This window comes from Tetrao urogallus, assembly GCF_951394365.1.
Source record: "Tetrao urogallus genome assembly, chromosome: 6".
In the NCBI taxonomy this organism is placed as follows: Eukaryota; Metazoa; Chordata; class Aves; order Galliformes; family Phasianidae; genus Tetrao; species Tetrao urogallus.
The window spans coordinates 32,339,120-32,483,298 of NC_136819.1; the positions used below are offsets into that span (position 1 = coordinate 32,339,120).

The 144,179-nt window shown below is 37.4% G+C and overlaps 4 protein-coding genes across 7 annotated transcripts; all 4 read left to right on the forward strand.

Moving 5' to 3' along the window:
- Positions 1-11,074: 11,074 nt before the first annotated feature.
- ZNF770 (zinc finger protein 770) lies at positions 11,075-13,234 on the forward strand (the record flags this gene model as incomplete). The annotated part of the gene is made up of 1 exon (XM_079537639.1): positions 11,075-13,234. The coding sequence occupies one exon, from the start codon at positions 11,075-11,077 to the stop codon at positions 13,232-13,234; it is 2,160 nt and encodes a 719-aa protein (XP_079393765.1).
- Positions 13,235-24,150: 10,916 nt separating this feature from the next.
- AQR (aquarius intron-binding spliceosomal factor) lies at positions 24,151-82,645 on the forward strand (the record flags this gene model as incomplete). Its single annotated transcript, XM_079537889.1, is given in 37 exon segments — positions 24,151-24,191; positions 24,193-24,259; positions 24,261-24,371; positions 24,810-24,866; positions 25,920-25,960; positions 26,820-26,855; positions 28,505-28,625; positions 29,413-29,553; positions 30,380-30,448; positions 30,939-31,039; positions 31,748-31,824; positions 33,675-33,739; positions 35,539-35,655; positions 36,571-36,684; positions 37,455-37,558; positions 38,069-38,171; positions 39,120-39,240; positions 40,129-40,270; positions 40,983-41,161; positions 45,272-45,439; positions 45,863-46,032; positions 46,822-47,063; positions 48,468-48,611; positions 49,244-49,313; positions 51,579-51,689; positions 52,703-52,812; positions 68,087-68,222; positions 69,478-69,687; positions 69,984-70,121; positions 71,064-71,135; positions 74,852-75,039; positions 75,458-75,629; positions 76,684-76,854; positions 77,564-77,649; positions 78,543-78,717; positions 79,743-79,856; positions 82,406-82,645. Coding segments are annotated over 37 exon segments (4,524 nt in total).
- Positions 82,646-102,974: 20,329 nt separating this feature from the next.
- Positions 102,975-107,033, forward strand: ACTC1 (actin alpha cardiac muscle 1; the record flags this gene model as incomplete). Of its 4 annotated transcripts, none has more annotated exons than XM_079536646.1 (6): positions 102,975-103,103; positions 103,943-104,267; positions 104,893-105,054; positions 105,167-105,358; positions 106,357-106,538; positions 106,890-107,033. In XM_079536646.1, 6 exons carry the CDS (start codon positions 102,975-102,977, stop codon positions 107,031-107,033), a joined length of 1,134 nt encoding a protein of 377 aa, XP_079392772.1. The 4 variants fall into 4 exon arrangements, with proteins under 4 accessions (XP_079392772.1, XP_079392773.1, XP_079392775.1 ...); XM_079536647.1 differs by having other exon boundaries at positions 104,072-104,267; XM_079536648.1 differs by having other exon boundaries at positions 103,005-103,103; positions 103,949-104,267.
- An 18,403-nt stretch (positions 107,034-125,436) lies between these two features.
- Positions 125,437-126,825, forward strand: GJD2 (gap junction protein delta 2; the record flags this gene model as incomplete). Its single annotated transcript, XM_079537392.1, has 2 exons — positions 125,437-125,507; positions 125,982-126,825. The coding sequence occupies 2 exons, from the start codon at positions 125,437-125,439 to the stop codon at positions 126,823-126,825; spliced, it is 915 nt and encodes a 304-aa protein (XP_079393518.1).
- Between the last annotated feature and the right edge of the window lie 17,354 nt (positions 126,826-144,179).

Below are 144,179 nucleotides of genomic sequence, written 5' to 3' on the forward strand. Positions count from 1 at the left end.
CAGGATAGCAATCCTACTTTTTGGTTTACTTCTTCCACTCAGGATCTTGAACTCCACCATCTCGTGGTCACTGCAACCCAAGCTACCCCCGACCTTTACTTCCCTCACAGGCCCTTCTCTATTAGTGAGAATAAGGTCCAGCAGTACCCCTCTCCTCGTCGGTTCCTCAACCACCTGCATCAGGAAGTTGTCTTCAACACATTGCAGGAACTGTCTGGACCGCGCATGCCTGGCCACATTGCTTTTCCAGCAAATATCTGGATAATTGAAGTCCCCCATAAGCACCAGTGCCTGGGATCGTGACGCTGCTTCCAGCTGTTTGTGGAAGGCCTCATCAACCTCCTCCTCCTGATCAGGGGGCCTGTAGCACACACCCACAACGGTGTCAGCCTGCCCCTTGATTCTTACCCACAAGCTATCCACTGCTACACCACTCTCCCCCAGGTGGAGTTCAATACATTCAAGCTGCTCTCTTACATAAAGAGCAACTCCACCACCCCGCCTCGCCGGCTGATCTTTCCTAAAGAGCACATAGCCCTCCATGACAACATTCCAGTCATGCGAGCTGTCCCACCACGTCTCTGTGATCGCAATGAGATCATAGCCATGTGACCGCACGCAGATCTCCAACTCTTCCTGTTTTTTTCCCATACTGCGCGCATTGGTGTATAGACACTTCAGGGAGGCAGCATTCCCCTGCCACACTCCATCCCTTCGAACTCCACCCTCGTCACCCATCAAGTTCAATATTGAACCTTGAACTACCTGAACCTCAGCAGTCCTCATTTTGTCCCCTTCCCCCTTCTTACCTAGTTTAAAGACCTTTCAATAAGGCCCGCCAGCTCCTGGGCTAGGATCCTTTTACCCCTTGCAGACAGTTGAGCTCCATCTGCAGCCGTCATGCCAGGAGCTGAGTAAATTGCCCCATGGTCAAAAAAACCAAAGTTCTTCTGCCTGCACCAGCCTCTAAGCCATTTATTGATGAGGAGGGCTTTTTTGATCCTCTCAGAGTCCTTCCCCGCCACTGAAGGGATAGAAGAGAAGACTACCTGCACTCCCGCACCATCCAGTACCCTCCCCAGACCCTTGAAGTCATCTCTGATAGCCCTTAGGCTTCTCTTGGCAGCATCATCACTGCCAACCTGAACTACCAATAAGGGGTAGTAGTCAGACGGGCGAACAAGCCCAGGCAACTTTCTAGAGATGTCCCTGACCCGTGCCCCAGGGAGGCAGCACACTTCCCTCCGGGTGGGGTCAGGACAACATATCGGGCCCTCAGTTCCTTTTAGAAAGGGAGTCTCCTACAACTATCACCCTCCTTTCTTTACCAGAAGAGGCGGTCTTCAAGCGTGGAGCCGACCGCCTCTCCTTAGCAAAGCTCAGAGGCTGTTCCACCACCTTGTTCTCAGCCTCCTCACCCTCCAGTTCCAGGGTTTCAAACCTATTACTCAGGGGCACCTGAGGAACCGAGGTAGGTCGGGGAGGGCGCCGCCTGCGTCGCTGAGGTGGGAACATGTCACATGCTGGTAGTAGTACAGGAAAGTAGTTAACAACGCATGCAAGTAAAGTAAACCAGGATTAACTGATGCTGTTTGCTGTATGTATTTCATAAACATTAAGATTAAAATATGAAGATCCCAGTGTTTATAAAAGTTGCCAACTATGATGCTGAATTAGTCAGGCAAGTTATGTGGCAGTACACATTTTCTCTCACGTCTCTCAGTTCTTGCAATGAGCCTGTTGAAAAACCACAACAACCATAATCATCTCATCTTTTTTTTTTTTAACTTTCTTAAACAGTGTCATTTTCAAAATGCTTGTAGATGACATAAAGAAAATTTTAAAGACCTGTTGTTCTTTACTGTGATTAATATAAATGCTGAAAAAGTTTCTGAAGTTGTATTGTGATTGTAAAGCAAAGATGCTAAAAACATAAATGAAGACACGGCTCAGCACACATTGAGCAGAACTGAAAGAAACCCTATAGTCTTCTCAGAAAGCAACATAGGGACTGCAGGACTGCAGTGAACAGCACTAAATCTGTTGTGAATTGGCCAACATCTCTATCACTGATTAGTAGGTAGCTATGGTGGTATGTTCTAAGTTAATCATTCATTCCTCTCAAAAATTAGATATTTTCTGCTACTGTGTGTGTGCTTTGTCTCTAACCTCTTAAACCAGAAACATTTCTTTGTGGTTATTAGGTTCTCAAAAAGTACTAAGAAAAGTAAAGGGATAAAATGAACTATTTTCCTGTCAGTCTTCTTTTGGATTGATGCTTTGGTTTCTAATCTTTCTATACATTGCATTGGTCTCTTGCCAGATGACTTGCAGTTGTTTGGATTGTCTGCTCTGTCTGTTCATTATCTGTACCTGTACAGTTAATAAACTCTGATTAGTTTTCTGAAATTATTGATTTGTTACTAAAGAAAAGAGAATGGTTTTATAACAAATGCCACATGTAGATTTGGACTTCATCAGTGGACCAGAAAATTATTTTGTGATTTTGCAGGACCAAAGCCTGACCCTTTCTGATAACATGGTTTCAGCTTTTGACTTACAGAGACAAGACTTTGAATGAAGTTACCAAACAGACCCCAGGAAGGTGCTTATTATATTTTTAGCTTTCTTAGTAAGTGATTAAGCTAAGTCAGAATCAAAAATTTAGATATTATACACAGCACATGCAACTTTATGTCTTAATTTTTCACTTCTAGATCATCAAGAGATTCCTTTTAAATGGAAACAAACATACCTACAGGAAGGAAGTGAAGAGAAAGGAAACATTCTATGGAGTATGTCAATCTGTAGATTAATTAATACATTGATTCCATTTGAGAGTCTGTATGTACCTGTCTTCCCACTGAGATATCTACTATGCAATCAGTGGTAATTTGAAAATCAATTGCTCTTTTGTAGTACTTAAATTTGTCCATCTAAACAGATGTAATTGATAGAGCCTACAATTCATTTCAAGGCAGTGATGCTTAAGGAATCCTAGAGATAAGGGATGTAAGCTAGCAAACTGGGAGGTTTTACCCAGCAAATGACAGTCAAAATTAACAGTTTTGTATTGGTTTTAAATATAACATAGTAGATATGAAATCTGAATTGAAATATACTGCTAAAGTAAAATATATTTTTAGACAAGGCAAAAAAAGCTGATAGAAGTGACTGTATTTAGACAAAATTATATCTTATAGAATTATGTTTACATGTTACAGAACTAAATTATTGTTTTTTAAAAATTTCATCATATTCTTTTAAAACTGATATTTTGAATATGTTGATCTAGCTGCTTACAAGTCTGGATGAATAAAGTTTACTTTTCTTGAAAATGTTATTAAAATTTGCCTTTTTTAGTGTACAAAGAATTTTTAGAGCTTTTGCCATACACACTGCTTAATCAAATACAATACGATACTTGCACGTGTTGAATACATATTTCCAGATTCATTAAACAACTATTTCCCCTCAAGGCAATTCATTGTTATGCACTAGAGGACTCTAAGATGGACTATTTGGTTGGGGGGATAGTATACTTTGGTTGGGGGAGGGCGGGGGAAGGAAAAAAAAAAGCAGAAAATAGGAAAAGAGAGGCAGGAAGAAAGCTAAGACTAGCACAAAATGTGTAGTCACAGTTTTAAAAGTCTTTGCAATTTATTTCAGCCCTGAGGTGGCATTAATTGACACATTAGCAAGTTATTTACCATGTTATGTGCCTATTTAATCTAAAATTCAATGAAAATAACACCAGGGAAATAACTGTAACACATTGCATATACAGCACATGTTTAAAGTACGGAAGACAAAATATTAATGGTAATGTGTCACAGTTAACTCACAGACTGTCCCTGCAACTCACATAATTGAATTACCAACTGTCAGTTTGCAGAGGCATCTTTACAATACTTTAAGGTAAAATCTTATAATTCCTAAAACTTAAAAAGAATTGAAAATTATTTTCATATCAATATACTGTAGTGTACATCAACAGAGGAAGCAATCAATCATTTTTTACTAACAGTAATTAAATCTGAGATGCTGATTCCTTTCCTAAACATTGTACATTCTATAAGAAATGAAGAAATACGGATTTATGGTAAGATAAAAGGATTACATAGCTTATTTTGCTGTTGCAACTAAGGGGTAGCTTTCTTTCAGAAAGGAAGAGACAATTCAGCATCCAAGATCTCAAATTCAGTTCTTGATAGCAAAACTATAGTATTGTCCAGTTTTTCCAGTTTAGAAAGTTTTATTTTTTTTATTTTATATTTTCCTTGGAAAAATAAAAGAGTAATAGAAAAATCTTTCATGTGACACTATAGCTATCACCAGAGTCAGATTTACTTAAATTCTTGAATGCCAAATTAGATAGCAATCACACAGACTACTTCAGTATGTCCCTGCTTTATTTATTTATCAAACACTGGAGCCTGCAAAAGTACCTTGTGCTTAAGCATGTAAATGCTGTCATCTTCTTTTTCATTACTGTATATAGAATCCATGAGTAGCCAACTAGTATTATTATTATTATATATTTTTTAGCAACAAGACATCTGTTTTCAGCAACAATGAGGTAGAGGTGATTAGGCATGTCTTCTACCCAAAGAGGGAATAATAATCAAATTCTATGTTTTAATATCATTTACTCATATGGCAGTATACTGCAGTGGTTTGTACTATTTAAATTGTATGCTCCAAGGTCAGAATGGTGTTATTTTTATTGACAAATATTTATGTATATACATAGGTTTTGTATACAGCCCAATTCTGAGTCTGGGAAAAGAAATACGTGGCTGCTGTTCACAAAAAAGTCAGTGCTAGGGGCCATGACCCTCTATGGATGCAAGCTTGTCTGGTATGTGCTTTTGTTGACCATGCCTTTACCACACTGGAGAAGGGGGAAGTCCTCTGGTTGTTAAACGTGAGAAGAGTAAATATTACTAGGACTGAAGTGTCACAGCACGTAAGATAAATGGTCTGTCTCTACTAGATCACATTTCCAACACCTTGTATTCTTTTACCTACAGTTTGGCTAAAGAAACTGAAAATCACATGTGAAGTCACTGGTCCAGATGGAAAGACTCTTCACAATGCCATTAGTCTGAGTGGATTTTTATTTTTTATTTTTATTTTTATTTTTATTTTTTGTTCTGAAACATGAATCTTTATGTTATTTCCAATCTGCCTCATTTACTTAATTTTTTACTTGTTTATCTGCTGGATATTGCTGCTTTCTAGATAAATATCCAGTTATTTCTTGAATTCTGCAAAGACAAATGCTCACCATGTGGAACCTTTTGTCACACCATATCAGAACCATTCTGGATGCCCTTTTATCATTATTCCATTATTTTAAAACTCTGCCATAGCCCAGGACCCACTTATGCTATGCACTGTACAAAAACATCCACTCTCTCTTTTGCAAAGAGATGTTGTGCAGTCACCCTTGGCGCTACATATGTGGGAACAACATAAGTGGAAATGTGGCCCCCGCCCATATTTGCTATGAAGGTAAATATGTGTCTGTAATTTGGAATGTCTGTCCCAAAGAGGTTACATACAGTTTAGGCAGAAGGATGGAGAAAGCAGGCAGATAGAGAGAAGTAGAGCAGAACAGTGCCCATCAGCATAATAATCAGCAGTCTGAGCACACCACCAGCCTCATCCATATCCTTGCATTCTATTAATTATTAACAGACTTTTGTGGCAAATCTCTTATTCTCTGCTACACCATCTGCATGTTCCTTTCTGAAATAAAGAGTTTTTGCCTTTCTCTGGCAATTTTTGGCCTTTGCCTGGAAGACCTGAGGACAGCGACAGCCAGGCAGCAGCTGATGGCCCTGCCATTGTCCCTGGCATTTCCAGCCACCTTCTTCTGCCCATGAGCTACTCTATTTCCATGGCCCCTCTCTTGCAGAAGAGAGGCTCTGAAAAAAAATTATTACTGGTGTGTGCACAAGCTATTGGAGATCTTTTTAGACAGTGTTACTTCCCAACCTCCTGGGCTACAAGCTTTGGCACGTTTGTCCACTTGGTTGTGTGACAGTGTAATTCTAGAGAATCATAGAATGGTTTCAGTCAGAAAGGGACCTTGGAGATTTAGTTCCAACCCATCAGAGGTGTCACATCAGCGAAGGTTTCAGACGCAGGATGAGGGTACCCTCGCGAACTGAGGTACCCACGTTTCGATCAGGCCAGCCGCTCCCCGGTGTCCGCAGCAGGCGGCGAGACCGCATCGAGCATGGGAACTTAAAGCTCCTGCCCACGTTTCCGGGCTTCCCGGCGTCCGAGCGCCATCCGGGCGGAAGCGTTTACGCGACGGCAGCCACGAGCGGGCTGGAGGTGATGTGCTTGTGGTGGATGTTTCTGTAAGGTTTTTCCGGCTTTTCCCCATCTGCCCTCGCCCGCTACCGGCAGCACGGCGCGATGCGGCGCGGCGCAGCCCCCGGGCACTGCCGGTGCTGGGCTCGGGCGATGCCCGCTCGGGCGGCTGCGGGTAGCGCTGAGCCGGGCCGCCGCGGCCCTGCAGGGACCCCGCTTGCCGATGTGGAAAAGCTGCCGGCGGTTGTGTGCCGATCTGCCGTCTGTTGGAGCCGCTTCGTTAGCTGCTTTAACTGTTTTTAAGAGGGTTTTGTTTAAAGGAAGGGGCGAAATTGTAGCAACGTTTGGGGTAGGTCAGTTTCAGGTCACAAGTCTCTTCAGTCTTCTCAACTCTTCACAACTTTGTTGTGTGGTTAAACTAGTGCTGCTACTCCTCATCTACGTGCTTTTGTTTCAGATAATGCTTTAAAAAATTGATGGAAAACAGAGGCAGATGAGATGCACTACCCTCGAGGAGCTTGATGTGATTTCTCTGTTAAAGATCACGTTTCCGGTAAGCTTTTCCCTTAGTGCAGCATACCAACCTTGTCCCCGAGGAAGGACAAGTGAGGAAAATAGGTGGAATGTGTTAATGTAGGCAGAGTTGTGCTTCTTTTTGATCCTGTGTTTCATAGATAAGCAGCTAGATTTTCAATTGTCTGTTTTGCAGGTAATGATACAAGAAACACTTTATCTTGCTTAATGTGTTTGTTGGCATTACTCTTTTTGCACCTATCTGGAGAAGTATATATATTCGTGTTTCTTGAGGCCTGAGGATAAACTAACAAGGCATAATAATCTGTTAGCGGCAAATTTGGAAACACTGAATTTTCAGCTCTTAAGTTTTGAGAGCTGAATTAATGAGTCATAGGAAAACAGGCTAGAACATTCGTTTTGTGTTTATTCCCATGCATCAAACCAGAGTGAGGGAATCTGAGATGCCTTTGTGCAGCTTCTTCTTGAAGACATTACTGGTGTGCTGGGAGACTGTTCTACCTCCAACAACTTAGTTATTGAGAAAGACTGTATAACTGTAAGGAAAATGTACTTGAATCCTCTCCTGTAATTTGAATCCATTTGTAGTCACAGCTTTATATGGCTTGAGGAACAATTTTTCTTTTCAGCAGACTTTTTTTTTAGCATGTTTGTCTTTCTTTTCTTTTTAATCAGGTCTGCTCTCCTTTAAAACATACATTCCCAATTATTTTAATATTTTTCAATATATTATGCATATAAGCTCTGATCTTTATTGATCCTCTCATCTAGTCTCATTCCATTAAGTTCATATACTTGATTAAATTTGAAGGGCATTGTTCAAAATGGGATAGAGTATTCCAGTTGTTGAATTCTAAGCAGTAGCATGGGAGATTCATGTGCCGTTCAAGTTCTGTTTCTGCTTATATATCCTGGCATAACAGTATGGTGTTGGCATATTCAGCGTCTGTTCTAACTGCCCCCAGGTCTCATCTGTGTAACTGTTGCTGAAAATGAACTGTGTTCATTTTCCAGAAAATCTTGTCTTTCTTCTTATTGAAGTGTGAGTCCGGTTTTTTGGGTTTTTTTTCCCTTTAGAATTCTGATTATCAGCCTGCTGTCATCTGAAAAATAAATAATAATATGTATTTAAATAATATTTAGACACAGGAGAGTACTCTGTGGACCTTCAATGGCTTGCATCTTTATTTTATTTTTCTGCATGACCTTGCAGCCAAGATGAAAAGTAGTGTCAATTTAATATTAACTGGGCCTAGTCTACAAATGAAATCTGTAAACTAAATTTGTATTGCATAGGGAAGTACTTCTTCTAATCAGGACAAGCCTGTGTATTTCCAGGGCTTGCAGAAAAAAATATTCCAAACTAGTCTTTTGTTCTTTGATCTTTAGCAGCAGTGTGTTTATTCTTTAGATTTGGAAGGCACAGTTCATGATGAAATAGATATGGAGAAATCTATCCTTAGTAAATACAACTTGAAAATGTATTTTGGCCACACAGAGCTGCTCTTATCATTTTTCTCCTTCTGCACTGCCTCATTTGAGCCTAAAGTTTTTCAGTGGCAAATGACCAGCTCTACTCTGCTTTTGACACCTTTTACTACAGAACACTTTCCTCATTCATCAGATAGAATCTTTAATACATTTATAAGCTAAATACAAAATCCCTTGTGTAATATGCCACAGCTGTCTTTTGCTTTGACTTTTTTCTTTGCATGTCACTGTACTGTTTGAGTCCTTTCCTCATGTGTAAATTAGATCTGTATGACAGCATGTTAGCTAAAATTTGTCAGTCTTTACAGTTCTTTCTCAGGAGGCTTTCCTTCAATTCTAATGGAGGCTGCCTTGAACCATAGCTGTACAGGAAGTTCTAGCACAGCTGAGAAGCATGCTACTTTTCTCAGCCTACCTGTCTCTGCATTCACTGAAGCACAAACTAGAAAGCATTTGGTGTCAGACATTTACTCTAAACTCTTTGCATTCATCTGATGTGACAAGTAGGAGGAAAAGGGAGTCTCCTAAGAGCATTGTTTTGCATCTTCAAAAGGCTGAAACTGAGTAGCTGTTAAAGTTATATAGGAAGCAAATAGGAAAGGAAAAGTTGACTTTTTCATTTGCTCCATAGTGTTAAATCTTATCTTGAACAACCAAGATTAGATAACACCTTGGTACAATAACACCTGCATCTAAGGCACACATGCAAACATTATTTCCATTAAGTATGATGCCTATGAGAGATGGAAAGATCTTACAAGATGAACAGGTTTCTTTCTGTTGAACATAAGAAAAACCTTGGTTTATCAAGTATTTTATTGTGCATATGTTTAAAATCTCATCTTAATTTGCTTTACATTGCAGAAGGCTTTTATTCTTTGGAACTACTTTAAATGAACTTTTCAGGTATTTCTGAATTCTTAAAAATGAAGGACATTGTCTCCTTGGGAGGAGGCAGAGCTTTAGAAACGCTGAAACTTGTAAAAGCTTTAGAAACATTGAATAAATTAGTTCTGGTGGCATGTAAGAAAGAATAAACAACTTGTGAGTAGTATCATTTATAGTGTCAAAATACCACGAATTATAGTTGGTGAAAATGTATACCATAAAGTCTTTACATGCCTTCTTAAGCTGTTGTTTTGAAGTTTGTTCCTTACATCCTTTTCCCATTTATATAAGGGGATATAGATAATTCTGCAGAAGTATTTTCATGCTGTTATTCTTACTTTTGTGGTCTGGAGTACTTCTACTGTCTCAGATGCTGCAATTTAACAGTTAATTGAAGAGGTAGTCCAGTGATGACTAAAAAAACACCTGTCAGTTCTTTTTTTTTTTGGTTTTTTTTTTAAAGTGAACCTAAAAGAAATGCTTTTTTTTTTTTTGAAAGGGGGGGGAAGGACTTTTCTCTTACCAAAAAAAAAAAACCACACAGAGTAGTATCAGGAAACAACTTTTGTTTTCCATGTTCACTGAATGAAGGACAAAGGAACAAACTTCGTAGTAAAGAGAGGTTCAGCTGAGCACAAGGAGAGCTTGGTGAGAAGTGGAAGTGCTTTAAATCTCTTTGGAAGTTGTCTCTGATATGAATGGAGGGCTTGGGCTAAATAGTTGCTTGAGATGTTCCTATGAATATTTTATTAAAAATACCAATAATTGAGAGCATGAGAAGTTTCTTATTTTCAAGTCACTGTGCTTCAACAGAGACGCAGCATATTGCTGAAGTGTGCTCTGACTTGAAAATTCCAGGAGAATAAAACAGACTGGTTCATGACTTCAATTTATTCTAAATCATTCACTACAATGATTTAAGATAATGTTTATGTTTACAATGACATAAGAGCATATGCATGGTTAAGTATCACAACTCAGATGTGCTAGCTTGGTTGTGGTATAGCAAACAGTCTGTGTTCCATCCTTGTTCTGATGGTAGTTAACAGTTACATTCTGCTGTGCTTTGTGGCTGGCTCTTGTGTGTGCCATTCTGAGCAAAAATGATTACTGTTTGTTCTGTATGCAGTTGAGAAAACATACAAATGTAAATTGTAACTCTGTGCTTTGTTTCAATGTATTGTTTATTTTCACTTCCTACAAACATTGCATTCCCTTAATTTTGATGTTCTAAGGCCGAGAATCCCTAGCTCTTACCTCCTTTTATCATTATGAATTCCATATGTGGGATTTAGAATTCCTGTTCTAGGGAAGAAATTTATTGTAATAAGTTTTGTTGTTTTTTTTTGTTTTTTTTTTTTTGAAAGTATATTCTTTATTTGGAAATAATCTAAATAGTATAATGTAGCTGAACTACACATAATTTAAAAGTAACAGGCAAGATTAAATAATATCTGTTTTAAAGCATTGGTTACTTAAACTTGCTTCTTCTGAAAAGTAGAAAAGATTTCAATATTATGTAAAATAACAAGTGAATACTCTGTAATCAGGAAAGCATTTTAAACTAAACTAAATCACAAATATTGTTATCTGGATGTTTTTGATATCCTATTGGGGGGGGAGGAGGAGGAAGAAAAGGGAAGAGGGCAAACAATCTTGTATTAGTATAGGCTAAAATACTGTTCTTTTTCTCTTACTTTAGGGACCTGTGGTATCTCTGTTAAGAAAACTGACAGCTTGTACAGCCTGCTGCCTTAGTGCACAATTGATGATTTCGCTTGAAATACTCACCTGAAGAAATTAACAGTAGGCAAGGTATAACTGCTTTTTAACAATGTTAAGAATTCAGCATTGTGTAACAGCTAACAGGATACCCAAGAAAAAGCCATATATATGTGACATTTGCTATAAGCAGTTTGAAACTCCATCAAAATTGGCAAGACATTATCTGATACATACTGGTCAAAAGCCATTTGAATGTCATGTGTGCTATAAAACGTTTAGGCAGTTGGTCCATCTGGAGAGGCATCAGTTGACCCATAATTTGCCTTTTGAGTGTAATTTTTGTCATAGAAACTTCAAAAATGTAATTACTTTGTTGAAGCATCAGCAGCTTCATAATGAAAACTATCAGAATTGTATCAAGCAAGAAGAAAAATCTGTGAGTTCTGAGCAGGATGGGGTCACTTGTGGCATATTTCGATGTTCTGTGTGCTGGAAGTCTTTTACAACTGAAGAGAAGTGGATGCTGCATCAGTGTCAGAAGGCAGATTGCCTACGTGGTACAAGAAGGAGAAAGAAAACTCACCCTTGTGAATTGTGTAACAAGACATTTCCATCGAGATCTAAGCTAGAACGACACTTCCTTATTCACACTGGCCAGAAACCTTTTAAGTGTTCTTCGTGTGGCAAATCTTTCAGACAGTCAACACATTTGAAAATCCATCAGCTCATGCATACTGAAGAAAGGCCTTTTCAGTGCTGCTTTTGTCAGAAGGGATTTAAAATACGGAGCAAACTCATGAAGCACAAACAACTCCATGCCAGAAATAAGGCTGTCTCCAATATCATATACAAAGGAAAAACTAAACATCTCAGACTACAGAAACTGTCAGAAGGAAAGATGGATAGTTTTGATAATGCTGACACATTCAAATTGCAGGAGAATGACCCACATGATGTTTATTTGATTTATGTCGTACCATTTCAGTGTCCAGTGTGTGAGCAGTGTTTTGACACAGAGGAAGTCCTAAATTTGCATAAATGTTATCTAAGAGATGAGAAAGGCTCAAGTTGCACAACAGCATGCAGTCGCACAGTCAGCATGAAAAGCAAGATCCAGATGAAGCTGAAGCACACTGGAGGAAAGCTATCAGATTTTTCTTTGACTGACAGAGAAAAAATGAAATCAGGTCACTTTAGGAGTCCTGACCTGGTTGCAGTTAGAGAGCAGCAATCTGATAAAAATGTTTCCACTAAATCTTTCAAGGACTGCTGTAGCAAGCTTGACCTGTGCAAGGCTGTCAATTGGATGAAAAGAAGGTTTGCTGTGCCATTACACTGGCAAGAGCATCTAGAACCTCTCAAGGTAGGAATTAATTTAGAAGGTGTGCTTACTGGTGAAAGCATGTTAAGCATCAGTAATGGAGTGCGTAATAGGGATGATGCTTTTTATGGTTCATCAGGTGATAGCTTCCTTGATAATTCAGAAATATTTCACTATGCTTTTTCAGCTCCTAAAAATATACATAACAGACACAAAGTGTGTAAATGTGACAGATGTGAAAAAATATTTCCATCTTCATCCAAGCTTCAAAGACATTACCTTATACACACAGGACAGAAGCCCTTTGGCTGTAGTGTTTGTGGGAAGACATTTAGACAGTCAGCTCACTTAAAAAGACATCAGCTCACCCATACTGAAAATAACTATAAAAGCCCTGTTTGCCATGTAGAATTTGAAAATCTGCACAAATTCTTCAATCATCAGGAAGATCACATTGAATTTGAGTCTTCTCAGCCTGAGAGTTATTCAGATTATTCTCAAGCACCTTCAGAGGCACCTGGCTTTCAAGAATTTGAGCTGACTCAGTCAAATCAAGCAGCTGAAATCAAAGTTGAAATTGAGTCAGAGGCCTTTGTTCTTGACACTGGCAGTAGAAACACAGATCCTTATTTGTGTAGTAAATTGATGGAAACGGAGCAAAGCTGCTGTAGTTACTGGCCTGATTTTTCTGAAAGTGTTGAAAGAAGAAAACTATACCAGTGCAGTCTCTGTTTTAAGACATTTAAATCATTTTCTAAGCTTGAAAGACATTACTTCATGCATGCTGGACAGAAGCCATTTGAATGTTCAATTTGTGGTAAAAGTTTCCGACAGTCTCCACATTTGAAAAGACATCACCTTACTCACTTTAAGGAGAGGTTAAAGTTGAGCTCCAGTCAGCAACAGTCAGAAACATTGTTTTCTCTCAACCTGGATACTGTCCCCTGAAGTTATACATTAATATTTTTGATTACATGATTATTAAAAGGATTATGTTAAACTGAACAACCAACTGAACAGGATTATCTTTTTACGTTGTGAAGATGACCTAATGACTTTATTTGCTCTTTTCAGAACTGCCCGCTTGATTGTAATATCTGGTAACCGTGAGAAGATGGTAAAAACAAAACAAAGCAATAAGAAAGCTACTTCACATTTGTTTTCTTCACAAATGTATTTTTAAATACACATTTTTACTGTATTGATGGTATCATGGCAATCTGCAGTGTTCTGTAGCTGTTCAATGAGAATGATCAAAAAGTAAAGGCAACTTGTGGAATACAGGAAAAATGGTCCTGCTGCTTTCTTCTGGCTCTCTGTACATTGCAAGCATTAAAATGTGCACATTTGCTGTATTTAGTCCATGTTTTATTCAAGAAAGAGTAATAGTTAATTTTGGATGAACAAGATGCAGGAAAAAAAGAACAAGCTGAAAAAGTGGAAAATAATATTTAACGAGGAAAACTGTTGACTAGAATTATAAAACAGTTAATAGAGGAAAAATAACCTAACTCCGTATTTGTAATGTGCTTGGAGATCTATGGGTGAGAAATTACATCCTTTCCTTATTAGTGGTAAAATGAATAGGTAGTGCTAAAGTAGCAGGGTTTTTAATCAATCCCTTTTAACACTTCATTATTTGCACTTCTTGCAGAATCCCTTTTTTGTATTTTTTTTTTTTTTTCATGCAATAGTGAATTATTTTTCTGCAAGCAAAGAAAGCAAAAAAATTATCAAGGATAATACATGTGCAGTTATTTATTCCTTCTGTTGTGCATATTGCACCATTATAAAAAAATGTTGTCCTAGGTGTTATAAACCAGGCAAGTAGTTTTGTTGGGAAATCATGTTCTTGTTACATTAAATATAAGAGACTAAAAATAATTTTTCGCTCAAATTAAGTAATTTTGGTTTTGTGAATAAAATCTCTGGTTATACTTCTGGTAAGTAGAGAGCTTTATCTGTTGTTCATGTGGGTCTGACAAAAAATGTAAGTGCAGTGGAGCTGTAATCGTCAAGGAAAAAAAAATGAAGTTTCTCTTTTTTTTTTTTTTTTTTTTTTTTTTTTTTTCCTCCTCTGAAGAATCATTGTAGAATCACAGACTTAGGTTGGAAGGGACTTAAAGATGATCCAGTTCCATCACCCTGCCATGGGCAGAGATGCCATCTACCAGCTCAGGCTGCCCAGGTCCCCATCCAACCTGACCTTGAACACCTGAGATGGGGCATCCACAGCTTCTCTGGGCAACCTGCTCCAGTGCCTCACCACCTTCCATGTAAAGAATTTCTTCCTAACATCTAACCTAAACTTTTGGTACATTTTGCTTTGTTATGCAACTTCTGAACATTTTAATCCTGAAGTTTTTAATCCTACATCTAAATTAACAGAATTGTAAGTTCTGTAGGTAAACTTTTTTTTTGTCTTGAAGTTATTTCTCTAGGTCTTGCTGTGGAATAGCCTTTGTAGTACTTGATATAAATGAAGTGAAGGATGAAGAGAGTTCTTACCATATTTTTGAGTGTGTGTATCTCCACTTTCAGAGCAAATGAAATACTACGATTTTTATATGACAGGCTAGTTGAGAATCTTAAGAACAACTGTGGTTACATACTGAGATTGTTTTTCTTCCCATATGAGTTGTTTTGTATTGAAAGAGAATACTTCATAAAATATTTTGAAAGTGTATTGTAGAGCTCTTAAAAATATTTGTAATAAACTATTTTATTTATATTGCACTTTTATTGTATACTTTTTGTGCAAACAAAATGATGTTGAAACTATGTAACATTCAGTATGCGGAGAAGTTAGACTAGATATTAGAATATAACACTTTGCGTGTTAGAACAGAGGTTTTCTTTCAGAATTTTTTGCTATATAAATAAAGTTAAGTATTTTAAAAGAGAGAAAGTGGTCTGTTTGTTTTTTTTTTTTTAAGAAGTCAGTCATTTGAAAAACATATTTTTAAGCATAATATTTGGAGAAAAATAAACCGAGTTTTTTCAAAAATACTGATTTTAGTGAAATGGGGGAAAGATGAATACAGAAAGCTAAATTTGAGGGATAAGTAGAAGAAAGAGTATTAATGTCTGATTAATTGGGAATCTAAGGTAATATGTGGGCTCCATGGGATTTTTAGAAGGGCAATAATGGTCATTTTGCTTATCTGGCTCTATTATTTTTATCAAAAGTTTAGTGCTGGATAAATTCACAGTTGTAGGGGAATTACAGCTTTAACCTGCTAGACATAAGTAAAAAGGTTTCTGCAAGTCCAGGGAAAAAAATCTAAGGTTGAAATTGTCACTAAAATTCTCCAAGTTCTTTTGAGAATTTGAGCTAGAGTAATTTTTCCAAGTGTTAGGAATAATAGTTCATGTCATTTATTATTAGATTAGTCATTTTCCATCATGCTTCCAGGCAAGTTCAAGCCATTGATCTCAAGTATATTTGGTGACATAAACATTGCCAGTAATTAATTTAGTTGGAATGAGCTGATAGATAGCAGTAATAACCCCATAGAAACATAGTGGGTTTTTTTTGTCTTGTTTGTTTTAAGATTATGCACAAAACTAAAGCATATTGTAAAGAGGAAAATGGAAGGTCCCCCTATGATACTAGCAGACTTCTTTCAGGAGAGCTTATAAAATGCATGGATTTAGCTGTGAGGAAGTTCTATGTGATTTAGAAGAAGGGACAAAAAAACAGAAGGTTAAAGGGATTTTTTTCTAAGGCAAATAAAGTATGCAATACTAAATTCATTGGAACTGCAGTACTACCTGATCACGGTCCATTTTCTGTCCAGGAAAACAGCTATGGTTAATTTTAAAACATTAATGATTTTACGTGGTTGTCATGCTATCCTTGCAATGCTCTTGGAAAGTCACAACTTTATGTACAGGGGAAAAAAATTACCTAGAAAAAAAAAAAAACAACCTTTTTTTTTCTTTTCATTTTTCTAGCTACCTCTCACTAAGCAATTAAGTTTTCACTTGTCTTTGATCTCTCGCTATTATTCCTATAGCCAACAAGAAAAGTTCATGAGGCAAATGGGAAACAGATACAAAAGAAACTTAATTGAAGGTAAAAGACTTTTAGGCTTGTGATTGTGAAATTGTGATGCTGGGTTTAATGCTTAGTTTTTTTGGTTGGTTTCTGACAACAGAACCTCACTTGAATAACGTACAGTTGGATGGCTTTTATATCAAATAGGCTATAGATTTGATTTTTCTAAAGGCCCCTGGTAATAATGTTCCAAATGTCTAGGTGTCCTAAATAACTAAAGAGGTCATGGTTCATGTTCCTAGCACAAGGTTTTGTGGATTTTTTGAATGCAAGTCTTCACTTAATAGCCCAGCTTTTATGGTCTGATGGCTGAGAGGCAGTTACAAGGAAAATGGAAATTACAGAAGTGACTTCACTCTTCTACACCTATGTACATATACATATGTTCTCCAGGTTGAGCATTCTAATTGTGCCTTTACATATAAGTCTGTCGAGCAGCTTTACACAGCATCTTTTTTAGCATCCATTTAAAAAGTGAATCTTCAAAGTCCATTAATGTGTTAATCACCCTTGTATCAACAAAATCACAAGTAGAATCGATCATTTCCTTGTTCAAAAACTGTTGTTCTAACGTGAACATTTTCTGCCACAAACCATCACAAGTTTTTAAATTCTGTTCTACATTTGTACACTTCACTATCTGAATTCCTGTCTTCTTCCGGGATCTGCTGATGTATGACTTTATTCTTGAATGTACCTGATAAAATTTGTATATGCAGCTAAAATTCTTCCTCTTCACTGGAATTCTTTCAGTATAACTGATCCTAATTTTTATGGATCTGTGAAACCTCATAGTGACCTCAGAGTCACAGAGTTGTTTGTCACATATGTGCCACCATGGAATGGTGCCTTGTGTACATGTCCCAAAAAACTCCATAATTCTCTGAGTGTCTAGCTATGGCGGACTATGAAGAAAATAAATTTTGGGGCTGTACATGAGATGCATGAGTAATGAAGAAGAATATGGTATGCAGAAGGTGATTTAAGCTTTTGCATTGGAAGAGTTTGTAGAGGGAAAGTGTGTCTTGACAAGAATGTTATGTGAAAGCAGTCTGAGGGCCCATGTATGGGTCTGAGGAACTGGTGAGTTTGGGGCCACACACTTGAAGGAGTGGTATGAGAAGCAGTGCATGAGCACACGAGAAGATGACCAGCCATGATGTAAACAGTGGAGCGTGTCCTTCACTGCAAGTGGTTTGCGTAATTAGGGTAGTTGAGAGCATATAGAAATGGTGGCTACTGAGCTTTGCCTCTGGCTGCTTCACTTGATGTGGCACTAGAATGTGAGGAATGCAGAACGTTATTTGGTCACCAATGTGGAAAAAAAAAAAAAAAAGTCTATACCCATGTTGTCGCCCATGTATACTGCTAATGCATTGGACTAATTAAATTTCTACTGAATTCAAGGGAAACACTACTTTCTTGGTGTGCAAATTTGTGTTATCTGTGCTTTTTTTTTTTTCTTTCTTTAAACAATATACATTTTAATGCTTTGTATTTGTTTGAAAACATTGTTTGCTGAGCTCCAGAAACTCAGCTGATATCCTCAGTTTTTATTTCATTTTTGAATAGGATCCAGTTTGTGACAATGAAATCCTATTAAACTGAGTAAAAATCTGCTAAGCCTTCTATACACCTCAGGTGTCTGTCAATTTGAGGATAGTTTTTAAGACTGATGTTAGGATTTTTTTTCATGACGTTGAGAACAACTTTGAAGTAGTATCCTGTCAGCTTTGTTTGCCATAGCTAATTCTATATTGTATTTTATCCTGTACGTCTCAATATTAGCAGTCCTTAGGTACTGAAAATAGCATCATAAGAATTTCCTCAGGCATTTTACAGTGTGTCTGATGCCAGTGCAATTTGCAGAGGAATAATCTGTTTGACAATAAGCTCAATTTTTTTTTGTTATGTAAATTGCTGTTTATATTACAGTATTTTCCAGTTATTATTATTTGATTTTTCAGTATTACACCAAAATGGCTTCTGTTTTCAGTATTATGTTTTACTCTCATTTTATCCTTTCTTAAAATCCTGTTGCGTTACTGAAAATGTCTACCAAAAACCTAAAAAATATAAAGGCAAAGATGAAAAGTTCTAGGAATATATCCTACAGAAAACTCAACGACAACTGGAGATAGCTCTCAGCATCTTACAGTGGTTCTCTTCTGATTAACTGTTATGTTACATATGAGACAGGCTTCAGTTTTCTCTGCAGTATGTTTTTTCTATATTGTGAGAAAGGATATATGATTGAAGGTCTATGTTCCCAATGATTCTCCAAGTAGGATCAACTTTTCATAACATTTTTCATGCTAGTACTAGCAGAAAGGAAACAATTTGCTTTTAGAATCTCATTTCAGTGATAAAGTTCTTGTGTTCTTCCATCAAGCAGATTTATTTCTCATTAATTTTTTTCGTAAGAAAGAGTTGGTGCCGTAGGATTTGTAGGTTGCACAGAATATCACTTGCAATGCTGAACTGATAGCATTGCTTCTGAAAACACATCAAGGCATATGTATATATTTCTTTTTCATTGTTATTATTTTTAAATCTAAGGTGTCTTAGAACTTCTTTGATTAGACTACTAGGAAAAAAAGGATCTGAGTTGTTTACTGAGGATGTATATAGTACATGCACTCAGTAATATTAACTTCACTGGTTAGAATTATTGAGTCTGTATTGTAAAGACTGTTTACTCTTTGCTCTAGTCAAAATGCCATCCTATGCTACAGTGAACTTTTTTATGATTAATAGCATAGAGTTGAGTAATCAGGAAAAAGCAAAATAAAAGGCTTGATAGTATACACAGCTGTGGAGAAAAGCATATCCTGAACATCTTTAGTAGTAACTAGTAATAGAATTCTAGATATTGGTGTAGAAACTTTGTTACAATCAGTCTGTCATATTTTGAAAGGACCATCTGCAATTTTGTTGACTTTTTATGCTTTTTATGATACTGTAATAACTAAGAGTTTTTTCATCTCATATTTCACAGTTCTTCAAATCTTCCTAAGGGGGTTGTCTACCTTTTTTTTTTTTTTTTTTTTTTTTCTTCCTGTTTTTCACTAGTAGGGAATTTCTACTAGATGCAGCATTTCTGTTACTCGTATCTGGTTTCTGAGACACATAGAGAACCATAAGAAAATGATAAAAATGAGAAGACATTTTTGAAATGCTAGAAACTACATTTAAAGAGATTAAGCTGCACTACAGATTTAAGAGGGACACTTCCTCATAGAGATGTTATCATATACCAGTCTCACAGGATTTCTAGCAACTATTTCTAAAACATTAAGTACTGGCCACTGGTTTCTTATGTCTATATCACTATTCTGTTCCAATTGATAGGAATCCAGGTAAAAGTATCTGAAGAGAATTGTGCTAGCTCATAATCTGCTCTAATATGAGCTGTTTGCCCAGCAACAGAAAGCTAAAAGTGACATAAATTCCCATACTTATCCATCTCCTTCATTAGAGGCACTGCTTACCGTTCTGGAATATAAAAGCAGCTGGGCTGCGGAATTTGCCATATTTTTTTTCTAGTCGTGAGCTCAGATTTTCCATTGAAGTTACTGTAAGTTTTGCACAAAAATCAAGGGCAGTACATTGGCCAGAACGTGTGATAAATAAATATTTATACACAAATCAGAATGCTACTGACGGCTGCTTTGCACTTTAGAATTTAAATATTTTAAGAAGCATCTGTTACTAAACTGAGGCATCATTTCTGAAAGTACCCATATTTACTTAGTGAAAGTACACATACTTGGAAGTACACATATTTACTGTGATGAACACAGTGACAAACTCTTGGATTACAAGAATACACTTAAAATTATAAGGGCAATATAATATGAGTGAATTAAAATTATAATGAACAGACTGAATATTCAGTCTATGTGAATATTCTCTACTGTGAAAGATTAATGAAATGAATAACCCCTGATATTGTGCCTCAACTTCTTAGAAGCTGAAAGATTCCTGTGATCTATTTTGAGAGGCTTTTCTGATTTACTTACTTTTTAATATCTGAAAGCAAATATAATGAATACATTTTTTTCCTATTATTTCAACAACTAAGGGACACAGGAGGTTTCTGGTCTTCAGAGAATCACAGAATATTCTGAGTTGGAAGGGACCCATAATGATCATCGAATCCAACTCCTTTCTGAAGGGTAGAGTAATGACTGCAACCTGAGGGAAGTGCTGATGTTTATTATATTCTTTGGAACAAAGCGTTCCCACTGGTAGATACGTGTTACCCATACATAATCTGTATTCCTCCATGCAGAACTTTTTATTTCAAAGAACTGAAAGAAAAGATTAAAAGGTTTAATTCCTGTATTTGTTTGAAAGAGTAACAACTCTTTGTTTCACAAAGAGTGAAACAACTTTTAGACTAGAATATGTAGCTGCTGCATCTAGTTTAACTGGTGAAGAAATTCTAGTCCGTATATATACTGCATCTTCACAAGTAGGATGGTCATGGTCGTGGATTCTTACCCCTATATGTTTCCAGTTAGGAAAATTCCACAGGCATGGATTCTCTCTAGACTAGTATATTAGTATGACTTAGAGTAAAAACAGGCTGTAATTCAAACATGACATAATGTGTGTATATTACTGAGATTCTTTCCCACTGAAAGTGAATTAAGAATGATATTTACTCCTTACATAATACATATGAAATTCAAAGCACTTTGCAATTTTATAATGTTCTTGCATTGCTAATTAGAGGTTAAATAATATACGTATACCAAATTAGCCTCATAGCTAAGATACAAGCCCACAAATTTATTACAGAATTGTCATCGAACTACTGAATTGTTTTAAAGAATCAAAACATCAGCAGTTTCCTGTGAATTAAGTCACATCTCACTATAGACCCTAGCATAACAATTTTAAAAGACGCAATACTATAAACATTTAGGGATGAATGTCGTGATGTGCTCCCCCATACCCCCCTTCTTTCTCCCAGCTCCCTGCTCTGTTCTTGCCTTGCACAGCAAACAATGAGTAACAACGCTGACAGCACTCATAAAAACAGAGTAACAACCACAAATCTGTCTCAAACTGAGTGGGCTGAATGAACTGATAACAGACACCTGGCTCAACAGCTGAGGGCTATTTGAGCATGTGCCTTTGACTGTATGACTATGAGTCAATCATCCCATAAATAGAGAGCAGCTCAAGAGTCCTATGAGTTTGCGTATGTGGTAGCTGAATGTATAATGGGACCCTCCTTGAGTGGGGATGTCTCTCAAGGCTACACCTGCACAGAGATCCCTTACACGCTGATGACAAGACACCTTGCCAGTACAGATCCTTGGTAAGTGACTAATAGTTTGGTTTAGGCTTTGATAGATTCACTAAGATCATATGTGATCATATGCTTTGTCAATTTTGCTAAGATTAAATCTTTGATTGATTGTGTACATAAAATCCCTTAGACACAAGCTATTGGCTAAGTCTAGGGACTAGGAGTGGATCCAGATGCACCTAGGCTTCTTACCTCCCTGGTTCAAGGTTAGAAAGTAAGGGGGTCCACTCTGAACCTGGTGACTCAATGGGAGGGTCTCCTGTGTGTCTGTTTAACCCTACCATTTATGCAGTAAGTAATCACGTGTACCCAGCTATCTTGAATCTTGTTAAGTCACTCTTAAATCACTATATAATATTATGTCAGTAACTATATTCCTTCTTCTCTTTTATAGGCAAAGTGTATAGTGCCATTATTTCCTTCTGTGATAATGAGTTTTTCGAAGTTTCAGCACTACAAATTAATTATTTATGTGTCTCTAGGTAGAACCCAAAAAATCTAAAATACAAGATAGAACACAGACTGAATCCATGCTGATTATCACTAGATACTTCCTGAACCACACTATATCTGGGAGAATATCATTGATATAATAAATAAACAAATGGACAGCTTATTTATGACATTGGCTTGCATACTTTACAAATAAAGAAGAAAAGCTTTAGAAAAGCTTTTATTTTATTTTATTTTTTTTTTTTTTCTGCAATAATATGGAAGGGTAAGGGTCTAAAGCAAGAAGGGCTATGTAAGCAACAAAGCAGCACTGATTATCAACTGACCAGGACTATATGTAGCCTAAAAATACATAACATTTTGAAATCATTTTAAGCATCTACTCAAACACATGGCTTCTTCATAAATGAACTCCCAGATTTATTTATTTTTTTTAAGAAAGAATATTTGATTTTCTAGATGCATTAAGTCAGCAAGTACAGAAAGGTGGGTAACTTCACAGAAGGCTTTGTGGAAGATGAGGTACAGGGTATTATTTTTCCCTTAACAACAAAGCAGTTTGGGGTGGAAAGTGATAGAAGTGCCTCCACTCTGGAGAAAAGTGAGCATAGCATTCAAAAGATGAGTGTTAACACAGCTGTGAGCAGGAGTGAGAGTTACAGATGGGTACATACATAATACTGTGGGTATCATGCCTGGTCTTACAATTCCTCTTTAAAGGTTCAGCAGCTCTTGAGGCTTGAAAGCAAAACTTATGTACAATCTTGATGAACAAAGCCCTGCATGCCATGCTTATAAAAATCTGCACGGCCCCCTGAAATGTGGTTTGTCTTTCACATTGTTGTCACCACTGCCGAAACACACCGCTCACTGTGCTCATATCCATTGTTTGGTCTCCATAAACATTCAGCAAGTGTCAATGAATACCAAGAGGTGCCATTTCTTCTCACATGGAAGAATTCAGTGACATACCTTTGCTTCATACTCATTTCCAGGTCAGATGCCAATTTGTCAGACTGCTCCTCTGCTGCCAACTGTCATACAGCAACAAAATGTAATGGAGTATTGGAGGGAAAGTTCAACCTCTGCTGCCACACCATCAACATCTGCCTCTGGCATTGTGGACCAACTTGGTAAAATAAGAGGCATTATTTTTGGAGCAACCCTTGTACCTTATTTTGTTTACTTTTATCACCATTTAAGTGTCAGGGTACAATGGTGTAAGTGTATTTTAATTGCTTTGCATTTACGTGTTGTCATTAATTGCAGGTCTCTCTAAAGGCTTCAGTCATCAGACAAGGTGGTGCTCAGCCCTCATTGTTCAGAGAACTTGTTACCAGTACTTTTGTAACTTCTTTGTTTTACTAGTTTCTACACAGAAAACTTAGCTTCTCTGGAACTTTCAAAGTGAAGGCACGAAGGAAGCACATTTATCTGAATACAGCCATCCTCTGATCCTATTCAAGGTACTGTCATTACTTTTTTCTCATTCCCATTGAACATTCTAATTCAACTTCAAAAAGAATGTTTAGTTTAACCTCTGCTTGAAGAAATGAAATGGTGATCACCTTGTTAGCAAAACAAAGGAGGTCACATTCAAACAGACTTCAGTGGTGTCTGCCTGGAAGTTTAAAGTGTTTAAACTGGCAGGTGCTGGATAATGAGCACAGACACAAAGCGCTGGAACTTCTCCAGGGATTCTGATAATTTCCTCCTTAATTAATCTGTTTACCGAATTCAGTAAGCTAACTGGTCTAAATAACTGCCAAGTTGCCGACTTCTGTAAGCACTGAATTTTGCCTTTTACCTTTGCTTCTCCTCTGCTCCATGGGTTGGCGGTATCTAGCAGGCAGGCTACAGCTGTGCTTGGCTCTGGGTGCTGCCAGTGCGGTATCAGCAAGAGCGGGGGTCCGCAACACCTGGACCGCAGCATGCGCTCTGGACAACAAAACGCTAACGTTTAGGCTCCTCTTGCTCCAGCCTTGCCTGCAGGGCGGGGAGGGTACGGCAGGTGGCGCCACCGCCGCCATGGAGGCTACGTCAGTGCCCGCCCCGCAACCCGGAACCGCTTCGCGGCGCTTTTCCGTTCCCTTCAGCGCCGGCACGCAGCGGGCCCCGCGCTGCAGCACGGGCCGCTCAGGCTGCCGGGAGCTCCAGGCGTGATGGCGGCGCCGGCGACCTCCGCGACGCCGCCGAAGAAGATCGTGGCACCCACCGTGTCGCAGATTAACGCGGAGTTCGTCACCCAGGTGAGCTGGTCGTGCCGTGGCGGGGCCTTCCCGTCCTCGGGAATCTGAGGCGTGGGCCTTAAGGCTGCAGCGCACAGCCACAAAATAGCAGGTCTTGGTGAGCTGTCTTTGCGTCTTGTCAGGTGTCTCAAGGGGACTTTGCATCCCCTGAAAGGATGTGTTGTAGCTTTGAGGGATTTGCTAGAGGGAACTTAAGAACAGCAGCAATTAAAAGTGTTATATAGCAGCCTCTGCATCTAAAACTAATACAGAAAATTGCACTTCAGTTCGAAAACGTGTAGGTGTAGAAACTTTAGCAGTGAGAAGCACTATTGTACAAACGTTGTAGTTACTTAGAAACTAGTGTAATAAAACGTGGGCTTTGGGTCTGTTGTAGAGCTATCATGTCATTACTAAAAAGTGTATATGCTTACCATGTTTGTTTGTCTCTCCATACAGTTAGCAAATAAATATTGGGCTCCCCATGCGAAGAAAAAACTGTCTTTTGATTCAAAGGTAAATACTTCCATTTGAATCGTAGTGGGATGCTGACCAACCCTTTTATGACACACTACACTAACCTCTGATGGTGTCTGTATCATAAAAGGGTGTGGAAAGCTGCTTGAAAGGTCATCATTTACCACACTATAGTTAGAGGTGTGTTTTTTTGTTTTTTTTTTTTTTTTTTTTTTTTTTTTAAGTATTAAAATAGAGGCACTGTCATGAAAATGTGCTGCAATAGTGCAGTTCTTTTGCAGCCTGTTTGGTTTATTTTAGCCAAGAATTTGTGAGTAAAAGGATCTTGGGGATGGGGATACTCTTAGAAATTCATGAAGGGTGAAGGATAAGTATAAATGAATGATAATGCTTATTAAAAGTTTCTTTTGAGGGTTTAGATTGGAAAGCTTTATTACTGTTGTGATTGATATCTTTGTTTTTAACGCTTGAAGTTTAACTGCATATGTTTGGTTCTATGTTGGCATCCTGTAGTGTAGGATCCTCTAATGTTTTTTTCCCTTGTTATTTGGCTTAATCTCCATTTTCAGCCTCTGCTTGATCTTTGTAGTGTGTTGGTGATAGGATTTGTATGTGATTGATAGAACTAGGATGAAGATAAGCAGTTGAATTAGAAGTCTTTATGATGCAATATCAAAGTGTGCATATTGCATCAGGTAGAACAGATTCTTTTATTCCCGGTGGAAAAGCTGGGTAAGAATGGCTGGTTTTGGTTTGATGCTGTTTAAAAAATACAGCAACAACTGATGACCAGGTTGATGCAGGCTCTTCAGGACTATTTTAAATTCAACAGTAAGACAAAGATTAGTGGTGAAAAAGACTTACATATCATTTTGACTTTTATATAAAACTCTGAGTGAGACTTAGGTAATTTCTTCTTTATCTCTGAAGCCTTTGATCTGACCAGAGCTGAGATGTGTTTGGTATGATATATTTAACCAAATATAGTTAATCAGAGAGTAACTATGCACAGTAACTTGGAATGCATAAAATATATGAATGCATTTTCAATAATTTTATGACGTATAATTTTTAAATTGTTCTTACCCATAGGTTATTGAAGATGTATATGCAAAAGAAATTGTCAAATCAAAGTAAGTACACTGGTCACTTTCTGTTAAAGACAACCATTTCAACATTATGTGTATTGCAATTATTTCTGATGCTTCATAGGGTGCTTTAAAATACATTTGTATATTGAAAGCAGATGGGAGTGATATAAATGCATTGCAGTATAGTTGTAATAATAATAATGTTATTTCAAAGTTCAAATGTGACAAAAAGGAAGTTCATGAACTCATACTCCTTGTATATGAGTGTTGGACAGCTCTTGTTTGGTCTGGCACTGTATTGTGATTTGTTTGTTTTGTGTTGTGATAATTATAGAAGGCTGATCTCTTTATTGCTAGTTGTAGTGCCTCTGGCTTTTTGCTTTTTATTTATTTGTTTGTTTATTTTCTTTTTTCCCTAGTTTTTGTAACCAGATTTAAAGCAAGAATCTTATTTCATTGAATTTCAATGAATGAGGTAGACAATGAAAAAGAAGAGTTCTTATTTTTACATCTGTGTGTATAGAAATAGGTGGTAACAATAGAAGTTGGAAGCTCTTCAGGACAAATTCGAATTTTGAAGGCAATATTGTTTATAATTGCTTTATGGAAGTAATCTAAAATTGCTGTGCAGAATCAGAGCAAACTTGCATTTTCATTAACTCAGAAGTAATGCTGTTACAAACTGAATTAGCATACAGTCATAATTTTCCAGAACATGCTGTTAGCTTCTACCAATTTATGTCTTCAAGACTGTAAGAAAATGGTATCCCCGTACTGGAAGATCTGGATGGACTCACTGCATGCAACAAAACAAGGGGGGGAAATAACCATTTTTTTGTGCAGCTGTGCACAGAAAGCTTTTTTTTTGCTATGCTAATTGATTACTTTTCTTCATTTTTAGGTTTGCAATTAGAAAGATAATGCTTCTTGAATTCAGGTAAGCTAGATGGAGTAAAATTTTAAGTCTATTTTCTGTAGAAATTCATAAAGGTGGAGAAACAGATGCAAAGCAGTTAATCTGCTTGAAGTTTATATACTTGCTCTGTTTCTGTCTCGAGTCTTATGAGCAGGCAGAATTAGATTTTGCTTGAAGAGGCTGAAATATGTAAGTAGTAGCACTAGCTAGAAAAATAGGATAAATTTTTATTTATTTATTATTTATTGTTTCCTGCTTCCTTGTTAGAAAAGGTGCAAGAGAAAAAGTAAGCTGTCATTTTGGGTTTGACAGAGCAATACCATGGAGTTACTGTTTCAGTCATTTTTGTGAACATTCATAATATTACAAGTTTGTAATGTGATTTAAGTACTTTTTGTTATATATTCACATCTGCTACCATTTATCCTGTAAGTCATGTTCTCTTTTTTTTCCTTTCTTCTGTCAGTCCCTCAGGCTCTCTTGCCTTTACACACGAGATTTTTCCATTCGTATTTACATAGGTTTATCCTATATAATCCTATAGATTTGGGAACATAAAAATATTTTTATTAAAATGTATTGGAAGTTTATTGGAGTTCTTGGATGGAATGAAGTATGGAACTCCCTCTTGATTTGCGGGAGGATGGAGGAATTTCCTTCTCCTTGGAAGCAGTATACATCCCATATTGTATGTCTGAAGTTCTCATTTTCTTTATCTGATGCTACACATCATCTGGGGAATAAGCCACCAGGAAGTATAAATCCTTATCTGACTCTTATTGAGACTTCTGCTCCTGGTTATATATACATGCAAACCCTTGCTGTTTTGTTTCCTTTTTTTTTTTCTTCACTGTTCCTGGTACTTGTCTTACCCAAATTATTGGAAAAGTAAATAAGTAAAACGGGCTCATAAAAGGGCAAAAAGAATGTTAGAGCCAGCATTAAGATGAGAACGAGTAAGCAATTGAATTAGAAACAAACAAGAATTTCTGGAGGCATAAGGTGAAAATACGCTGTTGAAAATAATGGATTTAGAGATTTTTCTCCTAAGGAATAGCTATCCTGCATAGCTTCAAGGGGTAGCTAGAAGAGGGAGGCAGCTCTGTGTTCAAATTGCTTCTTATCTCTAAGCTAGTTTTAAGAGATTCTTCTGTGAGAAAGGTACCATCTTAATGAAGAAGCAGTGCTTGTTGTTGGGTAGCTGCTATTTCCCAGAATCCAGTAATTTTTTTCAGATTTCTTGAATTCACTTAATAAGGTAACAGTTTTGTAATTACTCAGATAGTGTTACATGGTAGTTGTCCTTTGCATCTTATGCTAGGAAGTGCTGCATGTGACATTCTGTAGTTAAGTGAATTTCTTTTCCTTCTGGGTAATCAGTATGAATTCTTTTTCTGATTATGTGTTGAGCTGTGGCTACTTAGGGCATTTTTAAACCCCTCTTATCAGTTTGTCCTCCTGATGAGAAAGTCATCTGTCTCTTGTAGCAGTTACGTGAATCTGCCATTACCAAGTTTGCTGAAGTGACCTGATTGAGAGTTAGCTTCAGGAACTGCTCAGTAACTTTAAAGATGACAAACCAACCTCGCCTGTGAATAATTGCTTTTTTGTGTGAGTGACAGATTATGTGGGTGGCAGCAACTAATGACATATTCTTTGTCTTTTCAAAGCCAGTACCTTGAAAATTACCTATGGATGAATTATTCTCCAGAGGTGTCCAGTAAGGCATACTTAATGTCAATCTGCTGTATGGTGAACGAGAAGTTCAGAGAGAATGTCCCTGCGTGGGAGGTAACCAATTACAATTACAGCTAGAATTGACTCTTATATAGAAATTGCTGTTTTTGCAGCATGTTCTCTTATACTGATGGAAAGTAGCAAAGCCTGCAGTGTTTAAAGTAAATGGTACTTCAGCTGGAATATTTCATATTATATAGTGCGAGTTAGAGAAAGCAGTACATGGATGAAAGATCACCTGATTATTTTTTTTCTGTGCATGAATCTTTTGTTCTGCTGCCTCGTTATCAGTGGCACTTTACTTTTTTTGCACTTGAAAAGGTCTGGCACATGCAGAGAAGTTATTTCTCTGATAGTAATAGGAAAAAGAGAACTTTTATATCTGTGCATATGAGAAGGCACTACTGAAAATCTGACATTTTATCTCATTTTCCTTGAAACCTGTGAGTAATGGTTTTGTGGCTATATTGCATGAAATTTTAAACTGAATCTCTTATTGCTACTTCTGTGTATTGTTTTGTTTAGTAGTAGCTTTAGAAATGTTTTTGCGTTTCTACAAATGGTCCACTTTTCATAGTCTGTGTCCTATGTATCACTTATGTTAGAGGGCAGATATAATGCAGTAGTCCCTTTAAGAGTTCTCCCACATACTGGGGAATCCCTGATCAGGAGGTTATCATCAAGACTGTGTTTGTGTTGCCTAGTAAGAATAAATGTCATAATGAAAAATTCTTCCATTTATGCATTTGAATGAATCTGGAGATCTCAAGTTGTGCTGTGTGATTGAAGTTTGAAATTTGTATCACCTTGACTCAAGATTAACTTCCTTTTCTGTTCCTAGACATTCAAAAAGAAGTCAGAGCACTTTCCCTTCTTTTTCAAATGCATTCTGGAAGCATCACTGGTTGAGGATGATGATGAATTCTCTCTACATGAACAGACAGTTCTCCTACTTTTCCTTGATCATTGCTTCAATAGTTTGGTATGTTAAGTGTAACTTTTACAATACTTACTGTGTGGTTCTGCCCTCTTAGCAGCAGTTCAGTTTTAGCAATTCTTTAGGAGACAGAATTTTCATTTATAGATGATGGTGATGTTGGATGGTGTTTACCCTTCTTTTTGAGGTTTGGTTTCTCTCTACACACAAAGTTGCAAGAGACTCAAGATTTGAAGTAATGAATTTAGAGACATATATTCAGTTACATTTCAAATGGTGCTTAATATTTTTACTGAAAAGTATGTTTTACCCTTAAATGAATTTGTTACTACAGGTCTCTTGGTTGCAAAATTGCGTAGAACTATTTTTATTAACATATTGCTGCATGTTATGATTTTTATTATTAAGAGAGATGATAGAGTTTTTTCACCTTTGAAAAGAGAATTTGGGTTATACTTGTCTTCACTTTTCATATGTTAGTCCCAAGGAACCATATGACCAGATTACTCTTAATCTGTAGTAGAAGCTGGACACAGTTGTAGATTCTAATTTGCAAGTGTAGAGAGGGAAAGAAAAACAACATGGATGTTATATGAAATACGTCTCTGTTAACGCTCTTGTCAGTGTATATATTGGACACAAGATGTATTAGTCAAAACCAAGGTTTACACAAGCAGTGAACAGTTCTAAGAGTTACTGGGGAGTGATGTTGTGTAGTTTCCTGTTAGGAAGTTGTGAAATCTAATACAGCAGCATACATTCAGATCGCAACGTCCATTGATTATTTTGCAAGATTATACTTGCAAGACAGGCACATCAGAAAGTATAAATGTCCTTAAAAATGCTTTCTATATCTCTAACTTTCTGACAGGAAGTGGATTTGATAAGAGGTCAGGTGCAGCAGCTCATTTCCTTACCGATGTGGATGGCTCTACAACCTGTAAGCATAATAATGTAACCTTCTAGGCAAAATGCAAGTTCTACAATGTGAGTTGTATAGTGACTGTCCAGTATTTGAAACGGTCTGCATTACAGTGGATCTGTATTTTTGTGTGCTTGGTAAACTCTTTCCTGTTTGTTGCAAATTTCTATGTTCATTTGCAATTGTATTTTTTTTCTCTCCACAAATCTAAGCTTTACTGATCATTGCTTTTTTGAAGTATTGTTTGTAGGCTAGGACATGAAAATGCTATAGGACTGGGAAATTGACTTGCTATGGAAATGGGAAGCAGTGAAATAGGAAAGCAAAGAATACCAAAAAGCCAACTGAGAAGGGTGTATGTGGTACTACTGAGGGAATAATTTTTAAATAGATGGATGATGCAGATGTGTGTCAGTGACTTCTGTAGACATTTTTCTGAATTACTATTTGGTATTATTGAGTTTCATTATTTGCTTTTCTTGTAAGAAAGACTTTCTTACCTTTTCAGAAACGACTGGAGCAAGAGCTGAAAAAGACACCAAAACTAAGAAAATTCTGGAATCTAATTAAGAAAAATGATGAGAAAATGCATGAGGAGGCAAGAGTGCAGTATGTTACAACAGATTTTTTTTTTTTCCATTTAAATCCAATGGCCGATGTATTGGCCATTGTAATTCAACTAAGTGGAGTTGTTATAATAATAATATTCATAATTAAAAAGCAACAGCAAAAGCCAGACAACCACTCAACAACATGTAAAGCTCACACATAAGGATCGATCGTGTTTTCTCTCTTGGAAACTATTTTGTTTTCCAGTAATCTTCATGTAAATTAATGTTACAGAAGCTAACATTTTATTTGATCAGTGAGTTTATGATTACAAATTTTAGAGCCAGTGGATAAGGGCTATATAACAGTATTGTATTGTATAGTTGCTCATGTATTTTTTTTCATGGCAAGGTCTTCACTCTCACATGAATTAAAGTGCTTAAATAAACTTGTGTGTATCTTACAGAAGTTAAATGTTCAAATAATTTTTGTATTATAATGTGATAAAGTGTAGGTGGTATCATACTTCTCTTTTACTTAGTAGAAGTATGGGATGTTAATCCATTTTTTTTCCTATAAGTTAAGAACAGATTCTGTAATCTGTTTTCCTGAGTGGAAGAAAGTTTATCATCTAAAGAACTTAGGAATGGCTCAAAACAAGTCGTTACCATTATGTATGTCTGAAAGCAGCTGACTTCGTACTTGTGAAAGATATTTCTAGTCTTCATTTCAGGAATATTAATTCTTTTGTCCTCTATTTGATTTTAGAGCATATCGAGAGAGAAGATTTCTTTCACAGCTCATTCAGAAATTCATTTCTGTGCTAAAATCAATACCTGTCTCAGGTAACTCCTGGTTCTTGTGTTATTTTGTTGTCTGTTAACGTGTCTTAAATTCTTTTCTTGTATTGAAGCATAACTACTTAGTTATGCTTCAGCCTGAGGTCAGAGACCTTATCTATACGGGGTTTTGGTAATAAGTCTGTCTGCATGGATTTCATGTCAAAGTTAATATTTGTATTTATGCTTTAAAAATGAAATAGCGGAAAGTTACTTTAAACATGTTTTATTTAGGTTCAATGTGGACTTAAATTACCACTATCCACAAAATATTTTTAATCGTGTACTTATATCTTCCATACAATATTAAAACATCTCAAAGCATGCCTATATGGGTTGTTATAAATGCATATCATGAAGCTGTCAGTAATATCATATTCTGTCAGTAATGTTGATTCATGGTGAGAGCAGAAACGTGAGTGAAGTTAAATGCTGTGAAATTTGACTACTCGTGATTTATGAGAAGTCACACTGACAAGAAATAATTATATGCTTGCCTGATTGAGAACAGAAAAAGTGTTTTTACAGAAGGACAGTAGCATTTTGACAAATAAATAAACTGCTTATAATCCAAGCACAATTTAGGTAACATCACTTGCTAGAATTCTGCTTTTGTTCTTAAGAGCTAAAACTTGCAAAGAGTTTGTGAGCTTTACGGAGAATTTCTGCGTATCAAGGGTTTTTCAAAAAAGGTACCTAACTCATCCAGCTTCTCAGCTGTGCAAAGACTGGTTTCCAAAGACTTGCTTTAACAGTATGCTGAAGGCTTTTGGAAATAGACATTCATTAAAGCGGATTTCATATTGTGTTCTGACTTGATCCTCTTAGCTTCTTAGCAGTCCACTTAAACTATATGCTGCTTTCAGCATTGTAGCGAAGCCCTTGATGATACATTTTGTAATGTTTCAGTGGGTCCAGTACTGTTGAAAGTACTGGTTCTTAGGTATTTTTTTTTTTTTTTTTTCATGCTTTTTAGATCTTCATTTGAAGAAAATCTTCACACCAATCTCATTTCTCTTTTTTTATGTATTTTTTTTTTTCTTAAGAGCGCTTCATTTAAATGTTTTCATAGGGTTGCAGAGTAGTTGAGATTGGAAGGGACCCTTCAGTGTTATGTAGTCCAACCCCTTGATCAAAGCACAGTTAGTTAGAGGAGGTTGCTCCAGACCTTGTCCAGTTAGGCTTGAGTGTTTCCAAGGGAATATAACAGGCAGTTGGACAGTCACTAAGGACTTTCAGCCAGTTGACCAACGTGCCACATACATACTAAAAATATTTTAGCTGAAAAGACATTCGTGGGAATGGGGTGAGATGTGGAAAGAGATCTTTGAGGGCCTAACATGTTTGAAAGATACTACACTTTACCTGAGTATATACACTGTTAGACCATTTGACCATTTAGGACGCAAAACAAATAGGTTGATTTAATGCAGCATTCAGTACCTTTGAATTTTGTGACAGCCTTTTGCTGATTTGACTGCAGTTTTAAAAGTTTATCTATCTATCTATATTTTTCTTTTATTTATTTTTAGGACTTGACATGAGAAGTTTTTAAGAAATGTAGCAGGCCTGGTGTTATGTGAAAGTGAGCGTTTTTGTATGGCATATTGTTTGTGTTTTTCAGTGGAAAAATTGACTTCTAGAATTCTAGTTTCTTTTATTTCTTATATCCAACTATGTTCTGGTTCACAGTGAAGGAAAGGATTGTTTGAGGAAAAAGAGAAGAAGAAGAAGAATGTCCTGGTTAGTTTTCTAACCTTGTTAGAAGCTGATACTGGTGTACTAGCAACATTTTAGTATGTTTAAAAATATATTGTGGTGTGGATCAACTATATAAATATTTTATTCCTATCTAGGTCCTGTTTCTATGGACAAAGTTCATTATTGTGAGAGATTCATTGAACTCATGATCGATCTTGAGGTAAACTGTTTTGTTTCAGCCTGTTTCTGGATGTGCTTTCTACCTCTTTTTATCATAAAGTTGTCATTTTAGACTTATTCCAGTCAACAAGTAGTTAAGTCACAGCTGTGCATAAGGTTGCTTAATAGTGGTTTTCCAGCTGTAAATAAGAGGTTGGAGCACTGCAGCTACACTGGGACTTGGTGGAGCATTTATCTGATTTATAAATGATTAGAGAAGTCTAAGATTCTAGGTTGCTCTATGAAGACTCCTAATGAGAGCAGTAATAATTTCAGCAATTGAAGAAAATGTGTGAAGCTTTAATCCATTAGGATTAATCTAGGAAGCTTCCTTTTTAAGTACAATGGGCTACATAAAGTATCTTTTCTGTTGCAGATTATAATCCCAGAAGGCATGTGTAGTTCTGAAATGCAATGTTTTTTTATTTGACTAGAATTCATTATTTACAAGGAACAGTTCTGGTGATCTGAGTTTGGTTCAGAATAATAGTAGGAGGCGAAGTGAGGTTCTCTGAAATCTATCTGCAGATACTGAGAAAATGGGACAGTTTAAAGCTTTGCAGTACCAGGATAAAACATAACATATTAATTGATACCTTCTCACATGAGTAACAACTTAAAGTAATTTCAGCTTGAAAAGACAGTCTGGAATAGGACAATTTACTGAATTTGCACATTTAAATTAGGGGTGGTTGTCCTATGGATGTAATACATTTTCGTAAGGGATTGATATATTTGGTGTTAAGCTTAAACCTTGTTTCTGGCCAAACCACTTAGAGGCAGTACATTTAATGTTGTAATTGTTAAAGGAAGGTTGGAATTCAGAAAGTTTATGAAGCTAAATGACAAAAACAAGCATATGAGAAATTAGCTGTAAATTCAAGTCTGTTTGCCACTGTGGCATGTATTGTTTTAATGGTTTGTTTTTTTTTTAAGCTATACTGAGGTATCTATTTCTATTAACGTTTGTACTCTAAAATAGAAACTTAATGTTTTGATAAGTCAGAAGGAACAGTTTCTTAGAAAGTTCTTTTGTTGATTGAGTTTGCTTATTTTGGTGGTGATTGTACATGACAATTAACATTCTACTGTAAAAATTTTTTATTATCTTTATCTTAGTTCTAAATGTCACGTTGATGTCTTTTGACTTTCTAAATTCATCTGTACGTTCCACTGGGAACAACTCATTTTTAAACAGCTTAAATTCATTTGTAAAGCAGCTTGAACAATTTTCATTGAAAATGTGGTCTCAGCTTTTGTAAGCTTGAAATTAGTAATAAAACTGAAAAAATATTAGAACTACTGTACATACCTTATGAATAATGGAGGATAGAGCACTGTAGATAGGAAAAAAAAGGGAGTTCTCAGTTCTGAGAAGCTCAAGCTTAATATAAAAACAAAAGAAGGCGACTGAAATGAGTGTTGAACATGCACATTTAAAACAGTATCGCAGCAGTTTGATGTTATCATGTGTGGCACACAAGGATTATGTAGACACTACTGGTGGAACACTTGCTTTATTTAATTTACTTTTATTGCTAACAGGGTGTAATATCACTCATGATGAGTTTATGCCTCACTGCCAGACTAGTAGAAGTTCATAGCACCCTTCCTGCGTAAAACCAGGTCTTAGCACACAAGTGCTGCCTTAGTATGAGGACCTCTATTAGGGTTTTAGATAAGTTAATAACTGCAGCAATCTATCATCGTCTGCCTTCATGTAATGGAGAGAAATTGAGAAACCAAGATTTCTTTAATTTTGAATAATTGTTTGTACTAATATGACATTATTTACCACAGGCTTTGCTTCCCACACGACGCTGGTTTAATACGGTGTTGGATGACTCCCATCTTGTTGTTCACTGTTATTTGTCAAGTCTTGCCAAAAGAGAGAAGGAGGGTCATCTCTTTTGCCAGGTGAAATAAGAAGTTTTTTTTTTTTTCATTCTGCAATTCTAAATATTGCAGTTGTTTTATTTCACATTTGGTAGTTAAGACAGATTTTTATGAATATTTCTGATGAGTGCAAACTACATGTTTATCAAAGTCTTTCAGGCAGTAGTCTTTTCTTGTCTATACCTATATGTGCCTGCTTTCATGTTTCTGACTTTTGTGCATTTTTGAAAAGTAGAACCTAGAAAGTGGTGCAGTTTGTAGGTTGCTTTATCCCAGGTGTAACAGAAGATGTTACCAATGCATTCTCTCCTTTATTTTAACCTCAGACAATTCTACAATGGTGCTGTTCATCACTAATCTCCTTCAGTTTACTTAGCCACAGACAGTTAGTTGTTTACAGCAGGATCTGAAGATTTCTTCTTTTCATCTGTGTTTTTTTTGCTGCTTACTTTCTCCTATCTCTAGTGTTTTTTCAGTCTCTCCTAGGGTCTTTGTTGTTGGAACAGAAAGCCTGAAGCTCACTGGTTTAATTTTCTTCTTTTAAGCTGTGTCCCGTCATTGAAAAGTGCGAAGAATTCTAGGGTGGGCATAAGAGAGGGATGGAGTGAGCAAGACTTTTGCCTCTTGATAGCAGAAAGCCATAAATTGGATTTGGCATCTCACTGAACCTCTTCCTAGGTCAATGCAATATACTTAATTTCTAGAATTGATGTATTAAAAAAAAAAAAGGTGATGATTGTTGGCTGTGCTGTAATTTCTGTGGCTGTATTTCAACAATATTTCGTGCATCAGCCAAATTTGGATGTTACTCCCTGATTCATTTCTTTAAGTACTTTGACAAACTACTGTTTGTGCATGGATTTGTTGTGTTAATTAGTGTTTACATTTGCAGTAGAGGTATTGTTAATTGACTTAATTATATGTGTGTTGTCTCAGCTTTTAGATATGCTTAAATTCTACACTGGCTTTGAAATCAATGATCAAACTGGAAATGCTTTGACAGAGAATGAGATGACAACAATTCACTATGACAGAATTACTTCTTTACAGGTAAAGTGCTTGCAGGAGGGAAGGGATGTGGTTTTGCTGTTAAAACTATTGTGTATACAAATTAGAGTATTTCCCAAAGCATACCATTTATTATTCATTTTCATTATCAGGAGTAGTTGTAACTTGACTCTTTATGTCATTTGGAAGGTTTTGATTTATGGATGTGACTGCAACAAAATAATGCACTCTAGTAAAACAACACCACTTTTGAGATTAAGGTGAACTGCTCGTGTAAGATTTAGAAGGGAATTTAATTCTGTTATGCAGTAGGTGGCACCATTTCATCAAGACCAGTACATGCATGGTGATAGTAGTCCTTTGTACATAAGAGATAAAAAAATGAAGGTTCTGATCATCTGTTGTATATAAAGGTAGTTATATAGTAAGTTAATAGTATAGTTAATAGTCAGGATTTTTCACATCAGATTTAACAAAAAAATCAAGGAAGCATGGTGAAAATAAACCTTTTCTGAGTTGACTAAAAACTACCTTAGTTGACTAAAAGTCTACATCTGTCTTTTTTGTTTTAATGATGGAACAAGTACTAATATGAGCTCTATCAGAAAAACAATACATCAGAAACGCAGGAATACTAAATAGGTGGTGCTAAGAAAAATGGAGGTTGTACCTATTTTTTATTTCTATCCTGGAGTTGTCTGCAGGGTACTAGAAATACAAAAACACTGTAGTTTGTGTAAATGCTTAGATTGTGGTTAAACTGTTTCATTAATGTGCTTAAGTTCCATTTCTTTGGGGTGGATCTTTTATAGAGAGCAGCATTTGCACACTTCCCGGAGTTATATGACTTTGCACTCTCAAATGTAGCTGCAGTAGATACTCGTGATGCACTGGTGAAGTTATTTGGACCACTCAGGTAAATAATCAGAATTACATTTAACATAAAATTGATACTCTTTGTTCTCAGTGTGTTTTAATTTAACAAAAATCTAGCCATTTTTCTCTGATTTCTCATGTCAGTGAAATTAGGGTGTATGGTTTTTTTTTTGTTTGTTTGTTTTGTGCCTTTGTATCTGTTGAAAATACAGAGACATTTAGTGTTTGGGCCCATTAGTACAGTAGAATGGTACAAACTAGTAGTGAATTACTGGAGTTCCAGCACTGGAAAAATTGTTTTATTTTGCTAATGAGCATGAAAAGCAGTAGACTTCTGGAAAATAGCTGCTTTTAAAAATTAGACTTTAATTATTGTAAGTTAATTACTGCTACAGTGATTTTTAAATTCTAGTACTTTATTGAAACTTCACATTTGAACTTCTTTAATTAAAAAAAAAAAAAACCCAAAAACTAACTGTAATCTCTCTCACAGACTTTAATGTAATTATTAATTAAAAATGGATTTTTTTTTTATTTTGTACTGTTGCAGCTCAAATGTACTCCACCAGGTGGCATCATACCTCTGCTTGCTGCCTTCCCTTCCAGAAGGAAACGATACCAGCTATGAGAAGGAGTTTCTGCTAGAGCTGCTGGTAAAACCATCATTCATGTAATTTAGCACCTACACTGTCCTAAAATAGCTGTTTAGGACCTTGGTAAACCATGTGGGAACCACAGCAGCATTATAACAATAATTTGGATAATAAGCTGGAGCTCAAAAAAAATACAAATTAAGTGTTTGAAAATCTTGAAATGTTGGAAAATCTTTCCTAAGAAACTAGTATATGTATTTTTGGCATAATAAGGAGAGTCTCAGCAACAGTTTTGAGCTCTTTGGGAAAAACTGTTGTTTATTTAATTACCTGTTTTGTTAGTTGTTGGGTTTTTTTTTCTTAAAAAAAAAAAAAAAAAGTTCAGTGTCTGTTTGGATCCTCACGCCTATTTGTAATTCCAGTTATTGCACAAGATGGTCTTTTTTTTTTTTTTTTTTTACTATTCAATTATAATGCTTATTTTAGGCATCTAATCTTTTTATATCTTTCATAAATTTTTTTGTGGTTCCTTCTTCAAAAATTGTTTGCATGATTTTATAAGATTTAGGTGGTAGTAATATGATGCTTATTGATACCATAAACAGATGTTTGTCCAGTTTACTCTATAGTAGTATTGGGTGGATTTTTTTTCTCCGAAAGGGGAAATGAAGATTAGCTATTACTGGATGACTAGTGTTTCAGTCAGCTACTGAAAATGTGTGCAGTGCAGAACAAAACAAACCAAACAAAAACAAACAAGCAAACATTTTTCATCAGTTGAGAAAACAGATGATACTTTGACTGATAGTTGGAATATATGCTTACTCATCTTTCAGTATCTTTATGTGGATTTAGTTGTGTTTTTCTGGAGGAAAAAAGAACAAAGAGGTTATTAAAACAGAGGACATGGCAAGTGACCACCAGCATTCTTCTGGATTAATGCATATGTTTTAAAGATAGCTTTATTTTCGTGTTTTGATTTACAGAAATTTCAAATGCATCCTTTAGGTTTCCCGTCATGAGAGACGAATATCTCAAATTCAGCAGCTCAATCAGATGCCTCTTTATCCCACAGAGAAGATTATTTGGGATGAAAATATTGTCCCAACTGAATATTATTCTGGAGAAGGTATGATTAGCAATTTATTGAAGGCTGAGAGGAGCAGTAAGTGCCCAAAAAGGGAGCCTGTGCTCGTTCTGTCTTCAGAGTTCATGCAATTATAAGGCGTTTTTTAATGAATAGAGTACTTAAATAAAAATCTGAAGGTTTGTGTTTATGCAAAGCCACTTCTTTACTTATAGTCTGTAACAGGTATGACGTTCTCAGCAGTACCAGTGCAGGAGTCACCTGGATATACATGCTGTGCGTGTGTATACTAATCACAGATCTTACACACACAAATATAAAAAATAAATATATGTAAGTGTATAAAAAAAAGTATATAAATGTACACTAGTCACTATGTATTACTGCTTTTGAAGGAAGAAAGGGAGTGGAACATCTCATTACACCTCTGTTACTGTGGTGTTTTGTAAATTTTAAATAATCCTTTATAGAATTTTTTATTAATGTGAAATGTAATGCAAAATATAGTTTTGGCAAGAAACAGATTGTTTGAAACATTGTGCTATCTGTGTGTTAGTAGAACTCTTGAGAGTTCTTGAGAACTCTTTCCCTTTTTAAACTCAATGTATTCTCCAGCATTATATTTCTTTTCTGTGTTCTTTAAGGCAGCTAAATTCTTCTGTCCGAAGGATGAAAATTGTTTTAATCTTGTGCAGGTTCATCTAGAGAGAACTTGAAAATTTAGGGGAGGAAAGGATGGAAATGTGTATTTGTTAGTAAAGTATATCTACAAAAAGAGAAATCCTTGGGAGCTCCTATAATAAGAACTCCAGCGGTTATAGCAGTTACATTATGTGTTTACGTACTTGTAATTAGGTGGAATCAAAATATTTTTTTTTTTTTTTTTTTTTTTTTAATTCATCAAATAACACTTTTCCTGCCCTTCCTTAGGCTGTCTTGCACTTCCCAAACTGAATCTACAGTTTCTGACTCTTCACGATTACTTGCTAAGGAACTTCAATCTCTTTCGCTTGGAGTCGACTTATGAGATCAGACAGGATATTGAAGATAGCGTCAGTAGGATGAAACCATGGTAATATTTGTTAAATGACCTGAACCAGTCAACTCAGCTTGAACTGTAAACAAAGAGCATTTGAGAATGATTTACTAATATTGTGTGTGTACTAAATGCCTAGTAATGTATTTTAAATTGTAAGATGCTGTGTTTTGTACTAATCTCTTACGCAAGGTGTTTCTGTTCTGTGGGATGATGTTGCAAGAATTAGTTGGTAAGTATACCTGTAGTCTTAACTTGAAAGACTTAATGCTAGATATTGGATGCTAACAAACAATGTTTGTGATATTATCAATTATGTGGTGGTTTTCTAAAAGTACTGAACATTGTCTGACTTTATGAAATACAGAAACACTACCTCTAGTTCTTCCATTATATAAAGTGTTTTATGGCCTATTCTTGAATCTGCCATATTTTGATCCTGTTTAGATTTCAAGGGTGTGGCATCTCTTATACTCAGTATTTGCTTTTTGTTACCTTTTTTTCTCTGTCTGCCTTCAGTTTTATTAATAACACTGGCATATGTTGCCCTCGTGTCTTGAAATACATTTTAAAAAAAATCAGTTCATGTTATACAGTTTGAAAAAAATATGGGATTACATGAGCATGTAAAATTAACTTTTTTTGAGTTGACTTTGAGGTGAATTTTTTCACGCTTTAAAAACCAAATCTGTTATTGGATAACAACTAACGAAACTGATTTCTTATATCTTGTTTGTTTGTTTTTCAGGCTGTCAGAATATGGAGGTGTGGTCTTTGGTGGATGGGCCAGGATGGCACAGCCCATTGTGTCTTTCACAGTGGTGGAGGTTGCAAAGCCCAATATTGGTGAAAACTGGCCCATGCGAGTACGAGCAGATGTCACAATTAATTTGAATGTTAGAGATAGCATCAAAGATGAATGGGAAGGTACTTGTCATGTTCTGTAAAATAAAGTGCTCAAAATAACTGCTCATCAAAATGTCCTTTGCCTTGATTTTATCTGTAAGAAAGATTTTGCCTGAGGTAGACTTGTCTATCTTAGTATGCTTCAAAAGTATGTTATTCAAGTTCCAATTCTAAGAAATTTAGCCTTTTCTGAATGCAGAATTAAGATTATTGAAATATTTACACTTACGCTGGGGGCAGAATATTTACCATTTTACTGTGATGTTATTCAGTTGGTAACTGTGAAATTGTACACCATAGAGGCAGAATGGAAAGATAATTTAGCATTTGAAATTAACATGCGTGCTAACCATGTCTTATTGTAGAAGTGGCCGAGAATGTGGAATCTCTCTACTAAAAACACAGTAAGCACTTATTCACTGTACAGATTGCAGAGCACTGTCACCATTTGCCTAGGTTGCTTGTGAAGTCTCCTCTATAGAGATCTTCAAAAGCTACCTGGACATGGTCCTGGGCAACCTGCTCTGGGTGGCCCTGCTTGATCAGGATAGTTGGATCAGGTAACTTTTGCAGAGGCCCCTTCCAACCTCAAGCACTCTGTGAAAGATGAAGATTTTTATTTCATTAAGTGAGTACATGTTAGTAATATTCAGTATATTTGAATGTGTTTAGGAAGTGCTGACTATACCAAGTAATGTTTTTTCAAGTAGTGTTTTTATCTGCAAGCAATGCTTTTTTCCTTGAGGAATTGAACTTTACTTGACTGTGTTGGCAAGTGGCATGCTAGCATGTACCTGTACTTGGATTATCAGTAAATGTCAGTTCCTCTTCTTTTGTACAGAAACATTGGTGAAATGTGCTGGAGCTACGCAATGTAGTACACATTGTGGTACAATGTGGTCAGGTCACATAGCACAAATGCTAAAGCTGGAGCATGTAATAAACAAACAGATACAAAATATTTTCTTACTAGTAATGTTAGGATTATTGTTGTCACATGGAGGATGGAAGCAGACTTTGCTATCCTGAAGGCAGTTAATGGCAGGTTTTAATAATTTCCGGGTTTTATCAGAGTAATCAGTGGCAACAAAGTGATCTTCAGCCTTAACGTAATCAGGCATCCAGCTTCTTACATATGTTGGCAGAGCACTTAAAGAATTTGTATGGAACTTGGGGCAAGTCCCCAGAATTTGCAGTGTTATAAAATAGCTATTCTGCAGTTTCATTCTCAACATTTTCCTATCTTTTGATATGTTATCTGAATCATAGAATGCCTTGGTGTGAAAGAGACTTTAAAAGTGATCCATTTCCAATCCCTGTGCTGTGTGTGGAGTTGCCACTTACTAGATAAGACTGCCCAGGACCCCATCCAACTTGGCTATGAATGCCTCCAGGGGTTGGCTCTCTCCAGCTTCGCTGGGTAACCCGCTCCTGTGCCGCACCACCCCCTGAGCAAAGAATTTCCTCCTAAATTCTAAAGTAAATCTCCCCTCTTTTAGTTTAAAACCATTCTGCCTTATTCTAACGCTACCGAACTGTGTAAACAGTCAGTATCTCTCCTGCTTAAGTTCTAGAGTGCCACAGTGACATCTTCCTGGAGCCTTCTGTTGTCTAAGCTGAATAAGCCCAGCTCCTTCAACCTTTCTTCATCTGGAGAGCAGCTCCACTCCTCTGATCATCTTTGTGGCCCTCATCTGGGCCTGTTCAACAGCTCCATGCCTCTGTTTTGCTGGGTGACCCAGACTTGAACACACTACTCCAGATGGGGCCTCACAAGGTCTAAGTAGAGGGGGGAAATCAGCTCCCTCACTTGCTGGCCACCCTTCTTTTGATGCAACCTGGGATTATGTTGGCCTTTTGGGCTTATACTTGCATATTGTTAGCTTACACACGCTTTTCATCCACCACTTTTCATCCCTCTCTGTAAGGCTGCTCTCAATGGGATCTTTTCCCAGCATGTTTGCATATGTGAGATTGCCATGAACCCAAGTGCAACACCTTTAACTTGGCCTTGATATCTTATTAAGTTCTTGTGGGCTCACTTTTCAAGTTTGTCCAGGTCCCATTGGATGGCATCCCTTCCATTTGGTCTGTTTCTTCATGGAAGCCTTCAGTGTAAACAGCGTTCTCTGATAGTAACCTATTATTTCTATACTTACTATCTTTGTGTTTTCCATTATAAGAATGATAGAAATTATAGTTACTAATTTATAATTATTTTGAAAACACAATCTTCTCATATGCTTTGATAAGGTTTATAGTAAGTCGCTAACGCTCCTTTACCATTCATCTCTTTATCTGTTAGGTCCATATTTGTCAGTAAAATTGTAATGTAATTTCTTAGCCTGCTATTGTGTCAAAATAATTTTATATACTTCTAAGCACTTTAAGATTAGGTTGTGTGTTTAAATTACTCTGATACATTTTTCTATTCAATTATTAATCCTGTTAATAGGGTTAGCACCAAGGAATTTTGTGTCTGCATATTCCAAAAAGCTAGTTTTTGCCTCCAGTGTAGTTTCATTTCTCCAGTGTTTTCCAGTTATACATGAAAAACAAAGATAAATATAGTAAAATAAGTATTTAATTGATGATAGTAAAACTCCGCTATTCAGTAACATATTCTGTCCTAAATATTGTTAGATGATAGAAATATTCCAGTAGCTAATATCTTTTCTATGGCTCTTTTTTACCAGTGTAAGTAGATATAGATAGATATAATATATATAATTTTTTAATGTTAGTGTAGTCTCTGGAAGTTTGAAAGCAGTAATGCTTTAAAGTAGGTAAATTTTTGAAATTACTGCTGATTTGACACTGAGGTGAAGAGTGGATAAATAATTGTCTTGATGACCTTATTCAAATACCTTCATATACTTTCTTCAAGTACCTGAAAGCTGATTGCAGTGAGAGCGAGGCTGGTCTATTCTCCCTAGTGACAGGATAAGGGGAAATGGCCTCAAGTTGCGCCGGGGAGGTTTAGGTTGGATATCAGGAAAAGCTTTTATACGGAAAGGTTGTTAAGCATTGGAATTGGCTCCCTAGGGAGGTGGTTCTGTCACCATCCCTGAATGTGTTTAAAAACTGTCTGGATGTGGTGCTCAGGGACATGATTTAATGGTGAGTTGTTAGAGTTAGGGTAGTATAGTTAGGTTAAGGTTGGACTGGATGACCTTGAAGGTCTTTTCCAACCTGAGCAATTCCATGATTCTGTTAAACTTAAGAGGGATAACAGTATTCAGTGAACAACAAGAGAAGTATCTGCCTCAGAAGATGATGATCCATTTAGGTCTGGAAGGATTTTTTTCTCAACTCTGTTTGAGGTTTCTGTTAATGATATAGAGGAGTACTGTGTATATTCATTAAATTTTGGAAGCTTCTCAAAAATGTGTGAATAGGGTAGATAGACTGGAAGAAAGGACTGATGTTCAAAATGATAATGAATTGGAGAGCTGACCTTTTAAAAGCAGAGTGTAATTTAAGAGAGGTGAGTAGAAAATACTAAACTTAAGCAAGAAAATTTGCTGCATTTTGAAAATAATTTATTAGGCAGTAGCTGTGCATGAGGAAAAGAGTTTGAGTTCAATATGCTACTACTGAGGGAAAAACACTTTATCAGGTCATACTGGTATTTGTAAACTGTAATATATATCAAATAACATGAGTAAGTGGCCTTCTACCCTACTAAATAACTGACTTTGGAATTTTGTGCCTAGTTCAAGGTACTACACTTAGATTTTTAGAAAACAATTGGGAAGAAGACAATGAGAATAGATTAATTTACCTTTCAAATACAATTAAATATATCCAGGTTGTGTAACTTAAGATTATTGGAAGTGCAATAGTTTTGATATGCAGAAGCTTGTTGTTATATAAAAAAAAAGTTTCTTCTCTTTGTACATGAGATTGTAGCGGATTCTAGTGTGTAAGAGTAGTGGAAAAGAAAAAAAACATTTCCTATGGTTTTGTATCTTCAGAGTTAAAGGCATATTTTGAAATTGAATACATTATGGTCTAAGTAAGCATGTTTTTTAAATTTAAAAGTCAGACATTTTATTGTGTATGTTTTTAAAGAATGGGAGTTGAAAATGGCATTTTATCAATTTACCGAATGTTCCTTTTTGGAATCAGGTCTACGGAAACATGATGTCTGTTTTTTGGTGACGGTACGTCCCACACAACCTTATGGCACTAAGTTTGACCGAAGACGACCTTTTGTTGAGCAAACTGGCCTGGTATATGTTAGAGGCTGTGAAATCCAGGGCATGTTGGATGAGAAGGGACGTGTTATTGAAGAGGGTATGATACACCAATCTTCTTTGAAATATGGTTTTTCGTTTTTTTGTTTTGTTTTGATTGATTGGCTTTTGCTAACAGCTTAAATTCACTTGCTTCTCTTTTGAGTGGTACTCAATGAGTTTTATTTAATTGAAAAACAGACAAACTAAGTTGATGAGCAGTCCTTGAGAGGTTATTTGTTTACCTCTTATACAAGTTGATATAATGAAATGGTATTTAGCACACTTTATTTTTAGGATTTAGGGTATATTCTGAAACTCTCGTAGAAATGCAATGAAAAACATGAAACAGTACCATCCATACAGTAATTTCATTATATGAATGTGTCTAAAATCTGCTTTAAGAAAGATAATGGATGACTTATTTGAGTACTAATCTGCTTTTGTGCTATATTAAATTCTTTTACTGCTTCATTATGAGCAGGACCTGAACCCAAACCAAGACTTAAAGGCGACTGCAGAACATACAGAGTATTTCTGGACCCAAACCAGTATCAACAAGACATGACCAATACGATCCAAAATGGAGCAGAAGATGTATACGAGACTTTTAATATAATAATGAGAAGAAAACCAAAAGAAAACAATTTCAAGGTAAGGTACCACTCATCAACACTTAAGCCATACAGGTGAACTGTTATCCTAAAGATTACTGAAACTTATTCATTTTAGTTGCATGTGGTGGGCTTTTCAAGCGGAGTTAGATCGGTTCAGCAAGTGGTAATTTCCTGCTTACAGCTAAGTAATAGAGTAACTGGAAATCAGAAACTAACTTAAGTAATAAGAAAATGAAACATTAGTTTATAATTTTAGTCTTTCACCAGGTGGCCTACAGTGTAGTTATATTTGGCTTTTAGAGGCAGGGGATTATGTGGAATATAAGCCTTGCTTATTTTCCTATTCTATAGACATGCAGAACTTCTAATACAGACAGGATGGTCTGAGAATCCTAGAGAGGAATACAGAGTAGAAATATTTGTAGCTATTGATGTGATCTGATAACTTAATGTATAAATAGAACTGCAGGATCATATCAGACACTATTTTCTTTCAAGATACTTGGATTATGCTTTTGTTGTTCTCCTTGTCTGAATGTTCTAGAATGAAAACTTTACTGGTAATTATGGTACTCTTTAAGCTCTTCACTAAGAGAACAGTTTAGGATTTTTGTAGTTTGACACGGGTGTTTGTATTTTCTTTTTTTTTTTTTTTTTAATATATGCGATGTACAGATATAGACCGTAATTAACCAAATACCCATAAGTGGATGACTGATAGATATTAGTATCTTAGAATAACTTGATTAGTCTTTAGTGTGTTATATTTACTTAGTTAAAAAGTCATTCTTCAATCTTCTTTTTCCCTGTTTTTTCTAATTTTCAGGCTGTTCTGGAAACTATTAGAAATCTAATGAACACAGATTGTGTGGTTCCTGACTGGCTACATGACATCATTCTTGGATATGGAGACCCAAGTAGTGCACACTATTCAAAAATGCCAAATCAGATTGCATCTCTAGATTTTAATGACACCTTCCTGTCTATTGATCACTTAAAAGCTAGCTTTCCTGGGTACAATATTAAAGTGACTGTTGACAATCCGGAACTACAAGTACCTCCCTTCAGGTGATCTCAAGATTTCAAATACTCGTGGTCTGTTATTCTTGCTGCAGTGCATTGTCAGATGGAGTAGAGTTCATTGGTTGAAGGGAGGTGCTCTTTCTTTTAGGAAAATATATTCATATGTTAATATCGAGACTTACTTGTATAGCAGTATACATATAGTTAGTATATACTATGATATATATGGTACAGCATTGCTTGTGAATTACACTATTGCATTTATGGGGAAAGGAACAGTGTAAAATAGAATAAAGGCATGTAGTATTCACTCCTCTATTGGTATCCGGTCTCTCCAAGTTCAATCTAGTAGTTTTTAAGTTAAATTGTTTTTAGGTCACATTAAAGCAAAAAACGGTACAGCAGTTTCATAATCCATTAAAGTTTGAGCTTGTGGAAATACTGTTCAGTAAAAACAAATAATCAGGTTTGATGTGCTAGTATGCTTGCTTTATTTTAGGAATTATTTCTGAAAGAAGATGCCTACCTTTCTGAACACTAAATGAGATTTACATATTTTGTTTCAGTGATGTCGTTGTCCAGCCCAAAACATTAGTGATTAATTTTTAGTTTTGAAAGTGATGTTCTTCATTGTTGGCTTCTTTATACTTGTGCAACTGAATTTCTCAGTATATGTAGCTTTTTCAGCTTTTTTTCAAACATTGCATGTAGAGTACATGTGGAGCAGGCAATAACAGTATGTCATTTCTATGACAGTAGTTTGAAGAAGTTGCATATACATACCACATGCAATTTCCTGTGGTGAACTATTGTTAACTTTCACATTTTTTTTTCTATATGAAGAGGTATTGCTGTATTTGTCTTATAAAGAGACTAAAACATTATTGATGCTATAAATGTCTCCATTGTTGTATCATGATGATTGGATTGTTATTGGAATTCCTCCTCCGTAATTTGTTGCTGAATTAAAGTATAGATGCTTGACAACATTTACTATAAAAGTAAAGCTGAAGTGGGAGGATGAAAGTCCTTGCATTGAAACTGTCTAGAACATTGACACATTTTGTTAAGGTGTCCATCAGTTCTAGAACAAAATCAGGTTATTACAGCTGACCAGACAGTGCCAGTGGCTTTCTGTTCTATCTTGACTCCTGTCCCTTCCAGTTTCGTTTTTGAACTCTTTGCTATCAGCATTCTTTCGCTTGTCTTAAAGCACTGCTCCTGTGTTTTCAAGCTATGTAGAGTACACTTTTGATGTACTTTTGATGTACTTGTCAAATATACTCTCCTAGTCTGCTTAAGAGTCCTTTCTCTTGTCCTCATCTATACTTTGTCTGAATGTATATTATGATTGTTTAGCTCAACAGTGACAAAAGAAATCTTTCTGTATGAACTTGTAAGACAGTCTGGTGCATGTTTTGAAGCTTAGATTTGAATTATATGTTACAGGATAACTTTCCCAATAACAGGAGGTAAAGGAAAGAAAAGAAAAGAGGATGGGAATGAAGAAAAAACTGAAGAAGTGAAAACATTGATTGTAGAGCCTCACATCATTCCAAACAGGGGACCATATCCATATAATCAACCAAAACGGTAATAGATGTATGTGAATTTGGTTAAAAGTGCTAACAGTTCATTTTCATAACTAAACATACTTTTTTTTTTTAAATGTAATTGTGATTTCATTACCAAAAGAGTTGAATATAGGAGTATTTCATTGGTGTTTTTATCATCTCTATTTAAAAAAAAAAAAAAAAAAAGTATTATGAGAAATACTGGCATGCACTTAAAGCATGCAGAGTAGAGACAGCCTTAGTAAAACTCTTCTTGCTTGTGGTACTCCTGGAAGTGAATCTTTGACAGGCCTGTGTCAGATTCCTTACTGAAGGGAGAAAAAAGTAGTTCAGTTTTCTCTATATCCAGGTAATCTAATAACGTCATTTAACTTGGTATTTCAACACGTCACTGTATTATTCAAGAATTAAAAAGGAGAAATATAGCTAAATAATCTTACAGTACTCTCAGTAGATAGTAACTAAAGACTTTGGTTAGCTGGGTGATTTTGTAGTGATTTGGCCAATATAATTTAGTGTCTTGTTTAGAGGCATGAAGTTCTGGAGAAATGTGTAGCCAATTAAGTTAAAGCAAATTTGTTTTTAAAGTATTACTGAAACTGTTGGCAAAATCTGTGGTTTTTTTTGATCTTTTATCTTGCTTTGTTACAGCAATACTATTCAATTTACCCATACCCAGATTGAAGCTATACGTGCAGGAATGCAACCTGGACTAACTATGGTAAGAATATTTTAAACTGCTCTTGTTTGTTTGATTCTAGTTTCTAGGTGCATTCAATGAAACACCCATAATGCCTTTTTCTGTAGCCTTTGTGAGAGTTCTTACTTATTAATAGCTTAGAACAAGAGAAAATAATATATAAATATTTCATATTTGATCTCTGTATTTGGCTGAATCCGCTCTTAATGACTGAAGACTTTACTCAACAACTGTTGTTTTTTTTTTTTTTTTCATTGGTTGGATTGATAATTTTAGACTTCTAGCTTTTGTCATGTCTGCCATTTTTAAACCACTTTAAATTACTTAGATCAAAATAAAACTGATACAGCTTCGTTAAAAGAAATGAAAGTTATTGAGTTATCCCTATGGAGGTTTTTTTTTCTACTGTCCTGTGAAATTTAATGTACTATCCCTTATATCCTGCTGACTTATATCTATAAGGAGCTGTTTAAAAAAAAAAAATAAATAAATAAAATAAATCAGTGTTGCAGATTTGTTGGGAAAGTAATTTTTGATCAGTGAAATTCTGCAGCAGTCTCCAAGGCTTACTTACAAGTGCCTGTATTCCAGTGAAGTACAGATTATCCTGGCAGTGATTTCTCAGTGGAGCACTCATGTGACTTCTCTGCTCAGTGCCGTTAATCTCTTCTTGGACTACATTGGCATTAATGCTAGTTCTTAGGGGTTTGTTTGTTTGTTTTGTAGTAGTAGTAGTAGTATTCATTTGTATATATTTTTCCTCCTCCATATTCTCATGTTTTTACCACTCTCTAGACACTGCATAGCTAGCACAAAAAATGCAGCTCAAAGGAAAAACCAAATTTCAGTAGAATTGTTGTATGCCTTTTGTCATTGCCTGACTAGTTGTGCTGAAACTAGTGTTGTCTTGAACTGTACATAAAAGTTCCTAAGTTCACAGTGTTTTTGAGTGTGGTATGTTCTCTATTACAGCACAGCAGAACTATCTGTTTCCTGATAGGGTACTGATTTTAGGTTTATTCATAAATAAATAAAATGTCTCTTTTTTGAATGCTGTAAAAATGCCACAGTGATAAATTTTAAATTTGATTTTTTAACAATGTTACAGGGTGGGGTGTTTTTTTTTTTTTTGAGTATTTAAGAATACGCAAGAATGAATAGGAGTGTTTTAATAGTTGTATTTCATTATTGTACTGTCAACAGAAAGAAGACAGAAGTTACAGTCTTTACTACCATTATTGACTATTTAATTAACACAAAATACCAGGACCAAGGGGAAGATTATATTTCCATCACCTAGTGTCTTTTTTGATTGTATTTTAAATAGCATTGCATACTGTTTATTATTCTCACTTAGTATTAGTTGACTATAAATGACTTTCTAATGCAACTGTATAATGCATCATAATCTATCATGTGTCATGTTTGAGGGGGTTTTGAAATGATAATGTACTACACCTAATAGTCTATCACCTAGCATAAATCTTTGAGAAGATGGTTTTTAGAGAATTCTAAGTTTACAGCTAAAAACTCCTTTGTTAATTTCTTTGAAAAGGAGCCACAGGGCGGAGTCTGGTGGTCTAAAGGGAAAAACAATGACAAAGCCATTTTTGTTTTTATGAGTGTTTTGGTTTTTCTTTTTTTGTTTAAAACATCTGTGATATTTTGTGAAGAGTAGAAGCAGGCAACAGTTAAACAGTATAAACCTGTGCTTTATTTTTTCTTTCTGTCACTTGTTTCTGTCAAATATGATTGAGAAATACAATCCTACTTGTTTTGAAGTCTAACAATTAATGAGATGCTCTGTCTGAATAAAACAAGCATGATTTTTTTTTTTGCAGTTTATGTTTTATGTTTTATTTTATGTGTAGATGTGTGACATCTGCTATTCTTTCTTCTACTGAAAAAAAAACTTTGAAGTAGTTTATAATACCTAAAATGTCTTATGTATAAAATTTCTTAAAGTTGATAGTCTAATTGAGCCTATGAAAACATTAATTATTGGTATTGTATCATTAGTTATAAATTTTTCTGAGTAAGTGAAAAGAGTGAAGTTTGTTTTCTATTCTTTCCCTTACCTTATTTTTTAGTTATGTTTTCTGTTGTTTCCTGTATATGTAGCCTGTCTTGAGGCCGAATTGTTTTTTGTTTTTTTTCTTTTAGGAGGTCTTGTGAGCTTGCTTTGTTCTTCCTGGCAGGCTAAATTTCTGTCCTGTGGAATACGGTGTTAAATTGAGTGGGTTTTTTTTGTATTTCACTACTTTATTTTTTTTGTTTTGTTTTTAGGTAGTAGGTCCACCTGGTACAGGGAAAACTGACGTTGCAGTCCAGATAATATCCAATCTCTATCATAATTTCCCAGAACAACGAACTCTTATAGTTACCCACTCTAATCAGGTAAGGTGATAGTAATGCATGAAATTTTCCCGTGGTTAAAATCAAGAAGAGCAGCGTATGTTGAGATCAGTAGGTTTGAAGCCTCAGTTGTCTCTTAGAAGTGTAAACTTATGATGACTTGTGAGCAGTTTTGTGAATTCTAAAATGGTAGATGAAATTTTTGAATTTCAGGTAACTCAAAGATATTTAGCAGAGATTTTCAGGGTATTTAACTGTTTAAGAGATTTGAAATCAGGAAGTGTTTTTCAAGGGGAAAAGTTTGTGCAGAGTTTTACAGTCACAAACATATGCATGCTAGAATTGACTTCAGATAACGAGTTGTATTTTAGTACCATACTTTAATGTGTTTGCATGATTTCCAGTTGAAATAAACATGAGCAGGCTCCACTTGTACTTCATTCTTAGTTTCATACTTTGATAACCCTGTACTTAAAACTTTGTACGGTTAATACTAAGCTTTAGAGAGCTGAAGAGTTTAAGGCAGCAGTCATAGCTCACCCTGAAGTTTAGCAAAATTCATTTATCTCTATGGAATAGTCATGGTTCCTGCCAATCAGTACCAGATTGCACTCTAATTCTAATTTACAGTAAAAATTAAATGACAAAATTAGTTCAAAGTAATCTAAAAACAAACAAAAAAAAAAAACCAAAAAAACAAACAAACAAAAAAAACCACAACCCAACCCTATGTTTGCAAAATGTAATTCTTTAAGAAAATATTGTAAACTGATAGCTTTATCAACTAGTGTTTTTTTTTTTTTTAAACTAAGTGATTTAATCAGAATAATAAATGAAAATCTGTGAAGCATATGAAGAGGAGTTTCAGTAGATTGATGTCTCTTGCCAGTGTCAAGATTAACACAATCAAACTTAAGCATAAACTTCATGTTTTCTTTGGCTTTCATTGTACCATAATATACATTATTTCTTAGCTGGTTTATCAATCATTCTTTTGGTCTTCTCTACAACAGCTTCTAAAAACTACCTTTTCTCCTGTTCTTGTCAATCTTTAGGCCTTGAACCAGCTGTTTGAAAAAATCATGGCTCTAGACATTGATGAGCGCCACCTCCTGCGCCTGGGTCATGGAGAAGAGGAATTGGAGACAGAGAAAGATTTCAGCAGGTAAGAAAGAAGGTGCTAAAGATAGTTTATGTAAGTATTATAGCTAAGGTGTGTGTTGTAAATGTGCAAGGAGCTGCTTGGCAAGTTTTTCATAGTATCGAATCCCAATAATGCAGTTTTGCTTTCAGAATAGAATTAAGTAATTTTGATTCTTATTCAGTAGCAGAAGTATTCCCTTAAGAATCCAAAGGCAGATCTGGCAGTTACTTGTTCATAACTTCAGCTGCTTCAATGAGAGTAGCTTACGATGTTCTAGGCATGTATGTATTTTATAAAGTTAATCTGTTTTATGGGAAAAGTTTAATAAAGTTTTTGCAGTTAGAAATTTTTGTGCAAATATATCACCTCTACTTGTTCCTGAATATTGTATGCACATAAAGTAGAAATAAAACTCTGTGCTTCCAGTTTTTCAGAATATTAAATAGTACTAAAATTACTTATTTTATTGGTAATATATTTTGAAGAATGCATCTGTAAGGCAAGCTATCAAGTGTGCATCAGTACAAAGAATTAAGAACCTATTCTTGTAAATGCTTCTATGCTTTACGTTACATGCCAGTCCTGTTGACGTCAGTGGGATTACAAGCATTCATAAATGCAAGCAGGAGATATAAGGGTCATGCAATGGAAATAACTGGATTGTCTAGTACTTGATTTTATAGCAATACCTAGACTTCCAAAAGATGCAGTAAAAATTTTATTTAGTCATGAGAAGTTAATCATGTACACGTTATTGAGATTCATTTAGCAAAAGAAATCCTCGGGATTTTTTTCAGATTTGATTGATTGAACATAATCTTTTCTTTTTTGTCATGGTTCTATGTTTTTCTGTTTTTTTTTTTTTTTTTTATTATTATTTTTTTATTTTTGGGTTTCAGTATTCCACATCAAAACATCATGTAGTGTACAGGGCATTAAAGTGTCACTGCCCCAATTCAAGTACCTATCCCTGTACATTACAGCAGTCACGGGATCTGGCCCTTCCGGGTGGGGGGGGCGCTCTCTTGCTGCCTTGCAGTGGGTGCTGGAGGGTGCTTTCCTAGCCGTTCCAAGCTTTTCAGGTTTGAATCGGTCCCGGGAACTCTCTCTCTCATCTTGTCTGATTTATTAATCTCAATTTCAATTAAATTGTATATATTGTGTTATCTTGTATTCCGATATTATAGTAAAATAAGTCTTCCTCCATAGATTGTTGCCGCTGCTCTTTTCCTCCCTTCCTTCCTTCCCATTTTTTGTGGGACTGGGGTGGGGGGGGAGGGCAGAGGCCTGTCGCCCCTGTCACGGACATAGATTGATCTGATCAACTCCGTGACAGATTTTTGGCGCCCAACGTGGGGCACGACTGTTTTTTAGCTTTTAGAACGAATCTTTTTTTCTCTCTGCTCTTAGAGAGCTTCGTTAGGGAGCACTATCAGTAGTTCAGGTTTCTGTGCTGGAAAACCTGACCTTGAAAGATTAGGCGTACTGCCAGTGTTCTGGGATATTTGTAAACTTTGAGCACTACTTAGTCTGGGTAGTGCCTTTTTTTCTTTTTTTTTTTCCCTCCTCTTGTTAGCTTCAATTCATTAACCCCTTTTTAGCAGGCACCACTGATGAACCCACTCGTTATCGTGGGGGCGCTGTGTAAAGGATTTAAAGCAATGGTGTTACTCACAACCTACTGGCCAATAATCCAGCTCATAATTATGTGTTGTGGAATTGCAACCATATATAGGTACCTAATGACACTGATGGAGACACCTATGTTTTACCTACTTGCAATGTGGTATGATTTGAATTTTGACATTTACATCCCAGAAGGAATGGCTAATTTCACAAACAACTACATCCCAGAAGGAATGGCTAATTTCACAAACAGCTACATCCCAAATGGAATAGCTAATTTTACAAACAACACAATGTTCAGACCAGTCTCCGGGTTTTCTTCTCGGTTTGTCAAACGTTTTACGAATCTTGAATTAATACTCATGTTGTTGTTTGCGTCATCAATTCTCCTGAATGTACTCCAACGCATTCGTAATAAGGAGTCTCCTCCAAAACTAGAGAATGATGACTGGCAGGGAATATGGAGAGGTTTAGGAAAGGTCTTAGAAGCATGGGGACCCGCAGTGTCATGGGATTTTACTCTTGAACACCTGTGGGACCCTGAGAAACTAAGCCAGTTTTTGAGTCAGGGACTATGCGGCTTACATAAATCTAAGGAGGTACAACTTATTTGGGGTTTGGCTTGTGCTTACCGTGCCTTATATAATACCATTCTGGAGAGAGAGAGTTTCCGAGCTGAGGTTCAAGCCAAAGGGGAAAATCCCCAAGTCAAATCTAATCAATCACAGGAGACACCAGTAACAATACCGGTTGCTCCTGTGGAGGGCAAGAAATGGAAACGAGTGTCTTCGCGTCTTGAACGTAAAAGAGAAGAGGAGGAGGAGGAGGAAGATCCAGGCGAGGGGCCCTCCTCAGAACCACCACCATCGCGAAAGGCAAAAGGGAAAACTAAGAGACATGCAGAAGAGAGTGATGAAGAGGAAGTCTCTATTACTACTCGCCGGCCTCTAAAGATGACTGAAATCCAAGGTTCAAGAAAGGAGTTTACACGGCGCCCGAATGAAACTCTTGTTTCCTGGTTAGTTCGCTGTTGGGACAGTGGGGCCCATAGCTTGTCTCTGGATGGTAATGAAGCTCGCCAACTAGGTGCCATTGCCAGAGATCCAGCTATTGATAGAGGAATTAGTCGATGTTCGGATGAGGCTGCCTCCCTCTGGGAACGAGTGTTAATAGCTGTGAAGGAAAAATATCCCTTCAAAAATGGCTTGAAGATTGCGATGAAAAAATGGGATACAGTTGAAAAGGGGATCCAGTATTTGAGGGAAATAGGCGTGGTGGAAATGCTGTATGACCCTAACTTTGTTCCTAACCACCCACAACAAAACCGCGACCCTGAAAGAGTGAGGACAACGCCTGAGATATGGCAGAAAATCGTGACAACAGCGCCGGACAAATATGCCTCTACACTAACATCAGCGTGTGACAGATTCAACGAACAGCAGAGAACGCCCTTAGTTTATGAATTAATTGTTACGCTCCAAAACTACGAACAATTGCTGTCCCCAATTCATGCTGCCGTGGCTGCTATATCAAAAATGACGGAACAAGTGTCTCAACTGATTAACCGTGACAAACCTGTAGCAGTATCAGAGACGCTGGATGAAGATCAGGATAATCAAATTAGTCTAGCGAAGGAGGTGAAGGAGATGATGAAATTTTTGCGAGCCCACCTAACTAGAGATGATGAACCTTCCTTCTCACGTGCACCATCAAAAATCTCAGCTGTTAGAGGCAGACGCTCTCCGGCTCAAGTAAGGGATAATACACCACGAATTGCCTTATGGTATTACTTACGTGACCATGGAGAAGACATGAGGAAGTGGCACGGTCAACCTACTCCTGTACTACGAGCCCGGATGAAAGAATTACAAGGCAGATCAACCACCAGTGCAGTTGCTCCAGTTACCACAGGTAATGAATAGAGGGGCCCTGCCCTCAGTCAGGGGGGGGAAAGGGATAATAGAGTATATTGGACTGTGTGGATTCGATGGCCTGGCACATCGGAACCACTGAAATATAAGGCACTGGTGGACACTGGTGCACAGTGCACTCTGATGCCCTCGAGTCACCAAGGGACAGAATCAATCCATATTTCTGGAGTGACCGGGGGCTCTCAAGAATTGACTGTGTTGGAGGCTGAGATAAGCCTCACTGGTAAGGAATGGCAGAAACATCCTATTGTGACGGGCCCAGGGGCTCCATGTATACTAGGTATTGATTATCTCAGAAGGGGGCATTTCAAGGATCCTAAGGGGTATCGATGGGCCTTTGGAATAGCTGCTGTGGACATAGACAACATTAAGCAGCTGTCTGTTTTGCCTGGCCTGTCAGAAGATCCATCTGTTGTGGGGCTGCTGCAAGTAAAAGAGCAACACGTACCGATTGCTACAAAAGTGGTGCACAGGCGTCAGTACCGCACCAACAGGGATTCCTTGCTCCCCATTCATAAGCTAATTCGTCAGCTAGAGAGCCAGGGAGTGATCAGCAAAACTCACTCGCCTTTTAACAGCCCCATATGGCCAGTGCGTAAAGCCAGTGGAGAATGGAGGCTGACGGTGGACTACCGTGGCCTGAATGAAGTCACACCCCCACTGAGTGCTGCTGTGCCGGACATGTTAGAACTCCAGTATGAACTGGAGTCAAAAGCGGCCAAATGGTATGCCACCATTGACATTGCTAATGCCTTCTTTTCCATTCCTTTGGCCGAAGAATGTAAGCCACAATTTGCTTTCACATGGAGGGGCATTCAGTATACCTGGAACCGTTTGCCCCAGGGGTGGAAACACAGCCCAACCATTTGCCATGGGTTGGTCCAAACTGTATTGGAACAGGGCAGTGCTCCTGAGCACCTGCAGTACATTGATGACATCATTGTGTGGGGTGATACAGCAGAAGAAGTCTTCACAAAAGGAGAGCAAATGATCCAAATTCTTCTGAGTGCTGGTTTTGCTATTAAGCGAAGCAAAGTGAAAGGACCTGCCCAGGAGATTCAGTTCCTAGGTATAAAGTGGCAAGACGGCCGTCGTCACATCCCGACAGATGTGATCGACAAAATCACTGCTATGTCTCCACCCACTAGCAAAAGAGAGACACAATCTTTTCTGGGTGCAGTAGGCTTTTGGAGAATGCACGTTCCAAACTACAGCCTCATTGTAAGCCCCCTTTATTATGTGACGCGAATGAGAAATGAGTTTACATGGGGCCCTGAGCAGCAGCAGGCTTTTGAACAAATTAAACAGGAGATAGCCCGTGCCGTGGCCCTAGGGCCAGTACGGACGGGACAGGGTATAAAGAACATCCTCTATACTGCTGCTGGAGAGAACGGTCCCACTTGGAGTTTGTGGCAAAGAGCCTCAGGAGAGACCCGAGGCCGACCCCTGGGATTCTGGAGTCGGGCGTACAGAGGGTCTGAAGAGCACTACACTCCAACTGAAAAGGAGATCTTAGCTGCATATGAGGGGGTTCGGGCTGCTTCTGAAGTAGTCGGTACTGACACACAGCTCCTTCTGGCACCTCGACTGCCAGTGCTGAACTGGATGTTCAAGGGAAAGGTTCCCCCCACCCATCATGCTACTGATGCCACTTGGAGTAAGTGGATTGCACTGATTACACAACGAGCACGGATGGGGAACCTCAGCCGTCCAGGAATCCTAGAGGTCATCATGGACTGGCCTGAAGGTAAAAAGTTTGGAACACCACCAGGAGAAGAGGTAGCTCGTGCTAAAGAGGCCCCACCATACAATGAACTATCAGAGAATGAAAAGAAATATGCCCTGTTCACAGATGGATCGTGTCGTATTGTGGGAAAGCATCGCAGATGGAAATCTGCTGTGTGGAGCCCCACACGACAAGTTGCAGAGGCCACTGAAGGGAAAGGCGAATCAAGCCAATTTGCAGAGGTAAAGGCTGTCCAACTGGCCTTAGATGTCGCTGAACGGGAGAGGTGGCCAATGCTCTATCTTTACACTGACTCATGGATGGTGGCAAATGCCTTATGGGGGTGGTTACAGCAGTGGGAGCAAAATAACTGGCAAAGAAGGGGTAAACCTATTTGGGCTGCTGAACTGTGGAAAGACATTGCTGCCCGAACAAAGAATATGGTTGTAAAAGTGCGCCATGTAGATGCTCATGTGCCCAAGAGTCGGGCTACTGAAGAACAGCAAAACAACCATCAGGTAGACCGAGCTGCCAAAATTGAGGTGGCTCAAATAGACCTGGACTGGCAGAACAAGGGTGAATTATTTCTAGCTCGATGGGCCCATGAGACCTCAGGTCATCAAGGGAGAGATGCAACATACAAATGGGCTAGAGACCGAGGGGTGGACTTAACTATGGATGCCATTGCACAGGTTATTCATAACTGTGAAACATGTGCCATCATCAAACAAGCCAAGAGGATGAAACCTCTCTGGGAGGAAGGGCGATGGCAAAAGTACAAATATGGGGAGGCATGGCAGGTTGATTATATCACCTTGCCACGATCTCGCAATGGTAAGCATTATGTGCTTACCATGGTGGAGGCAACCACTGGGTGGCTCGAAACATATGCAGTACCCCATGCTACCGCCCGAAACACCATACTGGGTCTCGAGAAACAAGTCCTGTGGCGACATGGCACCCCAGAAAGGATTGAGTCAGATAATGGGACTCATTTCAAAAATTCTCTTGTAAATACTTGGGCCAAAGATCACGGCATTGAGTGGATTTACCATATTCCCTATCATGCACCAGCCTCTGGTAAAATTGAACGATACAATGGGTTGTTAAAAACGATGCTAAAAGCACTGGGTGGCGGAACATTGAAGCACTGGGAGAAGCATTTGGCAGAAGCTACCTGGTTAGTCAATACCAGAGGATCTATCAATCGTGATGGTCCTAACCAATCCAGTTCCCTACATACCGTAGAAGGAGATAAAGTCCCTGTCGTACATGTAAAGAACATGTTAGGAAAGGCAGTTTGGGTTCTTCCAGCTTCTGGAAAGGGCAAACCTCTCCGTGGTACAGTTTTTGCCCAGGGACCAGGATCCACTTGGTGGGTAATGCAGAAGAATGGGGATGTTCAATGTGTACCACAAGGAAACTTGATGCTGGGGGAGTGCAGTTACTAATTCTATGTATATACATACATACATATATATATATATAGCCATGTGTGAGTAATGCATTTTAATCATTTTTTGTTTGTTTGTGTATATATGTGTATATATTTTAAGCATGATGTAATGATGTAGAATAAGGGGTGGAATGTCATGGTTCTATGTTTTTCTGTTTTTTTTTTTTTTTTTTATTATTATTTTTTTATTTTTGGGTTTCAGTATTCCACATCAAAACATCATGTAGTGTACAGGGCATTAAAGTGTCACTGCCCCAATTCAAGTACCTATCCCTGTACATTACAGCAGTCACGGGATCTGGCCCTTCCGGGTGGGGGGGGCGCTCTCTTGCTGCCTTGCAGTGGGTGCTGGAGGGTGCTTTCCTAGCCGTTCCAAGCTTTTCAGGTTTGAATCGGTCCCGGGAACTCTCTCTCTCATCTTGTCTGATTTATTAATCTCAATTTCAATTAAATTGTATATATTGTGTTATCTTGTATTCCGATATTATAGTAAAATAAGTCTTCCTCCATAGATTGTTGCCGCTGCTCTTTTCCTCCCTTCCTTCCTTCCCATTTTTTGTGGGACTGGGGTGGGGGGGGAGGGCAGAGGCCTGTCGCCCCTGTCACGGACATAGATTGATCTGATCAACTCCGTGACAGATTTTTGGCGCCCAACGTGGGGCACGACTGTTTTTTAGCTTTTAGAACGAATCTTTTTTTCTCTCTGCTCTTAGAGAGCTTCGTTAGGGAGCACTATCAGTAGTTCAGGTTTCTGTGCTGGAAAACCTGACCTTGAAAGATTAGGCGTACTGCCAGTGTTCTGGGATATTTGTAAACTTTGAGCACTACTTAGTCTGGGTAGTGCCTTTTTTTCTTTTTTTTTTTCCCTCCTCTTGTTAGCTTCAATTCATTAACCCCTTTTTAGCAGGCACCACTGATGAACCCACTCGTTATCGTGGGGGCGCTGTGTAAAGGATTTAAAGCAATGGTGTTACTCACAACCTACTGGCCAATAATCCAGCTCATAATTATGTGTTGTGGAATTGCAACCATATATAGGTACCTAATGACACTGATGGAGACACCTATGTTTTACCTACTTGCAATGTGGTATGATTTGAATTTTGACATTTACATCCCAGAAGGAATGGCTAATTTCACAAACAACTACATCCCAGAAGGAATGGCTAATTTCACAAACAGCTACATCCCAAATGGAATAGCTAATTTTACAAACAACACAATGTTCAGACCAGTCTCCGGGTTTTCTTCTCGGTTTGTCAAACGTTTTACGAATCTTGAATTAATACTCATGTTGTTGTTTGCGTCATCAATTCTCCTGAATGTACTCCAACGCATTCGTAATAAGGAGTCTCCTCCAAAACTAGAGAATGATGACTGGCAGGGAATATGGAGAGGTTTAGGAAAGGTCTTAGAAGCATGGGGACCCGCAGTGTCATGGGATTTTACTCTTGAACACCTGTGGGACCCTGAGAAACTAAGCCAGTTTTTGAGTCAGGGACTATGCGGCTTACATAAATCTAAGGAGGTACAACTTATTTGGGGTTTGGCTTGTGCTTACCGTGCCTTATATAATACCATTCTGGAGAGAGAGAGTTTCCGAGCTGAGGTTCAAGCCAAAGGGGAAAATCCCCAAGTCAAATCTAATCAATCACAGGAGACACCAGTAACAATACCGGTTGCTCCTGTGGAGGGCAAGAAATGGAAACGAGTGTCTTCGCGTCTTGAACGTAAAAGAGAAGAGGAGGAGGAGGAGGAAGATCCAGGCGAGGGGCCCTCCTCAGAACCACCACCATCGCGAAAGGCAAAAGGGAAAACTAAGAGACATGCAGAAGAGAGTGATGAAGAGGAAGTCTCTATTACTACTCGCCGGCCTCTAAAGATGACTGAAATCCAAGGTTCAAGAAAGGAGTTTACACGGCGCCCGAATGAAACTCTTGTTTCCTGGTTAGTTCGCTGTTGGGACAGTGGGGCCCATAGCTTGTCTCTGGATGGTAATGAAGCTCGCCAACTAGGTGCCATTGCCAGAGATCCAGCTATTGATAGAGGAATTAGTCGATGTTCGGATGAGGCTGCCTCCCTCTGGGAACGAGTGTTAATAGCTGTGAAGGAAAAATATCCCTTCAAAAATGGCTTGAAGATTGCGATGAAAAAATGGGATACAGTTGAAAAGGGGATCCAGTATTTGAGGGAAATAGGCGTGGTGGAAATGCTGTATGACCCTAACTTTGTTCCTAACCACCCACAACAAAACCGCGACCCTGAAAGAGTGAGGACAACGCCTGAGATATGGCAGAAAATCGTGACAACAGCGCCGGACAAATATGCCTCTACACTAACATCAGCGTGTGACAGATTCAACGAACAGCAGAGAACGCCCTTAGTTTATGAATTAATTGTTACGCTCCAAAACTACGAACAATTGCTGTCCCCAATTCATGCTGCCGTGGCTGCTATATCAAAAATGACGGAACAAGTGTCTCAACTGATTAACCGTGACAAACCTGTAGCAGTATCAGAGACGCTGGATGAAGATCAGGATAATCAAATTAGTCTAGCGAAGGAGGTGAAGGAGATGATGAAATTTTTGCGAGCCCACCTAACTAGAGATGATGAACCTTCCTTCTCACGTGCACCATCAAAAATCTCAGCTGTTAGAGGCAGACGCTCTCCGGCTCAAGTAAGGGATAATACACCACGAATTGCCTTATGGTATTACTTACGTGACCATGGAGAAGACATGAGGAAGTGGCACGGTCAACCTACTCCTGTACTACGAGCCCGGATGAAAGAATTACAAGGCAGATCAACCACCAGTGCAGTTGCTCCAGTTACCACAGGTAATGAATAGAGGGGCCCTGCCCTCAGTCAGGGGGGGGAAAGGGATAATAGAGTATATTGGACTGTGTGGATTCGATGGCCTGGCACATCGGAACCACTGAAATATAAGGCACTGGTGGACACTGGTGCACAGTGCACTCTGATGCCCTCGAGTCACCAAGGGACAGAATCAATCCATATTTCTGGAGTGACCGGGGGCTCTCAAGAATTGACTGTGTTGGAGGCTGAGATAAGCCTCACTGGTAAGGAATGGCAGAAACATCCTATTGTGACGGGCCCAGGGGCTCCATGTATACTAGGTATTGATTATCTCAGAAGGGGGCATTTCAAGGATCCTAAGGGGTATCGATGGGCCTTTGGAATAGCTGCTGTGGACATAGACAACATTAAGCAGCTGTCTGTTTTGCCTGGCCTGTCAGAAGATCCATCTGTTGTGGGGCTGCTGCAAGTAAAAGAGCAACACGTACCGATTGCTACAAAAGTGGTGCACAGGCGTCAGTACCGCACCAACAGGGATTCCTTGCTCCCCATTCATAAGCTAATTCGTCAGCTAGAGAGCCAGGGAGTGATCAGCAAAACTCACTCGCCTTTTAACAGCCCCATATGGCCAGTGCGTAAAGCCAGTGGAGAATGGAGGCTGACGGTGGACTACCGTGGCCTGAATGAAGTCACACCCCCACTGAGTGCTGCTGTGCCGGACATGTTAGAACTCCAGTATGAACTGGAGTCAAAAGCGGCCAAATGGTATGCCACCATTGACATTGCTAATGCCTTCTTTTCCATTCCTTTGGCCGAAGAATGTAAGCCACAATTTGCTTTCACATGGAGGGGCATTCAGTATACCTGGAACCGTTTGCCCCAGGGGTGGAAACACAGCCCAACCATTTGCCATGGGTTGGTCCAAACTGTATTGGAACAGGGCAGTGCTCCTGAGCACCTGCAGTACATTGATGACATCATTGTGTGGGGTGATACAGCAGAAGAAGTCTTCACAAAAGGAGAGCAAATGATCCAAATTCTTCTGAGTGCTGGTTTTGCTATTAAGCGAAGCAAAGTGAAAGGACCTGCCCAGGAGATTCAGTTCCTAGGTATAAAGTGGCAAGACGGCCGTCGTCACATCCCGACAGATGTGATCGACAAAATCACTGCTATGTCTCCACCCACTAGCAAAAGAGAGACACAATCTTTTCTGGGTGCAGTAGGCTTTTGGAGAATGCACGTTCCAAACTACAGCCTCATTGTAAGCCCCCTTTATTATGTGACGCGAATGAGAAATGAGTTTACATGGGGCCCTGAGCAGCAGCAGGCTTTTGAACAAATTAAACAGGAGATAGCCCGTGCCGTGGCCCTAGGGCCAGTACGGACGGGACAGGGTATAAAGAACATCCTCTATACTGCTGCTGGAGAGAACGGTCCCACTTGGAGTTTGTGGCAAAGAGCCTCAGGAGAGACCCGAGGCCGACCCCTGGGATTCTGGAGTCGGGCGTACAGAGGGTCTGAAGAGCACTACACTCCAACTGAAAAGGAGATCTTAGCTGCATATGAGGGGGTTCGGGCTGCTTCTGAAGTAGTCGGTACTGACACACAGCTCCTTCTGGCACCTCGACTGCCAGTGCTGAACTGGATGTTCAAGGGAAAGGTTCCCCCCACCCATCATGCTACTGATGCCACTTGGAGTAAGTGGATTGCACTGATTACACAACGAGCACGGATGGGGAACCTCAGCCGTCCAGGAATCCTAGAGGTCATCATGGACTGGCCTGAAGGTAAAAAGTTTGGAACACCACCAGGAGAAGAGGTAGCTCGTGCTAAAGAGGCCCCACCATACAATGAACTATCAGAGAATGAAAAGAAATATGCCCTGTTCACAGATGGATCGTGTCGTATTGTGGGAAAGCATCGCAGATGGAAATCTGCTGTGTGGAGCCCCACACGACAAGTTGCAGAGGCCACTGAAGGGAAAGGCGAATCAAGCCAATTTGCAGAGGTAAAGGCTGTCCAACTGGCCTTAGATGTCGCTGAACGGGAGAGGTGGCCAATGCTCTATCTTTACACTGACTCATGGATGGTGGCAAATGCCTTATGGGGGTGGTTACAGCAGTGGGAGCAAAATAACTGGCAAAGAAGGGGTAAACCTATTTGGGCTGCTGAACTGTGGAAAGACATTGCTGCCCGAACAAAGAATATGGTTGTAAAAGTGCGCCATGTAGATGCTCATGTGCCCAAGAGTCGGGCTACTGAAGAACAGCAAAACAACCATCAGGTAGACCGAGCTGCCAAAATTGAGGTGGCTCAAATAGACCTGGACTGGCAGAACAAGGGTGAATTATTTCTAGCTCGATGGGCCCATGAGACCTCAGGTCATCAAGGGAGAGATGCAACATACAAATGGGCTAGAGACCGAGGGGTGGACTTAACTATGGATGCCATTGCACAGGTTATTCATAACTGTGAAACATGTGCCATCATCAAACAAGCCAAGAGGATGAAACCTCTCTGGGAGGAAGGGCGATGGCAAAAGTACAAATATGGGGAGGCATGGCAGGTTGATTATATCACCTTGCCACGATCTCGCAATGGTAAGCATTATGTGCTTACCATGGTGGAGGCAACCACTGGGTGGCTCGAAACATATGCAGTACCCCATGCTACCGCCCGAAACACCATACTGGGTCTCGAGAAACAAGTCCTGTGGCGACATGGCACCCCAGAAAGGATTGAGTCAGATAATGGGACTCATTTCAAAAATTCTCTTGTAAATACTTGGGCCAAAGATCACGGCATTGAGTGGATTTACCATATTCCCTATCATGCACCAGCCTCTGGTAAAATTGAACGATACAATGGGTTGTTAAAAACGATGCTAAAAGCACTGGGTGGCGGAACATTGAAGCACTGGGAGAAGCATTTGGCAGAAGCTACCTGGTTAGTCAATACCAGAGGATCTATCAATCGTGATGGTCCTAACCAATCCAGTTCCCTACATACCGTAGAAGGAGATAAAGTCCCTGTCGTACATGTAAAGAACATGTTAGGAAAGGCAGTTTGGGTTCTTCCAGCTTCTGGAAAGGGCAAACCTCTCCGTGGTACAGTTTTTGCCCAGGGACCAGGATCCACTTGGTGGGTAATGCAGAAGAATGGGGATGTTCAATGTGTACCACAAGGAAACTTGATGCTGGGGGAGTGCAGTTACTAATTCTATGTATATACATACATACATATATATATATATAGCCATGTGTGAGTAATGCATTTTAATCATTTTTTGTTTGTTTGTGTATATATGTGTATATATTTTAAGCATGATGTAATGATGTAGAATAAGGGGTGGAATGTCATGGTTCTATGTTTTTCTGTTTTTTTTTTTTTTTTTTATTATTATTTTTTTATTTTTGGGTTTCAGTATTCCACATCAAAACATCATGTAGTGTACAGGGCATTAAAGTGTCACTGCCCCAATTCAAGTACCTATCCCTGTACATTACAGCAGTCACGGGATCTGGCCCTTCCGGGTGGGGGGGGCGCTCTCTTGCTGCCTTGCAGTGGGTGCTGGAGGGTGCTTTCCTAGCCGTTCCAAGCTTTTCAGGTTTGAATCGGTCCCGGGAACTCTCTCTCTCATCTTGTCTGATTTATTAATCTCAATTTCAATTAAATTGTATATATTGTGTTATCTTGTATTCCGATATTATAGTAAAATAAGTCTTCCTCCATAGATTGTTGCCGCTGCTCTTTTCCTCCCTTCCTTCCTTCCCATTTTTTGTGGGACTGGGGTGGGGGGGGAGGGCAGAGGCCTGTCGCCCCTGTCACGGACATAGATTGATCTGATCAACTCCGTGACATTTTTTTTCCCCAGAAATTTGGTATCCAAAGTCTTAGTGAAATGATATCATGGGAGATATGTATTTTAGTAAAATCTATGGTTTCCACTTTCCTGGAAGTGTAATGCTCACAATTAAATGAAATTTTCTATTATCTATTCTCATTTGCTTTCAGACTAATTGTAGACCTACAGTTCAGTACTGCAAATTTCTGTGGGTTCTGGCAGTTTGAGAAGGAGAGTTGTGGTGAGGAATGTACTACAGGGAGAAGTTTATTTCCCATATACCTTTTGTTGTTTGTTTGTTTTCTTCTAATGTTGCTTCAGAGTGGTTTTTTTTTTCTGTGTCAGGCTGCTCTAGAGAGCATGGTACTGCTTGAAGAATTTTGACTACTTGCAAGTTTCTTGTTCACTTTTTGCTCCCTCTGCAGACACAGAAATATTGGGAGTTTTAACAACATAAGGTGGAGAGGAACTGTTTAAACTGGTACTTAAGAATAGAGAGGATCTCAGCTAAAGAAAATTCCTATATTAATGAATGAATGAAGCAGGGAGTTCTTATTAAATTATGAAAAACAATAGCACATCTGGAAGCATGGAAAAAAAACTGATTACAGTAACTTGTAATAATGATGGATTAGTTTTGCTGAAGGAAAAAAAAATCTAATAGTACAAGGCTTTTGACTGTCACAGTTCCTGAGAAAGTTGGTTTTTTGGTTGTGAACAATACCGCATTCAGTTGTGTCTTTCTAAATTGAAATCACCAGTTTTAACTTTTTAAACTGTTGTAAATAAGACAGTAGAACCCACTGAGATCCCAGGGATTTCCTTTTATTTTTCTTATTACAACAGAATCACAGAATGGCCAGGGTTGGAAGGGACCTCAAGGATCATGAATCTCCAATCCCCCTGCCACATGCAGGGCCACCAACCTCCCCATTTAATACTAGACCAGGCTGCCCAGGGCCCCATCCAACCTGGCCTTGCACACCTCCAGGGACGGGGCATCCACAGCCTCTCTGGACAGCCTGTTCCAGCACCTCACCACTCTCTCTATAAAGAATTTCCCCCTGGCATCCAACCTAAATCTCCCCTCCCTCAACTTAAAACCATTTCCCCTTGTCCTGCAGTTATCAACCCTTTCAGATGGAGGACTCCCCTCCTGTTTGTAGGCTCCCTTCAGGTATTGAAAGGCTGCAATGAGGTCACCCCGCAGCCTTCTTTTCTCCAGGCTGAAAATGCTCAGCTCCCTCAGCCTGCTTTCATAGGGGAGGTGCTCTAGTCCCCCGATCATCTTTGTGGCCCTCCTCTGGACCCTCTCCAACAACTCCCTGTCTTTTTTTGTACTGCGGGCTCCGCACTTGGATGCAGTATTCCAGATGGGGCCTCACAAGAGCAGAGTAGAGGGGGACAATTACCTCCCCGTCCCTGCTGGCCACCCCTCTTTTGATAGAGCCCAACAACAGTTTTTTAACAGCCAAACAACATACAAGGTTTTTCCTGAGCAGCATTGAGTAGAACAGTGTCCTCCTATGTATGGATGCAGACCTGTCTGTTATGGTAGGCTGAGCATTATTGCAAGGCACTTTGTATATTGCCAAAAGAAGTTAGACTTACACAAAAGCTTGGGTTATCAGTTTGGTTTCACTTGTGATTATCCATATATTCACACACGCGCGTGCACGTTTTACAATATACAGCATACCACACCACCAGCATCCTCTGCTGATGTTGTGGTCTATTATAATAAAATAGGAAGCATTACTTTTGGAGCAGCCTTCATAGTTGTGGTTTTGGGAGAAGTGTTTGTGATCTCTCTTTTTGATTCTTACGTAAACCAGTTTGGAACTAAATAAGTCTGTATACAAAATAGGTAAAACCTTAATTCATTTTTGTAGGTATGGAAGAGTGAATTATGTTCTGGCTCGAAGACTTGAACTCCTGCGAGAAGTTGGGCGATTGCAAGAGAGTCTTGGTGTTCCAGGAGATGTTTCTTACACTTGTGAAACAGCTGGCCACTTTTTCTTATACCAAGTAAGGACTGAAATACTTTACAGAGACTGTATGACCTCAGTGTGTTATGAAGCACACTATGAAAATTGGAGAATTTTTCAGAATCAGGTCTCAAAAAAACCCATTTTCTTTAGTGGTTCAAAATATAAGATGTCTAAAGCCCTCTTTATTATTTATTTAGAGTGCTTTTGTTTTAATTTAATATTGTTTTAATTCCTGACTCATATTAATTATAAGACTAACACGCTTTATTACTACTGGCAAGATTTCAAACCTGGAGTTTTCCCTTCAATTATGAAAATCTGTGGAGTGCTTTGTATTTTGGACAAATATTACAGCTGCTACTTACTGCTCCTAAAGAAAGCTTTTGTGTTTGAAATCAGATGCATAGTCTACAGAACAATGATTTTTCTGTATATTGTCTACCCCTCATTTCTGTTTGATGTAGACACAGAGTCATCTTAAGCAAGTAATGTGGCTTAGGCAGACTTGTAGAGTGATACTTAGGAACAAATCTCCACACCATATATGTTTTGAGAGAAGTTATCTTGGGTTAGCAGTAGCATGGTTCCAGACATTAAAGGAGTTGGTGTGTACTAGGATAGAAGCACTGATCAAGTTCATCATCTGTTTTAATTTCCTCCTGAAGGAATCCATTTTAGTATTTAAACAAAAGTAATTTAAGTAGAGATAATTAGGAAAATATGAAGATGGAAGATAATGTGAGAGAAACAGCCTCATGGACACCAAGGTCAGTGAATAAAGAGGGAAAGGAGAAGAGATTCCAGGTGCCAAAGCAGAAGTTCCTCTGGAGCTCTGGAGAAGAGGACCATGGTGAAGCAGTTTTTATCTTAACAACCTATGGAGGACTACAGTAGAGCAGATCTCCACGCTGCACCCTGTGGAGAAGCACGTTCTGCAGCAAGTGGATGTGTCTTCAGGGAAGCTGGAGCCTATAGAGAGTCTATGATGGAGTAGGCTCCTGGCAAGAAGTCTTTTTCTGAAGGACTGTAGTCTGTGGGAAGGGCGTATACTGGAACAGTTCTTTATGAGGAGTGTGGAGGAGGTAGAATAGCTGGGAATGAAAGAGTAAAGCCCCAAACATCCTACTTTGTGTCAAGATTAAGTACTAGTTTAGATGTGTTTTGTGGTTAAAAGTTACTTAAAAGAATTGATTTAATAAAAATAACCATTTTAACTAGGTATACAAGATGACACATATCCAGTGACTTCATTATATAAAAATACATCTGTATGATACTTTTGTTTGCCATAGGTAATGTCTCGTTGGGAAGAATATATCAGCAAAGTGAAAGTTAAAGGTGGAAAATTACCAGATGTTACAGATGTGTCCAGTTTCTTTCCCTTTCATAAGTATTTTGCAAATGCTCCTCAACCAATTTTCAGAGGCAGATCCTATGAAGAAGATATGGAGATTGCTGAAGGGTGTTTTAGACATCTAAAGAAAATCTTCACTCAGCTTGAGGTAAGACCTGTATCTGTTAAAGGTTAATAATTCTGGTAAATCCTAAAGAAACTTCACAAAGTTCTAAAATTCTTATTTGTCCTAAATCCTAGAAGTAGTATATACCTCTAGCAACTTCTTTAGCTTGAAAGGCGTCCTGGTGAGCATTTCTCCCTTCAAGTAATTTAGACATACTTTGCAATAGGGACAGGAGTCTAATCTGTTTTATTTTGAGCTTAGGAAGCACCCATTTTATGTGCATTTTGTAAGTTTGTATATAAACTTTCTTTCAATTCAATTATTTTTTTCTATCACAGGAATTCAGAGCATTTGAACTTCTCCGCAGTGGCCTGGATAGATCCAAATACCTGTTGGTGAAAGAGGCAAAAATCATTGCTATGACTTGTACCCATGCCGCTCTGAAACGACACGACCTGGTTGAATTAGGCTTCAAAGTAATTATATTTGTAATAGTAACACTAATCATGTTTTTTAGATTTTTGTTGTTGTTTATGATGTTGTCACTTCCTCTCCTTCCCCCTCCTAGGCCACCTTGTTCAGACCTTTCATCTGTCCTAGATCTAAGTGACTGGATTATTTTGAGTTGCGTATTTTTACCAGTATGTTTCTAATAGTAATTTTTTGAAGAAAACTCTTTCTAACAGAACCAGAAGTTAAAGATGGTAATATTTTAAGTTGCACATATTGAAATGCTTGAAAGTGCATGCATATTTAAAAAAAAAAAAAAAAAAAAAAAAAAAAAAAAAAAATTGTCATATTAGGTGAACTGCCATTATATGACTGGGTAATAAAAGAAAGGATGAACTGGGAAAGACACTTTTGTTACAGCATTGCTTACTTTACAAAGGAGCAGTTTGAGAAGAGCTGTGTTACAGCGCTGTTTTTTGCTCTGCACTGAGATTCATTTACTGCAGATTTCTGACAAAAATTGACAGATGCCCTCATCTCTTTCAGTGCTTTTTCTCCTATAATGCACTGGATCACAGAAGTGCAACTTTTCACTGCAAGTTGGTTTCACACCAAGTTGGTTTGCCTCACTGTAGAAAGCTTTTCCCTTGAGGATGAATTATGGCATATGGAAAGAGTATAATGTAGTTCAGATGCAGGTTGTTTCTAGATCTGAGGACTGATTGGTATGGATAGGTTTGCTGTTGATATAATAAGATTTCACCCCCTGAAACTGATTTTAGTCTATTGGCGTTTTGCTTATAGAGTAAAATCCTGCTGTGTAACTGTCCTACTTAAGAAAAACAAACAAATTAACAGAACTTTTAATTCCCCAGTTAAGCAACTGATGCTCCCTTTTGGTAGATTGAATAACAGTGTTAACTTGTATTATTTGACTGATGGACTTCTGTATACTTTTTCTTTCTCAGTATGACAACATCTTAATGGAAGAGTCTGCACAGATTCTGGAAATAGAAACCTTTATACCTCTCCTGTTACAGGTTAGACTTATATTATAAAACATGCTGCAAAAAAATGAAAATTGAAAGTCCATGTTCTTGAATAATGTAGAATAATAAAAGGAAAGTATCTTGTGTGGAAGGTAACATAGAACTGGTATTTCCTGTTTTGCCGACACTAAGAACTTTCACGTTTTTCTTCATTAGTTGTGTATCTTGTGTTTTACCCTGAGTGTCTGTGACTGTCAGGATTTCACTTTCAAAATGTGAAGAAATGTGAGTGAACTAGTACCTTGGTTTGTCATTCTTTTACTTTTATTCTTTGCCATTTCATAGCTGTTGTTAAATCTTTAATAATTTTATCAGTTTTTTAAATTGGCAATTATTGTGAAATAACTGTTTTAACTGCTTCCCAAGAGCATAAGGCCTATATAATTGCTCTCTATCATCTCATCTGCCAGTTTTGTTTGGCCAGTTGTAGTTAAAACTGAGAGATTAAGTGGATGTCTGTTACCTACAACTTTCAGGAAAACTAGAGCCTGGTAGAAATTAGGTATTTTAACTGATGTTACAACACTGCCGCAGGTGGGAGGGGAGGAATAGAAACTGGTTCTTTTTTGTCTACTTTTGACCAATAATTAAGCGACTTTTATCTGGCTGCATTGGTAAATGTCTAGCTTGGAATCATCTGTAGCTTGTATTTTTCAAACCTAGAATTGGTAGATAAAGTAATGTACATGTGATACAGTTGAATGAAAGTCTTATCCCCTATCTTTGTGATGGTAAGGGATTGTTGTAATAGAGCAGCTAATGCTGCTACAGTTGCAGTTGAGTGTCCAGAGATGTTTGGATGCTTGTTTCCTGGAGACTTTCAAGGCAAGGCTGGATCAGGTTCTGGGCAACCTGACCTAGCTATGGATGTCCCTGTTTGTTGCAACGGAGTTGGAAAGGGACCTTTGTACAACTCTGGGTATTCTTTGATTAATAAGTATCTTTTCCTAAAAGCATTTACTCTGATTGTACCAAACTCATTGTGTTTAGTTAGCCTATCTTTGAATTTGTTGTGCCTCAGGTGAAGATTGCTGGTCCAGTTCTGGGATTGCTTTTAGTGACCTCAGCTTGAGATGCATCACTTCCTTCTTTTAAGAGCTGTAGGCCTTCAGGAAAAAGAAAGCTGTGCTTCTTGCACATCTGTGGCTTAAATGACTTTCAAGTTTTAAATCAGCTTTCTAGTATTTTCTGTATCTCAAATTGTCATGAAATAAAATTTCACCATTGGAAGTAAAGTGTGGATTCTCTCCGGAACTGTTTAGCTGCTAAGCAGAAAATAATAAGTGGGAAATTAGTGAAACTAAGAGCCTATGTTGTTCATTTGATTCTTACTCTAGTGGATTCTGAAAAATACAGAGTCTGTGTTTGCTCATTTTCTAAAAGTGACTTTCCTTTCTGGAAGTTTTGTTTGAAGGTGGTGGTTTTCATTGAAAAGGAACAATCTAAATTCTTCTAGAAAACCATATCCAAAGAATTTTAACAGAATCTCCATGAAAGATTTCTATTTTTTAAATACAGCTCATAATTTTTCACATAGCTCCTTAACAATAGAGTATCAAATACAGTTAGAAGGAGTTAATTCATTGTAAGCCTAGTGCACAAGACAACGTACATGTCCAAGAATCATGCTGCTGGTAAAGCCCATGCTTTCCCAGCTCAGTTGATATCTTTCTTCAGTTTGGGAAACATCAGTGTTGCATTTTATCACCTTTTTGTTGTGGTAAAGGCTACCACGTTTTGATAACTCAGAGCAAATAGGCAACTAATTAATTAACGCATAGATTTTAAATGGCCTGAACTCTGAGCAGGATCATAGATTTCTGATATTTTGGGAGTGTCTGGAGAGAAAACAAATTCAATGAGGCTTCTTGCAAATACAAGGAGATTTATTTATTTATTTATTTATTTTTTTGCTTAGTTAGGTGCTTCTGACTGCCTGAAGGGAATATAGGCATAAGTTATAGTTTAGGTGACTTCTAGTGGAAGCTGGTCTTTAGATATTTAGGCTATTTAAATCTGTCTGAAGACCAGTGTAACAGTTACTCTAGGATGTTGTTTTTGCTTTTTCTCAGTCCTGAATTGAATGCTGCTAAGGTGCTGTGTAACAAATGATTAAATCCTGCATGGCTCTTACTGTGGTTTTTGTAGATCATAGAATCATTAAGTGGCTTATGTTGGAAGGGACCTCAAGGATCATCAAGCTCTAACCCCCCTGCCACAGGCAGGGCAGCCAACCTCCATATCTAGCACTAGACCAGGCTGGCCAAGGCCCCATCCATCTTGGCCTTGAACACCTCCAGGGATGGGGCATCTACAACCTCTCTGGGCAGCCCATTCCAGCACCTCACTTACCTTTGGTAAAGAACTTCCCCCTGATATTCAACCTAAATCTTTCCTCCTTCAGCTTTAGAACTTTTTCTTCTTGTCCTGCCATTATCTACTCTTGAATGTAATGAGTTGATTCTCCTCCTGTTTGTAGGCTTGCTTTAGGTACTGGAATGCTGCAATGAGATCACCTTGTAGCCTTCTCTTCTCTAGCTGAGAAGCTCCTTCAGGCTGTCTTTGTAAGAAAGGTGCTCCAGGCCTCTAATTATCTTTGTAGCCCTAATCTGAACCCTCTTCCCTGTGTCGGGGCCTCAAAACTGGTTACAGTACTACAGATGGGGCCTCACAAGGGCAGAGAGGGGATATCACCTTCCTGACCTAGCTGGCCATCCCTTTTCTGATGCAGACTGGAATATAGTTGGCTTTCTGGGCTGCAGTCACATGCTGCTGGCTCATGTTAAGTTTTTTATCTACCAGGACCACTAATTGCATCTCAGCAAGTGCAACCAAAGTGCGCTTGCTTTGTTGAACCTTGTTAGGTTCACATGGGCCCAGCTTTCAAGTTTATCAAGGTCTCTCTAGATGACATCCCTTCCTTCTGCTGTATCTGCTGCACCACTCAGATTGATGTCTTGTGTTCTTTGTCACTGATAAACATGTTAAAGAGTACTAGTCCCAGAACAGGCCCCTGTGGGGGACAGTATTCATGACTGACGCCCCCCATGGACATAAAACCATTGACCACACCCCTCTGGCTGTGTCCTTACAACCAATTCCTTATCCAATTAATAGTCCACCCTTCAAATCCGTATCTCTCCAATCTTCATCCAGAGATGAAGATGTGGTGGGGGACCATGTCAATGGCCTTGCAGAAGTCCGAGTAGGTGTCATCAGTTGCATTCATTTTGTCCATCAATGCCATCACTCCATCATAGAAGGACACAAAATTATTCGGAGAGCTCTTTGCTGTCTGAGCTTGAAACTACTGATAAGAGCAAATTATTCTTGTTACTTGAACTTCTCCAAACCAGTAACTTCTTTTTATAAAAAAAAAAAAAGTTTCTATTAGCAATTGAAAATAATTTTCATCCTTTTACTTTCTTACTAGGGTATCTTCTGTCATGATGAGGCGGACAGAGTTCAGTTTTCCTTCCTTGCACCCTCATTAGAGAGGGCTTCAGAGCTCTTCAAGTGTCAAGAGAAGCAACTTCAGGCTCTCTCAAGTAGTTCTCCTGTGGGAAAGTGTTAGATATGAACTGTAGAGCTGGCAGGCAGAAATCTTCAGGATTCTAATTCTTGGGTGAACCACTTGACTGTTCATGTGTTTTAATTGAATGCCTTGATTATATTGTAGTACTTACAGTTGTTTTAATTGATTTTAGAACCCTCAGGATGGATTCAGTCGTTTGAAGCGGTGGATTATGATTGGTGACCATCACCAGTTGCCACCAGTCATTAAGAACATGGCTTTTCAAAAATACTCCAACATGGAGCAGTCCCTCTTCACACGGTTTGTTCGTGTTGGAGTGCCAACTGTTGATTTGGATGCACAAGGAAGAGCAAGAGCAAGGTGAGTGAAATAAAACTGCATGTCTGTCTAGTGCCAGGTTAAGAATTGGAAAAGCAAACTTACAGTATTGGAAACTTTGGGTTGTTAGGACAGGAGTATGTGCAAAGTGAAGATTTAGCTGTTTTGTGCCATTGATTTCAGCTTAGACTAGGAGGCAAGTTAGCACAAACAAAGTTTGTGGTAGCTGCATCATTTGAAGAACACTGCCAAAATCCTTTCTGAAAGCTTTTCAATTAAAATGTTCGTGTCTTTGTTCTCAATTTGAAAAATGGAGTATACTATGGTTCTTTCAACAGTTTTTTGAGTTTTCTGCAAACTGGACAAAAATCAAAAACTAAAATAGTAATAGCAATAATAATAAAATGTTGAGTGTTGAGTTCAAAAACCCGTGTTAACTGCTTGTATGTTTTTCGGGCAGTTTATGTAACCTCTACAACTGGCGTTATAAAAATCTGGGTAATCTACCTCACGTGCAGCTTATGCCAGAGTTCAGAACAGCCAATGCTGGGTTTTTATACGACTTCCAACTTATAAATGTAGAAGACTTCAATGGTGTGGGAGAGTCTGAACCCAATCCTTATTTCTATCAGGTAAGAGAAATACTGAATGTATACTTTATTTTATCTAGATATGTTTTTTTTAATCTGCAATAAATCAAAATTCTGTAAGCTGATAGTTATGTTCTCAGATTTTTGGTTGTGTATATACATGATTTTTTTTCTCCTTGTAATCAATTTGAATGTCGAAAAGGATGATAATTTTTATGCCCTTTTGCTCCAAGTGAATGATTCTTCTTGCTATCTCCATTTGCTCAAAGTCATTGGGGGAGAGAGATTTGGTATGTAATTAATTATGAAACATTTTGGCCTATGGCAAAGATGTTTAGTTCTGCTGTATTGTCACGACAGTGAAATAAATGGTAGAATTCTACTGTATAAAATATCGAAGTTTGCTCTGTGGTGCATACTTGAGTTTGAGGAGTCAGTGTTTTGATTTAATCTGTATATAAAGATCTGTATATTTTTAAAATCTGTGTATTTTATAAAACTACATTCATAAAATAATGAAACCTTCCGACATCCAGAAGAATGATCTGGGACTATTATTTTAATTGTAGAGAGAAAAAGAAAAAAAAAAAAAGAGTTGAAAGAGGTTTAATTATTTTAGTTCAATTCTTGCTTTTAGCATACTGGAGAGTGATTAATTGCAACTTTTTTTTTTTTTGAGCCTTATTAAATTAGTGCTAAGCAATGCTCTTTTTTCATTTCTGTTTTTAAATCCTTCAATTTTAAATACTAATATCTCTACACTATCAACTTTTAATACTCAACAAATTATGGTTCCACAGTTTTACATAAGAGATGAGGTTTTGTGTGTATTGGCACTTGTTGAGTTCTGTAATGCTGTAATAAGATGACATTCCTTTGGGCAGACAGCTCTAGGTATAGAAATACATTCAGGTGTGAATATTTCAGACACTGAACATTTTAAATTTTTCAAACAAGTAAATATTAATATATTTTATGGCTAATGAATATTTAGATTTTAACAAGTAAAACAGTACTTCTTGTAGATACTAGAAAGCATCAATGAATGCCTATCAAACTTGCAAATAAATAACTTTCTTTTTCTCTGTCCTTTCAGAATCTTGGTGAAGCAGAATATGTTGTGGCACTTTTCATGTATATGTGCCTGCTTGGTTATCCTGCAGACAGGATAAGTATCCTGACAACATACAACGGACAGAAACATCTGATCCGAGATGTCATTAACCAGCGTTGTGGAAATAATCCATTGATTGGACGGCCAAACAAGGTGACTTAAAAAATATTGGGCATTGAAGTGGTTCTGTTTTTTTCATGGTTATCATATTATAGAAATGATTAAATACATTCCCTACTTTCTATGCAAGTATTCATTGACTAATGTTTACATATAGCATGTATTTATCAACATATATTCTATTTCACAGAATCATATCATCTTGTTTGCGTGTTTGAAACTAGTCATACAAAGAAACTGTGAAATCAGTCAAGTTTGATATGTCATGGACTATATGAGACAGAAAAATTCTTTTCTTTGTCATATATTTTGTCCTCCTTTTAAAAAATAAAATAAATATATTCACCTAGAGTGGATATGGTTTGGATTTGGTAAAATGCATAATGAAGAATATTATAAAACATACAGAAATGTATTTACATAAGTCTGGTGTCTACAGGTTAAAATATGATGTTACAGAATTTGATCGTTTTCCACAAACTTTTGGTATTATCTTGCCAGAGTTATGTCTGAATTAAGTAAAAATAAGAAGTGGCACGTAGAGTCCCAGCTTCTCCCAGGAAGAGTAGGTTGATGTTTTTTAGTTAAAGGTGAATTAAAACAGAATCAAATGTTTTCGTCTGTCTTCCCATTTGCTACAATCTGAATCAGAAGTTCGTGCTAAAATTTTGATGTCAGGCTGTAGTTAAAATGGCAAAGATTTAACCTATGGTGGTTTTTGTTTTGTTTTTTTGTTCTCTAGGTAACAACTGTGGACAGATTTCAAGGTCAACAAAATGATTATATTCTCCTTTCATTAGTGCGTACCAAAGCTGTAGGCCACCTTAGGTATGTAGAAAAGAACTCTTGCATAGTTGCTAAAGTATACGTTTTCCACATCAGAAAGATGTTTGATATGTTGCACAAAGTTTCAACTCTTTCAGTACATAGCGGAACTGAAGTTTAATGCTGTGCATTGGAGGAAGTTTAGACCTGGTTTATTTTTACAACACTCTGCTTCTCTCTTCGCAACCACTTTATCCTTTACTCTATATTACTATACTATATTCTACATACTATACTAGTACTCTATAAGAAGTTTACATTATTGCAGGTAGTCTTGAATAGTAGGTAGTTCAATAGGTAGTCTTGGATAGTTACTCTTGAATTCGAATTTTAATTTAGTAGATTAAGAGGAATGTAATTAATGCTTGTTGAATAAATGCAGGCTTAAACTTTCTATAAATGAACTTTTCTATAAGTGAGCTTTATTTGTTTTGTATCAGAAGTGTTTGGACATCTTGTAAGTTGTGTTATTTGTAGTCTAAAATGTTTGCACTTCAGCTTTGGAGTAAGGTGGAGTAAGACTTGTCTATTTAGGAGTAGTAAGATGATATCAGAACCTATGTTTTCTTATTCAGGGATACAGAAAGGCTATTGTGATTTGTTCCCAATGTAAAATATAACTGTTTTTCTAGGCTTCAGAGATAAAGGGTAATTTTAATATAATTAACAATATAGTAAGCCTTTTTATATGAAGGTTCTAGGATTTTAGTAGTTATTGTAGCAGTATGTAGAAGAAAAATTTAAGACAAGAGTGTTTAAGATTACTTCATGTTTTCTTAAAAGAAGCATGCTGAAGTCTTAATTCATGTTTTATTGAAACAATGGAATCAGTGAAAAAGTATATGATTAATTTGGCTGTTTTGTTTTTTAATTTTTTTTCTTTTTTTTTTTTAAAGAGATGTCCGACGATTAGTCGTTGCCATGTCAAGAGCCAGGCTTGGGCTTTATATCTTTGCAAGAGTATCACTCTTTCAGAACTGTTTTGAGCTAACTCCAGCTTTCAGCCAACTCACAGCTAGACCACTTCACCTCCATATAATTCCCACGGAATGTTTTCCAGCAGCAAGACAGGTAGGAACGACTGCTATGAATGTCAGTGGTGTGCTTTTTGCCTGTCTTTTTTGAGTGGGCTACAAGACATGGAACTGCAGTGTCTTTGCTTTTAAACCACTGCTTCTTGGATAATTATATCCCTAGAGTTGACTTAGATCGTTTTACACTAGCTGCTTTTAACTGATTTTTCAACAAAACTAACTTACCACTGTAACTGGTCAGTTTTGTCTACTTATTTGTAAGTTCTGCCTGTGAAAGTGATGCTGTATTTTTATTTCAGGATAAATAAGTAAGGTTTTGCAGTGTGTTATGTATTTTTTCTTATTAGAGAACAAAATGTCATTTCTCAAAAAGAAAGTACAAAGCTAGTTTCTTTTTATTAAAGGTTAAATAGCATTCAGCTGAGCAACTCAGTATAACAGAAGTGTTGCTGAGCTAGATGCCTAAGTAAAAAATTTAATACTGCACTAGATCTTTAGCACTTAATCACAAGACTCGCAATGAATAGGATGCTAAACAAATAAGAAATGGACGGAGCATACCTGCTTTGCTACCTGGAGTTTGGAGACGGGTACTTGCATGAATCCAAAACTCCATTAGAAATCTTTACCTGGTCTAAAGTGCTGTTAACAAGTTTGGAAGAAAGCCCTTTGTTTGAAACTGCTGCATTCTACAGCAAAGAACAGTGTGAGTGTAGGCAAGGAGAAGCTGAGCTTTGGTAGTCATTGACACTAATCTGAGCTGAAACTAGTTAAGTTTTAGTTAAATCATCCTTGAATCCAAAATATACTTTACAGATTAAGTGTTGGAACCCAGCCTGTCCTTTTGAAATTGAATTTCTTCATTGGACTTCAGGATCATGATAAATAACGGTTGCCAAAAAGTGCAAGACCTGTATTTCTTGCCTTTTGAAAGAATTTTGCTAGTTCTTTCTTAGAAAGCATTTTTAAAAATTTCTTCAGTTGTTTCCTAATAAAATAAAATAATTTTTTGAATAATGGTTGTGTTTGCTTGCTGAATTTCTACATTTTGTACTTCTTTAGAATGGGGAACCACCGACTCACCAAATACATGTTATCAAGAATATGCCTCAAATGGCTAACTTTGTTTACAACATGTATATGCACATGATACAGAGTACACGCCACTACCAACAGGTAAGGACCTTCTAACTATTCAAAGGTATGCATACAAAATAAGCCTTATTTTGGTAAAAGGAAGTGCTGTTGTGGTTTGAGACTGTTACTGTTACATTTAAAATTCAAGAAGGCTTTAAAGCTGAGAGGGAGAATATTGAAATCTCTAAAATCTTGCAGTAGCAAGTAACTCAGGATGCAATTTAAGACCCCCTAAATAGATGTTAAAAAATGCTAGACATGATTCTGTCTGGGTGCAAAAGTTCTTTGTTAATGCCAGGGAACTAGCTTGCCCAGTGTTTAATTGAAGTAAACTTGTGCGTTATATTTCAGTAAGTGCTGCCTGGTGGAATAGTATTTTGTAATAGATACTTTCTTGACATGGCTGCAGCCTACAGAGTTTTAGAGTTTCCTTGCCTTCAAACCATTTTAATCGAGTTAGCTCACTGCATTATTCAGTCTGGTTAGCAGCTGTAGTACTTGTGTGTGCAAGTCTGGAAGAATATTTTTTTTCAGCACTGGTTCAGCACGTCACTTAATAGTACAGTGTAAGAGGTAGTGGTAGATGACTTTCTCACTTTTTATACTTAATTGTATCACTGCTTAATCCCTGGAGCAGAATTCAAAACCCATTATGGATCTTGAGTCCTTATTGTGTATGTAAGCAGAGCTTTAAAACAGTTTAAGTAGTATATAGAGATCTGCTTTTAGTCAGTGTATTTGGATCTGCAGATGGCTAGAGATAGTTGACAGTTAGCATAACCAGAGAGATCTTTAATGCTATTCCTGAACTGGAACACCTTCCATTTAATGTCTGGGTATATCATGTTACTTATAATGTACTCTTACTTAGTATTTATTCCCTTGTTGGTTTTTTGCTCTTCTGAAGAATTTCTCAAGGTGGAAAATACTGATTGTGCAGAGAGCATCAGCATGATTCCACTTGTCTGAGAGATCTAGTTTCTGTTTTCTAATGCAAGGTTTATTTGACTCCTTAACTGAATGTGCACCTGAACCTTCGGCTTATAAACAGATATTCTTTTTAGCATCCTAGTCTTATGTTGCTAGCTAAAATTGGTTTTTAAAAAAAAAAAAAAAAAAAAAAAAACAAACCTGGTTCCCTGCTGTGGCAATGAATCATACTACTGCATACTACTGCAGCAGAAGCCAAAAAATGAAGTTTTCCTTATCCTTTCTGATATTTTTACATCATTGTATTTTTTTTTTCCATTGGTCTTAACAGTAGTCACATAGCACAGCATGAATCTAGCTGCATTACAGAAAATCTGAGTTTGTCTCATATTTTGAGGTTATATATATATATGTATATATGTATATATATGTGTGTGTGTATATATATATACACGTATGTGTATATATATATATATACACCTATATATGAGGTGTATATATATGTAAGAGGTAGTGGTAGATGACTTTCTCACTTTTTATACTTTTCTATACTTTATATATATATTTGTTGTTTCAAAATCAGAGCTCTTTTAATCTTTTTTTCCATGAGTAAATGGATTATGGAGATTAGTGTGATAACTTCAAAGTCTGTGGGGAAAAAAATGCTTTTCTTTGCTGGTAGTCACAATTTTTGCTTAGATTGGCCCAATGCTTGTCAGAAACTTGTAATATTAATGTCATCTAATTGAAGATAAGACTTTACTGTAATTAAACACTTAATTTGTCAAGTGAAACCAAGTTGCCTTTAAGCAAAATGTAACTAAACAACCATCCTTGCAGATTTATCAAGCTTCTATTTCATTAAAATATTTTAAGGAAATATCTGTCATGTCATTAGATGATGTCTGGCAGAAGTATAAGCATTTCTATACAGTCTGAGGTTGAATAGCTTCATCATAATCTTCTGCTTACTGTATACTTGGTTTGTTTTTTTTTCCAGGTCTAAAATAGTTGCTTTAAAGTAGTACTGTATTTGTAATGCTTTCTGCTAGCAAACCAGGTTCTTGGTTGTGCACTTTGCACTAAAATACTTTTACAGAAGTATTATGTGAAAAATATCTAAGCATTACCTAATCTGTTACTGGAGTTTACATTTTTCTACACTTAGTGCTGTGGGTGAAACTTGTATAAATACAGATAATGTACATATAAGACTTTATAAGATATTTCAAGAGGAAATTACTGGAATAAGTTATTAAAGACGCTCATAAAAAAGATAAGTCCAGCTTATCTAGGAGTTTGTAATGGTAATAGGTGAGGTTATGGTAGAAATGAGCTTGTTGCTTCAGCAGCCCTGTGTCCCATTACTTGAGTGGCTGTTTGGATAATGAAACGTGTTTGATATCCTTGAATTGAAAGTACTGTGTTTTAACACTTGCTTTTCAGGCAAAAAGAATAAGACTCATGTGTGAGCCAAGATGGTTCATTTTATTTGTATAGGAGAAAAATGCCTACAAATGATTAAGTCTTCTAAATTTTAAGTTCTTAAACTTACCTGATGCAAAGCCCTAAATCTAAAGTGAGCTAAAATAGAAATAAATGCCAGAATTATATATTTGTTGTCAAAACTGAAAACTTTTTTTTTTTTAATCATCCAGCGTTTATTACCCCCACCTGCCATGATTGAAGAGCCTGAAACTACTCAAACTCAAGAGTCTGAAGCAGAAGTTGAAGTGCAGGGTATTCAGGAAGATGCAGAAGAAAATAAGGTAGAAGAAGAAATGGTAAAGGAAGAATTGAAGGTGTCAGAAGTGGATGAACATCGAACAATGCCAGAACACCCTGGAAGAGACAGTGATAGTGAAGACAGTGAACCTGAGGATGAGAATGAAAAGTGATCCAAGTGATGTTTGTACTCTTACTTACTCTGGAAAACAAATGGGAAAATGCAGTTAGAAATATGATTGCTATTTTTACACTGACTTTTCTTAAATGATTCCACGTGTGATGTAACCTTGTTTCCTTGTTTTCACTGAATGCTTTCTGGGCAAAAAAGATAATTGGCAGTCATTTCACTGAGTTCTTGTCAGTATCGGTAATGTAATTTGCTTATTTCAACTCAAATGATATACATAAGTTTTTTTAGTAAAGATACTTTTACACAAATTTGGAATTTTTTTCTTATGCCTTTAATTCAGTTAATGAGTTAGCTTTTAAGCTTTACTGATTACCTATATTATAAGGTATAAGGTATACCTACCTTAGGTATTTACCTATTACCTTCACTGAGTACCTATATTTAGTATTGATCAGACACTGTAGTTTCTTTAATATTTTGCAGTGGAGAATTTTTTACATGGAGCAGTGTTTATATACACTGAGATGATATTGTGGGTTTTGGCTCGAGTTTAGTAAGCTATTTAATTGCAAGTTTGAGAAATGGGAATTACCATGGCACTTTGAAATTTTGAAAGAGTTTTATTGAATTGGAAGTTTAACAAGCTCTCAGAATAAGGTACAGGTACTTGTAGCAACTGTTCCATTGTTGACTGCCACTGCTGTTGCTACTTGATTTTCCCTTACACAAGAAGTAAGGATGCAACTTCTAAACAGCATTATTTTTTTAAGTTAGAATCTTGAAATAAGATCTATTTCATTTTTAAGAGAACAACAGGATAAAGTCCCATCAGGAAAGCAAATAAAAGTAATTTGGTGAAGGCAGGATTCACAAAACGTGTAATATCAATATTAGAGATGTAATGGCTGAGTATGTTTTCTGGAGTGATTTCTAAACATACATCTTTCATAAACTGATTAGTGAAAGCTTTTTCCCTAGCTTATTAAGAATATCTGTCAACTGCAAATTATCCAGTGGTTCAGGAAGGTTTATGAATTCCCAAATTTAATTTTCAAACAAAACAGGAACATCTTTCCTGACAAAGGGAAAATACTTAGTTTTCAAATGTTGCAGTTCTGAAGATTCCAGAAGAATTTCTTCACTAAATTGATCAGAAATGCATTAGCTTACAAGCGTTTATTACCATGTTTGAAGATCTTTATCTCAGAATTGCAGGGTTTGAAAGGGATCTCAAGATTGAGTCTAACTCCCCTGCTAAAGCAGATACCCTACAATAGGTTGCACAGACCTAGAGGGATCTTGAATATTTTTTTTAACTTCTTATTCACACAAAAAAGAAAAACTGAAACTGTGTTATTTCATTACTTGTTCTGAGTGGAAGATGATGTAAATTCTTTGCCATTGGAGAACAAACAGCAGTGTGTTTAATATTAGGATGGTAAGCTTTATGTGTTTGATTCATGCTTTAATTCATGTGTTCAAGCAGGGCAGAATAATACTGGGCCTTCAAGCAACATGCAACAAGCTCAGCTGATGTCTGTCATCTCTGTTTTCCAAACCATTTTTACAAATATTTGAGCCAGGCAATCATGTATTATACTTCAGAATTCTGGGCAAAAAAATTAGTAAAGAATTCTGGAGGGTTTTTTTTTTTTAATCTAAAATGGATGGTTTAATTGACAGGGATTCCATCAATACTACAGGGAAAAAGCAACCAAATCTAGAAGAGACTGTAAAGATGTAGATTTGTATATGGCTTGCAGTGTAATATTTCTGCTGGTGTATGAGCACACCTAGCCTGTTTAATACTGTGTTCCATGTGCAAGCTTATGTATCTGGTCCCTTCTGACTCATGGGATCCTCTTAGAACAGCCAAGTTAGAGTCATCAAATGTGTTGCCCTGACATGGTGAGCGGTGTTGTAAAGGAGCTCGTTGCTGACTAGCATGAAAGCAGAAGCAACTGAATCAAAAGCAATTGCAAAAACATTACAGCCTTAATACATACTTTTCTGAAGGACCAAGCATTGCCTATACTAGAGATGGAAAGTTTTGCTGAGTTGACTTAAGCTGAGCAGGTCATTGCTGCTACTTTCCATGTACTGAATTTTACACTTTTTTCAGTGATGGAAAGCGTTTTTGAATGTGGGAAGTCGTGTTTACCATGTAGCAGTGGTTAGAAAGTTCTTTGTACTTGTGGAATACAAGATTGGTAAAGTGGTGTGGCTTTTTTTTATTTGTAGATGTTCTGCATTTAATTTTTGGTAAAGGATGAATTGTCTTTCACACCAAAATATGTTTAGTTTTGGTGTTTTATTGACTCTTCTTTACAAGAAAGAATTGGTGGGAGAAGTGAAACAGCCTAAAAAACCTACAAGTTTGTCAAGGGGGGAAAGACAATGCAAGCCAGAGGTCTTAACGAGCAGTTTACACTATGATGACATCCATAAACTTCATTTAAAAAAAATAATAATTTTTTTTTCCTCCTAGCCTGCTCGAAATTTGCATTAATTCCACAGTATGTGTTGGATAAGGTTCTAACTTTTTCCAAAAGGTAAAAAAGCATCCTGCCACTTCACCTCCTGAGAAAGGGTCTTTGCTGTTTCATCAGACATAAAAGGATATCAGTCCTCAAGGAAGGTATCCTGATGAGGACTAGAAGTTAAGATTGCTGACAGAATGACTTTGCTGACAGAAGAGTCATTATATTCTTTGAAATCAGACATTAAAAAAAAAAAAATGCAGTCGATGTTGTTCACTTTACTGGATAAACAAGACATACAATTCTATTGTAACAAGAATTAGATAACACTCGGAAAGTCATAGAGCAAGCTGACATAAGTAAATGTCCTAGCCAACAAATGAATCACAACCCACAGCAGTCAAGAATCTTTGAATGCCATTAAGACATATGGCAGTGTAGGTTCCTTTGCCAAACATGGTAGTCTGCCTTGCAGAATCAATCAATAGAAAAGGAGGAGTTCAGGGGAGTTTTAGAGGCTGTTTACGTGTTTCCTGTTACATGGCTTTTCTGTGTAGTTTTCTTAGAGTCTCAGGATTGATTGGTTAAGTACCTGACGAAAGAAGATCTCTGTGCTGTAGTACTAACACATTTTAAAATAAAGCTATTAAAATTGTGAATTTAAAAATAACTTCCTCAAATGATTTCAACTCAGCATCCTCTGTTAAATCCATTTATTTGCCTAATTTTATGTAGATTCTGAAAAGGTACAATTCTCAGCTCTCAGAAATTAAATTCTTCCTTACTCATAGACGTATCTACGCAATCATTACCTAAAATGGATGCAAGAGGAAGAATCAATACCTGTAATGCTACTTGCTCTCTGTAAGTAGTTGTTTCAGAAAACTAAATGCCAGTATTGGAATGAGAAAATGATCTTTTCCTCCCTCCCATAGTAGATAACAAGGGCAGATTATTTCTCCAGGCCTTGCTCTGGAAGGGCTTTAATCAGCTTAATCTAGCCCATATCAGAGGTCACGTAATATAGTGCTATTGAGAAAAACAGTTGCATTTAATTTAGCTTCCATCATGATTTTCATTCACCTTGAAAAAAGGAAAATGACAAGGATCTTTGAATCAAGTAATAACATCAATGTAATGCAGAGAAGCCCATTGCTTTACTGTTAATGTCTGGGGAAAAAAAAAAAAAAGATAAAAGCAAATAAGAGTTACTTTAGCTATGAGTAAGAAACTTTCCAGAGTTCAGGCATTATCTCTTTGCTTGAAAAACAGTATCAGAACAAACAGAGTATGCTTCTGTATGCATGTATAATTAACTTTTAGGAAAACGTAGATGTAAGCAAAACGTTGAGCTGACTGTTGTCAATTATATAGTTCATCTGTAATGTCACTGAAAAAGTATATACATAGATCTATCTATCTATCTATCCATATAAGCTATATATGTAGCTACAGTGTATGTTTGCCTAATGAAACATTAGGATTTTGCCATTCCAGTGAATACCATAAAAGAATAAGCTAGTGATCCAAATAAGGGTCAGGAATATATCAGTCTTGGCACTGTTTGTAAGAGATAAAAAGAAGCCGCCTTTATTGCATTTATCAACTGTGAATTCCTAAATTGCCACAGTCCTGTGTAAGAGAAGCCCTGCTACACATCCAGAGACGCTTCAGCATCCTGCTGTGCTAGTCTGACATCTCTTGCATGTCAAGAGCACTTATTTTTAGATGGGACAGTCATTAGGGACATAATGTATTGTAACTACTGTAGAGGAAGTAGTCTAGGGGCAGCAGAAGCGGATTGAGAGAAGCTCAGTACAAAGACACTAAGATTCCGTTTCTGACCTTAATCCACAGCAGTACAGACTTGCCCTATTTTTGGGAGTGATTTTTAGCAGCAGCAATCATGTTCTGTTGGGAAATACCATGTTTTCTAAAATGAGAAATTCTGCGTTTTGCATGCTGAGTCAGAGGGGAGAAAGCGCCTTACCAGTAATCCTCTTTAGCTTGAGGGCTCATGTGAGAGCACTGAAACAAGACTTAGGAAAAAGAAAAGCCCAAGAGTAGAGGAGTTGTCTTACTGTTTCTCATGGCTTGTGCTGGGATAGGGTTAGTTTTCTCTCTAGATGTTCATATGAAGCTGTGTTAAGTATCTGTGATGAAAAGATAACACACCGGTGATTTTAGTTGTTGGAAAGCGGTGCTTACACAGTCAAGGACTTTTCTACTTCTGTTTTCATAGACTGTTTTTCAACTCTCTTGATCTCTAACATACTATGAATAAATGTTGTTCCTACATACATAGATACTTCAGTGATGGGGCTGTTGTCCTGGATTGCTCCTTGCTCCTGTGGTGTTCACCTCCCAGCTCTATCATTTTGATCTCTGCAATGAAATGAGACACAAAGGACTGCTGCTGGTTCTGACTCAATTTGCTTGGTTCTTGATCCTATGCACAGTCGCCTCCTGCAACACCAAGCTGTAATACATATCCTTATTAACTGGACAGAAGAACTTAGCAAACGTGGGTTTAAATGCTCCAGTTGAATTCAGTGGAATACACATGAGATCTTGTGTATAGGTTTGTCCTGCAAATTCAAAATTCAAATTAAAAAAAAAAAACACCTCTATTTGGATTTGTTTTACTGTATTTAGTAATGATGTCTTACAGTGTTCCAAGATAAGTATAATGGAATGAAAAGCCAATGTAAGTTATTGTTGATGATTCTGCACAGTGTTGGAGAAGGTTTAAGAGAGCAACCTGTCTAAATTCCACCAACAGAGGTAAGTACTAGAGGAGAGCATGTTGCATCCAAACTCACGAGGAACCGAGTCAAGAATTTTCATATTACTTTTCCTAGGCCATAGCTAGAAATGCTCAGGTTACTTGTATACAAATATAACTTTATCTGGGTATGGGATGTCTCAAATGCTGATTTCAGGGTCCAGTCTGTAGCTATTTCATCTGCTTCAAAAGAATTACAAGACAACAGTAATTCCATGAGAGTACTGGAGGGACTCAATGCTAAAACACAGCAAGAATCCTGGGATCTCCATTAGTGCATTCATTTGTTATGGATACCCTTAGGCTTTCATCAAATAACTTCCCTTGTGGCACCTGTTTCCCCTTCAGGCTGCCTTTCTCCTATAAGAAGGTAGAGAACAAACTACTGCTCATAACTTCTTATGCTCATTCAAGAAAAAAGCTGGCTTTCTCAAGTCAGCCAGTTAAGTATTAAGCAGGAATCTTCCCTCTGCTCTTCATCATCTGGCATGAGTACATGATCACAGCCTACTGGTCACTGGACCTTTTTCTTTCTACTCAGTAACTTTTAGCTGCTTAGAGTTGAAGGGAAAGACACATTCCGATACTGTATGCCTGTGAAAGATGTAATATGAAAGTCACTGTCCATGTAAGTAGAAATATCTATTAAGATAATCTGCCTAAACTGCTGGTAACCTATTGTTGCTGCCCAGTTCTGAATTTAGGCCACATACATCAACGTCTCCCATAAAACCTGGCAGGGTTAGGTGGGAGCAAAGTCTCAAAAGCCTTTTTTTTTCTTTCCCCCCATGTCCAGCTCTACACTGCATAGATAAGAACAGACTAAGAAAATGCAGTGTATGATGCAGCACTCTTTTTAAATCAGCTGTGTTGGAGACATAAACAACTAGAATGATTTTTTGGTAACTCTAAGAAAAATCTTGAATATATTCATAGTATTTCTATTAAATTTTGTGGGCTATTTAGATACTAAAATCTGCTCAGAATACGAAAGTCATTCAATAGAACAACACAGACTGTATTTTCCTTTCTTTGGCTTGAAGCCAGATTTAGGACGGCTCAGATACATTACCACCTGAGATGTCTGGAGACAGTTTTAATTAGCTGTTTACCTAGTTGGTTTATGAAAGATGATAGGACATTGAGCACTAATTCTCAAGATTATTTCAGTGATTACGTGGTCACAGTGAAGATTTGCCTGTTAAGTTTTCTACTGGGAGAGAAATAAAGCTTTACGACAAAATTAAGCACTTGTGTATAAAAGATGAGATTGAAGATGGTAATACTAGTGTTTGGCTATGTCCTGGGCAATTTCTTTACTTGAATCTGCTCTTCAGTTTAAGTTTTCTGGCTGTTTAAAGCTTCAGCTGGCTTACCTGCATGTTAAAACTGGGAACCACGGGGCACTGATACAGTTACATATTTAACCTTTTTCAGTTACATTTCCAAGGTCGTAGTGGTGCTGGCAGCAGGTGGTGCTGAAGGGAGCAGAGGTTAAGAGACTAAGCAGAGAAAGTGTACACGTTTCCATCTCTGTGAGCAGAGGATCTACACCAGGTGAGGAGGCAGCGGGGTTGGCCTTGGTGAAGCAGAATTGTCTGCTTTGAGGAGGCGGCTGATGTGCAGCCCTGGGGACCTGCCCTGCTCCTCTATAGGTTTTGCACAGCAAATTCACCCAAGTGGTGTAAGAAGTGAGAGGGAAGGACATTGGTAGGAGTACCTGAATTTATGGAAGATGTTTTGTCATTTTTAGCATTGTTCTCCACTGTATTCCATGTAAGATAGAAGACACTGTCAGTTACCAGGGGCTGGTCAAGTTCAAGCGGGGAAAAGGGCTTTTGTCAAACAACAATTTTGTCAAACAATGGCTTTTTGCCAAACAATATGCTTTAGTGAATGCCTGGAAGAGAAAATCTGATCATTCAATGCACCATAGTTATGATTTAAAGGTAAGGCTGTTATCTGTATTTTTCTGGTTTTGCTGTTAATTAATACTATGCTTTTCAGTACAATATCATGAAGCAACATAAATTCAGCAACTAAACACATGCCATCCTGTCCTGTGTCTTGCTGTTGTCACAGTAAGCATGAAATATTAGTATGAAATTAGTCGATGAGCAGCTCTGTCTACCTACAGTTATCTTATTCAAGAGCACATTATTTCTGGTCCTATTTTATCCTTTCTGATTATATTTTAATGTTTTTGAAACAAAACATTGCTAAGTAAATTGAACTGTTTTGGTTATTTCTCATGACACTGCTTACTCTTTCACAGTTTGAAAGCACTGCTTGTTGCTGTACTCCTCATTTATTTTATAAGCATCTGAATTAGAGCAAGCTTTCCAACTCAGTAATACTCTACCCCATGCAGAGTGATCACTCACTAGGCAGATAATAATACTTTTCACTACCCTAACTTGTGGTTATATTCACTTTATCACCTACATATATATGGGTGGTTAGCAATCCTCTTATAAACACAGGTAGTAAATGCTTATTGTAAAAGAATTTACATAGTATATAAACAGTTTATATTTTTAAAAATGATTACAAGTAAAACCAGGAGAAATGGCCCAATGTTTTAGTTATAGTCAATTTATCTTTTTCATCACCTTTTTTTTCTTCTTGATTTATCCAGCTTCTTCACGTCTCACAAAGCTAGCTGGAAATGCTAAGTTGTATTATGGACTGCACTCCATTTTCAAATGTATAACTAAATCTGTATTTTCCCAGACAGCTGAAAAAATGAACAATGCAAAGACAAAGTGCTCTGACAGCTCACAACACTTCTCAGACATTAGGGGAGGTAACTATTAATAATCTTGTTGGATAACAGGTTTGATGAATCCATTAAAAAAAAAAAAAAAAGTGGATTTTGAACTGGAAATTTATTTTTGTGAATATTTTATTCTACAGTGCACATTATTCGATAGTAAGAGATGTGAAATTCTGATGTCTCCATATATCTTTTCATTTTTACCTGTTTCCGTTCTTTCTTACTATCTTTCCTTTAAAAAAGACCTTAGTGATCTTTTGTTCTATGATCTCACTTTGTATTAGTCTCCTGTGAACAGCGGTTTTTCAGTGGAACAACTTTGCTGATGTATGTTCACTGCACTGATTTTCAAGTACATTAGATAAATAAAGAACTTCTGTAAACACACTTACTGAAGCATCTCCTACTTTATTCTTTTCTTTTTTTTCTTTTTTGCCAGTTATTATCCTTTTATCATAGGTAGTATCCTTTCTTCCTTCAAAAGGTATTATATAAACTATAGTGACCAGCTGACGGTGTGACAGTGATTTTTACATTTTTCTATGTATTTCCAGAAGTGTTATAAGGTGATAGATCCTAGAAGGCAGCTTAAAGAGTTTTGATTGATGACATGGACCTCTGTGGCATCTGGAAAGTGGCCTTAACAGTAAAAGAGAATTTTGCCAAAACTGTAACCATTTGGTCAGAGATTTTTCATGTAAAATGTAAATTGAGATATCTGAGGTTGGATATTTTGGAAAGTCCCAAAATTATATAGCTATTTTTGAAAATGAAATCAGAAAAAAGGAATGTATGCTGTAAGGGTATGTAAGTACAGCTGATTTGTTGAGAAGTTCCAATCTTTCTATTATTTACACATTTGCAATTTGACATAGGGACATGTAACTATGATGGATAATTTCTTTTGCTATTTTCAGAACAGAAGAGGATTACATATAATGTTTACCAGTAAGCTACTGCAAGAAAAAAAAGACGTTGTAAAGTTTGCAATAACTGAAGTCTTTTTTTATTTGTTTCTTTCAATCAGAATTGCAAGAGGCTTGAGCCCTTGGAAGATGGTTTCAGGGTATGAATCTTAGCTAGTAAACAAGAAGACCTGTGGTTTGAACAGGAATAGTGTTTCATAAAGACCCTTGTCCTCAATTGGCCTCAAATATCTAGCATCATCTTATGCTAAATTAGGTGATGATATATAGAATTTCTTTTGTTAGAGGACAAGATCAGAGTAAAAACAATGGTGACTAAGGAGATTTGATTTTTTTTTTTTTTTTTTTTTTTTCCCTAACTTTGTTCTCTGAAACATTTAACTCCCGCTGTGCATCATCATTGAACACAAAAGTTGTGAGTTCTGCTATGGCACAATACGTAGCTGAAATGTATGAATTAGTTTTAACATCTAATGTGCATTTTAAGGTAAAAGCTGGAAATACGTGATTCAGACTGACCATGATATGTGTTCTGAATATGGAGAGTGAAGGAGAAAAAAATGCAAACTCAAACTCTAAAACTATATGTAGGGCTCCAGGAGCCTTCAAAGTGGTAGGACAAAAGAATACTTTTGTGTTTGACTCAGCACAAGCAGAATTGCTTGAATATTTTTTCTCTTTATCATTCCACATAATCAAAAAGTATTGAAATAAACTTGAGATAAAAATCAAAATTTTTGTTGAAAACACTGACATATAGTTACTGTCTACGGACATGTATTTTTTTCCTGCATAGAAATAAGCTTTTTGAAAACAACTACAAATGTTACTGTGTGACCTTTGTATACTTGTTTTCCTCTCAGTTCTTTCTTTCTTTCAATAATCTTTCTGAACTTCTATAGTTAATGCCAATCTTTCCTCTGTTTGGATACTTAGAAACTTCACAAAGCTGGGTACAGCAGTAAGGTAAATAGTGTAGGTAATTCTTATAGCAGTCATCAGTACATAAAATGATTTAAGCACTGGAACATGCCAGAGAAAAGCTGAAGTAATGACTAGACCTTTAGCACTAAGTCCTGGGACACGTCTGAAACATTCTTTTCTGGAGCTAGTTTGCATCAATTGGTGCAGCTAGCATTTATAGTCTGCTCATTTGGGAGTCAGCACCTGGAATTCTTGAAGAGATTATCTGTATCATTTCCTCCTGAGAATCTAAAAAGGACTTACTCCTTATTGTTTCTGTTGGATTGTCTTTTTAGGTGCACTGGGATAAGGAAGAGGAGGTGGAGGTAGAGAGGAAACAACTGTTTCCCCCCTTTGTTACAATTCTGAGGCTTGAATAGTCTCCTGAGATGTTCTATAAAAGTTCAGTGCTCTTTTCATCTGTTACGATAGCATCCTAAGCACCATAATGAACTTGTTCTGAACACATACTGTGCCTCAGACAGCAGACTAAAACTGTATTTTCAGCAACATTCTCCCCAACTGACTTAAATGGTGAAATTTTGCTTATGAGAATTTCACTGATGCCATCTGGTATTTCTCTGATGTTGGATCACTGAGATTTTAGGTAGATGACCTGTCATTTAAATATGCATTTAACTTTCTAATTCTAACCTTCCTTTTTAGAAGTCCTTTCAGGTTTTTTAATATTTTGGCCGCACACCTACAGTTGGTCTCTGTTCCCAAATTCAGGACAGTTTCTGTCAGGACCATTCTTTATAGGAAGAATGTCAATAAACACAAATTATAGCTATGCCTGAAAGGTATTCTAAATGCAAGAGTATGTTGCTGCTATCTACAACTCCAATTTTATCTTTGGGACACAATGAGCATCTTTATATGACATGCTAATTTATGTTTGACTTTTAAACAATTTAGGATTATTTTCTTTTTATTGAATGTCAGGTCCTACTCAATCTTAACACCTACCTAGTCTATTTATAGCTCAAGAATAATTTACTAGACAAACAATGTGATGCTAAAATAAAATGTATAATTAGTCAGGATGAAGAAATTAAAATATTCTGTGTAATTTGTTTTCAACATCAAGAAATTAGTATGAAAAATTATGAATCTGACCTTCTGATCCACTGAATGTTTTTCTAGTCAAATTCAGAAAAAAAGTAAGTTGGGATAAGTCTGTAAATAAATTGAAAAAAAATGTTAGCTGAGAAATTTTGTTCAGGAGAAGCATACAAGAGTATTACTTGAAAATGTGACTCATTGTTTCAGTTTCAGTTCAGTATCTTCTTCAGTATCTCTTGTCACATTGGCTCTTCTCACAGTGCTCTTGTTTTATAGCATCTTTCAAACATTTTCTCTCAAAATGTTCTGTGAAGGAATATGTTTCACAAGTAACACAAAGAACATAGTCCACATTTTTGATTGGCATCACTGCATCTTTGTCAAAGTCAGCTGAATGGCAGGAAAAATTGTCATTCTATTATAAGTAAGACAGTATGAAAAGCTAAAGGGACTTGAGTTCAAGACAAAATAAGCCCAAATCCCACCCTGATATCAAGCATAAGTATTGACTATGTATTAACATCCTATCTTAAGGATGGCAGTAACTGATGTATTTTAATAGATTTGAAATCAAGCATTCCACAAATGCAGCTACAAAACATTTCTGTTATTTTAATGAAGCATGTTAAGCAAAGAATGAAATATGTTGATTGCTTACAGGAAATGTATGTAAGAGACAGTAAAAACTTCTTATTAATGCCTTGGTAAGTGCTTAGCCTTGTCAAAACAGAGCTTCTTTACAAACAAACATATAAATAAATAAAGTAGACCCTGGCTTTGTTTTCTTCAGTAGCTAAAATAATACTATTAAATAATATTCCCCAATGTTACTCTAGAATACTATTTGGAAAACTATTAAACTCTAGAAGTAATTCCCTTCTAAAGCCTTCAAATGTTTTCCATCACCAGGCATTTCAGAATGGTTCAAAATGTTTTTTGTTATTTTCATTTTGGTTCGACTCTGTTTTGTCTGTATGGTATTTTTTTACCTTGTGTGTATGCAGTAGAACTAGCTCAGTAAACACTCTCAGAGATCTCGAAAGTATGTTATGCACATGCTAGTACTGTAATTGTGTCACATACTTTATTGCTAAAATGGCAAATGTCAGTCTGTTATGAACTCCTTTTAAGTGTAGGGAATGTATTACGAGAGTATTGGATTGAAATGAAGATATTACTGATATTTAACACGTTGTAGGAAACTGTTTCTGGAAAGATTTGTACGTTCTTTATAAACACAAAATACAACTAACCATTCACAAAAACTCGTAGACGAAAAGTATCCCAACCATTACATTTACAAAAATGTTATTTATATTATGAAGGCACCATTACAGGATTTGGTCCAATATCTGATGAAAATCTAGAACATTTAATCAATATATGCACCTGTTGTCTTCACTGGGAAGTCTAGATTTTTCAGTGAAGCTTTCGCACTCTCAATTCCAATTGGACATAAGAAATAAATTGTTAAAAGTAGATAAAATTTACTTCTGCAACACGATATGTAGTCAAAATATATATGTTTACCCTTGCGTGTGTGTTTTATATTGCATAAAGTCTGTTTTAAAGCTGATTTGTTGAGGAAAAAATATATATATAGTTTCTTTTTCCACCCCTGCAAACTTCTGTCTAGCTCTTTACAGTCAAGGGATTCTAGTGGCCAGCGTGATTGCAGAGAAACTTCATTTTGATGACAAGGTTTTAGCTTTGATTAATAAACTGCTTTGTGTGAGGGAATTTCTTCATTCTTTAAAAGGTTAGATAAAAATGGTTTTCTAATAAATTTTGCTAAAAGCACTCAAAGAGTTTGGGAAAAAAAAAAGTGTCATTTCTGTCAATTAAAATGTTTTGTTCATAATTCAGATACAGTTTTTCTGAAAACTAAATATATAGTTTTCTTTCCTTCCTTCCTTCCTTTCTTTCCTTTCTTGCTGCTTCTTTTAGCCCACAGGAAAATGGGATGAGCTGATTTAAAAACATTCTTCAAAAAACTGAGTGAAATGTTTCTGTGTTAAAAAGAAATATCTGGGTTGGTTGGTTGGTTTGTTTGTTTGTTTTTTAATGGAGAAAAATAATTTTGCCAAATACTTCTGAGCCAGTCTCACATACTCCACTCCTGCTTTTTAGTTCCCTGACTACTGTGGTGTTTTCTGCATAGTATGGTCCAGCTATCTTTTGTGAATAATTCATGTTTTTATATGAATTGTTTTACAAGTTTGCAAAACTGTAGATTGGGGTCATTACATTTTTGTCATATTCATCAAGTATCTTAGTGTGCCTACCAAAAACAGTAGAATCTGCCAGTCTTGTAAAATGATACTTAGGATATATTGTGACTAAGTGTTTCTGTGTACACAACAGATTCAGAGAGCCCTACGTATTCATATTTGAGAACAAATTCATTAAAAGTTGATTCCTTTGCTAGAATGCAATTAGAATAGACTGCTTAATTGCTCCTTTTCCTATAATTCTGAGACATCTGTCTCTGATTCTGAAAAACAGAAGTCAGCTGAGAAACAATCTGGAAAAGCACACGAGGCTTTGCAGCAGCTGGCAGATTCAGGTTCTTTCAGGTTACTGAACTCACTGCAGTGGATTTCAAATGAGAGCTCATGAAGATTGGTGACACCAAAGCAAAGGGGTGGCTTATAAACAAGGAGAGTCCTAGGTGATATACCAGTGAAGACAAGAAAGATGCATTAGGTTTTATCTTCTTAGAACTACATGTTATCTGGGGAAGGAAACAAGGCTGTTTCTTTTGAATTAGACTTACAAATAGTACACAAGAATGGGAATTGCATGAGGAGAGTGATGAAATAGAAAATGAGATGTATGTAAACCATAAGTAAAATAAGGGAACTACGTGAAGAAGGAGAATGTGGGAAGCAATAAAGAAGGGAAAAGATCCAATTCCTAGTATGCAACAGTCTGAGTAGTTCTTAACAACTGACTGACTCAAATCATTATAGGCGATTGTGACTCGCAAGTGGCTCACAGCAGAAAAACAGATTATATTTAAAGGCAATAGTAGTGTGCTAGAAATGCCACCAGATGGGCTCATTGATATCAGGGGTCATTTGCCTCTGCTCATGGCACTGGCCTGGTAGCAGTTGTGATGCTAAATTTGAAAAGCAATACACAGATAGACTATGAAGTTCTGATGACTTTCTTTAGACCAGGACAGGTGCAGAATCTATGGCGAAGAAACAAGAGCACAGTATACTTGTGGAGGAGACTGAAGGTGGAGTAAGACATAAATCAGAGTGAAGTGTACTTGGCTGCCATTTCTGGAGTCTCTCTCTTCTTTCTTTCTCTCTTTTTCTGTCTTTAACTGATCTTCTCTGACCTCTTTAAGTATGTAGGCATTAATCTACATAACTGATATTGTAAGAGAAACACCTGCTTGCTGGATTTTCTGCAAATTTGAGTCGCATATGACAAGGGAATGTAGTTTAAATGAAAACAACCACATAATTAAATTATCTAGGTAGAATATAGCCTTGAACATTGGGGTTTTTTTTGTTGTTTTTTAAATTATACCTGTTATAAAAGATCTTCAAACCAGCTTTGGTACATCTAGCAATTACCCATTACCCTTGGAATTGTTATTTGTTGGTGCTGTGCTAACAGCCAGACACTCACTGATGATGATGGGGTGACACTGAACAAACAGACACACAGATGTTCTTCATGTCCCATCTTTCCTGGTGTTAAGGTCTCATATTTTTCTAACTAAAAAGCCAAACAGCTGAAACGAGACATGGAGCCTGCTAGAGAAACTGCCTGTCAGCATTCTTGTGGAAGGCAGGTAATCTCTCAGAGACACTACACAGGATCAGCAACCAAGATAGGGAGATGCTGGAAACTGCTGAAGTGTTCCAGACATATTTCTGTCCTTCTAAACTGCTCTGTGTCCCTTAGTGCCAATGACAGCCTGAGGAGCCCATGCTGCAGAAGCTTTCCTAAGCTGCATTTAACTTCCAAGCAGCCTTCCTCTGCAGCACGAGAATCTGGCATCCTACCCCTGTCATGCCTGCTATGCTGCGGCTTGTGGGAGAAAAACAGCACTTCTGGAAGCGAGAAATTCCTCCTGTGCTGGCCTTGCGTCTGTAGAGTCTCTAGGCTCTCCTTGAGCCCTCTTTCTGCTGCAGAGGGTATTTAATGGGAGTGAGAGACTTGGCTGTTCTTTGCAAGTGACATGTGGCAAATAATGACTATGGAAGGTCAAACTCACAAGCATACATTCCTTTCACCTTCATTGATGTTGCCTGTGCCTACTTCTCTCTGCTTCCTAACATGATGGTTTAGCTACATCTTCCACTCCCAGTGCCCACCTCATTACTCTGTCATTTCAGAGCACACTTGAGATGTTTTAGGTTAATTATAGATGTGCAGCAGTGCACAAGTGAGTGAAAGAGACGCAGAGAGATGATAACAATAGCCTGCAACTATGCAAAGGCTTTAAATGCTGAGACAATACGGAAGGTATTGAGGGAATGTATTAAGTATGAACTAGGGTGAATGGGACGTAAAAGAAAAAGGAGAATTCATCAGATACTTCCCAAGAAGTCAGTCTGACAGTATGGTTATTACATTGGGAGACTGTCATCTAGGATGAGAGGAGAAAGATTTCTCACGTAGGAGTTTCAAATTCAGATTGTAAAAGTGTACTACTGCGGGCTTAATGGGGAACAACTTTAGGTTGCTGGCAACTGCAGAACTGTCATGTTTTGCTTCTCTTTGTCTGTCTCCACATGCAGTCACATTCATAGCTACACAGATGTAGATAACCATACACGACACCTTTGTGACAGTGACTCAGTAGTGACAGTGGTATGCATGATATATGTTGTATGTTTAACATTCTCATCTCATCAGGACTCCTGCCCATCAGTAAGACTACTGTGATGCTTCTAATATTTCTAAAGCATGTATTGCTCCAAACAGCTGTCATGGGACAAAATAAAACCTGTCAGAATGGTATTTGTGTCTTATTTCTAAAAAAGCAAAATTTCTTCCAAAGATTACATTGGCCTGAGGCTTAAGAGAGGTAACATTCAGCTCTGTGCTAGGACAGATTTTGTATCTCATGATTCATTGGATTTGGAAAAAATGGATTTTAAGTGAGAAAAAAAAGTCTTGCGTTCTAAGACATACACTGTACTTTTAAATCAAAATAATGCCATGGTTGATGTGTTATGAAAAGTTCATTGTTTTTGTGGGAACATCTACAGATAAAAAAAAGAACAATGTGAAAGACAAAAACGAATCATTCTACATGTTTCCATTTTCTGAGTTAGCGAAGTGTTACCTACTATAAATAATCTGAAATTGGTGGTGGTGTTTGATACTTCAAAGTGTTTAAAGAATCAAAGCTTTATCTTTCTGCTAAACGTCTCTGTTCGTTTGTTTGTTTCTAACCCAAAAAATAGCAATTGAGAGGATTTCAGGGAATCACAAAACCGTGTAACCTCTTTTATTTGTGGATTTAGTATGCAAAGAGAACCTGTTCATGTTCTGCTGCCTTGAATCCTGGCAGTGTCTTGTTAGTTGGGGAACACACACAGCTTTGCCTTGGTATCATAGACAGCATTTATGCTACAGCAATAATATAGTGTAGATAGTCCCCAAGTGCTCAGGCTGTTTCAAGTTATTTACAGCTCAGGTTTATTGCAGATTTGCCTGCACACTCCACACTACTGCTTATTCCTTTGTCACCGCAGTGCTGCCAGTAGCTGTGTCATGAGAAATGCATACAGCATATGGGACCATTGCCAGTCAGATGCTAGAGTGCTTTTGCCCCAGATGGCATGCAACACATTTCAGTAGGTTCTTGCTTCTTTGTTTGTTTGTTTTATTTGAAGCACTGACAGCACTTTGCTTCAGCAAACAAGGTGAATTTGGCCACAGGTATAAGTTTATCAGGGGACTTCTCAAAGGGCTGCAAAGAAGCAAATACGATTTTGGATTTATGTGCATTGTGTGCTACCCTTTTTGTTTGACCTTGCAGTATGCAGTAAAGAGAGAGAGAGAAGGGAGAAAAGAGATTGACGAGGTCTGAAGTGCATCGGAATCCTGGATGTGAGTCCTACAAGATTAGAAATCCAAAACTTGAGGAAGGCATAGAGAAAGCCGATATTTAGTTATAAAGGAAGCAAGAAAATACAGACTATTTTGTGCAGATTTTGCAGCCAAGAGCTTACTCTGTCTCAGTTTCAGCAGTCTCTTGAGCCAAAGGGAATGCAGGATGTGACAGGAGAGTCTGATTGGAAAGGAATTCAATGCAGCTATCAGCAGCAAGCTTCTATGTAAATACTGTAACACCTCTGCATGGAGGAACAGCTGAGATAACACTGTAAACTAATCTCTAGTGCTGGTGAAGCTGGCCAATCCCTCACACTGTAAGGTTTCTGCAGAAAAGATGTGCTAGAGAAAAAAAAAAACAAAAGAAGCAGATGTGGCAACTTACAACAGAGTAAAATGTTTCTTTCTTTCCTTCTTTCTTTCTTTCTTTCTTTCTTTCTTTCTTTCTTTCTTTCTTTCTTTCTTTCTTTCTTTCTTTCTTTCTTTCTTTCTTTCTTTCTTTCTTTCTTTCTTTCTTTCTTTCTTTCTTTCTTTTTTTCTTTCTTTTTTTCTTTCTTTCTTCCTTTCTTCCTTTCTTCCTTTCTTCCTTTCTTCCTTTCTTCCTTTCTTCCTTTCTTCCTTCCTTTCTTCCTTTCTTCCTTTCTTCCTTCCTTTCTTCCTTTCTTCCTTCCTTCATTCATTCATTCATTCATTCATTCCCTTTCTTTCCTTTCTTTCCTTTCTTTCTCTCTTCCTCTCTTTCTTTCTTCTTAATTGAAAGCAGTGTGTGATTTTTTTCTTTGAAATGGTACTCTCTGCACACATAGCCTCTGCTATACTATACACTCTGGCATAGATACATGAATTCTTACACAAACAGGCACTGCCATCACCAAAATATTTACAACTCTTTCTTAAGCTATGTCAATTTCGATAAATACATACTCACTTGGAGTCCTTATCCCATCACCATTAATTCTGGATGATTTTTCATCTATACCTACAGACTGAGAGTTGAAGATTGCCTAAAGCAGTAGCACTGGCATACAGTTCTTTCCTGCTATGACCTTTTTAGGTCAGAGTATTTCACAGCCCTACACCTCTCCTTCTCATGTTGCTAATATACATATATATTTCTACGTACATACATGTAGAAAATACACACATACCTTTACACACAGATAGTGTCTCATCTGAAACAGGCTGTGTTTCCTCAGAGCACTTAAAGAAAAGCAGGAGCTAGAAAAGGCCAAGAAGTTTATTGCTACATCTGCTTCAGAGTTGTATTCACAACTGGGCACAACTTCAAGACAAACCAGGGCTGGAGTGAAGCTAACCACTTCATTAATTGTGCTAGAGATGAGGAAACTGATGCCACTATCTCTGATTTCAGAATAAATAAAGTTTAGGAGCCTCTGACACCCCCTTTGGACATGATTCAGCAATGAGTGGCTGTTCCCGGCTTTGCACCCTTTGTCAGAGCCAAGTCACAGCACAGACAGCTCTCAAAAAAAGCACTTCCAGGCTGGGATGAATTCACAAGCTCTTTTCTCCCACCTCTCTGAAGGCACAGCCATATCATGGAGGTGACACCAATAATCTAAACCTGTGTGAAGCAGTTGATGCAGCTGGCTTGGTTCCCTCCTTCACCTCTTCCCTCTTTGCCTTCTGCACTGGATCTCCATTCTTACTCCTGCTGTGCCTTTTGCAGGCCAATGCTGAGCCATTACACACAGCACTCCTGAGGGATGAAGGACGCTGCTGTTTCAGTGCAGTCCCTCTGGGACTCTGCCTTACATACGATGCCAAGCCCACTTAAGGGACGCCTCTCCCACACTTCTATTTTTAACTACAACAAAATAATAATAAGTTAGATGGATTTTCTGGGTTCCAGTGTTGGAACAAATTATCAGCGTGGATGTTTCAACAACTGAGCAGGAAAACAACTGCCACACTACATTAATAACACTTTTTTTTTTTTTTTTTGTCTGAGCTATCTCCATCTCTTCTCCTCTGCCTTATGCATATCACTATGCATTACCGACCCAGTGTGCATTAAAAGAGCAAAAATGGGGGTTTCAGTATATGTATAAACGTGAAGGAACAGCTCCCATTTTGTGCTGTAGATGTTGTCAGCCAAATTAGAGAGGAGCCCCATTGTGGTCCGCATGTGCTAATCAAAGTTTAAAAGAAGTTAGGCATGCTCTTTCCTGTGGCAGTGCAGATGCTGTCCACGCGCAGCAGGGACGCCTCCATTGCTGCTTCCAAAAGAGCCTCATGGGTCACTGGCTACACAGGTGATAGACTGGATTTTTGTATTTGCTGGAAACAAAAACGAAAACAGGGGGAAAGGACACCCAGCGACGTCCTCCACCACCTACACCATGTCTCAGTGCCTCGGTTTCAACGCCCCGCGGTGAGGAGCCATCCGGGACGGGCAGATCCCCGATACATCGGGCCACGCACGGTGGCTCACGCTGCCTAGGACTGACCATGGGGGGCCTCAGGACAGCTCCAAGCCTTCCCTCCCACCACGTCGGCGGGGGGCTCCCTATTTGGCCATGCGGCGGCGGGACAGCGCCGCTCCGCACCTGCCTTAGATGGCCGGGCAGCCGCGCCGCGCCTTGCGCCATTCATGGCCGCGCTGCGCCGGCATGGCGCCGAGCCGGCCAAATAAGGAGAAGGTGGCTGCCCCGGCCCGCGGCCCGCCCGGCCCCGCCGCAGGCTATAAAGCGGCAGCTTCTTGCCCCGCCGGCACCCAGGCGCTCTTCAGTAACCGCTCGCTGTCTGCGCTGCTCCGGTGAGTGGTGCTTTAAGGAGGGGCGGAAGGGATGGAAAGAGAGAAGAATGGATGGGGAGCACCGACGGGAGGCACTGCTCGGCTCAGCTTGTGCGGGTGTTACAGGCGCTCTGCCTGCTCCTGCCGCGAGCACGGGGACGGGGACACCTCCCTCTGCCCTTCTCAACCCCTCGGGAGTGGCTGCGGCTCGACGGGGCGCGGTGCCCTGCCGGTGGCAGAGTGCGCTCGGCAGACTCTGAGATACCATTTCGCTCATCCATTTTGATCCGTGCCCTGAGGGTTCCGCTAGTGATGCCCTAAGTTAAGAGTTCTGGGTGCCTTTTGAAGCGCGAAGGCAGCTGCCGACGGGTCCCGTCGGAAGCCATGCCCGAGCGTGGCCGAACCCCGCGGGACCTGCCGGGACCCTCCGAGCCACTCGTCTCCTGTGTACCCGGCAGGTGCCCTGCGTGCCCGCAGGGGTCTGTATGCACTGCCACGTTGTCTTGCAGGTCCGTGCCTATCAGCCAAGATGTGTGACGACGAGGAGACCACCGCGCTGGTGTGCGACAACGGCTCAGGGCTGGTCAAGGCAGGCTTTGCTGGGGATGATGCCCCCAGGGCTGTGTTCCCATCCATCGTTGGCCGCCCCAGGCACCAGGTAAATTCCTGCCCAAGAACAGAACCAGGCTCCATCAGGAGTCAGTCTCACTCCTTAAATCTGTTCTTCTCCTGCCACCCCAGCCTTCTCTTCCCTTGTACCCTGCTGACACCTTTTCTGTTGTCTGTGCTGCTTCTTTACATTTCCCTCTTTGGCTCGCCATCGTCTTGTCTCTGTCACTGTCACCCCTTGTACCAGTTCTTTTCAATTCACCAGTATCCCTCCTCTCTCCCATAATGAGATAGGAAACCCTTTTTCCTCCAGAGCTGCTGCCCACACCATTCCCATAGCTAGACATGCTTCTGGTGTTGGTTCAAAGGCATCTCCATAGGCTGAACTTATCCCACCCATCCACCCCAGTGTCCCACATATAAAGCCCTTGCGTTTCCTCTGCTGCTTTTGTCTGTCTCTGCCTTCTTACCACCTTCTAAGCCTCTTTTTCTGGGGTCCTATTTCATTCTCCTTGTATTTTCTCACAATTTGTTCAAAACACAGAAAACACAAGGCTTTTTCTCCTATAATTGCTGTGACAAAAAAGCTTATCATGCTTTTCACTATCAATTGAACTTTGGTCTAGAAAGAGGTAATTGAAAATGAAGGATATATATTTAAAAAAAAAAAAAGTGGGAGAAGTCCTTTGATCTGATTAAAGGAAAAATAATTTCAAGAGAGAGCTTCAAGATCTATTGAGTTAATATTTTAATAAACAACTGTAACAACCTTTTAGTGGCATTACTGCTTGTACCTTTCTGGAAAATAGCATAGTTGACTGAGGTGTAAATCTAGTTCTGTGATGTTGTCTTTCTCAAGTCATGTGTTCCTGTATTTTGTTCTTTTAGGGTGTTATGGTTGGTATGGGTCAAAAAGATTCCTATGTGGGTGATGAAGCACAGAGCAAAAGAGGTATCCTTACTTTGAAATATCCCATTGAACATGGCATCATCACCAATTGGGATGATATGGAAAAGATTTGGCACCATACTTTCTACAATGAACTCCGTGTGGCCCCTGAGGAGCACCCCACCTTGCTCACAGAAGCACCCTTGAATCCTAAAGCTAATCGTGAAAAGATGACCCAGATAATGTTTGAGACCTTCAATGTACCTGCTATGTACGTGGCAATCCAGGCTGTCCTGTCCCTGTATGCCTCCGGTCGTACCACAGGTAAAATAGACTTCTTTCCTTTCAGGACCCACAGACCCTTTCTCCTTCCCACTCCAAAGACACACACATAGACAAACATACAAAACAGCATTGCAGTTTACAGAAAATTACTCTGTTGGCTTATTTTTTTTTTTTAAGATTATGCTTATTAAAGGTAACTGACTAGCAGAAAAGCTAGTTTGTGAATGGAACTATATGAATTTGTCTGCATTGGTTTAAAAGAAAGGCGCTAAGGAACTGATTTTCCTGCTGCTTGTCATGGTGCGAACAAGGAGACATCACTGCAGTTAACACAAGTATTACAGCAGTTTGAGTTTAAATTGGGCCAAAGAGTTGCCCTTTACTGGATCAAGGCCATCATTACATCAGTACACTTCCTGCTCAGTGTAGCATTGGAAGGCTATTCATATGGATTCATTAAAAGTCTGTACGGGACAGTTTTTTGTGGGGATTGTTTGACCAAACGGGAATATCGGAAGGAGTTGGCAAGACCTGCATGTCAGTAGCTGGCTAAAATAGAACCGCGCTGCTTTATACTACCTGAAAATGTTCTGTTGTCTGTGGTACTGCTGTGTTGTAAGGTTTATCAGGTGATTCCAACTGGTTTCTGGCATTTCTCTTTCAGGTATTGTTCTTGACTCCGGTGATGGAGTCACCCACAATGTGCCCATTTATGAAGGGTATGCTTTGCCTCATGCTATCATGCGCCTGGATCTGGCTGGCAGGGATCTGACCGACTACCTCATGAAGATCCTCACAGAGCGTGGCTATTCCTTTGTGACAACAGGTCAGTCCTTCAGCTTGACCTCTTCTGAATATCCTCATGTCTCCCTTAACCCATCTTCTTTCCCTAGTATTTTGCTTCTCCAAAACTTGATTTGATTTCTCTGTACCTGCAGCTGAACGTGAGATTGTTCGTGACATCAAAGAGAAATTGTGCTATGTTGCACTGGATTTTGAGAATGAAATGGCCACAGCTGCTTCGTCATCCTCCCTGGAGAAGAGCTATGAATTGCCTGATGGTCAAGTGATCACAATTGGTAACGAACGTTTCCGCTGTCCTGAAACCTTATTCCAGCCATCCTTTATTGGTAAGTGCTTTCAGGAAATTCTTCTTTCAGTAGGAGGTGCAAATGAATCAGAAGTTCTAGAAGGTGTCCCACTCCTCTTCCTGTTTATCTACATTTTGCACAAAATCAAATATAAATAGGGAGTTTGATTCTCTTCTCCCTGTTAGCTGTGCTTAATGTAATTACTAGCTGGTAATTAGCTGAGCTCCGGACTCCTGTTGCTACTTCTAGGCCAGCTTTTAAGTTTACAATTTTTTGGTGGTGGAATATACACTGACAATATTGTCAAGTCACCAATGTCAAGAACAGCTTTCAGTGATGTATTTGTACCACCTATACTCTTCACTACTTCAAACACTATCTGGTTCCATGAAGAAATAAAAGTGTGTGGGAGAGAAAAAGATGTAAGGAAGAAGTGTACATTTACATACACTGAAATTAAATCTTGCTGTGGACAAGATGGCTGGTTTTGCTGTGTGTAGATGCAGCTGACGGATAACAGCAAATGCTTATAATCTAAGCCCCAAGCAACAAATGCAGTTGTTCATCAGCTGATGTGTTACTGTGGATTTAGTGTCAGTTCTTTCAGGAAGCACCTGTTAAAATTATAAATTGGAATGCAACCTATGAACATTTGCTTCTGGTTTCTTTTTACTTATCGCCAAATAGTAACATCTTCATCCATGTCTTGGTCTTGCCCTCGTGTTTATAAATGGCATAGACTCACAATGAGTGAGTTTATCTTATGTGTCTAACTCTTCTCTTATTGTAGGTCTTGTCTTTTCTTTGCACATGCATTATGATTCTTAGCTTTTCTAACAAAAATATTAGTTTTCTAAGCTTGTCCTATAGCTTTGGCTTTGTTTGTTTGTTTTTTCTTTTTCTTTTTTTTTGTATTCTTCTGTACAACTGGTAATCAGTAAGCAATTGTAGAACAAAACAATAAAACTTCATATTTATAATGACCTTTTCACAAAGACCTCTTGTATAATTTACCGATCAGCTTCTTTTTTCTCAAGGTATGGAATCTGCTGGTATTCATGAAACTACCTACAACAGCATCATGAAGTGTGATATTGATATTCGTAAGGATCTGTATGCTAACAACGTCCTCTCAGGTGGTACAACAATGTACCCTGGTATTGCTGATCGCATGCAGAAAGAAATCACTGCACTTGCTCCTAGCACAATGAAAATCAAGGTGAGGACTTTGACTCTACTATAAAATATGAATAAGGTGGGGGAAAATGTCCATGTCATTAAATTGGGATATAGTAACAACTCATAAATGAGACCATCAGCTGATGGGCAAATAAGATGTATTGTCATTAATTAACATAATGACATTAATAAGAATCAATTGTTACAAATCAGGAAAATTGATCTGTAGATTTACTTAAAGAATATTACGTTACCAGCTGCTGAAGACCAGTAAGTTACCATACATTCTTACTTGAAGGAACTCCTAGCTGTTTGGTGTGTTGATGATGTGGATTAGTTGTGCAGGAATGTAACTGTTAACGTAGGATTTTGCTGTTTCTCTTCATCCTAGATCATTGCTCCACCTGAACGCAAGTACTCTGTCTGGATTGGTGGCTCCATTCTAGCGTCCTTGTCCACTTTCCAGCAAATGTGGATCAGCAAACAGGAGTATGATGAAGCTGGTCCATCCATTGTCCACCGCAAGTGCTTCTAAGCACTTTTCCCTACATTTACTTCCCACTCAGGATGATGACAGTATGCTTCTTGGAGTCTTCTGGCAGCCCTTCCTGAACTCCTCCGTCATTGTACAGTTTGTTTACACACTTGTGCAATTTATTTGTGCTTCTAATATTTATTGCTTTATAAATAAAGATCTGGGACTTGCAACCTACAAATGTTTCTGATTGTTTTATTGTAAGTGTTATTTGGTTAAAAAAGAGTCTGTGAATAACCTGGGATTTGGAAACTCCCTTCAAATTTGTCATGCATATCTTTCTAAGTGATGTGGACATGTTAGGTTATATTTCATACTTAATAGTATTAAGTTTTAAAGTTGAAACAAAAGAACTATCATTTACAAGAAAGTAACCTTGAGGGTAGACCTAAGGAGTGGAACAAGAAGGAAACCTCCCACACTGACTGAATGGGCTTAGAATTGTTTTTTGTTTTTTTTTTTTTCCATTGCGTTGCTTATAACCCAAATAATTTAATATCAACTTACTGAAAGCCAAAGCCTCTCAAGAAGGATTATGCTAATACACCTAGAAAGCAATTTATAACTAATTAACTCAGTACTTGAGAGTCATACAATTGTTTTCTGTGGGTTATAAATATTTATGACAAAACATTATTTCTAATTGACAATTTACTCATTTTCTTCCCTCTTCTAATTGACAATTTACTCATTTTCTTCCCTCTTCTTAAAGCCAGAAGCCTTAGTTGTGCTAATGCAAGGAACCGAACTGTTGCTGTATAAACATATAATTGTTATTGCCCTGATTAGTTGCACATCATCATTCATATGTCTTAGGCAGTTTCTAATCCATAATCTTTGCTATTCTTATTACCTGACCTACATATGCTTTCCATGGGCTTTTGTGTTCCTCACCATGACTTTTTTATAACTGCTCATTGTTTTAAAAAAGTAATACCTAAAAGGCGAAGAACCAGAATCACCTGGGAGGTTTTCATCAAAATAATGAAACTAGTCAGTATCCCAGCTTGAACTGTGTATAGACTGGAGTTAGTCCAAACTTGATTGAAGAAATCAATTAAAGTATGTATCAAATTAGTACATGTAGTTAGGCACGTGCTCAGCTAAGGGCCATTGCAGGTGGTTAAAAACATGAGATTTAATGCTAATTTTATACTCAAATGCAAATCGAAAAAAATATAATAATAGTTTAGATAGAAAAGAACAGAAACTTTTTCTATTCCTCATACCTCTTAATCTTTGCAAGGGCATTTAAACTGGTCATTTGGTGTGATCTGCGGTTAATCAGAACTGATCTTACCTTTTCATTAATTTAGACATGTTTACTACCTGTCTCTAGTTTACTTAATAATAGAAGGCAGTTGAAGCCAGTTGGCTTAGGTACTACTATAGTTGCCTACCACTGAAATGTATCTGAAATATTTAGCTGCTTCTAGTTATTTATTTGATTTTAGGCGTAGAAGGTGGATAGAATTGTTAAATGTAAATGAAATTTGAACATAAATCTGAAATATACTGCACAAAATATCACTGAAATCCTTCTACAAACAGAAATTTTCACAGTGCGGTAGAGATTAATTATCTGTGAATCTCTTAAGGCAAGGTCAACATTTACTAGTGTTTTCAAGAAGGTTTCCAGAGTAGGACATTAAGCTGAAATTCATATAATTGAGGAATAGTATATGTTTTGAAAATATAGGAACTTTACCAGATTTTTGAACAAGAGAAAATCAAGTGTTCAAGCATAAATTGAATTAAATGAGATTTTCTTGCTTAGTCTTGCTTACTATTTGAATGATATGGCTGATCAAAGAGGTCATCTCAGGTATTACTGTGAATTAATGAGATGATACTGGACATAAATTGCAACTAAATGGAGCTTAAAATGTTAAACAAGTATGCGAAAGGCTTAGTAAGTCAGGCCCTGTGGATTCCTGACTGCCTGGCTCCAATAAGCCAGGAATGGCAAGCATACGGCTGGCAGCACTGCTGTGACTGTGGTTAGAATTTTATCCTTAAGCTTGTGGGCATAAGGAGGGAACTGAAAGAAGTCACTGATTCCATGACAGGTGAAAAAATTACTTACATAGAAAGTTCTGGCTATTTACAGTTTATGGAGCAGCAAGGATTATGTAAAATACAGTATGTTTGACCACAGGTAGGGTATGATTAAACAGAACTTGCACCTTACTCTTTTTCTCTTCTTATAGCATGTTTCCAGATATATTCAATTTTAATCCAGTTATCCCATATTATGCCATTATCAAATATGCATTTGCAGTCAGCACAGTGAAAACTTCAATAATTCAGTAGAATGGGAAGTATGATAACTATTTATGGAAATACAACTTGGGAAATTTTTAGAACTTTAAATATAGAGAATGCAACTGACCAGTTTGATGGAGAGGAATTTGGGTCACGTAAGCTAGAACAAAATTCTGCTAACAGAACCTTTTGCTGAAATGTATCCTGTTTACATTTTACAGCAAGACTCAATTGCAGTTGTTAATGTTTTATATACTAAATGAAGATTGTGTTTAAAATGATTGTTTTTTAACAGAAAATAAGGACATGTTTCAGAAGTTTCTTGTTAGTTCTTCAAGGCTCTTTTTTTAAAAAATGGTACAATAGTCGTCATAAATTTGATAGTTATCTACTTTGTGCTAATCTCTAAAAAGGATGTTTCATTTAAAGTCTAAAAAGTGCCACCCTTGGGCTAAGCACTAGTATGAAAATTTTTATCTTTAGAAGAATTTAGAAAAATTGAATCCTATAGCTTATGGATATAGACTAAGAGCGATTTATAGTAAAAAATTTAGATAAGCAAGTATATGTGACAGCCGGATTAATCTACAATAATCATGCAACAATAGAAAAAGATAAAGAAATTCCCTTTCTTTGCTAGTAGGACAGATTTAGTAGAAGGACCAGACAGGAAGAGATTGTTGCTTTCTTTTACTAGTAGTTAAATCCATGCTGGAGCATCTCATCTCTGGATTATTATCATTATCTCAGTTATTATCAAGATAAAATATATGGACACACATATACATATACATATACATATACATATACATATACATATACATATACATATACATATACATATGTAAATAATGAGTGATTAGTAAATCTCACTCATTGGACTCAAGAAAGAAGCAATTCAGGCAGCCAATATACAACTTGTTATCTTTCGCTTTTTCTCATGAGAAAGTTGACACTTGCAAATTCAGCATACAGAAATGTTAATTATTGGGGGAAAAAAACGTTGATATGTAGTTAAAAGATAACTTTACTTTGTGATCAGGCTGTCCTGTGTGAAATGCATAAAATGATTTCAGCAGACATTAGAAAAAATTTAATATACATGGTGATGATCTTATTTTTCATCACAAAGGAGTAGTTCACACAGATAGCCAACTACAGAGAGTAGAAGGAGAGGCAACAGTACATGTCAGAAATTGCTCTGCTGCTACTGCAACTAATTTTGGCTGTCTTGGAACAGCTGAAGTTGCAAACACTCTCTAAAGCACAGTTCCTCAGTTTCCCTGTCAGCATTGCCATTACACCAGACAAAGTCTGAAGGACACTGCATAGCTCATGAGGGAATCGAAACGCATTGGAAAGAAACCCAGCATATTCCTCATTCTCTTTGACAATACTCTTACTGGTGATCTCTTCCTGATCAGAAGGGACTCAGATCTAATCTTTAAAGTACTTCTTCAATGCCTTGCTACCTAAGTTTTATCAGGTACCTTCCCTGACTTATGGTTAAAAATGTTGCTAAAACACAGTTCCTCTTCTCTAGTAGAGGAGAGCATACTACCCTCCATTTGATATTCCTTCGATATATCATAGGTACCTCAGATGAGTTGGGAAGTGGGAGAAAAATCAGTTCATTTTATTCAGAGGAGGAAGGGGTCTGGAAGCAACACACTACTGGGACAGTCAAGGTGTGGAGATCCTCCACATCCAGATCTACAGGGGCTTACAGCACTAGATGTCAATAAAGGAGGAATCAAGCCATACTGTCACATTTACATGATAGATATCTTTTGATATTGAATATCATGCAAGTTCTCTATTTGTTTTGATTATATAAAATATTTCAAGGACACAGGTTAAGTTTCTATTAAATAATAAACAAACAAACAAATAAATAAATAAACACTAAAGAGAATAAGGAACATCAATTTTAAGCCAGAAAATTGTCTATCTTGACTCATGTATTAAAAATATTTCTGGTTAGTAAAAAATTAGCTGTTAGATGAATGAACTGAATTACTTCTTTTGAAAAGCCAATGCAGTATGCTTTGCAGTGCTTTGATTTTCTGGTAAGCCAGGAATTACAATCCTTGCAGAAATAGAAACCTCAGCAGATTTTTAAGCACAAAGAACTCAGAGTATAAGAAAAAAAAAGTACTTCTTACTTTTATATGAATTATGTCTTGAATTTACTACCAAAGCAAGAAGATCCTTCACTGTCTAGGAACAAGAAAATCCAAGAAAAGAAAACACTGTTTTCCATTAGTTAAACCACGTCATTTTTATGGCTTTAAATTTATTTTGGGCTAAAGATTAAATGGAATAATGTTCTCCTCTGTCTTCTGTTACACTCTTAACAGAAAACCCCTTTCTTATGCTAAACTTTTGACTCCGTTATCTGTATTAGTTTGACAATTAGAATAACTGATGATGTAAATTAATATCATTAATTGATTTGGTAGATCACCATTGGTTGTGAATTCAACCTTATTTGCTGTTTCATTCATAATTAATATACTGAACTCATAACAGATATGAATGTGTGCATGATGTTAACATTCTTAGTGACTGAATCAATAAGAAATATGTAGTAGTTTATTATTTTTATTGTGATATAGCCATTAACTCCAACAGTGAAGGAGTTTAAAGAATCCAATTACTTGAAAGACAGTTTCCCCCTTTTGTGTCTATTAACATCTTTGATACTCATAATGCTATATATCTTCCAAAAGAAGATGCAAATTGTGAGGTATGGAGAGATAAAGTTATGTTTTTTCAGATCACTGAAATCTAGAAAGAGTTTCTTGCAGCTGGGTAACTAAGAAAGCGATTGTGAGAAATAAAGTTTGTGGTTATATGCTTAAAGAAATTTGACAATTTATTTGAACCATACTTAAATTATCTATATATACATACACAGAAAAGAATATTTAGTAGGAATTTAATGTTTAATATGGCTTAATATGACTATACGTCACAATCCATTACAATGAAATACTACAACTTGTCCAGATATGCTATAAAATTATCATTTCTTGTATTGTAGACACAGAAACCACTCTAATATGTGATGAAGAGGTTTACAAAAGTGATTTACAACACTTATTAGTGTTGAAATGATTGGATTGGAGCTATCTTGTGCAGCTTAGCTCTATATGGCAACCAGACAAATCGCAGTAATGCAGCAGTAGCATTTGGTCTTCTGCCGGTATATTTTGGCAGCTAAATTTAATGGTTTTGAAAGAGACTTTTGTGGTACTGATGAATTCACTGTACATAGCAAAATGAGTGGTTATTTTATTGCTGGTGATAGTCTTTTGCATTTGGTTCCAAATTCTCTGAAATGCAAGTATTTTTTGTAAATCTTCTCTTTAACTTCTCTTTACAATTGAAGAATGCCTCTAACTCAAACACAATTCAGAGATCATGTCTGTATAACATGGCAAATGAGTATCTCCTCTAGCAACATAACATCATGGATTTTGGAAGGACAAATATTTCTTGCCATAAAATTCAAACACATTTGATTAACACAGAACTGCTGATATTTTGTAGCCTGAATTCTAAGAAAGAACTCAATTCCCATTTTGATATTATGCTTAAGATAAAATCTAAGAACTACAGGCTTTTGAGAAAAGATCAGAATTTGAGTACTTTTAGTTAAATGTGACTTACAGTCTGCAGTCAAAAATCCACAGAAATATGATCTTCAGATGTAGCCTAAATACATCACATACTACTGGAAGTGTAAAAAGTGTCCAAAGTCATCTTGAGAATGTGTGCTGTGTCTAGCATCACATTCAGTGTTTTAAGATCTGCAGCAATAGTTTCGTAGAATTTTTCTTTCTAATAAAATGTAGTATCAGCCACAGTCATCAGCTTGCTAGACAAATTTACTTCCTTTTCATTTTAACTGAGATAGTGGATTTTGCCCATTGTACTAGCAGCTACTAGAAACAGGAATCTATCCTTTGAACTTATTTTTGTAAATAAAAAGAAATATTAAATGAACAGGAATAGTACCCTGAAGGATCTTCCTTTTGCCAAAAGGTATACTTTGCTTGTTCTGTCTATGTATATTATACAAAGCACATACAATGTCCTTTTAAGTACTAAAAACATGATTTCTTTTACAAGTAATAATCCGAGAAGATGATTGTGCAGTCTCCAAATAGGGTCATGTGGTGACAGGGAAACAGTGGGTGCTATTAAAAGCCTGACATTTATCATTCACAGTGGTTAAATTTATCATGGTATTTATGGCATTTGCCAATCTAAGTATAGAGAATGCCACAAATACTACAGAACAGATAAATGCTGACTTGTGGGTGATGTGAAGATTGGATGCCATTTTGGGTATAGTGAGCATGAATTAATAGAGTTCTTGATTCTTGGAAATCTAAGGAGGAGTGTTAACAGAACTGCCACCTCAGTCTTCCAGAGGGAAGACTTTGGCCTGTTTAGGAGACTAGTTGACAGAGTCCCCTGGGAAGCAGTTCTGAAACGGAAAAGAAGGCTGGACACTCTTAAAGAAGGAAACCTTAATGGCACATGAACAGTCCATTCTCATGTGCTGAAAGATAAGCCAGGGGGAAAGAAGACTAATCTGACTGAACAGTGCTTTGGCTAGAACTGAGGAAGAAAAAGAGTGTTTGTGGCCTTTGGAATAAGGAGTAGGCTACTCAGAAGGACTATAAATATGTCATGAGGCTACACAGGGAGAAAATTAGGAGCCCAGCTGGCGATTAGTCTGGTTACTGCCACTGAAAACAAAAATGCTTCTATAAATACATTAGTAACAAAAGGAGGACTAAGTAGAATCTCCATGCGTTGTTGGATATGGATATGGAAGGAAATACAGGGATGAAATATTCTCCAGGCTCAGGGGGTGAGCATGGACTGCCTCTCACAAGTGTTTACAGGTGCAAGTGCAATTCTGTCCCTCCTTAACTGAAGAAGGTGTTGTGGTGATTAAAATCATGGGTATTAAGTTGGATAAAGGGACTTCTTTTTTTTTCTTTTTTTTTTTCTTTTCTGCCATAGTTTAAAAAAGTATAGCAAAAAGCTGAAAGAATAAGGTCATAGTTGTGAAGAAGGAGCTTTTACTGTTTGTTAGATAATGTCGCTTCCATGAAGATGTTAAGGCTTTTTCTTTGATAATCTCTTAAGTTACTGAATGGATCTGATTACTGCACTGAGGAGTTAAATTCCTGGGCTGGGGACAAAATTTGTGTGTTACAACTCAGGCCTACTTTCCCTCCCTGATATGAAATTTTCACCTTAATTTAGCAAATTCTTTGTTATTTACACACACACACACACACACACACAAACACACACACACACAAACAAAAGAGAGAATCTATGTGGTGAAAGCAGTGGAGGGAAGTATACTAAGGAAAGAGAGTACTATATCCAACTTGAATAATTTATAAAATATTGTAGTATTTCCCCAGATCGTAGGTTGATATCTTTAAAAATCACTTGAAGAGTGGAATGTGTTTCACTTTGGTAAATATTATTTTGGAAGACTGAAACTATAGATATAACTTAAATGTAGAACAAAAAAAAAATGCAGTATATTCTTGTGTTGATAATAAAAATACTGGGGGCTTGAATCAATTAGAATATTGCTGTTGTTTCAAAGACAATCTAAAGCACATGAAAGCATGACTATTTTTCTGAAGTTTTTTTTTCTTTAATTACTGTGCTTTAAATGTATGCATACTTCTAGTCAACCATTGAATATAGATGCTGAAAACAGTGAAGTGGAGAAGCTCTGTTCTCATTTTTTCCAACTGTGTCCCTTGGACCAGATCCTAGTACAACTTGCTGCATGTACTGAGAATTAATATCAATGCTGGTGTGTGCAAATTTTGAATTGTTTATTATTCCCTCAAAATTCTGGAGGTTTATATGTTATATTAAATGCAATGATATGCATCCAAATGCTACTTCACTTTTGAGAAGATGATTTTCATAATAAATGCCAAATATCAGAAACATTTATTCTTTTAAGTAAGAATGTGCTGCTACGCAGTCACAGGACAATTTATAATTTGAGTAAAGTACAACTTCATATTTGTCTTTTCTATGTATATTATGATTTGGCTTTCTAACTTATACATTTGCTCAATTAAAAACAAAAACAAACAAAAAAAAGTAATACTGAGCTATTCATAGACACTGCAGCAGTGCACCAGATTTGCTGCAGAGCCAGCTGTGATGTGATATACCATCATCTCTGCAGGACAATCGTCTCTGCCTTGTGCTTCAAGTACACTGGCACTTCCTAGCACTGGAAAAATTGCTTTTCCCTGCAATTGCTTTTCCCTAGAGAAAAGAACAATTAAAACTCTTTAAGTATGTCTGGATATATTCACTTAATGTATTTCTCTGACCTACTCTTCTCAATGAAAGAAAAATCAGATATTTCTTATATATCACATCAAAGAGAGTATCTTACTGTGTTTATTTTTTTTTTCTTCCAAGATAATCTAAAAAACTGAAGAAAACTGTATTGTTTGGCTTGGGAATTGGGAATCACAGAAGAAGAAATTTTTAAAAGCGGAAACTAATTCTGTGTTCTTTGCTTAAGGATGTTTCTGTCATCATGGCACACCAAATTTATCTTAGCTTGTTGGTCTTATTGTCTCACATAGTGCAACATGCTGTATTAAATGCATTTTCCATTCAACAGGAACTCTGCCTGCCTGATATCTCTGACTCATCCACCTGTCTAGTTGGTGTTCTTTGAATTAATTGATCTATCTTTGAGCTCATGTTTTCTCTCATGCCTTGTTTGCCTTTGTGGCAGTTATATTTGGATTTCACACATTCAGTGCTGCCTTATGTACTGCCTTCAAGGCCAGGGAACATTTTGCACTGACATTTCAGGTACTGTGACTCTGGACTTTGCTAACTTGTTGGCGTAATTAGTCTAAATGTGCCTCACAGATTTTTATTAGAGCCCTGTGGGGACTTAATTTTTTTTCTCTCCACCTGGATTAGCCTTCCTGTAAGCTCATTCTCCTTATATACAATTCCTGATCCGTGACAGATCCGTTGCTCAGAGAAAATACATGAAATAATGAAATTTATCAAAAAGTACTAATGAAACAAAACAGATTGATAACTTATCCATGTTTTCATGTTATATTAGTGACATATTTAAATAGGTAAGACCTTTGTGTGCTTATCAACAAATATTTGAAGTCAGTAGCCTGGTCTTTGCTCCCAAAAACTCTAGCATGAACGTCCTTATAGTCTCAGTGAAATAAGGGCTGGAAACTACAGATTCTTCTATATCAGAATCCTCATAAAATGTTGAGTGTTTCAGAGTTTTGGAAAACACTGGGTAGCTGTGTTGCAATATGAGACCTTGAAATCCTTGTCTGAAAATGCTGGAGAGTGGAGGTTTATAACATATTTTAGTCTATTTTATGAATTCTACATCTAAGGATAGAAATGGGGCTGGCTCAGATATCCTCAAGTAAAAAAAAACAATTATTTTATTTGATTCCTAAATCTGAGAAGTTGCACTGTGTTGTTGAAATTAAATTGCAGCAGCCATATTTTACAGCCAGGATTCCCCCTATTCTCAGCTTAAAACAGTTCCCCAATTATCTACACCAGTAACCTGACGCCTGAAAGCTCTTCTGACTTCCTGTGCAGGAAGGTAAATGCTCACATGACATTTGACCACAGCGAGGTTATACTGCATTCGCTCAAATGCCCTGGTCCTGTTTTGTAGGCTCTCTGTAATTTCTCATTTGGCAGAGTGAAGCCTGTGGGATAAGACAAGTTTTCCATGGATCAGTTCTTAGACACTTCCCCCAAAAAGTCTGTTCTGTTATGTGCTGTACAAGAAAGAGGAGAGTAAATCTGGAAGGGGAAAGGGAGGCTTATTGTCCCAAGGCAGGATGTTTGGACACAACCTGAGTGAATCTGTACTGAGGAAATTGTGTGGAAAATGGAGAGGCTGACTGAAGAAAATAAAATTCTGTTTTTTACTGTGTGACCAGCAAGCACAGACTCATGCAAGTGCAAGAGATGCTTCACGACTGAAAAATAGGAAATGTAGATAAAACACCAAGTGTTCTTTACAACAATTCTTATTAATTGATACAAAAAAATAAATTGATAAAATGTATGCATAAAATATTCACCCATTTGCATGCAAGTATAGATCTATTTCACTGTTCTCACTGCTGGAACCTTTGGCACTCACTTGAGTAGCATTTTAAATGACAGGAAGTACAGAAAAGGCGTACAGCCTGGGAAGTGGTGATGATGGCATGCTCTAGGTCCCCTGCCACCCCACTGGCTGTAGAACGGTCTCCAGGGGTTTCTCCTACTGGCACTGCTGTGCATGGTCCACCTGCCCTCACCAGCCCGTGGATTTCTGGGGATTTCAAGGAGAAGGTAGGGGAAAGGGAGGTACTTCTTGACATGCTCAGCTTTCTGCTGAGGTGGGCAGATGCATCTTTCAACTAAGGAAATCATGGGGCAAGGTACAAAATAATTTTTTTTTTTTCTAAAGATTGTTGCTACTTTGGATGTGTTCATCACAGGAAAACAGGCCATGATTTCTTGCAGGGAAGTGTGAAAGATAATGTAAAGAGCTGCAAAGCAGAAGTTCTAAATCTCAAATGAGAAGTTAATATCTGGTTAAAAATGAGGTCAGATTTGCATAGGATGTGTTCAATTCAGTGCAGCCCTGGAGCAACTGTTACCTATGCAAGACATTACAGGGACTTCTCCATTGTCTAGAAAAATATTATTAAATATAATAATATTAAATATATTGAATACTGTAGCTTCCAGTAACATAGTGACATTATGCAGAATGAAGATTTTTTTTTTTTTTTTTGGAAGCACTGAAATAAAGCATACACAGCTGTACAATGTTTTATAAATTATTGAATTTATTTTTTCCTCTTTTTTTCCCCCACAAATTATTTCCTTCATAAATAGTCAAAAGTAAATGAGTTTTGATAGATGCTGAAAAATACAGTAGGCAATTGAATATTTCACAGCCTTAAAAGTATGGAAAAATCTCTGTATAACCACTTTGATTTTATGGGATTAGAAGAAATTGGATACTTAATCACATCTTTTTAAAACTCAGGAATTTATATTCATAGAATATTTTGATACTCCAAAATTGATTTTCCTTCATTTTGAAACAGAAATATTACAAAAATTTAAGGAATATTCTGGATTTTTTTTTGTTTGTTTGTTTGTTTAGGAGAGGTTAACAAATAGTGTTTTGAAAATGTAACACTCTGCGCAGCACTGAAAAGATGCAGTGTGTTAAAGGCAGTTGTGGAGGTGATAAAAAGGCCAATTTCATCCCCACCTGTGAAACTCCAGATGTGCATGGCTTGGAGTAGTTCTAGGAAAACACTGTGGGTCTATGAATTGGTGTTTTTCAGTGTGTAGATCTGTAAATGAGACTGAAGCTTCTAGACTAAAGACATGTCATGTTGAATACATGACACTTGAATGCATTACACTTGCATAAAATTATAAAATTTAAATTCACTTGATTTTTTTTTTGTAATATTACATGTACTATTGAAAGTATATCAGATTATTCCGTTAAACTGTATGTTCTTGATCCACTGAAGTAATTGAAAGGATAATTCAATAGCTTTCAACTTGGGACTTAGGAGAAAGGCTAAAATCACATGGAATTTGAATGTATCCTCCCCACATAGGCCTTCCAAATTGTCCTAACAATCTCACAGAAGAGGATTCCTAGAGAACAGGAATTCCTATGGAATGCTTTAGTTAATATTGTGTCAAATGACAAATATTTGTCATTTTGTCAAAATATGTCAAATATTTTTTTTGTGTCAAATGAACTGTAATTATAAAACACTCACTGACGTGTTTGCACGTGTACTACTGTATATGCATTTGTACTTTATATGTCTAATGAATTGCATAGCATTTATATTTTGCATAATTGTAATGAATTTGCATATCAAATGTATTTCACCCATTTTTATGGTAACTGCAAAACCTTTGAATGACAAAAGGATTTTTAAAATTCTTATGAACTTCTTCTGTTACTGAGTTTTTCACTCCTGCTGTCATAGTTTACTTTTGAATCAATCATTTGCCTGCTCTAGTTATTTCAAGGGATTACTTCAGCACAGCCTCCATTGGGATGTTTTAATGTAATGTGAATTCCCTTTTAAGAGATGTGGTGGGATGTGGAGGGAGAGGAGAAAAGTGATGGACATCAGGAAAGCTGAAGACATGTGGTGGTATGACAACCCAAATAAACAAAAGCAACTCTGCTGCAAATGATGCCACTGAATGGAAAGCATCTGGATATATAAGGATGTAGCATTTGGAGAAAAATAAAAGTAGGGAAGGCAAAATAGTAGGTCAGAAAAGAATGCTTGATGTAATGCATTCATATTGAAATACTGCAGCATGAATTCTCATAAATGGTTATTCATTTTCCACAAGATAGAAGAAGCAAAGGCTGCTTGCAGTTCCAGCATACAGATCTTGGTTCTTATTACTGAATCTTTCTTTTTGCTATTTTTGCTTTTTTTGCAGCACTCACTTTCTCATCATTAGCATTTGGTCACTAGTAATATTAAAATGTCCTGGTATAAGTAAGATTTTATGAATTTTTGAATTTTGACAACACAGAAGTCAGAATTGACATTAGTAGCACAAAAATTGACTACCTAGGGACTGAGATATTTTTATGTGAATTGAAAATAAATGCTTCTGAATTTATTATTGTCATTGTATATGATTAATTTTCTTCTGGTTATTACATATAGCTCTTTTTTTATTTGTAAGAAGAGGAAAATCAGGTTTGACAAAAAGAATCTTGCCAAGATTCTGTATTTGTTCTAGTATGGTGGCCATATGATTGGCTCTTATTTTACCATAAACTGCCAAACATTTGTACAGGACTACATATCTTTTTGAATATGTGTCTTTGAAAGAATGGACCTGCAATTAGAAAAGTGAGATATAAAACATTTTCTAGATAAAGCAGTTACACTTAGATATTTAAAATTCTTTTAATTCATAATATTATGAAGTTTTTACTCAGTGCTGGCCTGCCTCATGAATACTTCTTGTACCAGTTCCCAGCTGGCAAGACTAGTTGTAGAAATTCAGTGTGACATATAAGCCCTAATGTTTATGCCATCTTTCCTAAAAACATGCATTGATTTGCTAAAGAACTTTTCACTCATAGCGTTCTTCAGTAGTAAACAGTAGGCATGGACCTGAGACTGATAACAGTCTTGATTTCATTGTTAGGGTAACTATTTTGTCTGTTTACGTGTTGCATGAAGCCCTGACTTTTGTGCAGCCAGTGCCTTGCTGTTCCCTAGCATGGCGTGCTTCCATTCTCATATCAAGGAACATAACTGCCTTGATATTGGCAGTTTTGATACAAACACTATTGTCTACAGGACAAGAATCTGCTACATGTTTCTCAGAATCAAAGTGATGGTGTTGTGGTCTGTTGTTGCTTTGTCTTGAAAGCAGATGACCTCTGGCAGCGCATGCAGGTCTTGCACCTTTTCAGAAGTCTTTTTTCTTCAAATTCATTCTCTGTGGTGTGAAACAAAGAAATTGCCTACTGTAGAAATTTCATAGAAGAAAAAGCATAGAGGATTTCTGATTAAAATGCACAGAGCAGTTGTGCCAGGGTTGCACTCACACAGCAAGAGAAGAATGAACACACAACTGTTCATTTTAATGAGGAAGTGCAGGTGGAAGAAGATGACCTAGATGATTTTATGAATAAAAGATATAATCTGATGCAATCATTTCATTAATACACACATGGCATCAAATGAAAGCAGAGTGTAGCAGATGGCTGCGAGAGGTCTTAGATAGGTGTTTTCAGTTTAGTAGCTAACTACTTAGATTTTGGGGATTACCCCAATTGCTATCAGAAAGAAAGCATTCATCACACTGGTCTTTGAAAGAAAGGATTCCACTTTTATAAAAGTAATGCTGGAATATCTCACTTTTGTGACACTACATCGAAAATGCAATCACAAAGCTGATGTAGGGAAATACATTCCACAAAAATTTCTGGAAGAAAAGCCTATTATTATTATAGCCTATTATTATAGCCTATTATTATAGCCTATTATTCTTAAGTGATAGCTTGCAATTTTCTTTGCTCTCAGTTTACGAAACTTGGTAGAAATGGTTTTATAATACAATCATGAAGTACAGTATTGTTATTCAAGTTTTGAATCTAAGCCTGACATTTATATATTTGCTGTAATTTCAGATCCACCATGTACGAGTGCAAAACACAGATCACCAAGGAAGGTCCTTGGGATAGTATCAATACTATCCCAGTTCTGAGATAAACTATATGGAAAAAAATAAATCTATATTATTAAAAGGATGTAGTATTTGGGAGATGCTTCTGTAGGATCTGGACCTTGTTTTCACATGAGTTAATCTCAACATAGAGAACAACAAGGTGGGAACACAGTGATTCTGTACACAATCTGAAAGCAGGTAGGCAGCAGCCAGCTGGCTACTTTGCCCTGCCCAAGTCATGCCATCAGTACTGGGGTTGCAGGGAGTCTGATACCAGAGCCAAATGTGTAGGTGCAGGCCCTGTGTGCTCAGCCCTGTATTTGAGGAATGCATAGCCTGAGAGATCTGTTGGCTTCCCCGCCTTTTGCAAAACCAAATCAGGGCAAAAGGGCTGGATTTCTTAGAGAGAATCTGTCCTATCACTTCTTAGAGACAGATTAACCTCGGTTTGGCATCTGAACTGAGGACACACACAGTCTCATTCTCCAAATCTAATCCAAGATCAGCTCCATCTGTATTATGTTAACATGAATTAATATTGAGGCAGAGCCTTCTTTGAATACATGTGGGAGCTGGAGTTCTGATTTTGTTTCGGAAAGGTTGTTTCAGCTCAGTTGCTGTCTTGACTTTGGTGTGGGGAGTTCTTTTTGCTGGTGTGAGGTTTGTGAGGGTTTCTTATGAATGTATATATCCTGAATTTAATCTGCAGATGAATAGTCACTTTCTTCATATGCAGAGCAAACCAAATACAACTACATTCTCAACTCCAAAGCCTGTGCTTGGGAGTGTGAAACCAACTTTGTTTCCTTTTTATACAGCTGACAAATATGTCGAACTGGGCAGACCTGATCCTGTTTCTTTAGTAGGAAATGGTTCTTTGTAAGCCATGAGCTTTTTAAGACTTAAAACACTGATAATCCTGAGTGCTTGTGAATGAAATATATACATGATTTTATAATGTGAATAACATATATGATGCAGATACTTTCGTAGCATTCTTAGCAGCCTACTCCTCTGCAAATCATGGCTTTATCATGGGCTGAAGTATTCAGGGAAATGGTGGAAAATCCAATAAAAACTCCAAGAAGCTGCAGATCTTCTTAAGCCTACTGTTCAAACTTTGGACACTGTAATTTAGGCATTTGTCAGACAAGTCTACAGGTTGCTCTTACACATCTGGTGAATAATGGGAATGCAAATAATTACTTTCAAGTCACTCAAAATATGTGTTACCATCAAGAAAATGACACTCAGATTGAAATTATTATCTTTTTACCCAAGCTTACAGAGATCTGAAGTCCACAAACTGTCAAATATAACAATAAGTGTTCTGTTTCTGAGTAAGGTGGTGGTGTGGCATATAAGGCTACTGTTAGAAAAGGAGAGGTCAGCTGTTTCAGAATGAAATACAACTCTTGCAAGAGTACACCTGAAATATTTAACTTTAAAACACATATAAATAAAAAAAATATTTCATATCAGTATTTATATGTCTGTAACATTCATTTATGTTACCTCCCCTTTATGTTTCTCATCACATACAGCAAATACTGGTTTACTGTTCATCAAAAGCTCAGTGTTTGGTTTGATCAGAATTTGATTCCTTTTTGTTTGCTGGTCATAAAAACTCAGATATGTATGTTTTTTATCCTGAGGCTATTTAACAGCTTCCCTTTGTAGGAATGCTTATACTTGACTGTAGACCAAAATCTCCTCTGTGCTCTTCAGTAATTTCTGTCAAGGTCTTTCTCTCTGTTTGGTTCTCCAAATACGATTATCATCATTAGCTTATTAGCATACTCCCTGCCCTCTCTCCTTCTGCACATGCATTACTGCTTCCTTTCCTGTTTTGATCTCTGTTATTTTCAGATCCCTCTCCACAGAGACACTTTGGGACCCATATGAAAAACATCGTGGCTGGTAGACAGATAATGGAGTCCTCTTAAAACCAAAGGAATAACACCTACTATTTTTTTTTTTTTCTTTATGGTGTTGCTGCAACAGCAGGTTTACAAACACACACACGCACACTGCAGGAGGTGTGAGATTCAGGTGTGAAGAAGGACGTAGTCAGGATTTAAGGAAAAGCAGTGGTGTAGGAAAGAACCAATCCAGAGTACTTCTTAACAGATTCTTGATTGGACAAGATGAAAAATCTACCATTTTCTCTGCAAATAGAAGTATTCACTGATCTTCTCATATTTGACACTTTCCCATTTCAAAGATTTAGGGATCCAATCAGGCAACAGACTCTAGTAATGTGAATCAGAGACCATCTGCACCATCAAATGAAAAGACAAATTTTGAGGTGTTTAAAACACACCAATGTCCTGCACATTGATGAAGTTTGGTCTTATTTTTTAGAGAACACTTCACATCCTTAGCACAACCCAATACTGTTTCATGAGAGAGCTGCAAAGTAAAAAAAGGACCACACTGTTTACAGTGGCCTAAACAGTTCTGCTTTGGAAGAAGACTGATTTTACTGAGTTTAGCAGCAAGAACACTATTATCAGACTGATTTGAATTTTTCTTATGTTCATTTTAATAACATCAGTTGAGTAGGTAAAAGGCTATAGTTTATCTTTGTGGAAATGTAGAGAACACACTTTAGGCTTCACCACCAGGAAAGAGTCAATCTCAGCTGGTGTCAGTGGTTTATCTGAAATTGTTGGGGAGTGTCTCAGGTATTCAGGTAAGGGTAGTTATAAAATAAAAAATATTTTAAACATATTGTAATAATTTGGGGGAATATGTAGGTGTTTTATAATGAAAGGATGTCTTTATTCTTGTGCTGTTTAGAGATGCCTTGAGTGAAGGTTTGGTGTCCTTTCTAACTTAAATCCAATCTCAGTCTCAGAATTATCTGAAATGGCTATATATGTTCACTTCTCCTTCCACAAGCGATTCTTGTATTATATCTGTGATCAGAGGAGAGTAACAATACAGTTTTAAGACCGGTTATCCCCCAAGGGTAAGCTATTGTTCTAGATGAAATTACTGCTGCATGACACTGCTGTTCTCTCAAGCCCGGGGAGCTTGCAGAGCCCCACAGTCCCCGAGACTGCAGCCAGGCACGGGGGCACAGCATCCTGGAGTAGCGGCCGCGGGCCAGTACCGGTTCCCAGGGGGACACTCCCCTGTGGCCTGATCCCAGTGGCGGGGAGGTGGCCGGAGTGGCCTCACTGCGATCAAGGCGGGCTCTGGTCGGGCAAAGAGCTGCTCGTTGGCGAGAGGAGGCTCGTGGTGGCTGGGTCAGGTCTTCCTCCGCCTCCCTCCTCCTCATTTATTTACTTCATTTGTTTTATCCCATTTATTTATTTATATTCACGGGAATAATAAAAAATGAGAAAATCCAAGCGCTGCTTTTGGCTGCTCTCCACCAACCTGTCAGTGACGCAAGCGGAGACTACTTAAAGGCAGATTAGAGGCAGCAAGACATTAAAAGCCAACCTTCCTCCCTTCCCGCCGCGGGTCCGCCGCTCCGCGGCACGAGCCGAGCGGGCCGTGCCGGGCTCGGCCGCCGCGGGGCCCCGAGTAGAATCGGGCCGGGCCGAACCGGGCAGAGCCGAGCCGAGAGTCCTCGAAAGGGCTGCCGCAACCAGCTGCCTTCCTACTACCAGACTGCAGGCGGTAGAGGGGGATTTCTCTCGTTTTATTTTTTATTTTTTTCTTTCTTCATCCCTTGCAATACAACAACAAAGAAAAAAAAAAAGGGGGGGGGGGGGGGAGGGAAGGAAGAAAGGGATAGGAAGAAGTGAAGATATCCCCTCCGCTTGCCAAAGTCTTTGTCTCCGGATGAACAGCGATGGGGGAATGGACTATTCTAGAGAGGCTACTGGAAGCTGCCGTGCAGCAGCACTCTACTATGATAGGGAGGTAAGGGCGACGGGGCGCTACGGGGGGCGCGGGGGTGCCCTGCTGCTCTATAGAGTCCTGGCGGTGCGGGCAGCCTGCGCGGGGCTCCTACCGTGCTCGCCTGGAAAGAGCCCGTGTACGGGCGGAACGGGCACGGAGCCACGGCACAGGATGGGGAGCCGCGGAGACACGGAGCTCTGCCCGACCCCGAGGAGTAGGGGGGCGGCGGGCAGACATTGAGGGAATCCCGCCGCGACAGCGGTCCCGCAGGCAGAGCCTCTCCGCGGCTCTCTGCGCGTTCGGCGGCTGCGGCCCGCGCGGTCGCTGTGGGTTCTCCTAGAGGGGCCGGGGCAGCTCCCACCATGGCTGGGGCTTGCGGCGACGCATGGCCGCTCCCTGCCGCGCCGAGGCGATACCGCGCCGGCTGCGGCGCCCCGGGCCGATCAGCACTGGACAGCTCCCGGCCGCGCGCACTGACGGGCTTCTCTGTTCCAGGATCCTGCTGACCGTGGTGGTGATCTTCAGGATCCTCATTGTGGCCATTGTAGGGGAGACGGTGTACGATGACGAGCAGACTATGTTTGTCTGTAATACGCTGCAGCCAGGCTGCAATCAGGCTTGTTACGACCAGGCTTTCCCTATTTCTCACATAAGGTACTGGGTGTTCCAGATCATCATGGTGTGCACTCCCAGCCTGTGCTTCATAACGTACTCTGTTCACCAGTCTGCTAAGCAGAGGGAACGGAGGTACTCCACTGTCTTCCTCACCTTGGAGAGAGACCAGGATTCAATGAAGCGTGAGGATAGTAAGAAAATCAAGAACACAATTGTCAATGGGGTGCTGCAGAACACTGAGAACTCCACCAAAGAGGCAGAACCAGACTGCTTAGAAGTGAAAGAGATCCCCAATCCTGCAATCAGAACTACAAAATCAAAGATGAGGAGGCAAGAAGGCATTTCTCGATTTTACATCATCCAAGTGGTCTTTCGAAATGCCCTAGAGATTGGATTCTTAGTGGGGCAGTATTTTCTGTATGGATTCAATGTCCCTTCCATGTACGAATGTGACAGATACCCTTGCATTAAAGAAGTAGAGTGCTATGTCTCTAGACCCACTGAGAAGACTGTGTTCTTGGTATTCATGTTTGCTGTCAGTGGCATTTGTGTGGTGCTCAATTTGGCAGAACTGAACCACTTGGGCTGGAGAAAGATCAAAATGGCAGTGAGAGGAGTACAGGCAAAAAGGAAATCCATATACGAAATCAGAAATAAGGATCTGCCAAGAATGAGCATGCCTAACTTTGGCAGGACTCAGTCAAGTGACTCAGCTTATGTGTGAGGCTGTGACAGAACTGAAACTTGGTGCCAGGTGGAACAGACCCAGACACCATTAGAGAAAGGTACATTGCTTAGGCAAGCATTTTATCAAACCACCAAGAAAGCCATTAAGGTATTGGATCTGCACTTACTGAACTAGCTGCAAAACTGCAGTGCTATGTAAAAGACTGAAAGCAAAACAAAACAAAACAGCTATAAAACCATGGTTGATCTAGCCTTACAGCTACTATTATCACTAATTTTGTTTCTAAAGATTGGATGCTATCTGTTGGTGGAGCAGCTTTTTGGTCATCTTTAGGATGAGTTTACAGTTTGGACTGTCTGATAAATCTTTGTAAACATGTAGAATGTTCATATTAAAAATCTGCAAGGATACTCTATATGGGGTGGGATGGGGTGGGGGAAACTGTTGTGATGTAAGATGTAAGCATGTTTTAAAAGGAGGGTAATTGCACTGTGACCGCAGCTCAATCAGGACATCTGCTCTCACCTATCTCACAGATGTCTGATGTTATTTTGCTTGTCTGCATCACAGAGTTTATTCCTGGTGTGTATTACTAGCTATTTTCTAACATAGTTTGTGCATCATTTAGTTATGCTAAACAATAAATGCTGAATATAATTTTGCCATTTATTGTTTGCCTGTCCACACACACCAGAGACCTTAATCATCCTATGTTAGTTGTGATCTACAAAATATATCAGTATATTTCAGTTCATTTCCTGATATGTGCACGAATAAGATGGAATTGATTCATGCTGGCCAAGTTACGTACTTACCTACAGTTACCTATGGTGACACACATACCAAAGGAACAGAGTTCATTGCTTTTAACTGTGATTATATCACCTTCTCTCTGCTCTTATTTATATAAGTGCCATACTTGAAACATCCAACTCTGTACTTAATCAGAAGGTTGTCTTGGAATACCAGCTGGAATAAAGTGATTTTATACTCTCCTTCATTTATTTTCTGCTATTTGTTTAGTCATTGCAATGGTGTAAAAAGCAGCTAAAATCTCTATTCATAAATAAAGTATTTGCCTTTTTTTTTTTTTGTAAGCCAGAGAGGTTTGTTCTTCTTTATTATTGTATACGGTTGAAGAAATACACAAGGTCAAAATAATTGACTTACAAATACTCTTCAGGGTTTAAAGTGTCTTGTTGATATTCTGAACTCTAAGTGACAAAACCTGGAAAATCAGGACTATTCATTATGTCCGTTTTCTTCCTTAAGCAATCTTCCTCTGTCTTTAAAGCCTGATCCAAAGCCCACTGACACCAACAGCCTTCTTTCTGCTGACACAAAGGGCAACACAGTTGGCCACCAAGGTCATTCTGGAAATAGCAGGATGCGTTTTACCTTGAAAATGAAACAATTGCAGCTTTTCATCAGGGAATCCAAATAGTAACCTCAGCTTTTCTGCTTTACAGCTGATACAAGAAATGCACTGTTCCTGTCCCCTCAACTTACTCGTAAGCCACTGGGGCAGTCAGAAACAAATCTCTATTAATAGCAATGATTTTAATATAGGGTACTAAGTTTTGCTTATGGACCGTACTTAATTCCCACTGAATTTGACAAAAAATGTCTCAGTGGCAACAGTAGGACTTGGATCAGGACTCGAAAACCATACAAGTTCATTTTTAACTAAGTGGTATCTGCATTTTAAAGAAAAGTGCCCACATGGTGCTAAAAAATTTGGGGATACTTTATGACACACAAAGGAGATGAGGGCTTGGAAATGCAAATGGCCTTTTGATTGTATTTTATTTCAAGCCTGACAATGAATTTTATTGTACTTTGTCCTGGAGATGCATATAAATATTTTCTTTTTGGATTACAGTTAATAATTCAACATTTAATTCTTGTCACTTGCCAATATTGACAAAAAAACAAAAAACCACATAAAAAAAAAAAAAACCACAGAAGTAATTAGTTCTTAGATAGTGTATTCATTATCATTTTTGTTTACAGGCATTTTTCTTCAACAGTGAAACATAAAAAGACTTTGAAATATGTCATGTTTTTAAAGATTTTAAAAATCTCTTTCCTTATGTGTAAAATGAAAAGTTTTCACAGTTTGATTATAGAAGATCATAAAATGGATTTGTCAAATGATTCTCTGCAGTATAAATGCTCATTGATATTGCTAGTTGACTGCATGTTCACTGGAAAACTGGCTGTTATTTTTAGAAAGGCAACATGGAAACTAAAATCTCCATCTGCAATATAATAAGCTTCTAAAGATTACTATTTGACACAGGAATCCAAGCCTGATCTTCATTTTGTGGATTCATGGTGTGTTCTGCAAAGTCTCCCTTTGAATGTATATTGAAGTGAAAAATGTTTGACAGTTGTAAGGATTGTTTTACAGTTGAAGAAATAGGAGATTCTGTGCAAAGGGCTTGATCCATTGCCAATTAAAATTGAAGAAAAAAATCATGCTGACTTCACTGGGCTTTGGTTCAGGTTCAGCTTGATTTCTTGTCAGGCAGAAGCCCTAATGCAAGTTATTTTCTGCAGATGCATAGCCAGTGTTCAGTCAAACTCGAGTGAAGGTGCACATCTTCATAGCTGTAAGATTTTAATGCTTAAAATTCCTTCATGTGTGACACAGAAATGATTGTAACAGTCAAAGGCAGTGACTCAGTTCATTCAATTACTTTATGCGGTTGCACATTTTGTACTCCAGTAAGCTGGGATTCTTCAGAATTTTCATAAGAGAAATATATAAGGAAATACAGATGTTGATTTATTCAATAGAATCTATGATAAAGAAGGTAAAAGCTCATAATTTGGTCAACAGAAATGCAATTCCTCTATTTTTTTCAGTAAGTTCTAAATCATTTTTGTATTTCAGAAGAGAAATGAGATGATGTTAGGAGATCACGTTTTCAAGCCTTTTCAACTGCTGCTTTTTGTTTCTTACCTATGACTTATTTGTCATAAGCAAGAGAAATATTGGAAACACCTTTTTCAGTCAGTGTATCATATAAGAATCGTATGATTAATGCTAATGGACTGTTTGCTCAAAAGATGACTATTCATTTACAGAATAAATGGTTTAAAATTATCACAACGATGGGAAAGAGTGTTAACTGAAAGAAAATGAATGAGAGCCAAAGCATAAATTACAGTCACTTAGACTTTGCTCCTGTCTCACTAAAAATGAGTTAATTTTTCCAGTGATATGTATGGAAGATTCAGATATTAAATGTGAAAATTCGGTTAGTCTTTGTATTTTTCATTGTATTCCCTGTTTGGTACTAGTGGACAATAATGTTTCTTATCTTAAATGAAAACAAATATTATGATCACTATATGTTTATGGAAAGCTGCAGCAGAATTGAATATGCTATTGATTTCTATAAACAGACATAAAATAGTAGTGTTATTTTTTTATTTTTTGCATCGTCTTGATCTTGTTCTCTCTAAACTTGTGTGGATTTCTAAAATTATTTGTTTAGGGTTTCTGTCTTGCTAGGTATATTTAATTTGAAATATTAGTTTTGTGGGGGTTTTTTGTTTTTTGTTTTTTTTAAAGAGAATAAGGAATTGCTTTTTTTTTTTTTTTTTTTTTTTTAAATTTAATAGTGAAAACTAACTTCATTTGTACAGAGGGGAGATAAACTGTCTGAATTATTCCCATAAATATTTCAGCTTTATAGATCATTGACTTAAAAGATATGTAAAGACCTTAATCTTTGTTGAAGAATGTTTGGAGAACAAACATATCAATTGTAATGATTTGATTTGTTCAATGTACAAGTATAGAAATGGGGTCCAAAAATTGTGAGGGAGAGAACAGGCCTAGATAGTTCTGAAAGTCTGATATTGTTCTTTATGAAATGATGAGATTTTGCATTCTGAGAGACCAAGACAGTTCCCAAATGAAGGGAACATCTCATTATTTCCTGAGATTAACAGGGAGATTACATCTTCTCTAATGTCCACCTATTTTCTGGACATTTTGGGATACTTTTCCCAGAAGTTCTATGTTATTGTAAGCTTTCAGAAAACATGCTAGGTTGCTATCAGCTAGTATGCTTAACTCCAAATTGTAAATATCCCTCTCTGTGAAACACTGATAATATTTCTGTGAAAAACAGAACTTGAAAATGCTTCATATTGTGCCAGTTAAAATGCGTTAAGGAAGTCAGGAGTCAGTTGCCTGTGAAATAAGTGCAGTCAGATGGTACTTCTCCATATCATTCCATAGAACTGCAACAATAATAAACTATACACACATGTGAGTACAAACACGCACAAATATTTGAAAGATTGTGAAGGGAGTTTTCCCTAAGTTATATTACTGTGTTAGAGACTGAACTGCAGAGATGGATACAGAAGAAAACAAATAGTCAAGGACACAGTTAAAAACTAAGTGCATTCTTTTAATTGAACAATTCACATTTAAAAAAAAAAAAAAAAAAAAAAAAAAAACCACAACCTTTCTTCCTATGAAATTATTCAGCTATAGGCTATGGTAATAGCAAGTTTAACTGAGCAACTAAAAAGAGGTTTGCCTTCATTGTATTAAAATCTGTCAGCTTTTTCCTGGTAATGACTGAAACACAGATGATAACTAAATACATATGATTTCTCTATAAAAATGCATGTTATAAAATCAGATATAAGTTTAATTTTTAAAATATTTTATGGTATTTCTGATGCAATCATGGTAACTGTTTTTTTTTTTTAATGTTAAAACATTGCTTCAAGGGTAACTTGCAATGAACACACATTAAGAATGGATTTACTACATGGTTAGAAGATTTTAAATACAAAGAGGCTTCCACTGCATGTGATGTTTTAAAAGTACTGGTGATTTGAAGAAACATAGCTTTTCTAGATACTTCTTAACTTACACTTAAAAAATGTTGTCCTGCTCTAGCAATGGCTTTTGTATAAGAATGTGTGAAGCTCTGTGTATGCACGGCTTCTTTTCTAGTCATCATAATGAACTGATGAGATTCTGCACATATTTTAAGGAACTGTAATTCTAAAACAGGGTTAACAAATATTGTCATGTTTTTTTTGCCGAATTTAAGTGAGACAAGCTATTAAGCATCACTAGAATTTTGTAATTGTGAGCCTGTTTGTTTGTTTTACAAACAAGTCCAACTCTTTTCACTGGAATTTGTTAAGCACTTTAATTATTAGTCTTGAAATGACGTGTTCTGTGTTTTCTCATGGCACTGTCTTGTCTGTAAGTGTATACTGAAGATTTCCTCTACCTTTAGAAAGGCGATACACTCTTCAGATTTTGGCTTGCTTTTAGATCAGTAAGATCAGTGTGTGAGCAAAATGATCACACAGAAAAAAAAAAAAAAAAGTGAATTTTAGAATGATGTTGATCTTAGTATAGAGTAAATTAAGTCAACCTCTACAGTATTTATTATAAGACATACATAAGTAGATATTGTGTATCATATGGAACCTTTCCAACAAAAAAGCAGTTAGAGACTTCTGAGGGACCCTTGTTTTAAAATCATTAGTTTTTAAATGTCTCAAATGGTTGTTTAGAACTGTCTCAAGATGATGTGTAGATTGGAATGTAATTGCGAAACTGCATGTACAGTTCAACTTTGCCATTCTGGTAGTAAAGAGAGAATGGACTTTAATTGTACCATTGTTATTACAATACACTAAAATAATGGATAGGTAAAACATTTCTAGTATGATTTATGAATTTGCCAGTATGACTCATGAGCATTAACAAGTAGTGTGCAGCTAAATCTTAGTTCATTAAGCAGAATATATTAATTAAGCTGTGATGTTTACTCAACACACAAACTTTCTACAGTAAATTATATGGTATTTTGAATTCACTTCAAACTAGTTAAACTTTGAGGCCCTCTTTTATGCTCATGAGAACACATATCAGGGAGAAGCTAGCTTGTCAGGATGAGCATATGGTTATCTAAATTTAGCCTATTTTATTGAAAAGGTGCCAAATTTGATACGTTGAAACTGTCACACCATTGGAATAGCAGTTTATGCTTTGCAGTATTGCACACTTTGTAATGCTACAGTGAGCCAAGTAGCTATATGGCACTGGATACTTGATTCCTCCTAATACTGAAAAGCCTAGGAATTTCTTTTATCTGAACTTTCTTTCCCAGAGACCTTCTGCTTTGAATAAAAAAGACAAAAAAGGAATCAAGACAGAAGCATGGCCAGGAGGCCTGGGTATAGTAAGGAAATATGTGTAAGGTTCTAAAACAAAAATATAAAAATTGAACAATGCATGGACCATTAATCATAGCCAAGCAGGACTTTTGCTCAGAAACATCCTCTGCTTCTCTAGTATAAGGTTATGAATTATGCTATAGGGCTATCTGAGCTACAATATGGTTGCTGCACTCCCCTGTGGAATTATTTATACGTAATTAGCTCCTGAGCAGCTATTTGTCTGAGTGTATCTCTAAAAGATACTGTATGGCTTACATACCTGTTAAAGAGTTAAAATTCCTGATTTTTTGGTCAGCATCACTATGCTGTTATTCACAGTGAAATAAAAGACATTCATTGAAGTGAATGTGTTTTCTCAAAGTTCATCCTAGGACAGCTGATGATATTCTCAGAGGAACTAGAAGCACAAAACAGATGCAAGTCTGTTCAGCAGCAGCATAAGCAAAGCCATAGGGAAGAGAGAACGGGAAGATCTGGCTTTGCCACTTTTCTACTGCTAAGGAGAAGTGGGGAATTAAAGCTGTGATTACAGCTTGTCCTTGCCTTCACCCCTGACTTCTCTGCTCAGAGGCGGCTGTCACCTCACATATGTAGCCCTTCCTGGACTTAGCAACTGAGCAAGCTCAGTGGCAGTGCCTGCTGTTGTCTTGCCTTTGCAAGATGTGTAATGGGTCCAACAATAGAAGAACCCAGGCAGTTGGCAGCTCTTGTTTGTCCAGGGATATCTTCATTCTTCTTGTGCAAGACAGCTGCCCGTAAGATCAAGCCTTGCCTTAGGCATGATTATTCATGCATTCAACCCATAGTGCAAAAAAAAGTCATAAAACATGAGAGTTATTGTATGAAATTAAGGCTGCAATTTCTCAGTGGCTCAGAGATGTACACAACAAAATTCTTTACATCAGATCATTCATCCAGAAATGCTGACTCATTACAGAACTAAAGCATATCAAGTTAAATTCTATCTATGAAGGTATGAGGGTACTTTTTTGATGCCAGTTGGAAAACCTCAGAGTAATCTGAGGAAGAACAAAATGTCACATGTGTATGGGAACTGCTAAGTCACGGCCCGAACCTCTGATCGATCACCTCAGGTGAGCCATGAGTCAGCCAGAGGAGCACAGCTGAAGGCAATTCACCTGTGCTGCCAGACAGGGTGGAGCCTGGTTGCACCTCCCCTAGACCTATTTAAGAGCTGGCTACCAGTGGGGAAAGATCTCTTCTGGAAATTGCCTCTACTGGTGTTTTGTAGTGAGTGTGGCATAAGGGTAAGCTTTCCATTTATTCTCTTTTGTTATCATAGTCTACTTTGCCTAACTATCTTGTTTATTTTGTAATTATAACAGCCTAATATTCTTTGATTGTACACACATGAAATTAATGAATTAAATGTACTGTCAATATTTTCTATGAAGTTCATTTTTATTTTGAAATAAAATGCTAGATAATATATACAGAGGGGCTTCCTTCCAGATTTACTTGTGATGATTAAAGTGAGTAGGTGTCCCCTTGCCAATTTTTTTTAAGTACTTTTAAAAACACCTTCTTCTGGCACTCAGTGAACTCAGAGCTTCAGGATAGTTCTATACTGAGATGAATGTACATAAATAAATATTCTCAGCTGAAAGAAGATAAAGTTTAAAGAAGGTAAAGTTTTAAAAGTCTTCCAGAGAATTAATTCTATTTTCTATACTTTAGAAATCATTTGAATTGTTTCTTAAAACAAAATGTATCAAGAAAAGTTTTAAGTAACTTAAATGAAAATGGCAAACATTTCTGGCATTACAATGTCATAATTCAATATATTTTAAACCCCTATTTATATTTATTGTTTTAGATTATAAAAAAATGAATTATGAAGCTGAAAAATAAAATTTGTGTAGAAGCAGTGTGTGCTTATAGATCCATGCTTAAAAAACTGGACTTGATCTTATAATGATATTGCTAAAAGCAAGCACAGTTATGTGTACAAAACATATAACCACTGCCATTGCTACAGCTGATAGGGCGGAATCACTATTGGCATGTCATCTGTGGAAGTTTCCCAACTTTTTTTATCCAATTTTGTTTTTGCAAATAAATTGACATTTTAGAAACATAAGACAGAAGTAAATACAAAAAAAAAAATCCATAGTTCTTAAAAAGTTTCTAATTCTATTTTGCAGTGTATTTGCAATTCGCAAATCTAAATTACCCTGATAATTAATTACATAAATGTTGTGAAAGAATAAGGAGCATGTATTAGAGTATTGACTAAAACTATTCATCACCTTATTAAGTGAATGTGCTTTATCTTAGATCTGACTGCCCTGAGAGAAGCAAGCCTCCTGCAGCAGATTCAGGTCAACCAGTAGAGGTTGTGAGTGTTCTCAGTATGTGCAAAAAAACAGTGTACACATGTATACACCATATGCAAATCAGACACAGAGTGCTGCACAGCACGAGAGCCTCATTCTGCTGCCTTCTCTGGTAGCACCTTCACTCAGTCAGGACAAAAACAACCAACAGGTGCTTCAAGCTTTGCTCATCTTCATGAGCTTCACACCTGGAAATTGTTCCTGAGAATCTCCTGGGATAGCCCTAAGATGGGGGATCGGGGAGGGGCCTGGGTAGAATGTCCCTCCCTGACTCTTTAATTTAGATTTGCCAGCTGCTTTTGTGTTTCCACTCTCTGTTCATCTGGAGGTGATGGTTTTCTGGTGGGTTAATTGCTCCTGTGATGGGCTTCGGAGAAGATGGCTGGGAGTCTTCACTTACTACTGTCTCTCTTTTGTGCTTCTTTTTAAGTGTGCGGATGAGCTTTTAGCACATAAAATTTTCTATCACATTTATCTTTTGCTTTTGGAATTTTTACCATCTTGCAGTGGGAGCTTATGACAGAAACACTTAACAGGAAAAGTGCTAAAATCTCCTTAGCTGTATCCATGCAAGATCCTGCACTCTATTGCAAACTGCCAAGGTTGTTGTTTCAGCTAACATTGGTAAGCTTTGTAAGAAGAATCTGAGCTGTACAAATATAGAAGTTTTTTCTGATTTTGTAATGGTAGTCAGTCACTTTATACGTGGGGTATCATTTCTTTCATCAGCTCAGTGAAAGTGTCTCACAGTAACAAGTGCAAGCCAACCTCATGGTTGTTAAGAAATGCACCCCTGACATATCATCTCAAGGGAAACTGAGAGCTGGGATCAGTGACTTCTTAAATAATCTCAGCTGGTCCAGTACTTCTGCAGTACCTGTCAGCAGCCTTAGATCTGTTTCTCAGCCAGCAAAGCAACTTCTGTCCTTCATAATAGCATGTGATATATTATTTTTCTGGATTGAGACATTAGGCTCTCTAGCCCTGGTCCAAATCTGAAATTAATGGGAATAACACTATAACTTCTGTACATGCATGGGATTTTTATGAGCATTTAGGTTTTATGACTAATCCAAAGAACACAAGTTTTCACCTAGAGTTTTCATCTTAAAAATGAAAAACCATTTTACCCATATTACTGTTCCCATGATGATTTTTTTTTTTGTTAATTCACAACTGTTATTGATAGTATATAAGGTTTTGGGAGTTCTATTTCTGATTTAACACATAAATTATGTGAAAATTTATGTGAAGGTCTCATTGCTTGTGTTTTGTTTTCATCTTTTTGTTAATCTGATTAATTCAAATAATAGTTTCAATTTCAGATCTTATGTTTTAACTCAGTTTCTTTATTTTCAGCTCAGTGGTTGCTGGTAGTAATGGAAAAAATCCACTATTTTAATGCATTAAAAATGCCTCTCACAAATGCTCTGTTAGAATCTCAGTAATCATATATCTGAATATTTTTCACTGTTTTATTACAGGTGGAAGGTCTGAATTGAAGTACTGTGAGGCAGACAGCTGCTCATCATTTGTCCTCTTGCAAAGAAGATGCAAGAAATGTGGTATGCTCTGAGGAAATAGAGAATGTAAGAATTTGAATAAAAAAGAATGCACAGAAATGTTGGCAGTATAGTTTGCCCATGGTGGACTTGACCTTGCTTCCCTTCACCAGCATCCGGATTGGGTTGTAGACTTGGTTCAGTCTCATTTTCTCCATGTAAAGTGAGAACAGTCTGGTGCTGTTTTTAAAACTAAGCAATATCATAAAAATTCTGATTAAATTTATTCCGTTGTGCAATTCCTGCAACTGCATGTCAGTATGAACAGTGTGGCACTTCAAGATGAGTATGACAGCTGTCTTTTTCTTTCTTTAATCCAGTCACATTTTTTGTCATCTTGCTAGTTCCCCATACACATAAAATTATTTGTATTTCTTGAGAAGATTTGAAGTTCTGCTAACTCCCTTGGTGTGTTTAGGCTGTCTTATAAATCTTTACAAAAGGAGATGGTTATCTATTGCACAGATGCATTAGGCCTTCTCTTCCCATATAGACTACTTTTCAATAGCTGGTTATCCATGGGATTATTTTAACTCCATTCAGGTGACCTTAAAAGTTAATGACAAAAACACTCAAAGAAAATAAGTGGCTCATCCTCACGGCATTGCAGAGCATCTTGTCACGGTGAGAGAATATTCAGTCACCTTTAATTTAAGAATTACATTGTGCAGTTCCTTCTGCTGAATTTAGCAGTTACTCCTATTTGTGTTTACTCCACTGATCTGAATGTATCATGAAAAAACCTGTACCTCTCCCCCTGTAAGACATTTTTTTCTAGCCCTTGCTGTCACTCACTGTGAGGACTACTTTTATGCTGCATACACAAATAAGCTCAAACTCTGTTGTGAGCCTAACAGTGATGCCAAAGAACTCGGATTGCTGACTGCCATCCTCCTGAGGCTTAGGTGTCCAGGGTTAAATAAACTCAGTTTATAGTTTACCCCACTGCAGGCAATTTAGGGACACCATTCTCTGATCTGTGTTTTCTGTGTATCTTTGGATCTTGTGGTGGAGCTACACTGTCATAAATACAGTAGTGGTGGAGCAAAGACTACTTTCCCCCATGCCTCTCATGCTACTAATATCTCCCTATAGAACATGAGGTCTCAAGTTTTATGAAAATATTCTGCATCATACAACAGATTCAAAACTAAAATAATAAAATAAGCTAAAATATGTATTGTACCAAATTTCAGCTGCTGATTTACTGTTTTTCACTGTTTCTTTCCATGAAGTTGTGGGAATATGGTTGCTTGTTTTTAAACAAACTGGACTGTCCTTTGGCATCTTGTATGCAAGTAAAAGCCTGTGAATGATGTTGAAAAAAAAATGGCAGGTAACTTACAAAACATGAGGAAAATCTGCAGCAGAGTCAAGAATAAAGCTTACAGGAACATTCGAGCCCTAATAATAAGATTAAATATCTTTAATCTTAGGTAACCATCAGAACTATGATTTCTAGTGTTCTGTCCTTAATGGTGAGTGAATCCTTGTTCTTCATTACTCAGAAGGTATTCAAGCATCAAGATATCAAGGATATCAAGTATCTGATAGCTGATACATGGTCTACAAAGATAAATGGTAATGGAATTGGCTAAGCTGGGTTACTTAAAGTAAATGACCTAGAACTATGGGACTAAACCTCATCAATATAATTCAGTCTCCTGTTACCTAGCATCCTTATAACAAAGCAAAATGACCAGGAGATGTCCTGTGGTGTTTCTTAACAGTGAGAGCTGTTAAAGACTTTTTAAAATCTAATTGGTTCAAATCTTCCCTTACGCTGTTGACTAAGTTAAACTGCTCTTTTTAAGATTAGGGCTCTGAATTACTTTTTTGAGGTTAAGAGCTTGTAATTATATGAATTTCACACATGCAACCCCAATTCTCTCACAGTACTGCAAAAAAAGGAGTGAACTGAAAACAAAATAGCACCAATTCTATCAACTTTATACTTACACAGGTGATTATGACTCCACAAATACCCTGTTAAAGTAAGACCTAAGACAGAATTAATTGAATAAATTAAACCCGTACATCTGTAAAGGGATGATGGAGAGAGATGGGGAGTATTTCTCCCCAGTTCTGGACTGGTCACAGTAGAGGGTTGTTAACAGAAACTTTGAGTTGGGAAAGGAAATGCTGAATTCCCTGAATTGTCATATTCTGCCTGTATTATGAAATTTGTGAAACTTTATAGAGCCCTTCTACGTCGAGCCAGTTCTTCTACATCTTGAGCCAGTTGAAGATCATTTGGTTTAGAATGCAGAATTTCATTCAAGTTTGTTCAGAACTTGGTTTAGAAGTTTGGAGGATATGACCACTATGTAAAACAAGAACAAAAAAGAATTCATTTCAATCTTGGCTCATTAATTGGCTCTAATCCTTTATGTACAAGCCCAGGATGCTTTTAATACAGTAATGTCTAATTCATCAGCTATCCTGAACAAAAGCAAATGAATAGAAGTGAATCTCATTATGCAAAAATCTTGAAGGTGAAAGAAGAAAGCATTCCAAAAATATTCTCCATATGTAGCACTGTGACACCTGATGAGAGCTTGGTATCAGGGGTAAAAGTGAGATATGCAGATAATTGCAGCTTTCTGTAATAACTGTTTAATTCAGTAGATTGCCATTACACTGCTTTGCAGATCCACCTTTTCTAACCACCAAATAAAGTTTTGTTCTTAGGGAAGAATTAGTTGTAATCTTTAATTATTTTTTTTTCTCATTAAAAACATGGATATTCACACAAACTTATATTGATTTCTTGTGAAAAACTGCAATTTTTCAATTATTGTGAAAATCAGTTTTCATATTTCAAAATGACTGTTCATTCAGTTGAAGATAAAACCTTTCCTTTGTTGTGTTGTTCTATTTGTTTTCTATTTATCATATTTTTCTATTTGTTTGGGATGCAAATTCCTTTTTTTTTTTTTTTTTTTTTTTTTTTTTTTAAATAATGTTGGGATAAATTTTAGCCTTCCCCCACTGATGAAAATATATCTTTTCCCTAGAAAATCCTTTGTGTAATGAAACTGATGAAAGTACTGGACAAAAGTGTCATTAATTTGAATTTTGATTAGGTTCACAAAAGAAACATTGTTAGAATTAAATTGCAGGAATAATCAAGGTGGAGAATATTGATACCTATCCTTGATGTGACCAGAAAATAAATCCTGATTTTCTAATTAAATTGTACCACAATAAAGTTCAAGAAGTAGAAGATGATACTCTACTGTGTATACAAGATACTTGTGTACTAGCTGTAATTTACATTTAATTACTTTTTGAACATGTATGTTTGTACAAACCTATTGATTTTCTATTTGTTTTATGTATCTATCTTAGAGTATAATTTGATCTGGTGACTTCATCTGCTGCCACAAAAAGTAAGAAGATTATTTTGATAGGAAAACCCACAGGGAGTAAAATGCATATATCTGTCTGAATTAATTTTAGTATTCCAGGATGGGATTTAATGATGAAGCACACTCTGTTCTCTGGTAAAAACAGGTACCAGATGGTATGCATAGCAAAATATGTTTGCTATATACCTGTGGGTTTTGAAGTAAAATGCAACCTTCCTAACAGCTGGCATATCACCTCAGGACATCTGAAAGTACTCATATGGACAGATATTATCAGGTTACAGAAAACTATGTTGAGTACTTTTTATCTTAATTTTGTATAGATAGTGGTATGAAATAGGAACATCAACAACATTCCAAAAGTACTACCTCCATCCAACATTTTATATCTAATATGTATATTGCTGGCTACATAATACCAACTTTCTTAGAATAGCTACACATGTCATATATAATTTATTCTGTAGTTTCCATTGCTAGACAGAAAAAAAATACAGTTATCTAAAAATGTGTTGACATTCTTGCTTATATATAAATAATAAATACTTTTGTACAATTTCCTAAGGGAGCTGTCAGAGAAGAAATCCAACAATAACCTACGGTATCTTTTCTTTTTCAGTAGGGGTTATACAATACAGCATTCATTGTTTCTGTTGAACACAGAATCTAAATAAGCCTATACTATTTGTAAATCAACAGAATTAACATGTGGAACTGCATGTATATATTTATATTTATAAATCTGTATTTAAATTTTGGGGGGAGTTATATTTCCAGTAGTAGTGCTACTAAAATGTAGCTGTAGGAATACTGTACTGACAATAAGCCTAATTTTCTTGGATTATTTAAGGTTTGTAACAAAGCCAGCACTCATCTTAAAACTTAAATTATCTTAACTATCTCCTCAGAGCTTTTTAGAGCGCTGTGAAACTTTTATTTACAAACTGGTAAATTCTAAATTATACTCAGTTCTAACTTAAAAGTTCTTAAAATATCCAAATTTTATTCTGTACAGGCTAAAGTGGTTGTAATCATGTGGTTATATGAGTTGACATTTTTCATATCTATCATCTATCTAGAATACAGAAATAACTTCTTTAAATTAAGTGAAGAATTATTCAGAATAAGGGCAATTGGGGTTTACTTTTTTGGTGTATTGTACTGCCTAGTTAAATATTCCGTAGCTGGAAATGACGGTAAAGAGGCTGGGGACAATGCTCAACTGATTTTGACTCCCTCTTTCAAATGAACAAACAAGGACAATTTAGAGCTAAGTGAGAGGAGACAAAATGCAGTAGTAACTTTAATGCCACACTGGTTGTCCTCATGGACCTGGTGGTGTCTCTGTATATACCTTCTGAAGAACACATATTCCAATTGCCATTCAAGTGGCTTGTGATCTGACAGTGGATTATAATTTGAAGACCCTCAAAAGAGACTGATAGAAATATTGGTCAAGCTAGCTGCTGTCTTTACCCTACAAACAAGTCTTAGTTCTGAAGAGATTTGTCTGAATTAAAGTTGTAGTTTCATTTTTTTTTAGGGGATGTTCAAAATAATATGGGAAATCTCTAAGGGAAAATCACTAGACTACGGATATTTAAATGACAGCTCAAACAGGAATATGTTCATATTTTCAGGCTAAATATGCTGCCATCCTACAGCCTATGAGTTTCGGTATTTATTTAGCTAACCTTATTAAGTTTCTCAGAAACTAAAGTCTCATTTTTTTTCATTAGCATATTTCATTCAATGGAAGACTTTAGGGAGGCCAGTACTTTGACATTTACAGTAATTATTCTTCGCAGCAATGTTTTCACACATTTAATCTGAACAATCAAAAGCCTAAAAAAATCTCAGCTTTAGGTATGCAGTTCTTGGAACTTAAGGATATTTATACAGTCTGCTTTTTTCCTTTATCACCTATGTCTGAAAATTATTTTTACTGAAGTAAGTTTTTTCTCTCTCCCTTGTATTCTCAGGAGATGAAGTTTCTTGCAGTTTTGTTGATAATGCTTTTGCCGGATGTTATCATAATACCTGTGGTTTCTAAACGGAACAGTCCAAAATTCAAAATAAATAAATGAAATGATGTACCATTCTTAAACGAACCACAGTATCTTAGTTCACCACATAACCTAATGAAAGAGAACGTTGCACACATAAATCTTTTCTTGGTTCAGTCTGTAGATGGAACAGTAGTCTTTCTTTCCCTCTGTATATGAATACATAAAATTGGACAGCAGAAATTGTCTTTGTATATTTTTGTATATCCTGGTCACAGAATAGTCTGTAACAGTTTTTACGCTTATGCTGAAAGTCAAGGCTGTTCAGCCAGAAGCCTGTTCCTGCTGAATTCAGCACATTGTTGATCAGGAAACCTGCCATTCCACTGAGAATAATTTTATGGTCAGACTAACCTTGCTGTTTCTTGGAGGCAGATGGAGCTATGGGCCAGTGCACTGGCTCACTGAATCACATACACTAGTTGCCTGTGAGATGTTTTAAAGACTCTGTTTTAAAACATTGCTTATTCAAGCAAGTGATGTAAATAATTAACCACAGGAAAAAAAGCAAACACGGGATGGGTGGCTGGGGGCATAGGCAGGTCAGTAGTTTTAGGTCTTCCTTCTCGGCAGGCAGTAAAAGCCCAGTGGGAAGCAAAGAGGCAGACTGATGGTCTGTGTTCCTTTTGGAGCCTCCTATCTTTCTTCTGTCTCTGAGAGAATGCTGCTCATCTATACAAAAAAGCAGTTTTTGGGGGGCAGTGATGCTTGTTTGTTTAAATTGGATCCTCGGAAGCAATATTCTGAGCCTGGCCAGGGAGGAGTTTTACTATTTCTATTCAAATTTGAAAATTATGAGGGGCCAAGTTAATTTCATACTGAAGGTCATGCTGCTTCCTCGGAACCATGAGGAGGCTTGTGGCCTTGCAGGCAGGTAGCAGATCTGGTTTGATGACAACAACTGACTGAAGAAGGGCGACTGAAGAGATAATGACAACTCTAGTCCCACCATTTAAAGTGAGAAAATATCTCTTTAGGGAAGAAATGTTAGCTTAAACTGATTTAAAATTGTTATTGTGAACCAGGGATTTTAACACCTGCGTTTTATTGATGTCTGGTAAAAAAAAAAAATCACTAAGAATTTAGCGTCTTAAATGACTGAATATTATCTTCAACCTGTTACTACAAGGATTGGCAGAAAAGATGAAATGTAGTGAAGGTTGAAAAAAAATCCTGCCCTGTGTTTTTGTGGATAAGAACATTTATATCCTTGTACCTCATGTTAGTGCAATAAACAAAATTCTGTACTTAACTTTGGAGATAATGTGCTCTTAATACATAAAAAAATAAAAACTTGTCAGTTGTATTTAGCAAGTTAGACCTTCCACATCTGTGGTTAAAAAGAGAGGAATTCAGTTGTTATCTCAATTCATTCTTTTGAGTAGTAATAAATTGTTATGTCAGTGAACTGTTAGTAATTAATGTCACAAGTGCATACTGATTGGGAAATTTCCACCTCATTCATTTTCTAAAAGACACTGAAATATCCTGAACCAAGAGTACACTAGCATAGTGTCGTGATTCAATTACAGGAGGGAGAGGATGTTCTTTTAATATATGCATACCTGATGGCAAGATTAAGACACAGTGGGTCAAATGTTTGCCCAACCAGTTTATTAGGAATCCTAGTCAATTAGGGAGATGGGGAAGGGAAAGCTGGTGATTAATATGAATTAGAGTGATGGGGAAGAGAAAGAGGGTGATAGGAAAGGACAAGAATTACTCCTTTGTAAAGTGGGGATAGTCACCACTAAGGTCTAGCAGCATCCCGTTGCATGCCATTCCAATGGTCCAAGGCCA